Source organism: Neopelma chrysocephalum, unplaced genomic scaffold, assembly GCF_003984885.1.
Source record: "Neopelma chrysocephalum unplaced genomic scaffold, ASM398488v2 Primary Assembly neopelma1_26, whole genome shotgun sequence".
Taxonomy (NCBI): domain Eukaryota; kingdom Metazoa; phylum Chordata; class Aves; order Passeriformes; family Pipridae; genus Neopelma; species Neopelma chrysocephalum.
The window spans coordinates 10,539,702-10,641,417 of record NW_020897695.1 but is presented as its reverse complement, the minus strand read 5'-3'; the positions used below and the strand labels follow the sequence as shown (position 1 = coordinate 10,641,417).

The following is a 101,716-nucleotide window of genomic DNA, read 5'->3' as shown; positions in this document are numbered from 1 at the left end:
AACTTAGAAATAGCAGTTTGCACTATATGCCACTGCCTGGACATTCAGAATCCTGTTGTAGAAATCAGCAGAGATCTTTTATTTTTTAGGATCAGATATTTTAGTTATTTACATTTGGTTCTACAGAAGTCTGAAGTGTTCAAAACAGTTCCACACATTACCGCCTTCTTGTGCAAAATGGAAAGTTAAAACTCTAAATAGAGGATCTGAAATATAAAGCTCTACTATTGTAACAGAAGCAAAAAATACCAACACATTCATCTCCCCTTGCTGGAGAACAGTTCAATTATCATCATGTCCCCGAGCAGATTTTGCACTGAATCACTGTGACATCTGCTAGGGAAATGAACACAAATCTATATCTGCATGCAGCAAATACATTGGCAAGGTTGCAATGAGGGGAAGGGAAATAAGTGTCACTTTTCACACAAACTAGAAAATGACAGCTTGTCACATCCATGAGTAAATACTAGCAGAAGTGAGAGAAGGCAAGATGCTTCTTCACCTTTTCCCCCCACAATAGCATTACAAAGATACATATTAAGGACAAAACTGTGGCTTCTTATTCCCTGCCTACAGTAACAGCATCTGGACACATATTACCCTCTGGGAACACTAATAATAATAGATCATACATACCACCCACACTGGTTAGTAGAGCTGAGTTCAAGGGAGCTGTGCCTCTTTCCTAGCTGAAGAGCCAGTCCAACATGCCAGAGCTAGGGAAACAGAAGCCAGAGGAGCCCCAAAGGGTGAGGGTGCAGAGTAACCTCCTTCAGGTCACTTACGGAGAAGAAGGCTTGCCCACAGCCTTGGCAGCAGCAGGGACAATTTTATGACACAGAGGTAAGGGGGTTAGTCATGACTTGCCTGCATGCAAAACCATTATGTAATATAGTACAGCCATCTTTGTACAGACAAAGAAACCCAGAAGAAGGGTAAAGTTAGCTCAGATTCCCCCGTGTTTCCCCAAGGACAGGAGTATGCCCATGGACAACTGCTGCCAAGCCACCCACATGTTAAAGCTTGCTTGTCCATCTGAGCCCATAGGCACCTTACCCATCCTCTTTCAGTCCAGCATCACCAGATGCATCTCATGGCAAGGCACAAAGTTGACTCCCAAGTGCAGGATGGATGAAGAGCCATGGGTATGAAGCTACTGATAGAAAATCACCTTCTAGCATGAGGTCCCTCGGCTTCAAAACCTACCCCAGTTGCACCATAACACTATGACCTCTCCTCCATCCCAGTCACACACAAAGCTGGACACGAAGGCAGGACAGCAGAGCACACCTGAGACTCAAATACCTAAGTCTGATCATGCAGGATGTGCAAGATGGATCTGACCTTACACCCACAGAGGATACAGCAACAGCTCTTTTTAAGCTAATGACACCTTTACACAGGGTTACAGTAACTGCAGCTGTTTTGGGAGGAAACAGGTTCTCTACCAAAAAGACATAAATGGGTACAAAAACTGCATATCACACCTTCACCTACAAGAAATGCATTGCATTAACATTTAAGAGTATCTCACTGCTGGAACAGAGCACAACACAGCACCCTTTCATCAGTTATGGCTTGTTTTCAGGTGCACCTTCCCCACACCCAGAAGCCTGCGTTCAGATATCTGTGTTCAGATACTCTTGTGATTCATATGGTAAGATTAACATGACTGTAAAAAGGGTATTATTACAGTTCCTTTTTAAAGAGATGTACAACCTTCCACCCACTCTTCCTTGTGCTTTTGCAGTGAGAATTTCTTCCTAATTGGTATCCAAGTGTGCAGAGTCAGATCAATTTCTCTTCAAAAAGGAGCGCGGCTTTTTATCCAGATGAAAACAGATACTACAGACTTCACTTATGGGCTCTGATTTTAAAAATTACTATAATCAGGCTTTGATAGAACCACTGTGATAACAGATGTGTGGTTAATGTGTCTCCTAATTTCATGATAATTCGATTACAGACAAAGTAAATAAATGGCTTAAAATAAGAAAAACTTTAGGAACTTCAACATTGCTGACAAATGCCAAATTCAGAGCTCAGAAGTCTCCTCTGGAATGTTATTAGTTCATATCCTCCTACTTCTCCACAATCCTAATCTTTAAAACTTAAAATAAAGAAAACTTTGAAATTTGGACTCCTGATCTGAATTTGCTTTCTCATGCAAGAGATAAACTTTAAGCTTTCAGGAGTTACATATTTACAGGCTTGTTTCACAACAAAGAACATTGATTCTTCTAGGCAGTAGAAAAATAGAAACGCTTTTTCTAGAAAGCTGTATTCTATAGTTCACAATGAGGAACTTCTTGAAAAATAAGTAGAAAAGGAACAGTAGAGGGTTTTTTTTTAAGATATGTAAAGAAAGGTTATTATTAGAACTGCCAGAATTCTTTACATTGGTATAATTCAGTAAGAACACTGACATACTTTTCTACTAAATCAAGGTTTTCAGACAAACACTTTAAATGGTATTTTCACAAATCCACATGGTCTAACTGAAGGGTTGTTGGCTAGAGCCATCCCATTGCCTGTTTCAAAACAGAGGTGGAGAACAAGTGTATGATCTGCCAGATACTTCCTCCTGTGCTTGCCACAGCCTGACCAAGAGCCAGGCTGCTGCTGCCACCCCTGCCTCAAGCATTGCAATGGAAGATTGCCGTATGAGCAGGCACAGAGACAGAAAAATAAATGCAAGAAAGAAATAAAACTTCAGTTTTAAAACTATCCTTCCTTCCAAAAGATGCATTAAAATGGTCTCATAGCTGTTTTACACATAGCAATAAAAAATCATTAAGAAGTTCAAAAGGCACTGGTTGCTTTTATCTGCCACACAGTTTGCCTTCCAGTCTGCAGTTCTCTGTGATTTTTCAGATAAGCAGATCCCTCTTCTAGGTGTTTCTAACACACCTACTGAGTTAGATTCCTATCCTACAAATACTAACAGCCATTATGCACGCATTCTTGTCTGCAGTATCCAAAATATATTTTATGTGCATTATATCTAGGACACCTTTAAAAATTACTGAGAAGAGACGCACATGAAACACAGCAGAGTTTTGTAAAGTCTTTCTGTGACAATACAAAAAGTCCAGTAGTTTTTAAATCAAGAAATCCTAAGTAGGTTTCCCTCATCAACTCCAGGTAATCTGGTACATTTCCCACCTCTTCTACAAGAACTGCAGGTGTGGGAAGGGAATTCTGCTGATTCTGAAATCCTCCTTCTCCCCTCAAAATGGCTTAAAATAGATTTACAGTAGACCCTCGGTTTGGGGGTCTTACTATCTTACTTATGCCATTGTTTCAAGCTCTGTAATTCAGAGGATTGGGAACTGATGTTGTATTTCTGGTAATGAAAACTGAGTGTAATACAACAGCCCTGGAGGACTGCAAGAAAAAAAAGAAAAGGGAAAACAATAAAAGTGGGCTGCATATTGGGAAGACAGTATAGAGGAAGGAGTTGAGGTTGGATACAAAGCCTTATTTCCACACTCCTTGCTTACTTTCTCTTCTAAATGCAAAATTGAGATTTTGCCTTTCTTGTACTGCACGTGTTCCCCACTTTGAGGCCATCTGAACAACTTTTTTTTATAGGGACTTGAGGAACTCAGAGCAAGACAATGAAAGCTTTCTTGAGAGCTAAAGCCAAGTCTTGCCAAGTGAGCAATCCTCACTATTTATACTAAGAGTTTGAGCCTCATGCTACGGTATGGTATGTTGTGCTAAGAGCCTTGAGCCAGCTAGGGATGCTTAGGAAGCACAAGAAGAGGGGAGTCACCTCTGTCTACCTGAAGCTCTCAGCCCAGCCTAACACACAGGCTACACTCTGCCTGAGAGCACAGAGAACCACAGAGCTGAAAGCAAGCAAACACAGACAAGAAACTCCAGCCTCAAGGAAAACCAGAGCCCACCTCCTTCTGGTCCTTTTTTCATGTTCTAAACAGACTGCAAGAGTGGCCAAAATACCTCCAGACTGCTTAACCCAGCATTTTCTTCCTTGTCCATGCCCCTGCAGGGCAGCAGCCATTTAGGCCTAGCCAGTCTCAGTGTACAAGCTTAGTGATACACGTATGTTAGTGAGCCTGTCCATCACTTTCTACAGCTTAATCCTCCCCTACCTCTAGAAACAGGAGCTGCTTTTTAAGTTTCTCCAGACAGATTTTGTCTGTATAAGACACTACCATGCATATGCTAGCCAGTTTTTAGTTAGTTAGGCAAGAGTTACTGGCCAGTGTAAATCCCACTGGCAAACAAAGCAAACTGCTTGGACCAGAGCTAGCAGTAGCACTCAGGTCGTTTTGCACCACTGTTGACTTTTGTCTGTGTTCATGCTATAGTGAGGATCCTCTACCAAATCAACTCTCCAGGTAATGATTTTCTCTACCCATGCTTCTCTGGTGATTACAAGATCTCAGAACCTTTGGTTTTTGAACCAAAGCAGAAGCCCACCAGCTTCTGTGTGTTTTCTCATACATGCCAGAGACAGTAATTCAAACACGATTCTCCTCTCCACAAATCTCTCACTTCTCCTCTTCAGCTGAGCTGCTCTTTCTCTCACTCCTATTTTCTGAAGGAAACATGACCCAAAATCGGGAAATAGCCACTAGGACTGGCTCCACAGAGAACAGGTGCTTTCTTTGCATAAATATCTGCAAGCAGCACTTGGCTGAAAGACATTAGAACAATATTGACTTACAAGGAATGAGGTTTCCTCTCTTTCTGTGCAGCATCACAATCCAGGCTGCATTATATGTAGGCTCACAGATCAATTAAGGCAATTTAGGAACCTTTTTAGCCTAAGAACTTGCTGAGATGGGAACAAATGGCTGAAGGGAAGAGGCTAGATGACATACTCTGCTAAGCTGTATGTGAAGACTGATGTGAAACTGTTTGAACTCACTAGTCATCATAACAAGGAGACAGAGAAGGCTATTACTGCTCATAAAAGAAAAATAATCTGAACTGTATACATTTTTGTTAGTGCTCAATAGAAAAAGGAGAAATTTAAATATACATATAAAAAGAGAGATGTTGAATAAGAGTATAACAAGGAGCAATTAACTCCATGTTGTGTGTAGAGCAATTTCCTCCAGCACATCCTCTTCGCAAATGATGCACAGCAGGAACCAAGACCAATGGAGGCAGCAGTGCTTTTTGCAGAGCATTTACCAGTAGAACTTATCTTCTATATACGATAAATAAGAATGGGGGTGAGTAAATTCTGGTAGTTTCAGCCCAAATTTGGGTTCTGCTGTTTTAAGTACCACATAAACATAAAAGAAGCCAAACCTGGCCCCAAATATTTGCAGTATAAAGGCAATAAAAGTAGAGGAGGAAGGAAATGTTTATCACAAACAGATGGCACGTGTTATTACATGGTAGCTGGTATCACTGAAGGGAGAAAGAAGCCAGGCAAGTCAATTTACTTAAGGGAAGGATAATTATAAAGAAGAGCATTATGGAAAATGGAGAGATGGGCTGGATAGGAGGTGACTTGCTTATGGGCTCAATTTCCTGCTTCAGAAGTCACCCTGAGCCAAGCAGGCACAGAGGTCTGCCTTGTGCAGTCTGCGGGCTGCAACCACACACCCCTGTGCACGTGAGACACTGAAGAGGACCCTCACAGAAAGTGCAGCACTGCTTCCCTTCCCAACCGTGCACAGCCAGTACTCCTCAGCATCCACACACTGCACAGGCCTGATCACTCAGAGCTTCTAGCAGTTAGTAAAACATCTACCTCACAACTGTCTCTGAGAAAAGGAGATCCAGGCAGTGACCCAGGCTGCCAAAGAAGCACTCTGTACAACATTTGCTCCTCTTAACCTTTACTGTCCTTTGCATTTTCCAGTGAAATCCTTCAAGTGCAAAGAAATCAACAATGGCATCTTATGGCTATCCAGGATAAGTATATTCCATAATACAGCCACATGGGAGTACCCATGGAGACCTTTCTGGCTCTCCCCCTGCCTGCACAGCTATTCCCCTTCTTAATGAAAACCAGGACTTCAAGAGAGAGGATGGGAAATGATGCACAAACAAGTCTTATCCTAACATTCACTCATTCCAGGACCAGAGTGCAGGTCCAAGTTCCACGGTTTATTTGAGAAAGCAGTGCCATAGGAATGCAGGTTTAAATACATGAATGCACCCTTTTTAGGCTTTCAGAACTTTGCTGGTGCACCATGCTTAAATGTTTGACATCTTCAAGCATTTTTCTTCTAGGCTATGGGGAATGCTCCCTTTCTAAATTAAATTTCTTTGGGTTCATATATGAAGCAGATGATTCTGGGGTTTTGCCCTATCACAATAATGAGTAAGTGAACAAATGGGTATCCATTCTTTTAGCTCCCCTATTGATTTTGTGATTCATAGTGTAATCAATTTGCTTGTCTCTCCCCAGACTTCTGCCTCAGGGCAAGGAGAGCTATACTAATGGTATGGGAGGTTGGACTATCTCTGTTTGGTGCTGTTTGGTACAAATACTGTTGATCTATGAACACACACTATCAAAAGCCTTTTTTTTTTTGTCTCCTGCCTCTCAAATGGGCATATTCATCTGAGGTCAACAACTAGCTAGGTCGCAGTTTCCCATAACAATTATTATCCTCCCACCTTCTGTCCCCAGCAAACTTATAGTGCCCACTCACAACTTACCAAGACAGTCAACTCACATCTCTTACCATCATCACTTAGGCTTTATCTGTTTCTCTTCAGTCATATCAGCACTGTTTCTATGTTGATATTCCCATATTTGAGGTTCATATCAGTTTGTGACACACTGGCTAACTCATTGCTAACATACCTATTTGGTTTAGGGGAGATTTGCTTTAGTTGCAGCAGCACTATCCTCTTTTCCTTCCTTCCTGAAGCTCACTGTCTACCAGTCCAATCTATACTCACTGCATTCCACTAGCAAATAATACAACCCACGGGTGTTCTTGCATCCTTCTTTCAAATGCTGCATTGTCTTGGCTAACAATGTTTGCCAGAGCCTCTGCATCAACACACTCTGAGTTCTGGCATGCCTTTCTGCATTACCTGTAGCCAGCAGATTTCATTTCTAGTACCTCCACAGTATTGGACAGTTGTTCGACCTTCTTAAATTTTATAAAATCACCTAGGTGTGTTCCTCTGCTTTGCAAATTACAATTGTTTAATATAATTAGTTTTGTGTTATCTAGTAATCATTTTCTTTGATAGCTTTGTTTCAGATCCCACTCAGTGTATAGAAATGCAACAGAGGCTATGTTAACTCCCTTGATGGAAAAAGCTGGTGCTTCAGTTTGCATTTTCAATTTGTGTTCCCATATTAAAAACAAAACAAAACAAACACACTCTCCCCTCTTATCTTAATTTGGTCCCGCCTTGAAAGCCTGAGACATATCAACTGATTCAAAATGGGAGGGGAAAAAACATGTCTCGTGACTGTCTTCATCTTTTGCTGGTACCCACTGTCTGCATAAAAGGCTTTTTCAGTTGGCCTCTGCTTTTCCAGAGCAACATCAGCTGTGGTGCCATTTTTAGCTGTGACATTTTCCCCACTCAGAGTATTTTCTTAGTCCATTATACTCCATGCACCATCTGCTGTACAATAGCCATACACTGCCAAGAAGCCTGGTCACAGTCGGCTTTATTCAGCGGATGAGCCCTAATTGCTTGGCCTGGCACAATGTGAGCCACCACATAGCACGGCATCCAATTCCAACTGCTCGTGTCATGGTTTCTCAGGGGTACAACACTCCAGCTCAGTCTCAGAGGCAGCTGTGACCACCGATTAGTTCCAACACAGAACAGTCATGCTTCCATTCAACTTCTCTGAAGACAGGAGGGAGCAACCACTCTGTAGGCCTACAGATGCCCTTTGTTCCCAGTTTCACGCTGAGAACGTGGCAGAAAGGAAGAGGCTGTGGGACTGGGAGCTGAGCAAAGCACTGCACATCCTGGATACAAATTATCTGAGTGATTCTACTGTCTTGGCTGTTGCTAAAGAATGCTAGAGGGGTAGGTAGCAGGAAGGCTGGGGTTATGGTGTTTTCTCTAGCTTTGTATTGGATGCAGCTTCAATAAGTATGTGCAAGGATCATCTAACCTGTTGAAAAAAAGGCAGATGCCAGTTTTAGTACCCCTCTTGCAGGCTGTACAGCTGTTGGCTCTGAACACCTTGATGCCAGCATTGTAGAATGTAAGCATCCAGTCTCACCCTTCTCCCTAGTGAATGGGCCAAAGCTCCTCAGAGCCATAGGCAGTGACACACACAAACCTGCCAACAGAAACACCACAGTCCAGGGTACCACGTTGCACCCCTGCCCCACCTCTGTTTCAGTGTCTGTTGGAAAAAGATGCCAAGTCTGAACACAATCCTGACCTAAATAGGGCAACTTGCCAGTCCCACAGCTCTGTGACACCCCAGCAGCTTGTGTTAACCAAACAGGGAAGACTTCTTGTCCTGCCTAACCACACCAGTACACTTTCAGCTGATGCTGCCTTTGGGTCTGCCAAGCTCTCAACCTGTACAGACAAATGAATGTTGATATGACAATGACACATCTTCTTTTTGATCACTTGCTATTTAGAGAGGAAGTAGTAGGCCAGACACTACTTCTACATGGTGGAAATCGGAACAGGTTTGGTGGAACGGGAAGGAAGAATAATATAATGTACTAGGAGGCCAGTACCACAATATTAATACTCACTGGTATTTTTTTGTATTATTATACAACCCTATTGTAGGTCCCTTTTTCTTGAAATGTCTCAAGGCCCAAAACTGTGGGATGCTATGGTCCCTCCATGAAAGTCAGTAGAAACTTATGGCACAACTCAGCATTTTGTAGAATCAGGCCCCTGATAACAAATAAGGTGGCTCTGAGCAAGAAAGCCTACAAGAAGATTTAGTAGATAGACATACCGCTTGGAGATGGGCCAGGAAAGAACTGTGCCTGAAGAGGCTGCCCTTGGGACGAAAGTCCTTTGCGACACTTCTGGGTTGAACACACCCACTAATCCCACTCACCGCTGCCTTGGGAAGTAGGAAAAAGCAGCTCTCAGTCTGTTCCATTTCTGCCTATCATCCAGTTGCTGGGAAGGAAGGACTTGCATACAGCCTCTGCACTTTGCTTGGTTACAGATTTCATTCATAGAAGCCTTTCCATGAAGTCATTTATTCTGGAGTTGGCAGGTCCCACTCAAGCAAAAGGAAAGGATGAGCCAGTCCTAAATAAAGAGAAGGGAAAGTGTAAGAATGGCAAGGAGAGGAGCTATGTTCTTACAAATCAGTTTCTGCACTGGTAGCTAATTATCATTTACACTAATTCAAATATTTAATATCCGAAAGAATTACTGTTGCATAAAATGCAGCTGAGGCAATTTTACACATAGCTTATTAGCAGTAATGGATTATACTGAACACATCATAGTGTGTTACATAGATATAAAGCCAGCAAGATTAAAATGTAACTTTATTCTATTCTCCCTCTTTCCCTTGAAATGAGAAGGGCTTGCTGGAGACAAAATGGGGATTACTAAAGTAGGAAAAACTGTAAAATGGCAATATAAACTACAGCTGACTTCACACAGTAATTAATGAGAGAGACGTAGCCTCTCTGGTCATGTGCATCTTATGCACCTCTGCTTGAATGGCAGAGCAGCTCATCTATAAAACAACAAATGAAGTAGGAAGAAAATGGGAGCAGGTAATATAAACAGAAATTTGTCTAATATTTTAGAGGAGCTAAAGAAATATTGTATTAAGGCACCACATTTTGAAATCTGTATAAGTCACTGCAGTTTCTAAGGTAACAATTTAGTGACACTCAAATTAAACAAACAGCAAGTGGTCAATGCAACAAATTATTGCCTCATGGGTAAAGACAATTAGAATCTCAGCCACCATCAACAGAAATATTATTTCACCTTACACTCCTTCACATTGTGCCAAGAACATTCCCTTTAAATAACAATTAACTCTGAGGTACAATTATATTTTATTTAAAAACAAATGGATTTTCTATCTTTGATATCCAAGACCTATTAAAGTAGACAAAAAGATGACTTTGATGCATATAAGAAAAGACTCTAGTTGTCTTGTCTATAGTTAATCATTACCAGCTCTTCCTACCACCCTGTTAAAGATTTAGATAATCCAGTGCTGGGATTAAAAGGAACATAGCGCTGCTTAGTGGCTAGTGCCACCTTGTGAACAAAATCCCAAACACCCTTCCCTCACCCTTTAAGCCAAACTGTACCTATGCAGCAGAGTACAGAAAAAAGAAATTCAACTTTTGTATGAAAAGTAACTTCATGATAAGAGCTCCATATTTAGGAATAAAACATGAGACTAAGCCTCCAACCAGGCCAGACAAGACCTTGATAAAGTAGAGACAGTCTATAAAGAAGATAGATACTTTACAATACAGTTGATGGGAAGAGAAGCTATTCCTTCTCACTGCATTGCAAACAATACCTAATGTTACTCTCACTCAAGAAATGCACATCATGTCAGCTGCAGACTTTGCTAACCAACACTGACAGACCAAGCTTCCTTCCTTTTTTTTGGTCAGTTTCTTTTTAAAACCTCTGTTTCATCTGCACCATCAAACAGCAGAAGACTGTTGCACTTAAACTACTGAATATAAAGGAGTTTATGCTATAAATCCATCAGGCTGCCAAACACAGGCATCACTGACTCTCCAGCTTCCCTATGAACCGCACAAGAGTTGGATTTGCAGTGTTCTGACCAGAAGCAGACAGGAAAAACAGGAGAGATCAGGAGAAGAGCAACACTGATGCTTCTCTAACAATTTTTATTACAGTGTCTGCTACTGGCACTATGCAATTATAACTGAAACTCTTCCACTAAATCCAAAATTATTTTGTATCCCTTATCAAGGCACTTCTATATCTTTTTCTCCTCCTTGACCACCTCCCTTCCCCCTGGCCCACTCAATCTCATGGATTTTGAGTACTTACTTCATCAGTTTTTACGATCAGGTTTGGCTGTATCAGTGGATCCTCTTTTCCTAACATCAAGGGTCATCAAGAAGAGGGGTGCATTAGATCTCCCATTCTAAAGTGTGAGTCCCTTTGCCATCTCAGATCTGCAACCAGCTCTCAAGAAAGTCAGATGAACTTTTCCCCTTGGCTTTGACAGAAGGAGCCTTTTATCATGTCCTTTTCCAATCTGGGAAAGTACTTGCACTTTTGCTTTTGTACCCAATCCTTTCCTTTTCAAGAATCCATTGTGGTTAACTATTCATCTCCTAGACTTTGAAGACTCGATGGTAATAGTAGTAGGAAAATAAGAAGAATTAGAACTCACACCAAATATTGCTCCTGGTTTCTTATGTACCATTTCTTGTGGGGGACTTCAGCTTACTTACCAGATGTCTGCTGCAAATACAACACGGCAGAAAGGAAGCAGTCTAGGAGGTTCACGGAGTGTGCGGAAAATAACTTTGTGACATAGCTGGTGAGTGAGCCAACTAGGGAATGCACCCATTGGACCTGTTTGTGAACAGGTAAGTGATGTGGTGGTTGGAGGCTGTGTTGGGCACAGTGATCACAAAATGATAGAGTTTTTGGTTCTCAGACAAGTAAGGATGGGGATCAGCAGAATGACTAGCTGGGATTTCCAAAGGGCATATTTTAGTCTGTTTAGGAGACTGGTTAATAGAGTCCCTTGGAAGGCAGCCTTGAAGGGCAAAGCAGACCAGGAAGGTTAGACATGCTTGAAGGAAATCCTAAAGTTGCAGGTGCAGGCTGTCCCCACATGCCCAAAGACAAGCTGGTGGGGAAGAATACCAGACTGGCTGAACAGAGAGCTTTAGCTGGATCTCAGGAAAAAAAAGAGAGTTTATGAACTTTGGAAGGAGTCAGGCCACTCAAGCAGACTACAAGGAAGTCTTGAGTTATCCAGGGAGAAAATTAGAAGGGTCAAAGCCTAACTAGAACTTAATCTGGCTACTACTGTAAAAGACAATAAAAATGTTTCTATAAATACATTAGCAACAAACACAGGGCTAAGAAGAATCTCCATCCTTTACTGGATGCAGGAGGAAACATAGTGACAAAGGATAAGGAAAAGGCTGAGGTACTCAATGTTGCCTTCACCTCAGTCTTTAATAGTAAGACCAGCTGCTCTCCAGGTACCCACTCAGTTGGAAGACAGGGATAGGGAGCAGAACGAAGATCCCATAATCCAAGAGGAAATCATCAGTGACCTACTACATCTGTGCGGCCAGCAGGACTAGGCAAGTGATCATTCCCCTGTACTCAGCACTGGTGATGCTGCACCTCGAGTACTGTTCGGGCATCCAAGAAATACATTGGGATGCTGGAGCAAGTCCAGAGAAGGGCAACAAAGCTGGTGAAGGGTCTGGAGCACAAGTCCTGTGAGGAGCATCTGAGGGAGCTGGGGTTGTTTAGCCTGGAGGAGAGAAGGCTCAGGGGAGACCTTAGTGATCTCTACAACTACCTGAAAGGAGGCTGTAGCAAAGTGGGTGTCGGCCTCTTCTCCCAAGTAACAAAAGCAACAGCACTAGAGGAACTGGCCTCGAATTGCACCAGGAAAGGTTTATATTGGATATGAGGAAAAATTTCTTCACCAGAAGGGTTGTTAAGCACTGGACCAGGCTGCTCAGGGAAGTGGTGGAGTCACCACTGCTAGCGGTATTTAGGAGACCCGTAAATATGGAACTTAAAGACGTGGTTTGGTGCTGGGTAAACGGTTGAACTCGATGATCTTAAGGGGTTTTTTTCAACCTAAACAATTCTATGATTCTTCGGTTTTTCACTCCAAGATCCTTCATTTTTCCCCATGGGGCAGAAAGTGAGAGTAAAGGTTTGAAGTCACCCAGGAAACCAACATCAGGGTTGGGAATGGTACTCTTGTCAAATGGCAGTGATGAGACATTCAGGAACCATGTTTTCCTTCAAGAGCTAGTATCTCTCATTAATAGAGGATCCACTCGGCATCAAGATAGCTTGCTAGTTAGATACTGAACCAAGATACGGTAAATCGTTTCTTCAGTCCCATTTTCACAGCAATTTAAATTTGAAGTAGGGAAATATTAATCTCTATGTCTTACCACAAGTGGGATGTCCTTCCTTCATCTTCTTACCCATCTTGCATAATGGAATGGTTACAATTTTTAGGACAGGGATTGTCTCTTACTCTCTGTGTCTACAGCACCCAGAAAAATGCTGTCCCACTCAAGAATTTCCAGACAAGGATTACCACAATAAGCATGTAGTGAACATTTTTAAAGGGGTTTGTTCAAAATAATCTCTTTGGAAGATGCCATATGTTAAACTTAGCATTTGGGTTCCATTTACCCTGGTTTTCGAGACTCTCCTGTAGTCCTATACAATCTACCATTTCAGCAATCTATATTTCTTTCCATCTCCTGTAATATTCAACACATGCCAGACTTTGATCCAGGGACACTCAAATGGTCTCACAGCACAGGTAGCAGTACTGTAACTGTCTGTTAATATGATGATACAGCTTTGTTTAGTATTTAAACATGAATAATGCCAGTGTTGCAGCTACAGTTTAAGTTGCATGCTGTTTGAGCATGCCAAGCACATTCAAGCTCCTCTCTTTAAATTTTTGAAAGTTGGTTTTTGGTTTTTTATTTTATTTTATTTTATTTTAAGGGATATTCATTTCTTGATTTTTATTACAGTACTACAAAATGCTGCCTGACATTGAATTTCCTGCCAAACAATAAGCTGGCCTGGCACATGAACAAACCACGTTGCTACAAGCATTGACAAAACAGTCTTGCTCCTTCATCAGTCATTCACAAGAAATCTTTTATTTTACAGAAGTACTAATACATCCTAGAATCGGTTCCAAATCATTCCATCTTGCCAATCTACTATTGGTGACTGAATCAGGCAAAGAGTTCCCATAAAGAAATCTGTATAAATGAATTATAAACTGTGCATTAGGGAATCAAAGTAAAAGCTCTCTGCACCAGCACCAGTTGACAAGCTTACCCTCTCTTCAGTGGGCTTTTGAGAACACCACTGCCCTACTTTAAGAGATGTTTGTGGCTAACACTGGGCAGTCTGTTTGTAATATTTCCTTTTCCTTTAAGGTTCAGTTATGGGGTTTTTTAAAGCCTTTATTTAGTGGCTTGGAAAGGAACTTCTAAGTAACAGGGCGGGTTAGTATTTTGTGTAGAGGAAAGTCTGTAAGGAGAGGATTTTTCAGTATTTCTAAAATACATTTTGAATCTATCAGTTTGATTATTTCAGTTTACCTTGAGATGGGTTCTCCTGTCTTTTGAGTTTTATTCTTATTTCTAACAGACTTTCTCTTGGCCACTGTGTCCCAGACAAGTACAGGTCAAGAATATACAGGCAGTTGTTGACCCTTAATTTATTAGCTGCCTTCAAAATCAAAACCCAAACCTGAAACTGTTACTGGAAGCTGATCCAGAGCTACTAAAAGTCTTTAGTGGCCTACACTGTGAAGCAAAGAGGGTGCTACTTTACCAGGTGGAAAGTCATGAACATCTGCATATTCAACTTCCAATAAGTGGCTCACCTTCATCCAGACAAGAGATTACAAGTGGGATGTTCCCTGAGGCCAGATCCTAAAGGACACAACAGAGCACCCTCAAATACTGAAGGTGAAATCTGTGATCAGATACTTCAGCCAATTGGTCATGGCTAAGTCTAAAAAGTTGTACAAGATTGTAGAACTATCTTTCTGAAGGTAGTTTAGAAAAAATTAGTGGCAATGGTTTAGTGGCTTCTTAAAATTATTTTCATGTTTCTATGAAATTTGTTTTGCTAATAAAACAAATAGATCAGAACATTTATGTTATTTGTAGAGAAAAGTCTCATTTCCTTCCCTGCCATCTTCTTCCATCCTGCTTTTGAATACTCTGGTTTTAGCAAAACAGCAACAGGTTTGTTACATTTAAAGGAAAACGATTTTTATCATCTATTAGATGATAAAAATTCCAGTTAAATGTTAGATTTCACACACAAGCTTAAAGCCAAAATTAGAAAAAAGAAAACAAAGTGCACAAAATTCCTTGAATTTCAGATGCACAACAATCCCATATGTATGAAGATATCATTATCCCACTGAATAGCAGCTTCTCTGCTCTTCAAAATTTACTATAGAAATCCAAGAGAAATGGAGTGTAGAAAAATACTGAGTGGAGCACAGACAGTAGGTAGGCTTGTCTTCTTGTGACTTGCCCACTTTCTGATTTTTCCCTGCAACTACCCTCAGTTACTTCCACTCTAATTTCTCAGGATACTACAGGCATCAGAAACCTGAGCTGGAGTCAATATGGTGTATATAGCTTAAACAAGGGCAAGACAGCACAGCATCCCAGAGCAGGAACTCTGAAAAAGCACTGAAGGGACAGCGAACTATAAAGCTTCTCACGAGGCAAGGGAGAAAAACAAACCTGGATTTATATTTTCAGTCACACAGTTGCCTTTTCTAATATTTTACTTCATATATTCTACAAGCATGCACTTCATATATTCTACAAGCATGTACGTTAAACCTGTGTCTTTGGCAAAGACCTTCAAAAGCAATCAAATTTCCCAAGGATGAGGCCTAAGCCTTGCTGGAAAAGAGACTGAATGTTCCCAAACAGAATCATTTAAGTAGAGGTACATAAAATCACTATTTGTTTGGAAGAATCACGTTCTTTTTCTTGAGCCCTTGTCTTCCCTGCTTTCACAGCACCAGTATTTTCTCCCTGCTGCAAACACAATGAACGGTGCATATGAGCCTAGGAGGTAGAAATGAAAAAGGTTCTCTAATGGAACATCTTACCTGACTAATAACTTCTATTTTTGCAAGCAATGCCTCTGTGTGCCTCCCCACAGTGTAGGTTCCCCATCTGCCTTTGTTCTAGTAAATGAACTCACATTACAAACACAGAGAGCAAACATACTCATATCCTGAACCTACTGCACCCAAGGGCCAGATGTTTTTGCAGAATGTATAACTAATAAATGTTTGCTCCCAAGCATTTCAAACGGCTCACAATCATTCCTAATAACAAGCATAACCAGTGAAAAATTCTTCACAGTTATATTATGAGAGGTAAAAAACCATAAACAAACACCTATTTTCACTAACCATATCTCAACAATATCTTTCCAATATAAAATTCTGCTTCGCACAGAGTCTTGAATCTATTACTGATATCACACACAATTTGAGGCCACCTTTCTGCCTCTGTGTAACATTAGTCTAATTTTGGAAGTCGCAGACTTTCATTTCCAAAGTTGCACTTTTCAGATGAACAATTCATTTAATTGTGCATCATCGCTGGCCTGTGAAATTCAGGAAATGCTTTTTTCCCCCAGTAACTTAAACATAATCTTAACTTTTTTCCTTCACATACTCATACTCAACACCAATATCTTCTCCAAATATATGTATCTTTCAAATGACTCTTCCATAAAACACTTCCTAATTGGTAATTTGTATCTCTCAATATATTCAGATGTATAAACCGTGCAACAGATCAAGCAAAAAAAATGACAATATAAACGACCTTTCAGATTTCATGTACCAGTATTCTCCTACGAGACAAAGGCTGTATGTTTTACGGTTGGCTGATGTTTATAGGTGCTGGAGTTTCAGGTCCCACTTTTATAGCACTTGGTTTCGTAGAAATGATGCACAATCAACCATGGCTATAGTGTTGTACTAACTGCTTAAATATTCGGCCTTTGCAACCCAAGGAACCTTCAGGTACCTGAAAAATGCACAGAAATAGCCTTTTAGCTATCAAATGAACCACATAAAATCTACTCTGATACCATTACTTTAAAGTTCAAATGGTTTATTCTGAGTGGTGCATATTTTTAAGGAAAGAAAGATTATCCATGCATACAGTTTAGGCACAATACCTGTGTGGATTTCTGTCTGGTCTTATCCTGTTGTCAAAGACATTGGATGATATCACACAAATTTGACAGAACAGTAAATGTCAGATGACTCAAAATTTCACACTTCTGTAAATTTGATGAAAATAGTCAATAGAGAGACCATACTCATGTCCTCACTGAGGCACTGCCCATTAACATCATCCCTTAATACACGCTGTCCAATTCCAGTAGGAGGCATCAGAGAATCCCCACCGAAAAGTGGCATTTAGGATTCCCTAACTGCAGGAAAAGCGTTAGCCCAAGTACCTACTTTATTAAACATCAGAGTTTTTAATCACAGTGCACCAAACCACAAGAAATTTTTTTTTAAATGGGGTTTTCTTAGTCCCACTACTTCAATAATTATTTGCATCTATTTTAAATATTACTCAGATCAGAGTGATGGCATAAAGGAACTTACTACTTATGCTTGCCAGATACAGCAGCTAGCTCAGTTTAAAGGAAACAAAAAGCAGGTCTTCTACAGAAAACTGAGTCAGTCTCAGCAGTCTCCATTGATTAAAGACAACTTAAAGAATAATCAAAACATTTATTACCATCACTGCATAGCAGCTTGTTTGTGCATGGTGAGCATGACTCAGTACATGTATGCTTTTTTCAAGTCATTTTAACACAATTTTTCCTGATTACTACATCTCTCTAAGGACAGATCTTCACAGAGTCATAGAATCATAGAATGACTTGGGCTGGTAGGGACCTTAAAGATCATCTAGTTCCAACTCCCCTGCCATGGGTAGAGACACCTTCCACGAGACCAGGTTGCTCAGAGTCCCATCCAACCTGGCCTTGAACACTGTCACAGATAGGGCATCCACAACTTCTTCAGGCAACCTGTTCCAGTGTTTCACCACCCTCACAGTAAAGAATTTCTTCCATACATCTAACCTGAATTCCCCCTTTTTCAGTTTGAACTCATTAGTCCTCGTGCTATCACTAGTTTCTTCAAGGAAGGATAGTAGGTACACATATCTTTGGCATGTGCTACTGGTAAGCTTACACGAGCTTGGAAAGGCTGAAGAGTTTGGGGGAGTATATCTACTTTACTCAGCATTACAACAGCCACATGCACCCTACCAGTTACTGTGTCTCACATGATGAGGCAAGGATTGCTTAAAGCTGACTCAACTTCTCCAAACTTTATCACAGTTACAAAAAACTTGTAATGATTTAGAGTTCACAGAAGCAGAGTCATAGAGACCAAGTTAAGCTTTCTGACCAGTCATCTCAAAATAACATCTGCTTTATGAGAACTATAGCTGAAGGCCTTTCTGGCAGGGGCACCAATGCATGCTACTTTATTTTCCAGGTCTGACTGGAAATGAGACAGAATGAGGAATAATAAAAAATTAGAAATACTGCTCTCCATTTAACATATTGCTACACTAAAAGCGTCAGTAGTTCCTCAAGCAGAAATACACAGAAACACCAAAGCTACAGCCACACACAAAAAGGTATATTATTGTTCTGGCAATAGCTCAGTGTAAAAATGGTCAGTGGATGTCTGCAGCTAAGTCTATTGGGTTGACTCAAGTCTCCTGATCAATATTTTTGATACTTGTCTACATCTCATTTCCTTTCTGGGATGAACAGTTCAGTACATCTGCCTTTGCATATGCTGACAGGCACCACACAAGGCTCGTCCTTCAGTCTCATTTATGTGCTGTATACTCCAAAAGGACCAAAACTCCAGTCCTGAAAGGCACTTGATGTTACAGGGTTCAAACCAACCCAAATATCAAGAGATCTCAGACTACATGTAGTCTTTGACAGAACTGCTGTACTAAAGATGAACATTTGCTAAGGGAAGCCACAAAATTATGATTGTTCAGATTAGAATAATGCTATCATTGTTATGCTCCTTTTTAACATAGTTTTTCATTTACTATAAATGTTACTAGTTTGATATTTATTACTAGCATGGCAGAAAGGGCTAATGGATTGTGCAGCAGAGGTCAGCAATGCATAAATCTCCAATATAATACTCTCCATAAAAAAAGGAGATGACATGTAATAACCCTCCTCAAAGAGTCATTAGGAGAATTGTGTGATTTAAGCATTTTTTCCTGTGAGACCAAAGATTTGTGACACAATAAATTCAGCTTTGGGGCTCATGGTATCAAACAAAAAAAAAACAAAAAACTGTGGTGTCCTGATGCAAAGCAATGATCTCTTGCAAATTTATTTGTAAGCATACCAACTCAATAAGACCTCTGGCAGCTCCAATTTGTTATAAAAATTTTGACTGGTTAACTTTTTAACATTAAGCTTTAGGCTGGAAAATTACTACTTCTTTCCTTCCATACACATACAGCCAGTGTTAAGAGTGCTGGAAAAGAAAATCCTTAACATATCTTATGGCTACTTTGTCATAAATAGAGGCAAATAGTAACCTCTGGACCACATCAGATGTGTATGACTGGGTCATCTAGCAACAATCAAATCCAGTGGAATGACAGCCTGAGTCAATCAATCACATACTCATATGTACTGTAAGAAATGAAATCCCTACTCAGAATAGGGCCACCCTCAAAGTCACAGAATGCTCAAGGCCTTGCCCAGTCTACTTCCAAGTATTTCCAAGAATGACCACAACCTCTTTGGGCCCTGTCTCAGTATCTGACCTCCCCTTACACACACACACACACACACACAAAATCTTAGTATTGCATTGGAGTTTTCCCTTGTTGCAACTCGTGTACGCATTATACAAGATCAGCACAGGACATTGCACAAGTCATCGGATACTTCTGAGCTTCCTCTGCTGCAGAGTTAAATGCAGGTTAAAGATCCAAGCATGTTTTTGAAATTATATCATTCAAGAACACAGAAAAGGTCCTGCAGTGCAAAGTGCTACAGCTGCTGAAAGGAAAGGATGAAGTTCCTTCAAGCAGTTATGTCTGTGGCAGGCTATGAGCTATAGCAACAATACAGTGGCTTCTAGTGGTAGGAAGAGCAAAGACCAACACAACTGTCCTTACAGTGATGGAAAAGAATTAAGACCTCTGCTCGGGAAAGAAGCAGCTGACAACAATTCATATGAAAGAAAGTACTCCTGACTTGCTGATTTCAGTTCCAAATGGGGACAGACTTGCAAAACCTCAACTATTTCTGCTAATCAAATGAAGAACATCTGAAATTAATAAGGGATACAGACAGCCTGATCCACTAACACGCTTCTTCAAGCATGAAATCAGAAAAATTAGGATCTTATTTAGAATGTAAACACTTTTTTACATATCTAAATGCTAAGCATATTAAAAAGATACCATTATTAAAATACCAAAGCATTTTCCATTATACTGCTCACTGAGTCTGTTTCATTCCTGTAAGCCCTACAAGTACTGAAAGTAGGTGAAATATTGTAACTTTATTAAGGCCCAAAAAACACAAGTGATAGGAAACACAGGATATTTATTTTAAAAGTAGTTTTTAATAAAAATTAAAATAACAGTTATGATGATAACTAATGGAAGCTAATGCATAAAATTAACTATCTTTAGTGTGCTTTACCTGATCCTCCAACAGTGTTGCACAGGTTTTACTTTAGAAGTAGGAATACAGACGCTCAACAGGTTGTCTGCATCAGTAAACCATCTTAAAAGTGAATTAGAAATAGCATTCTTATTTTGTATCTGAGGACGGAAACCAGCAGGAGGCAATGGACACAGTCATTTCTGGTTTACTAGAAAGATGAGCACACATGAGGCTATGTGCTAGCTTCCATTTCAAACAAGCAATGTTGTTGCTAATCAGCAAGAACTTATGTCTTACTGAAAGGCTTTTGAAATTTGCCTTGAAGAAAAACTCTTGGAACACGTAAGTCTTCTTTCCTATTCACAGTTTCTCGCTGCACATATTCATTGACCACTTGCTCATATCCCTCAGCCTTGAAAAGCTGAGATAAGAACTCTGGAAGAGAATTGGGAAAAAAAAAAAAGATGACATATTATGTTTAAGCTATTTTTAAAACACCAGACAGCATTTATATAAGCATATGTTCTTCTCTGTTACAGCATGAAAATCACACAGGCCTTCAGATTTCAAGCTGTTCTGTGCAGTCAGACTGCTGAATAAAAATCAATACAGATCTCCTTTAGAAACATCAACCTAAGCAGAACAGCTTGTAAAACTGGGGCTTAAGCTAGTTACTCAGTTGATTTTTCAAAAATTGCCACATCTCTTATTTTTATTGAGCCTTGTCATTCTCATTGTGACTGATGCCAGTGCATTTTTACTTTGTGCAGCTGACCTTTGCTAGCTGAACGCATCACTCATTGCAAATATTTCAAAGGTAATCCAGTCTTGCATCTCTGCTCGGGGAAGAACACCACACTACATTTGATGCCATTGCTCAACAGAAAAACTGACAAAGTGGCAAAGGGAATATGGTGATATCAAGCCTCCACTAAGTCCAACTGAAAGTATTTTCCATAAACAAAAGAATTTTACTCAAAGCATATCTCCCTTAAGGAAGGCAGAATTACCTCACAAATGGGGTTAACTATGCAGCAGGGAGGGCTGCTTATGCTATTGACTTGTCATGTTAATTAAAAATCATAATTTTTCCTTTCCTGCACCTTATTTCGCTCACTCAGGCAGTAATTTCACAGTAAATTTAAGCCATTTCTAAACTTGTGTTCCTTGACAGAAAACAAAGACATGCCATTTTCCATTGCTCAGAGGGATTAGCTCAATGAAACGCTGATCTTGCGGGTACAGGAAGCACTAGAAGATGGTGTATTGAGGAAGATGAGACCACCCACTTTGGTGGTACTGCAGGCTTGTATCAACCTAAGCCCACCATGAAGCCACACACACTGGTTGTAAACAAAGTGTGTTCATGTAAAATGGGGGACCCACATTGATGAAATATAAATAAACAGCACTTAATTGTGGACCTATTGAAATCTCATTGTAAGGAAGCTGCACATACTTCATTACACAAAATTACAACCACGCATTCCTCCACAAATTTAATAATTATTTCAAACAGTAAGAAAATAATGGATTTTTTTTCCCCATGGAAGAAGTTCAGTGTTGTTATCTGATACCAGACATATTATAATAAGCATCATTCAAATGATCCCATGCAGCAATTACTTGGTCGACCCGTGTAGTGCCACACAAATGACAAATAGCATGGGTTGCAACCTGTGCAGAATTGATGGGAGTCATGTCCCCAGTAACAAAAGAATTCTCAAGCATTAAGCAATATTTATATGAAAATTTGTGAGATGAATGAGATCATAATGATTAAAAATGGGAGCAGAGAGGATCTGTGAGACAGTCACAGACCAGCCCAAGGAAAAACAATTGCTAACGTGAGCAATATAAAATAAATTCTCTTTTCTCTTTCCTTCCTCTTCCTCCTCCCTACCTCAATTCTTCCACCAATGGAAACATGCATACTAGAGAGGAATTTGTCATTCAGAAACAATTCTAATACACAATAAAAATGGGATTTAAAATTCCACAGCTAGGTCAGTCTCCTATTTGTTCCCTTTAGCATTCATTCTCTTTGCAAGAACTAATTGTTTAAACAGAACTAAAAATCACTTAATAAATATCAGTTCTAGAAATGCTTCAATGAAGCTGTAGCACACCCTGCATTATCTTAGATTTCATCATTGCCCTGTGAAGGATAGAGAGAGCTCAGACAAGATTAATGGTTTTTATATATCAGAAGCAATTAGGTAATATGTTATGGCATAAAATATGAATAACATTTACTTGGCTCCAAGCTGGTCTCTTCAATGTCTGTATTTTGCTTTAAACTAAGAACAAAGAGCCCCTCTGATATAAACTCACAGCTCTTATTACACAATGCGCTACAACTGATAGGGGGGGAGTAACGAGTTTAGCCTGAGGAATTGGGAGTTAGAAGCTATAGCCAAACTATAATCTCAACTCATTTTGAAAGTCTAAGCAAATTCCTTCATGTCTCTCTGCTTCACATTCTTCACCAGTAAACTGCAATAATTACCTTCCTTCCTAAACCATTATGAGCACTGTATTAAAAACTTTATATACTGTATCACATGGAAATGTTTTTTGCACCATGTTTACTGGAAAAAAAAAAACAACAAAAAACAGAAGACAGAGTGACAGCAAGTCAGTGCCATCCCAGCAGGATTTGTGCACAAGCTTAACAGCACTGTAGTCATGGTTCCGCTTTAGAAATCAATGGCTTCTTCAATAGACCTCCTTTTCCACACCAGGAATAGTCTTGCACAAAAACTGATGTCAAGAGAACTGCTTAGTTGCTTCATGAAGATTATCAATTGTCTGACTGAACATTGGTCTTTTTCCCTCAGCTAACAAATCCGAATGAAATTCAGCAAATTCAGAAACTGCTGCTCTTGGCACATTATAGCACATACAACAAGCTCGTAAACAAGAAAGTGCTCCATAAAGTCCTGCCAGTCTAAATACCCTCTTGTTTCCAAAAAGGATGGTAAACAAAATAAACCACAATTTAACAGTTCATTTGTATAAAACAAAACTTCCAGGGGCAGGTTGGCAGTTCCCTGAAGCAAGTTTAAACAGAAGATTCACAGAAAAGAAAGCACTCTACAGTATGTCTTACCTTCAGTAAAAAAATACGATCTTGTCCCATCTTGTCTAACATAAAAGTTTTCTCCAAGTTTGCTGCCGGATTTAAACCTGAGCATTGTATGATCATACATTCCATAGTCTCGGAACAAGACACACTTGCCTGGTTTTAATACCTGTCACATAATACAAACATGCTTTAAGAAAACAGTTGCAATATATTAAGAAATAAATAAGGAACAATTTCAGTAAAATGGATTGTGGATTTCTGTTGTTTCAGGTTTCTTTAGTTGGTCTTTATCAAAGGAAACAGGCCATAAAGAGTTTAAAACATAGAAATACACGGTCATTGGCCATGCTGATTTTAGATATCTGATGCATGCAACTTTCCTACATGACATGCTGTCATCAAATACCAGCTGTATTTGTCAGAGGAGGAAAGGAGTACTTGCCAATTTGTGCAAAAATCCACAAGTGACTTCAATGATCGAGGCATCTCCACAGAGAAAATAATAATTAGCCTTTTCATAAGCACGAGCTAAGAATCAATCCTGATTTTGGAAAACAGCTGGAGATATACCAAAAAACCCTAACATTCCCTCTTCAGATTACTGATAATAAAACAAACAATATCAGATAACATAAAACTTATACATATATGCATTAAGTACAAAATATATTGACTGTTTTCCTCTGCAGTCAATATATGACATGTCAGAAAAATCAGAACAATCACAATTCATATTATTTAAACCACTCTTTGGATAGGCCTATCCTAGTCTATCAACTAACAAAGGCAGCCTAGGGAGATGAGTCTCTCTAGATTTATGTTTACCTCTGAACACTCCAATTTTAAATCACCAGAGATCAACATCCTAACTCCAAGTCACCGTAACCCTGGAAGTCAATTTTGACTCACTATCATTCACACCTTATCGACGCAGACATTTCTGCAATCTATAAACATTATTTGTAGCATGCAACCCAAGTCACAGCTTTAAAATCATCAAATCATAGAATGGCCTGGGTTGGAAAGGACCTGAAAGATCACCTAGTTCCAACCCCACTGCCATGGGCAGGGACACCTTCCACTAGACCAGGTTGTTCAGAGCCCCCTCCAGCCTGGTCTTGAACACTTCCAGGGACTGGGCATCCACGACTTCTCTGGGAACCTGTCCCAGTGCCTCACCAACCCCACAGTAAAGAAATTCTTCCTAATATTTAATCTAAACCTACTCTCTTTCAGTTTGAAGCCATTCCCCCTTGTCCTCTCACTACGTGCTCTTGTAAAAACTCTCCATCTTTCCTGTAGGCTCCGTTCAGGTACTACCAGGCTGCCTTTTATATATATTTTTGTTATATTGATAGCATGAATTAGGCTTCAATCCAAACAATCTCACAATACCAGGAGAAAAAAAAACATTATAAAACATATTTGAGTCCTGTATACTAAGTGAACTAACTAAATACATCCACGGTATGTAATATTAAAGATCACTATTACAAGAGGGTTATTTGCTCAGAAAAAAAAAAAGTACTTTCAAACTAAAAAGAAGGAAACTGCTTTAAAGGCTGTAAAATCTGCTGGTGCTACCTTGTAAATGTTCTTCAGGACAAGATTCATTTTGTCAGGATGAATGGCAGAAAGGACAAATATAAGTGTGACAACATCCACAGAATCTGCTGGCATATTGTCCAGAAGATCATCTTTAGTAAGATCGCACTGGAACACTTTACATCTTTCAGTACTGTATAAGGCATTTTTCTAGGAAAATAAAAACAGTAAGCTTTCATTGAAAATTAGTAGCATTTGTTATTGAAAAACAGTAAAAAACTTGTGAAACTAATCAATATAGCACCATGAAATATGGTGGCAAAAGAACAGTAACTTCCAATAGGCTACTAATGTGATCAGAAAATTTTTGCTGTATACTACAATAGTGAAACTACAACTAGTAGAATAGTCTCTTCTCATGAGTTTGAGAAGGAATGTGCATTAAGACAGTTTAGAAAGCTTAACCATTTCTGTTTTACTGCTGCTTCTACTCTTTAAAAAATACATAAATACTACTAAAACAAATTCTGTGTTACAGGGTGATCGAATACAGCTCTTGAGCTACAAGTAGACTGCAAACAGTTGAGGTTCCTGTCACGTAAACTGCAGCTGGGCTGTTCTAGCCCACAGTTCTGCTGCATAAAAGGAACCTGGTCTTGGCAAGAAGTAAGATCAGCAAGAGCTGTGGAGGTAGATGTCACCAAGTCATCCAAACCCCTGGGGTACACACTCAGCCCAATGTCATCCTGGAGTGCAGCTATGGCATCCCAGGAAGCTGCTGTCCTCTCCTGTTTGCCACATGTACTTCTTCCTGTTGTTCCCATGAGACATGCTGCTTGTGTCTTGTGGTTCTTGGTCACAAATATCCCACAAGACAATGCTTTCAATTAACAGATATGTAGAAATTTACCTGTGACTACAAACTTAATAAACTAGGAGACTTTTAAAGCCCAAAGCTCCTGCCAGCCTTGCTGGAAGGCTCAACTTTGGACTGCAGTACCATCTACCCATGAATAAGTATAAACACACCTACTCCTAACCAGCCTACAAATTTCTTTAACAATAACTTTCATAGCCCTGTTTTTAAGGTTCTCCTTGGGACTCCCTCCATCAAGGGCAAGCTTCCATTGCAAACAAATTTTGCTTGTACTGCACAGTCAGCAGAGACATAGTAGTGCTCCCAAAAAACACAGTCTTCATAAATTATTCAAGTAATATACCATAATACTACAATGTGATGCTGAAAAGCGAGATCTTGAGCAATGATTTGACTTCTTGCATAGGATCTCAACTGAAATGGATCAGTCTCCATTTTTTGGCAAAATATATTCTACCCTTCTTAAAAAAAGGAAGGCAAGAGACGCCTGTTACATTCATTTGCAATTTCAGAAGCTTCTAAAAACACTCTAAAAGAAGTTCCAGATATCACACCAACCTTCACATACTCAACAGCTCTAGGAGAGAAATCACAGGCATATGCAAAAATATTCAGATCTTCTTCTAAGAGTGGAAACAAGCAGTTCCCAACCCCACAGCCCGCTTCCAGAATGGTCAGTTTCTGATCTGCAAACTGAAGAAGAACCAATACAAGATAAAGCACATCATTTTTGTTTTCCCCATTACATGAGCACTACACTCTTCAATGACCACTTTAAAAGTTATAATCAATTTTAATTACCCCTGATTCAAAAACCCCCCAAAGTAGACAGCCATTGGATGACATTAAAGCCCAGACAACTTGATTTCTGCAAAATTAGAAATCTTCTTAGAATATATTAATATTTCTTTAGTCATCTACCCCTTAAGTAATCAACAGACTGTTGTACCATTTCTGTCTTGTCTTTCATTCAGCTATGAGGAACAACAGATGCAGCTGACTATTCCCCTTAACTCCATTCTGCAATTAGCCTGCAATTCTGGATGCTTTTCTTTAAAGGAGTATACTGAAAGTGCACCAACTTGCATCTGAAAACATCCCATCACAGAGAGACAAGCTGTCTATTTGGGACACAATACAAATATTTCAGACTTCATTCTTAGCATCCCATATGCTATGAACAGTATCCCCATTCAGTATGGATCAATTATAAATTGAAACTGAACTGATGCTTGTGATTTTCAGGAGTTGTCTTTGATACTAAGAGAAACTACACAGAGCATTGAAAACTTGGCAGCTCTTACCTAAACAGCTTTATTATAAGTATTATTAACTTACTTGGAAACAACTGATTGGAAACATTTAATCCCATCTTTTACAGCAAAAGTGTATAAATCTCACCTCACGACATGCTTTTAACTCTTGAAACTCTCTGGTTGTCCAATGTCTATCTTTGAAGAAGTTGGTACTGTTTCTTTTGTAAAACAGATCCCAGTTCTTCTGTGCCTCTTTTTCCAGTTTTAGTTGTTTGAACTCAGACACCAAAACCTGATCTCTTGCCAGTCTTTCAGCTTCCTCTGGGCTAAGGACTCTTGCACTATGGCCTTTCTTTTGGAAAGCACCACCTTCAGTAGATGTTGTTACTACATTTAAGCAATTGTCTGATGTGTTTTCTTGGAACATCCTAGATTCTTTCACACAAATACGAATGCCAAAGACCCAAGGGTGATTTTTTTTCTTTAGTGTATGGTTCCATCACTTAAGTAAGATAAGTGAGTATCTAGAAGAAAAAATGATAAATAATTGCAGTATGCACTTACAACAATTTTACAGGGATCTATCCTACCCGATGGACTGACATACCACCAGATTTCTCCTAATTTCAGAAAACCTTCATCCAAACTAACAAGCATATACATCATCACACTGATTAAAGATACTTCAGAGTCTGCTGGTCTTCCCCCTGCATCCCAGAAAGCTGCTCAAGAAGAGAAAGATGGTACAGCTCTAAGCTTGTTTTCACTCAGACTTTAGAAGGAAAGCAAGGGCTTTGTTTCTTGTTAGCCTCAGTTGGAAGACCTCAAAAAAATAATAACTGAAAAACAGATGACGTTCAAAAGTCACATTAAAATTGATGAAACAGAGTATATTCATGTTAGCATTTCTCCTTCCTGCTTTCACCTCTGTGAGAAAATAATGGTGAAAACACCAGCATTTATAACATCACATATCTGAACAAGAGAACAAAACCAGTACTGTGGCCAAAACACCCAGAACTGGCCTGTGTCAGCATTCTTTTTACTGCTTCCTCCTGAGAATTCACGCTGGTTTTAACAATCACAGGTGGGTTTATTTTCAGAAGTTAACAAAACCAGAGCAACAAAAAGAGCATTACGTAGGCTGGGAAGGGATCCAAATATTTTCTCTAACATTAAACTAGTTCTCACCTCTTCCTTGCCACAAACATGCAGATCCTGGATGCTGGCACATGCGAATTAAATCCTGCAAGGCTCGGTAACTCCCAGGGAAGCCCAGGTAGCAAAAACGTGCCACTTGTGTGTCAGTGCCCAAAACCAGGCATTGGCGTCATTTTACCAAAGTGGAAATGAGAAAAAACGAACCATAACCACCCTACAGCAAAAAAAAATAGTACTTCACTTAAGTATTTTATTTGCGACAAAAATACATGATACGATACAAATCACGTATTGTGATATGTACATGTTATATATTATGTTGTCATGATATATACATGTTATGATACAAACATAAAATATGGAAGTGTGCAAATAAAATAAAAAACTGTCAGAATTTTGTCCAGCGTCACAGGAGACAGATGCCCCCTTTTTCCTCCAAAAACAACAAGTTATAGAGTAGATAGTCTTTGAAAGAAAGTCTCTTCAAGAAGAGCATATTCTTAAAACAAACAAACAAGCTTAATCAGCAAAATTTCTACTATATTTCTACTACATGCCTATATTCATGCTCCAAGGAGATTAAGGTGCATATTTCTTCATAAAACGAGCTGGGAGGTGAAAAAAATCCTAGCCAGCCTTTCCACTGCGCTCAGAAAACGCCGCGAGAAGGCAGCGCGATGATCAACTCAGCTGCAACAGCCTACGCCTGGGCTAAAGAGCCTTTTAGAGGTTTTTAATCCATCCCTAAAACCGCAAACTTGTAACATGTCCGTGTAATCCCCCGGTCCCGCCACACGGACACCGGCTCCCCGCCAGCAGCTCCTCCGCCAGCAGGGCCGGGGGCTGGATACCCCGGCAGGGGAGGAAAGGAAAGCCCCTCCTGCCCAGCCCTGCCCTCCCGGGGGCGGGGAGCACCGCGCCCCCACCTCCGCGGGACCCTCCGCGGGCAGAGCAGCCTCGGCCCGGCTCCGCGCACCCGCCTCGCCTCACCCACCGCCAGCCCCGGAGAGCTTTCCCGGAAGGGAAACTCAAGAATTTCCGGGAGCACGTCGGGCGGTAGCGCACGGAGGGCAGGGAAGGGAAGGGACGGGACCGGCCGGGCCGGGAGCGGGGCCATGAACGGCTCGGCGAACTCGCTGCTGGACAAGGAGGAGCACCCGCTGCAGCTGGGCGAGAGCTTTGAGCGACGGCCCAAGGCCTCCTTCCACACCATCCGCTGTGAGCGCCACCCCTGCGGCCGCCCCTTCCTCCCGCTCTCCTCCCGCTCTCTGCGTCCCGTCCCCCGGCGCCGCTTCTCCTTCTGCCGCGCCCACCCCACCGCCCCTCATGGCTTCCTTCGCACCGCCATCGCGGGGCTTCGTTCCCCCTCAGCGCCCGTCTCCCCGCTTTCCGTCCTGCCCCTTCATCGCCTTCTCCCCTCTTTCCGTCCTGCCCCTTCATCCCCTTGTCCCCCCTTTCCCTCCTGCCCCCTCATCGCCCTTGTCCCCCCTTTCCCTCCTGCCCCTTGCGGGCCCGTCTCCCCCCTTTCCCGCTCCCTCCGCGCCCATCTTCCCGCCACCCTACGAGTGTTTTCCCCGGGGAGGTGTCCAACCCGGGGAAAAGGGGAGGGTGGATGCTGGCAAGGAGGAGGTTTGAGCGGGGCAGGCCAGGTCGGACAAACAGCTTTAGGAAATTTTTCATTAGTCGCTTGGAAACGTAAAGAGATCCCCCCCTCCGCGAGGGGTGACTTTTCCATTTATGTTATTCTCTTTGTGGCAGTTGCAGGACAGGTCCCACCGCAGGCCCCGGCCTGGAGAGGCAGCCGGAGCACCCGCAGTTTGATTTTTAACTGGGTATTTTCGTGATGAGGCAGTGTGTAGTCCAGCAGCCCTGTCCTGGCTGTCCCGGCTCCAGCCACCTGTAATAAATCACTGTCCAAGGAAGGCTTCGGACACATACAGTAATGCCTAATAAATGCGAGATGAATCCTGAGGTAGGGTCTCAAGCAGTTATAATTGAAAGAATAGTTTATATTTTTATTAAGATACCATATATCATTCCAAGTGCTCTATTTTGCCTTAGGTGCAGTGAATTCCATATTTAGAAGATTGTTTTGAAGAGGAACTCACTGCATCTCTGTACTTGAATTCTGTGGGCAAGAAATCTAAGCTAAATGAGACCAGGAATTTTTACTAAAATGATTAGTTAACCATCAACAGTAAATGAAAAGAATTAAGAACTTATAATTCACATGTTTTCTATGAAAGTGGGCAATTTACACAGACAACAGTGGGATTTTTGGTTTATGATGCATAATTCTAGGCCCAATCTCATGGCCCATATTCATCCACTGCAAGGAAGAAATTTCAGTGATATTGCTCACCCGAGTGCCTGATCCTGGGTGAATTAAGCCTAGGCCGTATCCAAGTAGAAATATACTGGATTTCTCAAATGAAAAGTGCTTCAGTCATCAATTTCCTAAGGGATTGCAAAGCCAAATCTCTTCAGACTGCAACTGAAAGAATGCAGTTTTATTTCAAAGGATCTTTCTATGTACTCTATTTTCCATCTGTGACTTTGAAGTGAGATCTCTTCATTGGCTGGTTATAATTCCTTTTTCCGAACTGTTGTTCTGGAATGATTTATCTGGGATCCAAACATGGTATTGTTCCCATAATCCTCCTCACACAAACCACAATGAAGAAGATTTTGTAGGCTAAATTTTTTTTGGCCTTCTTAAAATACTTCATTCCTTTCTGTAAAATTTATGAAATACTGTACTGAGAAACTGGATTATCCCTGGAAAACACCTCTTAAAATTGACTTTTGGAAAAAGGACTGTGGGTACATTTGGAGGGAAGTATGTGCACTCAATCTACACTAAGGTTAACCAAGCATATGGCCCTAGTAAGCTAACAAAATGAAAAAAAATTGTTGAGTGTTTGTTTAAAGTAACTTTGTTTTGCTATACCTAAGAAAGAAGTGTGATAGCAATATTCCTTTAAAGTTAGTGACTGTGCTGTTGAAACTCTTGATCTGGTTTTGGCAAAGACACTAGCTCTTGTGCAGCTGGTTTGTTTTATTTAGCAAGCTTGCACATAAAGTAGGTGGGAAACAATAACTAGAAATAGATTGCTAAGATGAAAATGAAGGCTATGATTTGATCTGGCAGTTAAGGCATGAGGATTAAGTCAAGTGTGTCTGATTCTGCTTGTTGTGCTGTCAAAGTAAAACTCAATTAAACATTAGCATCCTCTTAATGAGAATTTATTACAAGCCAGGGTTGGGTTTTTTTTCTGCGAATGTGTTTTTCATAGTGGAATTATATTTTAAATTTGCTCTGAGGTAATAATTTCGTAACCAACGCAGTAATTAAAAGCCTTGATCATGAATATAATTGCACCTCTTCATATCCAAGGATGCTATAATTGAATGGAGGATTTTTTTAAAAACAAACAAAACAAACCAACCTATATCTGTCTGAATTTATTTCACTTTGTCTAAATCCTCTGTCAGAATATTAGAGGTTCTGATAGCTTTTTTTCTTTTTTTTATGGCTCATTAGCACAACAGAATAATGAGGGGAAAATACTTTAAACTTAACATGTTCTTAGTTGAAATGAATATATTAAACAGAAGTCCCTTGATGGGGAGACAACATTCTATACAATGGAGCGAAAATACTTAAAATGAGTGTTAGTTTAAAGCCGTTACACTGCCTCCCCTTTGTCATGCTTTTTATCCACAGTGGCTTTGGACTAACATGGAGACTGCTGAATTAAGATCAGCACCTCTTTTTTTCCTCGTGAGATCTGAGGTCGCCTCCACCGTTGTGGAACTTTTGCTGCTATTGTGGAGGCTGTTAAATAGCCGGAAATATCAGTAAGGCTAAATGAATTGGTGTCACTAAAGTAGTGTTTGTCACAGAGAGAGCCCTCAGGTTTGGAATTGGCAGGAGCCATGCAGAACCCAGGTCTGGGAAGCTGATACTCTTGAGATGCATGATACAGTTTTACACTTGTCTGCAAAACTAAGTGCCACTCAAAGCCTAGGGTTTGGAGAAGTCTACTTTTAGTCTTCAAACACAAGCTCTAAAACCTTATTTCCATTTTAAAAGGGAAGTTCAGAATATGGTACCATCATATGACTGGGGTGCTACATGTAGACACTGTACTGGTGTGTTATTCCACCCCTGCTGTAAACACTAGTGTGTATTATAGCGTTCCCTGTAATCACAGTTAAGTGTATGGTGGCTCTTTGCAGGGCAAGATGACGCTTCTGAAGACTCTAAGAAATGTAATCACAATTGTTTTCCTCTTCAGATGATTTTAAGCCAGCATCAATTGATACATCTTGTGAGGGGGACCTCCAAGTGGGTAAAGGAGATGACGTTACAATCACTTTGCCACATATTCCAGTAAGTCTGTTATGTATGTGTCCTTGTTTACTCTCCAGCAAATTTGCAGTGTAGTTTCAGTCTCATGTAAAGGCTGTTTTCACTTTTGTCTTTGCTAGCATTAGTGGGTTCAATATTTGAGTGGCCAGACTTATAGTGTGTTACCTTAGGAAAGGACTGAACAATTGGATCTTAGTGAAGGGTTATATTTGTAAGGTTACAGTTTGTTCTTTATTTTTGGTTCCTTCTTTCCTGTTCTTCCTTGAATAACAAGGAGACTTTTACTGTTAGCTGAAGCTGTATGCCTGGTTCCCATCTGTTTTTAGTGCTATGGCTTAATGAAGCAAGGCAGTGTAACTTGGGCTTTAGTCAAGGTTTGATGTTCGGGAGCCACAGGTAGACCTGTAACCATATTCCTGCCATCACTGAAACACGTACAGATAGGACATAGAGGGTTCCCTGTCTTTACTTTTATTAGTGAAAGCAAGGGGGGCGGTTCTGGTGAGTGGCAATGAAGTGGTTTGCTATCCACTTCCTTCTCTAATTATGCCATAAAGATCTACTGTGTGAGGATGACGGTCAAACAGCAGTAAAACAAGTGATCAAACCGTTTATAGGTGCAGCTGTTTTGTAACAGAGGATTCAGTTATTTCCTTACCAAAACAAAAGAAAGTGCTCACGTGCTGGAACTGGATTTGTTTTATTAGCTGAACTTAATTCTTTGTGTCAAGCCAATAAACCAGAATTCACAGATATCAATGGGTTTGGTGGCTGCAGGGAGGCACCAGTCAGTTTGGAAGCTGTGTGTCAGATCCTTTTGGTAGTGTTTATTCTAGCACCTTGGTGGCTTTGATAATTCTATTTAGCCTGCTTTGCCCTGCTCCTGGTTTTTATATGGCTTTGATCACCTTTAGTGCTGCAGGAGGTCACATACAGGTCTATAAAAATGATGAACATGGTAGTGCTATTTGAGAGCAGGTAACAATGCAGTTAATAACAGCATTCATCTTGGATTGATGGGAAACAGTGTTGCTCCTTCATCTTTTGTGTTCAGCAGCATCACTTGTGATGTTCCTTTCCAGATCTCTGTACTGATGATCTTAATTTGATTTTCTTCCTCTTGAGTATGAACAGCTTTAAGCTTATAGTGTGCTTCAGAAGCTGAAGCAGCCAAGCCACTACGTGTGTGTTGTTCCAGGGCAGTGCTGCCTCTGTTACGGACAGAGAGTTGGAAAACACTAGGTGTGCTGGAAAAGAGTGAGAAGTTTTGAGATCATTTTGTCCTGACAAGTTTTACTGAATTTCTTGGATCCTGTTTTCGTTCCTAGTTGCCCAACAATTGGATAGGATTCAGTTTCTAAGTGTTTTGTGGGTTTTTTTAAATTTCCTGATCCCTGAGGATATCTCTGATAATTTGTTCAGCAGAGATATTTTGGTGTCCCTTGCTGCTTGTAGAAGTACTATTTCTACATGTGGATTTAGTGACTTTAATATTTGATAAACAGTCTGGGTTGGGGAAGTGAAAAATTTCTGTTCGTTAGATTACTACAGAAGAAGATTATAGAAGATTATAGAATATCCTGAGTTGGAAGGGACCCACAGGGATCACTGAAGTCCAGCTCCTGGCCCTGCACAGAACAACCCCAAGAATCACACCACGTGCCTGGGAGCATTGTCCAAACACTTCTTGAACTCTGGCAGGCAAAAAACCCTCACGAGTGAAAACAAATTGATTAAATGTTACTTGTTTCATCTTCCTCCTTCTTTTCTGTAACCAACACAATCTGTAAGCCAGTGTTATTTAGGCACTAACATAAACCCTATACATTTAATTTTATGTCAATGAGTGGGACTCTTAATTTGCTTAAGCGGTTACGTTTCTATGTATTTTTTTAGCCAAGATCACAGTCTTTGCTGAGTTAGGGGGCTTCTGGGTAGCAAACAAACTTTGATCAATTTTCATTAAATTTGTGCATTCTACGTTTCCTGACTTAGTTGTCAACAGCAAGCAGGATTTGACTTTCAGCTTGCTTTTTATGTTCTTAAATTTTGCTTTCCTCTCTTAAATGTAGGAATGATAAAAATGTAACATGCCTTTGAAGACTAGACTTTCTTGAGACATCCTTTCTGAATTGTGTTTGTATTTCTTACTGTGTCTTTGTTGGGAATTTGGATTTTTCACCTTTACTGTTTAGAACCCATTTTAAATTCAAATATATTCTATCTCTTAGGAATATGGAGAATAGGAATTGCTTTCCAAATGGTTAAAATATGGTTGTTCATTTTTGCTACTCAGAGTAAAATGTAGGAGAGTGCAGGTTTTTCCTTTTCTCCCTGATTTTATTTGCTTTCCTACAGCATGTGCAAAGGTGAATATGAATAAACATGTAATTTTTTAAAAATTTCTTTTTTACAGTAGCTATACGTTACAGAGAAGTCTGAGAATGTTTCATAGCTGAGAACATATGTCATGGCCTTTGTGACGTGGCCAGATGTGCATCCATCCTGTTACGTGCAGACAGACCATAGATTCCACCCGCTGTAACCCCAAAACCGAGTGTATGAACCAGCTTGTGCACGGGTGCAGCACAGCTGAGCATGGTCTTGGCATTATCAGTCAGCCAGTGTGCACCACCACAGGAGTTTGTTGCCTTTATTGCTTCTCAGTCTAAGCCTTTAGACTTTTATGGCTCTATGCAGCCTTGTGAGGACTTGGGGACTCTTTGGAAGGCATCACAATACGCTGTTTGCTTTTGAGAAGATGTTTCAGTATAATTGCATGGGCATGTACATGCTAATCTAACTTTGAAGAGGGCAGCTGGTCTTGCATAGTTTGTGACAGTTGCTTGTAATCCACCATGAAAACACTGACACATATATATATATATATATATATATATATATATGTAAAATATACAAAGCAGTTTAAATTATTTTTCCATTGACCACGTATTTCTTTGGGCAATAGTTGTGCTACACAAATAATTAGAATTTTATTTCTTATCCAAACCCATGATTTCCATAGCAGAAATGCTAAGAAGATTTCTAACACTTGTCAGGGCCAGCTATGCAAATATAGTTATGCTGCCATTTTAGAAATGAGAACTGTAAATAATGGCAACTGTGGAGAAGATGTTTTGTCACTGCAGAGACACTTAAAATGATGAAAGGCATAATATTGCTGTGAGGAAATGTCTGATCTACTGCACATTTTCTTTGCATTTTTCTCTTCTGATTAATGAATGTTTTCTGTAGGAACTAAACATTAAGTGCTTAGCCTCTTGTTCAGAACAATGCATATATTCTTTTCTCTTAGTGTTTAAAAACTTTTGGGTAGGGGAATATAACCAAAAAAATATGTGCGCTTTCTTTGTACCAGGGTTCAACTCCACCAATGACTGTCTTTAAAGGAAATAAAAGGCCATATCAGAAGGACTGTGTGCTTATTATCAATCATGACACTGGGGAATATGTGCTGGAAAAACTTAGTAGCAGCATTCAAGTCAAGAAAACAAGGTAAAGCTGGGGACAGGGTTGTTGATAGGATTAATTCTTGCTGAAGTTTGTTCTTCAGACTGGTTTTTGAAACAGAACTCTTTTTTTATTTTGTAGTGATGTTAAATTACTAAGCCTTATGGCCTTTACATGGCCAATTATCATGTCCCAAGTATGAATCCAAGAGTAAAGAATTTGTAAATTCTCCACTGCTGAAATGACGTAATTATAGTTTGTGATGAAACACCTCTGATGATTTGAGGCTTTAGAAGCTGGCTGAAGGATAGGATGTGTTTCAGGAATCTCTGGTTTAGCTGAAAAAGATCATGGAGATATTAGACTGTCAGAAGGATCATTGGACTTTCTAGGTTTGTTCCTTACAGATTCCTGTGGGAGTCGTGATGTTTTAATAGCGTAATCTTAGGGAACAGGGAACACTCATCCCTGTATCGGATTAGTGATATATAAAGTGAAACGCAAGTACGAAAGCCTCCAGCTGGTAGAGGGGTGGGGGCAACTGTAGAAAAAATGGTTATGAGGTTTTTGCCTAGAAAAATTGCTGAAGCCAGAAGTCCTTTCTGACCCAATATTCTTAATTTGCCACAAAATGCTACAAAGTATGCGGTTGGAACATTTCTTAGCGGTCTCACTGCTCAGCAAATACCTGAAGTCTCTGGATTGTGTGCTTTCAGCATCTCTGGACCACAGGGTATTTGAGATGTAAAGAGAAAGCAGTTATTCAAATGTCTCATGGAGAAGAAACTCCTTACAAGTTTTATGTAAAAAACCCCACATAATTGCAGTGTAGAACTCTCAGCTGCTAAAACTACTAGAAACATGGGCTGCAGCTCATCAGTAGTTGGCTGGGTGTTTGCCAAGAACACCTTGAGTTCAAGGTAAATGGACAATGTAACGCTACTCTGAATCACTGATGTGAAAACTCATCCCTGTGGCATTCATCTTTTCCAGCAGACATGAGCATATCATAGATGAGACTTGAATTCCCAATTTAAGTTCTGCTGAACTTTATCCACGTGAAGTTGAAGTCAGAGGAAGCAATTAAGTGCGGAACAGCCCGAGTTTAGGGAGGTGTTTGGATACACTGAGTTTTGGCTCTGGCGTGGTGAAAAATATTTCAATTTTTCTGAAGCAGAGGCAGGGTAGTAAGAAATTGGGGATCCCTGTTTTGAGGACTAGTGCTTTGCAAAGTCATTAATTTTCTAGATCAGAAGTGCCTTTTTTTTTCATAGCTATTCTGATCTTTAACGACCTGTTGACACTCTGCCGGAACGGGTTTTTAGTGTTTAACACCTTGATGGCATTCACAGGGGAATAAGTGAACTTACTCTACATAAAACCTTCTGTAGTTCCAAGAGCATAATTACTACCAGAAACAGCCTTTGGCTTTTATGTTTCACTTGATACAGTGCGTATATTCCCAAATCCTCACTTCTGTTGTAGATAGGCTGTGTAAACTGCATTACTGTGGTATCTAGTAGCTGCATGTCACTGATAAATGAAGGGGTGGTTCTCTGTGAGGCTGAATGTAGAGTTCAGTGAGGTACAGAGATACCCAAGTAAATGCTGAATGTACTAGCTCAGGTACCACAAGTGGTTTAGGTGAAGTCGCAGGAGGTTTGACATGGGCTAGTTTAATTTATCTCTCAGTGGGATTAGTTTACAGACACAAAGTGTAACACTGCTGAGGTACGACCCTCCTAGAACTGAAACTGAGCTCTAATATCCACGTAGGTTGCTTCTGTGCTACACTACATAAAACCATACCCCCAAGGGCTTTGGTGTTATGTGATAAATACCGTGCACCCTTTAACCTTATTATGGTGTACTGTAAAGGAACCTGTTTTGGTTTTGTAGTTGTTGTTTGAGGTTTTTTCTGCCAGGGTTATTGACTGTCCTACAGTCTCAATCACATAATTGATTCAGTAAAAGGAAGAAATACCTGGTTTGAATTGAACAGTTAGGCATACTGTTATTCTGGAGACTTATTTTCTGCTAAGGAAACAGCTTAAACTGTTTTTGAAGACTAACAGCAGACGAATGAAAAACAGGAATTAAATGCTTGCATGCTGTATTTAGCAGTAGGAATGATTACTCTTGGCAGGTTGACCTCTAAGAGAGTTCAGTTTGAGATGATTTAATTGCAAGTGAGAAAATTGTTTCTTTTGCTGTGATTGTTTTAAGCAGGATTTTGTTATGAGTGGATTTGTAGTTACTTTAAATTACTGTTATTGATTTTTCTTTTTTAAAAATACAAATATTAATTACTAAATTAAAGCCTTCATTGTTTTTCAAGTAGAGAATTTGGCATCACTAAACCACATCTGGATTTGAAAATAGATTTTGTAAGGCTGTTGCAGTGTAGTTGTATATGTTTCTTTGTTATTGAAAGCAAGTGTTGCATCCAGAAAGCTCTACTTCATTTTTATCATTATAAAACAAAGTAGAGATCTGTACAAAAGGAAGTCACAGATGATGCATTAGTACAGGGATATTGAAAAAGCTGAATATGGTTGCACAGTATCGCTGAATGTCTCTGGTTGTTTTTTCAGAGCAGAGGGCAGCAGTAAGATCCAAGCCCGAATAGAACAACAGTCTGCCCGAGCATCTCAGCCTCCTTCACAGTTCAGAGCCCCAACCAAGCCAGCAGTTGGACCTAAAACTTCTCCTTTGAAGGATAACCCTTCACCTGAGCCTCAGCTGGATGACATTAAGAGAGGTAAAGAAGGGTTTGTAGTTTCTGAGTTTTGGTTGGTTCTGTTTTTCTTCATACTAATAAAAACTATGACTTTACAATTTCTAAAAACATTCAGGAATTAGAAGATGGTACTTGACAGCTGTTTTGTCCTCTTTATATCTTGTTTTAGTGAATTATTTATTGTCCTTTGCTAGAATAGATATTTATACTGCAGTCTCCTGGCATGAGAGAACTTCCTCTTTCTGGATAATTTTCTGTTTTCCAAATTATTTCTCCATTCTGAAAAGAAGAAAAAAAAAAAGCCTGAATTCAAAAACCTATAGCTTAGTGCTATACGAATTGCATGGGTGTCTTAGGCAACAACAATAACAAAAGTTAATGGTCCAAGATCTAGTTAGGCAATCAAGTCACTTGGACAAAAGTTGTTCCGGCACTGAATAAGGCTGGAATTTGTCAGTCTGATCGAAGCGGTAGGTGGTTGTGTTCCCAGCACAAGACAAGCTTGCACCGTGTCAAACAGTGCTAGTAGGGGAGGAATGAGAGAGAGAACAACCTTGCCGCTTCCCCTTTCCCACAACCACTCCCTTGCAGCTTTGATCACGTCTGCCATATAGTTGCTAAACTTACATTAAAGTATCTTGAAGGGCTGATTGGCTCAACTCACTCTTCTGCTCCAGCAACACTTTGTCTCAGTGTTTCTCTGTGGGCAGGAAGCACTTTCTTGCCCATGCCCTTCTCCTTGTACTGGCGTGATATCTGTTTTTGCTGTGGATAATACAGTCTGAATGAGGAAAACTTTAAATTTAAATTTTTATTTGGTTTTCTTGTGTTTCTTCTCTGGCACCAGATGTATTTATTTTATTTTAAGCCTGTAAGCTTGTTCTTTCTGCCTGGGTTTTTTTCTGGGTTTCATTTTCTTTCTCTTTTTTTTATTCTGTCCCATATAGCTATTTTTGTCTGTAGACTTAGCCTGTGTTAATTGCCCAGATGATGTTAATTACTCAGGGTATTTTTTCAATTTATGGTAATCACTAGGTGACATTTTTACTGCTAAGCTATCTGTGTGTTTGCATAGGTGCTGACTGGTCTGACTCTTCTGCAGCAGTAATATTTTCAATACCTGGATGCTGGTCAGCAGACAAAATCAACGTCTGAGAGTTTCTGTTAGCTACAGTTCCCTTAGCTGCATTGTCATTTTTATTTTCTGTAATAGGTAAGGAGAAAGATAACACGTGATATATTGATTTTTTTTTAATTGAATCAGTAGTGGATTTTAAATGTCTTTTCTTGTAGGGTGTAATAAGTCCCTTAACCTTCGGGGCACTCTTCTGTATACATGCAGCAATGTGTAAAGGTCATGTTATAGTAAAATAATTATCTGGGGTGAAATCTATTCTACAAGACGAGTGGTCTTGTATAAGTCACATTTTTCAGAAGGGTCCTAATATTTTTTTTTGCCACCTGTTCATCTTTTCTTGGAAAGTACCTCTAGATAAGTAACCTGCAGAGCTTTGTTTCTAAAATCAAGCAGGAGAGCACCTGACTTGTACAAATAAAAGGAGTTCAAGTTGGTGTTTTATAGGGAGACTTGTTCAAGGCCCAAAAAGAGCCAAATGCCTGGGCAAGGGTGTTTTTTGCTTACAGTATAGAACTTTTTCCAGCATTGAGGATCTAGAGCATCAGCATTACTAAACCATTTATGTCATAAGAATCTACTTGAGAAAGGTAGAACTAAAATGGCACCATTCTACAATGAAAGCAGTTAATGAAACTTACCCGTAAAAGCTGTAAGTCTTGCTATCGTCCCTTAGTGTGTCTTTTTATGAACACCAACTTTTAGGTTCTGAAGAGACTGTGTTCTTTCCATTCAAGTAGTAGCTCTCCTTTTGGTTGAAGTGCCTTCTCTGTACAAAAGATAGATAAACATAAAGCTGAAATTCTGTGATTTTTCTTTAATGAACGCAGCACAGAACTTAAAATCCCCAAAGGAGGTGCTTGAAAGGATCTCTGGCGCTATGACATTCTTTTGCTTCCAGTGTGCCCTACTTAAGGGTGTGGTAAGACACACAGTCCTCACGATGTTTAACAGTAGTTTTAAGGTAACCTCAGTGCAGATTTCTGCTTTCCCCTGGTAGCCTCAGCTGTGCATTTCCATAGCTCCACTTACAGATGAGCTGAAAAATGTACTTTCAGGTAGGTCAGTTCTCTGTCCCATTACACAGCTGTCCAAACAACAGTGTCTGAGGACAGAGTCAGAGCATATGGGAGTTGGACCACTCCTTTCCTTCACGCAGAGAGGCCTTTGGGAGGCTGTGTGTAGGGTTTTGCACCAGAGGAATCTTTTCCCCTGAGGGCTTTTATGTTGTCCTCCTGCCTGAAGGGAGCATAGGAGGAGGTAAGAGCTTGTTCTTTTGAGTACTCAGCTACATCTGATAATGTTTCATTAAGCAGCAGACATTTACAGATATATACCACAATATAGCCATTTATGTGCATGAAGTAATTGGTGTTTATCAGACACATTTGACCACAACAGAAATGTTTTCAATAACATTGACATAATTACAGCATGCAACATATTGACATATGTCAAAAACATTGACATAATTGCAACATTTGGGAAAAAGCCCGCAGAAACATATTTATGGTTTGGAGACTCTAAACTCAGTGCTTAAAAATGTGAGATCTTATTCACTTAAAATGCAGCTGTAGTGTTTGAGGATTGTGCCATAGCACTGTTTGTCTTTCAAGAACACCTTAATGAAATTTTTTGCACTTCAGTATAAAATACTGCCTCTTTTACATGCCATCTCCACATGCTCAAAGTGCCAGTATCAAATTGATTTCTCTCCACCTTGCATACTATTATTAACAGTAGGTGTTCTGCTATAGGCAAACAATCTTACCCTCCCTAAAGCTGAATGACTTTTTTCTAAAAGTCCTTGGTATTCTTGGAGCCCAAGGTTAGGGCTTTAGTTAAAAATCCTGCATAGCCTATTGAAATTGAGAGAAGAAGTGAGAACAGTTAAGCATAATTATGGAAAGAAAATAGGGTATTTAATACTGAATATATACAGAAGACAGCCCTGTTGAGAAAGGGTCTTCTGTTTGGATAATGGTTTCTTATCTTTAGGGTTGTTTTACTCTACAAACTGCATAGTGTAAAACAGTAAGCCGTTTTGTTTTCTTGAAAGAAATCCTACAGCTGTAACATGAAATGTAGAAAAGTTAAGGTTCCCACAGCAGTGTCAGCCTTTTCAGGTGATGTAGACTCAATTAAGGCAAGTGTTCAGAACTGTACTATATGGAAAGCTTTTTTAAAAGTAACTGCTGCACAGCCTGACTCTTCTCATCTTTTAAAACTTAAAGGCACATCAACATGAGGTGTTTGATCTTATGATGCAAAAAGATCTAGGAAAGGTCAGACACTGTTGTTCAGATTAGAATATACGTACATATATACACACACAACTATTTTAATTGGAGGCACTGCAAGGAAATGTGTAGCCATGGCTTCAGTACGTATAACTGCACTAAGCATAGCAGTCAAATGGCAAAATGCAAAACTGGACAATTCTAAAGCAGGTATGTTTTTCCTACAGGGCCTTGGTGTTATCTCTGGTTTAGCCACTGTCTTTAACGGTGTGACACAAGACTATTTTGAACAGACTTTCTTAGTGGTCCTGCTGGAGTTCTGCTTGACAGGTTTCTAGTGGTGCATCAGCCACCATAATATTATTGAAAACAATTGCTTTTTTCTCATCTGTGCAGATGAAATGTTTAGAATTCTGGACTCGAAGAATTAAGAGACACCCATTCCTCGGGGGAAGCTGTCAGCCTGTGAGGCAAAAGTTCACTAGAAGATGGACTCTGACCAACTTTCCACCAGTGACCACTGTCACTGATAACAACCTTAACTTCCGGGTCCTTGAAGCTTGTGATACTGGTGCTGTTTTGCTTTTTCTTGCCTGTATTCAGTGTAGTGGGCCTTACCACTTCTTCCAAGGCATTCTACTGTTCCCTCCTCGTAACCAAACCTCTTTTATGGGCTCTTAGTTTTCTGCTTCCCCAGGAGAAAACTCCCACTTTTCATTCTGACATTAATCTGTAATTCTGTTTAAAATTGACCTGGCTAATTTTCTTTCCCATTGGTCAGACAGCATCACTTCCTTCAGTTATCTCTTTGCCTACTGTATAGAGTTCAAACTTCTTGCTTAGGTTTTTTTTTTCCTAGTTCCCTGGCTTGCATTTTTATTTCACCTTTTCCCTCTCACCACCAGTGCCTTAGATCTCTTCACCTTCTTCATACTATTTTAAATGCTGCTTTCTGGGCTCTGTTGTTCGTAGCCTGTGTGCCAACACTGCTCCTTTTCAGCCATAGGCTCTAGCTATATAAGCATACATGTGTAATTCTCAGGCACCTGTCTTGTGTTAGACTTGTTTATTTTATCTTTTTGCAACACAGACTGTGATAGGGAATTGTGCTTGCTGCAATGCAGGGTATTTTAACAATGTGTTGTTATTATCACTTCAATTTGCAACTAACAACTCCATCAATAGAAGTATGTGGAAATTTTACATCATTAAGCTGTGGAAAAAAAGTTTAAACCTGAGCATTTTAAAGGGAAAGAACCCTTATTGCTTGTCTTTCCTATAGCTTTCCCCTATTAATTTCTTAGCCTGGAATACAAGGAACATTACAATTTGAAATCCTCTGTATGAATAGGCTGAGAACAGTGACTTACAAGTGCTCATTTGTCTTTGTATCAGACTCCAGGCCTGAAATGGATTTTTAAAGCCTGCAAGACCATGTTGGGAGGACATAAGGGAGAAAGACATTGTAGTACAAAGTAGTATCTTCTGTTGGCCTAATCATATATATTCTTCCTCCCTCTTCCAATGGTGTCGTATGCTATGTCTTTGGGACGAGAGTAGGTTTTACCTGGCATACTAATAAAGTACAGAGAGCATCGGTGGTCTAGGCAGGGATCTAGATTTAGGAAGTAAGTTGGAGGAGCAACACCGCTATCCTTAAATGCCTGGCTGTAGTATAACTATAGCACTTGAAATTGAGAACTTTGAAATTGAAAAATAGTGGTTTTAAAACTGGCAAAAGAAAACATATTTCTCAAACTAATACATGCTGAGCTAGAGGAATTCTCTCCAGTAAATATTGTGAACGCTGAAAACTTACCTGTTATTCTATAATGTCAGGCAGCCCAAGGATCCTATTAAAGAAGGGAAGACTTCCAGTTGCTCAGACTTACTCCTACAGGGGATGAAGATAAGATATATTTTAATTGTGCCATTTTTACATAAAGGAAATAGTAATTGTACATGATCTGTCTATGCCATACACAAGAAAGGTGTCATGATCTGCGTAGCTGGGGTTCATCTCACTCTGACACACGTCTTACCTAAGTGAATTACTCCTGGCATGAGTTCTCCATTTGTCAGGTAGAGGTGATAATACCTCATCTCTTCCCTTCCTTCATTCTTGTCCCTTTAGTCTGTGACTTCTCCAGGGCAAGCATGGAGTTCTCACCTTGTGGGTATAAAACTGCTAGCACAATAAAAGCCTAAATTTTGAGGGTTTCGCATCCTATGCTTAAAATATGTGTGAACGTTGCTCTCATGGAAACCTGCCTAAGTGAACTGAGTCATTACATACTCAGCTTTGTGGGTGGATACAAAAGAATTGTCGTCTAGTACTGTTTAGGCCACTTACAATATTGTTAAATGTGTCATAATTATATGATTTGGGGTGACCTACCTTAATAGCTCTTTAGTAACCAGTCATTCAGCCAACACTAGCTGTTGCTGATGAGGCTTTTGTGGTGCTGTCATGGTACTCCAGTGTTTCTTTGCACTGGAAACCCTGAAGTGGGGAGTGTCTGACTTGAATAACTTTCAAGTTTCAGAGTAGTTTCCATATTTTCCTGGCTACTTGTATGCTCTGTAGCAGGTTATGGTATTTTTACCGCTCCCCAGCATGTGAAAATTCTCAGCTATTCTCATCTGCTCCACTGCAAGATTATTTGATGTCACCCATCTGCTTCTTAAGTTTGTTTAAAATGGGCTCTGGTACTGCACTGGAACAGTTTCACATATTAGCTGAAGCTGAGGCATTTTCTGTTGTGACCATTTGCCTGTGTCCGTGTTCCCCACACACACACTCCTCCCCCCATTTTTTGTATTTTCCAAAAGCCTAAGTGTCACTGGCATCTAACAATTTAGATTTAGATTTCATTGATCAGGAAAGATACTTACTTTGTATGTAGAACATATAGCCTGTCGAAAATAAAGAAGGTGGAAGTGCTTTCAGGAGTGTAAAGTATATAAAGAATAATAGTGGAAGGGAACGTTTTCTGATACTAACCTATGCTGTTGCCTCTTTAAATTTAGCTACAGAAATAAGTAAAAAAGTGTTCAGAATTTTTTTGTTTCCCTTCCTGTGTCTCTCTTTCATGTGAGATATTTTGGTGTGACAAATTATACTTGACAAAACTATTGCATTTTCACATTCTTTTCCAAAATTCCATGGGGCCCTGTTTATGGTTTCAACCAGATGAATGTCTTTTTATTTCAGAGCTGAGAGCAGAGGTTGAAATTATTGAGCAGATGAGCAGCAGCAGTGGGAGCAGCTCATCGGATTCAGAAAGCTCATCTGGGAGTGAAGATGAAAGCTCCAGCAGTGAGGGGGAAGAGGCAGCACATGTTTCCCCTTCCCAACCACCACACCAGCAGTATAACAACAGGAATGCTGTCGCTAACGGCACCAGCAGGCCGCAAGGAAGCAATCAGCTCATGAACACGCTCCGTAAGTAAATGCTTGTGTCTTATCACTGTTGAAAGCTGATTAAGCCTAAGCTGACGTTAGGCTAACGCCATGAAGTGTCTTTTGCCAAATAGTAGTCCCAGGGAGTTGCACTGGCATGCAGTACAATTTCAATACATGGGCAGATTTTGTGAACAGAGGGCTGAGACCTTTCTGAAGGTGCGGAGAGCCTGTGGGCATCAGGGCAGTGGCCCCCATTGACCCTGGTGAGCCTTGATTCAAGCCTCCAGGTGGAATGAATGTGTAGAAAAGAACTTACCCACTGGTGCGGGAAGATTTGGTGCACTAAAGGATAGGAATTACTTCAGTGTGAAAACACAGATTAGATGGAAATAGGGGGGCTGACATATATGTCATTTAAAGGTCTGTAAAGAATTATGAGGGGACCCCTGGTGGCCTAGTGGTTAGCATGCAGGACTCTCACTGCTGCGACCCAGGTTCGAATCCCAAGTCCCCCGGGCAGATGGTAGCTCGTTAGCCCTGTGAGGCCATCCATCTATGAGAAGGTCACTCTAAACAAACCTACGTCCTGAGGACCTCACTGCCATTGTCCAAGCTTGCTTGGCCCCGGCAGATGAACCTTAGGATTAAAGGGTGGGCTCAGTTCAGCGCAGGCTGTCTCTCACCTAAAAAATCCATTGCGCAGGCTGGAAAGGTAAAAGACCTTTCCCCAAATCTTCGTTCGCGAAGACTGGCCATTATTACAAAGAATTATGAATGGCACAAGGCTATTCTGTGTTCATAAATGCACAATCTCTGTGATCTCCGCTATTGCTTTGTCAGAGTATTTATTGTGTTGGTCTCAGCTGTATTTTCACAAATACCACATTTTGAAGGGATATTTAAAGTGCCATGTGTTTGGTTAAAATATTGCAGCTATGGGTTTGCAAACATTGAATCAGTGCAAGCTCACTTCACCCTTTAAGAAGTGTAAGAAACATTTTTAGAGCATAGTTCTGTCCCATGAGGATCTCTCTGGGGACATGCTGTACTTCTGTGTTGCTCTTTGCTTATTCTAGATCAGGTATATTCTAACTCAGTGGAGTTAAAATATTGCATTTACAATTATCATAAATTATTCTTAATTCCTCCTGAGGCATGTTTGTGTGCATCTCTTGGCACTCATACATAGGGAACCAGTAAAGTTTGAATACAGATGTTTGTAGGGTTTCCAGCTTTGAGAAGACACATATGACGTACAGACCATACTGAAAAGGCCTGCTGGGAAACTGTAGAGCCCTGTCAGTCTTCCTGCCAGTAGTGAATGCCTAAGTGAAATCCAAAGTCCAACAAAGTCATTAGGACTCTCTACATTTCCCTGTGTCTGGTTGTGAGCAGCCTCCTTCCTGCTTCTCCTGGGCCATGAAAACAATACTGCACAGGCCATTGAATAATGAGAAGCTTCTGACTGCAGGAGAATCTGGGAACTGGTAGGATAGCTTCTCTACTCAGGCGGTGTTTTTTGCCTTTGGGTTTAAAATCCTTTTGCTATGGGAAGCTAACCCAAGTTCTTGCCTTGTAAAAGAGTAGAAGAGATGAAGAAATCCAGGGCATAGTTGTTGCATAGCTGCTCTGCAGCTGTTTTGGGGCAGGGCCATGGGAGAATGCTGGAAGAGCTAGGTTGAGTTACCAGAACAGAAACATGATTCTTGCCCCTTTTTATCCCCTCCACCTCACCAAATCAAACAGGATCTGAGACTGTAAGTTTGATCCATATCCTGGCCTTTAGTCCAATCTCTCTTTGCACTTTGGAGGGGAGCTTTTGCAGTCACAACACGTGTCAGCCTAGTTCAGCCAGTAGCCTTGAGCTGTGATGGCTTTAACATTCCTTTTGGTTTATTGACATGTGGAGGCCTTGTCTTGGCTACCCAAATGGCCTTAAACCAAAAAAATCTTTTTAAAAAGGGCTGAGAAAGCCAAGGAATTCCCCAATGCCTTGTCCCAGATCCATGTACGGGAGCTTGACTGTGTGGAGGCTGTGGAATGCCTTCCACAGCTGCTAGCATGGAGAGGGCTGTTGTCCCACCGGAGAGTGACTTTGGTGGCTGTGGAGCCAAGGACGCTTGGTTTGGCCTGGATCCAACTGTGTATTGGCAGTTCTTGATGTTCTTGGGCATGGAGAGCAGTTCCATAAAATGACAGATGATGTTGGCATTAATTTCATATGTTATTCTTATTTAAATCTTCCAGTGTAAATGTGACCGTTTTTTTGTTTGATTGCCATGAAATGTGAATTAACGCCTACTCACTTGTTGTGTTTTGTTGTTTTTTGTTTTCCATAGGAAATGACTTGCAGTTGAGTGAGTCTGGGAGTGACAGTGATGACTAGAGGCTGAGCTTTCGTTGTTTCTCTTACATATACATGAAGAGCTAATTTACCTTGAAGTGATCCTATTGCTTATGAAGAGGAGCTGGCACAGAGATAATTCCATGTGTGGAATTTTAATAGAAGAAATGCATAGCCCTACAAAATAGCAGACGTTGAGGGCTGTTTTACTGTGTGAATTAAGTGTATATATTGCGTATATTCTTATGCTGTTAAAGCTTTGAATAGATATGTACAGTGGGTGAGCCAATATATGTTCCTGTCCATGGTCTGTAAGTTTAATGTGTAACTATGTCATCTAAAAGTTTCTTGTTCGTAGATGATGTTCAGCGCATCATGACTTTGTCGGGGGACTTTTGTATATTGGGTGAACATGAGCCAACAATGAGTTCAAAATAACATGCAGGATCTTGTGTGTGCACTGAAGAGAGACTGTCATAAATTAACTTTCAATACTAAGTTGATTTCTTTGGTTTCAGACTTTTCTAATGCCTTTTTATTGCTATTTATGCTTGATTTAATGGACTGACTTTTTAAAACAGTTGAAAAATAGGAATCATAAAACCATGTTCGTCCCAAACCTTGCTGCACCAGTGCCTTATGAGCAGGTTTTTTAAACAGCGCTTCAGTTCCTGTCACCTTTCCTGAGGGAGCAGTACTGAAACCTACTCCAATTGCTTTTGCAAACGGGAGCTGTGTCACATGCAGCCTGCTGTACTCTGAGGGCAGTAACTCTAGCAAGATAAAGGATACACATCAGTCACCTAAACTCATCCAAGTAAGAATCAGATCAGCATTTTTGTTTGCAACTGAAGTGTCTCATATAACTCAGACCTCATTTAACTCAGACCTAGTCTTCAGAAATATTTAGAAGCCCAACTACCAGTGAAATTGCAAAGTCACAAATAGAAAATATTTGTATTACTGAAATTCTAAGACCAGAGCCCTCTTCGCAGTTTACTAGAGAATGCAGAAAGAAGAAACAACTAAACAAGTAGCCATGTGTATTGGGTCTGGCTGAGATGGAGTTCATTTCTCCATAGCAGCCCAGCGTCCAGCCAAGGTCAATCCACCACACCATGAAATAGCAGAAGTCTCTCTCCCACCACAGTTGTCCAGGTAGACTTTAGTCCATATTGTTGGTTGGACGAGATCTCTTCGTGCTTAGCAGTAGTACACAGAACTTGAAATATTTGCCTAGGGTGAAATTCATCCCTGTTTAAGGGGGTTTAAAGGGTGCTTAGTTGGATTATCATTAATTTTTTTTGCTCACATGGGAAATAAATGCCATAGGCAGCCTCTTATAGCTTGAACACCAGGGTGACTTTTTAAAACCAAATTCAACTGGCATAGGACAAAGTTCCACCATAGTTGTGGTGTAATCCAGGGGAATGGGAAACTGAATCAGATGCCTCTCCATTCTCATTCCTCAGAGTCTGCTTTGCACTGCTCTCATCTTTTAGTTTGTGTTTTAACTCCTGTTTGTTTACTGAGCTCTGTCCTTTTTTTAATGTGTTGAAGAGCAAGGGGACATTTGAAGGGATATTTTATTAAATGGTTTATTTTTTTGCATTAGATACATATTTAGGCATATTTTTGCATTATTGTACATACAATTAAAAATACTTGTTTTTTTTAAAGTGTTTTGTGATGTGGGTACATATTTTAATGGACAATTATGAAATATACTTGATGAAAGCCACAATTGGTCTCCCTTTTTTTTTCTTTTCTCTTTCCCTGTTCCTCCTCAGACAGTAAAAATGCTTTGCTTGTACCAATTTGGGATTTTACACTTTGGTGCAGGAGATCTGCATGGTGCAGTTGGTGGTCTAATTAACATTGATACTGCTCCTGATTCTTCCCCAGCTAAAGGTCTGAATAAGCAGGGAGACATTTCTCTGATGCCATTTCCCCATTACTGGAGCGAATTCCTGAGTTCTGTTGACATTATTTGCGCTCAAATGGAAAAGCAGCAGTGCAGTATTTTCATTGCTTACCATTCACCGCCTGCTCATGCACTCTAAAATCCAGGACATGTCAAAGGAAGTTTATGTGTAAATAAAATATACAAAACTTGAGAGGATAAGATAGCACCAGGCTATATTGATTAGAATTTGGAGTTTAATTATGGTTTAGATCAGCAAATGGGAAAGCTTCATTCAGATAATTGATTTCTGCCATGTTTGTATTTGTACTCTAGGTCACATTTCCCTGCTGTCTCTCCCTGAAAGATTACTTTTCCCCTCCCTCTTTGTTGGTAACCAAATTAACATATTTTCACACAACTACACCACTTTCGGCCATTCTTTGCATCCCACTCAGATGCATCATATCAAGGCTGTTGTTTGTGACCGGTTTAGCTGCCCATCTCCACACCCAGGTGAGTAACACAGTGGCACACAGCCCACTCCTGGGCATAAGCCAGCCAGTCCCTACATGTGTGTGACCAGCCCATCCCTCCCTGCCATTGTCCCCAGCTGGAGAAATAAGTTGACTAAAATGTTTTGATTAAACCTGTTAATGAAAATATTCCTGGTAGGTTATAATCCTGCAGAATTTTAGCAGTAGCACCTGTTACTATCTTACACTAATTTTTCTACATAAAGTAGGAATGTATTTTATGTGCCAGTTAGTTTAAATGCAAATTAACAATGTGTGTGGAATGCAATTATCAGAATGAACTGAAACTAAGGATTTCTTTGCATTCATGGAGAGCTTCCTGCTGGCCATGGCAGGGTGGGCGGGTCAAGGCAGCCTTGGTTTCTGATGGTTTCTTCTGCCCAGTGACTTCATCCATTTCAGTGGTTTGGCTTTCCTTAAACTCCACCAGCAAACATGGCCTGATTGTAACTTACCATAAATAGAATTGCTTTAGGAGTAATAATCGATAATGATTTAATTTGATTCAAGTAGATTGTCACAATATTCTATCATCTGCTTGTCCATGTGGGACATCCTAAAATACAATTTCAGCAATGCCCAAGCTCATGTTTCAAATTCTAGTCATGTGCAGAAATCCCAGCAGCAAGGGTTGACCAGCCCTGCCAGCAGGCATGGTTTGAGTCACTCCAGCTAAACCTCAGGCACAGTCACCTCTGAGCAAAAGGTGTCCCAGTCCCCTGATGGGAGTCACACCTGTGTAAGAGCAGGAGGCGCTGCCCTTTCTTCTTCCACCAAAGCATCCCCCTCCTCTTGCAGTTCTTGGCTGAACTGATTTTGTGGAGAAGGCAGACTGATGGGAGAAGGTTTTTCTTCAGCATTTCTCGGAATAGCTCCACGTTTGACTGTGGGTAGTACATCTATTTTGAAGATCCCGTGCCTAAGTTGATTTGCACAGTTTCCTTTATTATAGACTAGCTATAGGCCTGTTTATAGATATGTATGGAAATGTTTTGCTGTGCCAAGCTTTATAGTCTTTTTTTTCTCCTTCAAAGTCCATTTACTTGAATTATGCAAAAGAAAAAAAAGGTTCAACAATCCATGCATGTCTTTTTTTCTTTTTTTTTCAATTTTTTTTTTAACTAAGAGAACTGTAGCCTGTGATAGAGAACACTTATTTTCAGTAATTGCCCATGCTTCATTATTCAGTGTGCTAGCTGCTGAGTCAGAGATCCTACAGAAAACACAGCTGCCCAGCAATGGGCATCTTGTTGGGATGAAGGCTTCTGATGATAACTCTGTGGATTCAGCTACTGACGATGAATGATGACATCTTGAATCTATCTGGTTATTTAGAATTTGTTATAGCCACACAAATACATGTACTATCAAAGGAAAAAGAGCATTGCTGATGCTTGCCTTAAAAACAAAAGCTGCAGTGTTGAAGAGTCTTTGGGACAGAGGTGGTCTAGAAGTAGTTGATTGTACACCCAAATACGGTTCTCAGAAGATAAGCTGATTAATGACCTAATAGTCAGCTGATAACTACCTCTGGTTTCTGTGAGAAGGGTGTGTATATAAATTGAAAAGTATCTGCTGAGCTATTTTTTCCTATTCCCACTGCTTACACTCCCTTCCTTTCTTTCTTTTGTAATTCCATTACTTCTAGCATAGTTATGCTTTCTGCTGCCAAAGTCCTGCAGGAATTTACAGGAAAGGGGGTGGGTGTTGAAATGTTACAAATCCATTGGCTGTATTCACCCTTGCTCTAAACTTAATTGTAAGTGGCAAAGACATTGTGATGGATCCATATTCCTCCCCCTCCTTGTCTTTGCCTTTCTTAGGGCTAAACAGTATTCCTTTGGACAAGAGAAAGAAAGGGCCAGATGACAGAGGGTGAAATACCTCAAGCTGATGTTGAGTCATCATCATGTTGTATTGATGTCCCTGTGTATGTTGGGGATGTTCTGTCACAGAGCCATGGTCTGAAGTAGCCCAATTCGATCTCACAGCATCACTGTAAATTGAACACAAAATTCATTGTTACCATTGCCCTGTGGCTGGGCAGAAAGAGGTGGAGGTTGGAGAAAAAGTAGGTTGAAAATATCTTGTTAAATGGATTTGTGCAAGAGTTTTGATGGGATGTTTGGCCGTGCTAAGTTTCATTTAGCTCTGTCAGTGAGTTTTTGTGTGCCCCGTGTAGCGGGGGTACCCACATTTCCCTAACTTTTTTGATAGATGCTGATGGAAGCAGAGGCTGGAGCAAAGCTGACCGTTTTTTTCTATGTGCTGCTGGATTTAGTTGAACTGTGTGTTTTTAAAATGGCACTGACAAGCTGAATGAGACAACTGATGGGATATCTTGGAAAGAATCATATGAATCTGACTTGAAATCCCACTGAATCTGTAGGTTCTGGTACCTCTGACAGCTATTTTAATTGTCACAAACTTTTGTAAAAACAGGGCTTTCTGAAGGGCAGAGTGTAAAAATGCACTAAATACCATCCTGAAGGTTTTTAAATTTTGACCTGTGTTTCTGCCCAGACCAGCTAGCTTTGTTGTACGATCTTGTGTGAAAACTGAGGCACACTTGTACAGCTCCAGGTCTGAAGGAAAATGTTCCCTGTGTGTTGCAAGTAAGATATAATTGTCCACTTCTTTGCAACACCAGTCAGCCCATAAATTCTGCCATCACCCCTTCGTAACTTGGGAGTTGTCTTTTTTCCTCCATAGTAGCTCTGACACCTCCTTAACATTTTCCAAATGCCAGATGTTATAATCACTAACAAAAATAAACAAGCACCTGCTCAGGAAAACAGCTATCAAATACTTCAGTGAGCAGCATGCGTTTCACTCCAAAGCTTCAAATAAGTCTCAAGATTGTGACAGTCTGTTTGGAACACACAGCCTGTGATATGAGACTGGCATGCTCATCACATGTAACAAAGATGGCAAAAAACTTTTTAACTGTATGAGACATGTACCAAAATCTTCAGTCATGCCAGAGCCACAGGCTGTGCCCTGTGTGCATTGGGGAGCTGAAGGGGAAGAGATGTTTTTGAGTGAGAGGAGACGACATCAGGGCCATTGATGGGACTGAGGTGGAGGGGACATGAAGATGAGTGTCCATCCAGTGATGCCAGCCAAAGGGTCCTGTCAGCTGGGTCACACTGTAGCCGCAGAGCAGTCCAGCACAACCAACATGAGAGGTCACCAGTGTGGTGGAGCAGCTTCATACGCTCAGAGAGATGGTGGTGGTTGTCACTCTCTCATTCGTGATGTAAGAAATATTATATTTAGGTATGCAGTTATTGTGTAATTAGGAAAGAAAGTCACCTCGGTTGGGATGGTGGAGAGCAAGGGCAGAAGGGAAATTTAGGGATAGAGACCACTCAACAGCAAGCTCTCATAGTTTCTTGCTCTTTTCAAAGTGGAGCTAGTGGGTCTTAACGGAGATCAGTAGTTCCCACTGGGAGTAGATACTGATTGAACCACACCCCCAGAAGTAATGTCCAAAACCATCTCTGTTGTAACCCTGTCTTACTCCAAATTAATTTTTCAGGCTTATGCAAGACACTAAGGTGCTTTACCTCACAAATAGAGCCAGATTTTTCTAACGTGCTACTGAGGCTGGACTCAACATCATAAACAAGATGGTGTAAACAAGAAAATAAAGCCTCTGATTAACCATTAGCCAGTTAAGATACCAGGCTTGGTGGTTAATTAATCCAGCCAGTGAACTCACCTCCCAAATGCCATCAAGAGATTGTGAGATCCATTAATGTGCTGCAGCCGTGCCTATGCTAGCAAGTAGTAGAGCCTGGGAGCAGATCCATAATGCAGAAGAGTGCTGAGATTGCAGTGTGCGCATCGTCCACCTTTCATCTGAGAGGAATCCACCTCTTGTGCGCCTCTTCATGATGCAAACCACAGCAGGGCAAGTGGGGATGATTGGGGCATTCACTTTGTAAGTGCTCTCCTGACCTGAGCTGACCACTAATGTGTAGGCACCTTGCATGAATTGGCTCTATTCCAGCTTCTCTGAAAAAATACTGGGATAAGAAACACATTAAGAAATATTGCTTAATCCCAGAAGCATAATATTAGGCTTTATGGAGACATTCTCAGTGTGGAATTAATACATGAATCATACTGAATAATAACACATGATCAAATACCTAAGACAACCGTTTGTTTTTTTAAAAAAAAAACAATTTTCCTCAGCAGAAACTCATATTTCACAAGCTTTAAGGCATGAACAGCATTACTAATTAATGCACCCAAATCTCCATCTTATAAGGTGCTAAGTGACTATGCCAAATGAAAAAGAAGGCTGTCAGCAGCACAGCCAGGACCAGGCTGCAGACTTTTTCATCTAATCCTAATAGCAGCCTCATGCCCATGACATCAGCACAGTGCTTGCCCATGCAGGAAGGTATCCCAAAAGACTGAAGCTGGGAACTAGTCTGATTTCCAGAGAATAGCTTTTAATTGCAGATCAATGATCAATTCTGTTTGCTTTTAGAAGCTTAGGCTAAACTTGGGAAGGAGGGGAGCTTTCTTTGCCATGAGTTGTTGACCTGGCCAATGTCATTGCTGTCACTGTCTGTGCTTGATCTTTCACAGCTCTTCCCCAATAGCAAGTGACTGTATCAGAGTTACGGGATGCTTCCAACATCAGTGTGGACTCACTCACAGAGCAATGGCAACTGAATTTAGGGCAAGGCCAGTATCCTGCTTGGGAAAAGACCCTCAGGGTACGATGTGCCAGATACTGCCCTATCTGTGTCAGTTCACACCAGTGCTGGTACCAGTGTCTTTTTTTTTCCTGTAGACAATACAGTCAATTTTCCTCTGCTTCTCTCCTCTTTTAGAAGGAAAGTAAATCACTGCACTTAAAATCACAAGTCCTAGTAAAAACCTGCTTGTTCCCAGAAAACTAAGTATCAGAGCTTGCCTGAAGCTTAGGAAGAAGTGGCATCTTTTTCAATAAATTTACATCTCTAAATAGATGATAAGTGTTGAATCAATTTCCATATGTTTAAAATAGCAGACATTAAGGATTCTGGCACTTCAAGCAATCAACTATTTGGGACCATTATGAGAATATCTTTTATATTAGTGGAGCAATTCATCTGAAAATCAGGGACAGTCTGCAGCTCTGTGCCCTCTCAATATCATAAAGGATCACAAATAGACAAAAAATCCTGTTTGTTTGCCTGATGAGATTACGGTACCTTGCGATATTCAGGTCTTTGCAAAACCACCTTTCAGCCCTTAATAAGTCAATTTATAACATACCCCACACCTGGCTTGCCTGGCCACACAATCTGCTCACGGCTACACAGATACAATGATAAATAAGAGTGCTGGCAGATACTTCCTGGTGAAAAAGGCAGGAACTGTGATGTACCAACTTCTGTATCCAAAGAAGATGCAAGGGCAGAAGCTGTGTAGTGCTCTCCTCCCAGTTTCTTCCATTCCTGTGTCCAGTCTGGACTCGCTAAGCATCATCTCTGGCCATGCTGACTGGCTGCTTGCTGACCCTCAGCTGTCCAGCCCTAAACAAAGTTCACAACTCTTCACTCCTACCATTGTGTCTATGTCTGAGATGAGACATACCATTTCTGAAACGACACTGAATATTAAACGTGTGCTCAGCCTTTGCTTCAGAAAGCTTCAAGGAAAACCATCTTCTTTCAAAATCAGCTGGTGTTGGTTTTATCCGCATGTGGTAGGATGAAGGCTTTGTGCTGGGCTTTGAGGGTGAGAATAAAGGGAAGATGAAAGAAAAGTTTCAGGTAAAGGAATCCACAGTTAATCCAACCTCTTATGTCACCCTCAGTTTGCTGAGTCATCTAATATTTCCATCATATTTCAGTATACTGCTCACAAATGTAATGTGCCATTGCTTTAATAAATGCATAGCACTATCAAATCAGAGGACATACTGTGCTGTTCCTGCACAGGACCCAGCAATGTGGTGTGATACTGATGGTCTGGGTGTCAAGAGCAATATAGACTTCAAAACTATCTGCCAGCAGGACCAGGAAGATGACAGGCATCAGTATATTCTCCTTCATATTTAGCACATGATCTTCCTATTCCTAAAAAGCAGAGACTATGAGGACAACTGATTCAGGGGTTGTTTGATGACTTATTAAAATTTAAGTTCATATTTTGGACCAGGTAATGCCACCAGGGAAAGCTCCTAATTAGCAAGTGGATTTTCCATAGCCCAGATCTTCATCACTATTTATGTGTTTAATTTCTTACTGCCAAAGCAATAAGATATTCAACCACTGACTTCAAAAGGAGGATTTGTGGGAGCAGCAGGATCTTCATTCTATATAGATTTTTAACTAACATTTTAATTTAATTGAGAAACTGTGCATTTCTAATTCACTTTCCCTCTACATCTTCTTGGCTTGGATCATTCTTCACAGTTTTCTTGCTCCTTTCTCAACTCCATTTACCATAGAAATGGGGGGGGGGGGGGGAAGAAAGGCAACCCAAAGCAAAGCGAACAGCCACAGCTGTGTTCCTCATTAAAGATAAGAAAAACACAGACTGTCTAGAAGCTCTGGAAAGCTGAGTATCCTCAGGAGTAGGGAAGTCAGGTGGGGGACAATTTGCAAGATACCAGCGTGCTGACTCCTGGACTCCAGCCTCAGGGGACGATGTGGCTGTGTGCTCAGGGAGGATGCAGCAGCCGATGGGCAGGTTGGAAATATAGCAGCCAGGAATTTTTTACCTTTTAGTAGCCTCAGGGTAAATACTTCGCAGTTAAAAATGGATCTCTTGGTCAACAGTCACTCAGCTTGAGTCCCTGGAAGAACTCACTGCTGCTTTGCTGCAGCAGGACACATTTAATGCTGTTACAGGCTCGCTGGAAATGCATGGAGAGCTGTGAGGGTGCAAGCACCATTGGAAGCCCTGCATAGACCAGGCTTTTGCAGGCACAACTGTTTCAACACCTCTCTCAAGCAAGCGCAAATGTCAAGGCTCTGGACAGGTGAAAAGTGTGTTGTGAATGAGCCAGTACTGATAACAATAAGCAATATTTTCTTTTTAAAGGTCCGTGGTGTAAAGAAGGTTTATGAGGGATTGGCCATGAGGGGATCAATCTCCCTCACCTATTTAATTCCTCCTAGGATTTCTTGATGCTTTTGTCTTCTGGAGCAAGGTTTCCGTAGGAAACCAGACTGTGGAGACAGCACAGAGATGCAAGAGAATAAGCTGACACAGAACAGCAGTTAAGGGTGTATCTCTAATAATTTACTTGAGCTCACCCTCCTGACCTTTCTGTATTTAGATCAGCAGGAAGGGTGCATAATGAGGGCTGCAAGAGGGCAATCGGGTTCTTACAGCTGGTCAGGCGAATTAGCGTGAATTGCTTGGCAGTTCACCAAAAGCAGACCAATGAGGGCTCTTCATAAGGGAAAAAAAAAATCTTGAAGGTGGCCAGTCCATGGGTAGGAATTTTCAGATTTCTAACCTGCTGTAGAGTAGAACAGTGGTTCAGTGTTTCAGAGAGGCACCACAGCCATGGGCAAGTCGCCTTTGTCTGACACATTTCAAAAACCCCTTCTGCTCCACCACCCTCTGCAGTTTCTCGCTCCCCCTCCCCTGCATGCCTTTTCCCCATGTCCTTTAGTGTCGCTGTGTCCTGGAGGAGTAGGGGAATAGCGAACACCTAGCAAGGTACTCTCCCCTTCCTCACTTGGGCACAGGGCTGTCAAGTTTTCAGCCTTCAAGACCACGCTCATCACCAGGCATTGCAGAGGCAAGAGCTTTTGTAAACATAACTCCTGGGAGCCAGGTACTTTAAAAACCTTCCTCTCCACACCTCCTCCAATCCATGCAAATGGCAGAAAATTGGTTTATCCACTCAATCCTCATGCTTTCATTCCCCTTTCACCTGACTATTTAATTCTGTGAATGTGGAGAACCTGCATAAAACCAGAAGTCACCTGTAAAGTGCGGATATTTGTATTTTTGTTCCAACTAGCATGGCTGTGGCATGGCACGTGCTCTCTCTTCCTAATACTCTCCATATGTTCTTCAAATTGAAATGTGTTTTCCAGTAGATGATAGTTACTGGCTAGTGGCATCCCTCTGAAATGATCTAGCAACATTTCCCTGCCCTCACTATGGCCTGGATCAGGTCAATGGAAAGAACCAGAGCTGCTGTGTCCCAGAAGAAGATGGAAATGGAAATGCATCCCTGCAGGATAGGAGAAACTACCTTCCCTCTGGTGCAGTTTTCCATTTGCAAGCCATCCTTGCCACAGCAGACAACTTCTTGACCTCCCCTCTCCTCTCCCAAGAAGGCAGTTGCTCCCCTTATATGGCCATGCTTTGGGGCATGAATGCTTATGGGTATTTGGAGCAAGCAGGAAGAAAAACGATGTGTGTGGTTTTGGTATACAGTATTTCAGAAAAGCTGAGGCATTGTACAGCACTGTTGGCCATCTATCCATCTCCTCAAACTAGCAGCAGGTGCTTCTGATTTTGACTTGCAGAGAGGCATAAGGGTGTCATGGACATTGCATCTGCCTCACGTCCATGTTGCCATCCCTCAGCCTCTGGCATCAGCACAATGGCCAGGGCCACTGAGCCTGGCTTGCTCTGCAAGCAGCACTTTTGCGGGTTGTTTCCTAGCATTGCCAAAATCACCAGCCTTTACCAGGCTGCTTTTATAATTTGCTCGAGGTACAGGTGTTGGGGCAAAGAGACTCATCACACGTAAATAAACAAATAATCACATCTTTCTGATTTGAATGGCTGTGCTGTCAGACGTGACAAAGGATTTTGCAGCACATGCTGCAATAAGATATTTTAAATCTCATTCGAAGCCTGTCAGCTTCCCTACTCCACAGAAGGGAGATAGCGAAGAGCACATACTTCAAAGAGACATTTTAAGGACTAAAAACACGTTCAAATGGGGCTTTGAAAATGCATATAAATCATAGGTGTTAACACTGAGATCTCGTTTATTTGAAGTTGTGTCTGTTTGCAATGCAGCCCTGACCTCCCCTTGCTGCTATGCACCAGGGCGCTGTCAGGCAGGAGGACATGGCTGCCTGGCTGCCCACCTTGGGGAAGCACAAAGAGACAGTGGGATTGAGGTTGACCTTGGTGGCTGAGCACTGTGGCGTGGGAGATGTCTGCCCTGGTGGTAGCATCCTGCCCACTGGTTGCTGGCAAGCAGTCACTGTTACATTTTAGGAGAAAGGGCTGTATTTTTTCATGTCCAATTTCTTTGCTAATTACTTAAATACACTTGGAAAAGAAAACACCAAATACCCAACAATGAAAGAGTGTTGAAGTTGAAAAGTCCTGCACAGGACTCATAGCCTTGCCAACCCCTGGAGACCCAACAACCTGCAATCACATTTGGGTTTCTGCAGGACCCCTGCCTCCTTCAGAAAATGGTAAGAGGTTTAGGATTTCCTTTCCAGCTGTTCAGTACACACCACTCCAGCCCCAGGCTTCCTGCAAAGCCATAGGTCTTTCACAAGTGCCCTACACAGCAAGGCTTTGCAGGTATTACTACACTCACCTCCCCAGGCCTGTGCGGTAGGTAGGAGACTGATGTTGCCTCATTTTCCCCTGGTGAAGAGACATGCAGCAGGACCAGGGTAATTACCTACAAAAGCACACCCGGGTTCTGGGATTTGAGGCACCTAGACCAGGAGCTTTGGAACATTAGCAATTTTTACAATGCTTTGCACATTCAGAGCACAGTCCAAGTGTAATGAAGGGTGCTCAGCACTTGCCACTCTAATAGCAACCCAGGAACGAGGGCATTATCCAGAACATCTGTGAAGAATAGATGAAAACATCCTTTCGTGGGAAAACCAGCAGTCATTCACAACCCACATGCAGAAAGGGACTGAGTTACAGTTGCACAAGCACTCATGTTGTTGGCATTTCCTTATACCTCAGGCTGCAATGCCAGAGGAGGTTTTTCTCTGTGGTGTCATTAGTACCAAGTTCCGCTGTATCCATGGGCACACCTGGGACAAGCCAGGGCAGGAGACAATGACCATGGGGCTGAGCACAGCAGCATGGGTGCTCAGAGCATGCCCTGGGCCAGCCAGAGGCAGTGGGGGTGCATCCTTGCCGGCACTGCTGTGCTTGGCCTCATTACCTCTGCAACTTGGAATCACAGAAACATTATTACCACCGTGCTCTAACCAACTGAGCTAATCTCAGGGTTATACAGGTTGGAAAAGACCTCTAAGATCACTGAGTGACCTCACTGATTACTTTGGAGTGGTCGAATGATTTATGTACCAACTAATACGTATGATGGGAGTGTATGATGTGTGACACAGACCATATTAGCTGGGCATTTGGTACCTGCTGTGGAAATGCAGTTAAACACCACTCAGGAGACAAGCAACAGCCTCTGGGTTGTGTTAGAGGCCAGTGTTGTCTTTGTCCTTGCAAACTTTTCTGCCCACTGCCACGTATGGGCTCTGTGCTTCCTGTTCCCCTCTATGAATTCCCAGGTTTCCAGCTGAAAATCCACCCAGGCCTGTGGGGATTTGTTTTCCTTTGTGGCACAGTGGACACCAATGCAAATCTAAGGCCCTTTACAAATGCAGATCAGCACTTTCCTCCTATGTCTTGCTGGATATATAGATAATCACTTGGGATAAGCTTGGAAGAGTAACATGAACCTCACTGCAAACCCACCAGTCCCCAGTGACAGGATGGGGGGCTGGGAGCAACCTCTGTAAAGCTTTCCAGAGTCATGAGGTGGAATCTGTCCACATTTGGACAGCCCAACAGCTCACATTTGGGCGGCTCCCACGAACCCAGTGCAAGGGGTACCCACCGGTGAGTTTAGCACAATGGGTTCTGCCGAGATGCCGGCCCAGTTCTGGGAAGATGGAAGGGAAGCGGGAAGACGAGGCACCGTCTCGCCGACAGCGCCTTCCTGAGTGGGCTTGAAGGCTTTTTTTTGTTGATTTTTTCTTCCCCCCCTCCCGCCCCCAAGTTGCCAGAAGGCGTTGAGTCAATTGTCTGCAGCGAATTCCAGCGGGGCCGGTGCCTGGAGCGGGGAGCGGGGCGCGGGGCGCGCGGCGCGGGGCGGGGGGCGGTGCGGGGGGCGGGCACGGGGCGGTGCGAGGCGCGGGGGGCGCGGGCGGTGCGGGGGACGCGGGCGGGAGGCGGCGGCGGCGGCGGCGGGGTCGGCGATGGCTTTCGAGGCGCTGGCGGAGGCGGCGGAGCGGTGGTGCGCCCGCACGCCCTTCCAGCTCATCGCCGCCGAGGAGACGGAGCGGCGCATGGACTTCTACGCCGAGCCTGGCGTCTCCTTCTACGTGCTGTGCCCGGAGGCCGCCTGCGGGGACAATTTCGTGAGTGCCCCGGGAGGGGGTCGGGGGTCACGGGCGTGCGCGGGTGCCCCGGGTGCGTGTGCGGGAGCGGGTGGGGAAGCCCTAGCGCCGCTTTGGGACGCTCCGTCCGTGCGGGTCGCCGGTGCTTGGGGGGAGCACCCGAGGGGGAGCGCCGAGGGGGCGGAGGACGGGGCCGTGCCCAGGAGGGAGGGATGCGGTGATGGAGAGCGGCGGGGCCGGGGGCCGGGGGGATCCTCCCACAATCTGCAAAATGGAGTCCGCTGGCGGTGGGGGGCGGCCCCGCGGGCAGGGGCACCCCCCTCGCACCCTTCATCCCCATCACCCCGGCCCGGGGAGGCTGCGGGCCCCGGGGCGGGCGGGGAGGAGGGGTGCGAGCCCCCCCGCCTCCCGCGCCCTGCGGGGTTGCAGCTGCTGCTCCCCCCGCGGCGACTCCATCCTCCCGGGATGCCGGGCTGGGGCACGGCGCAGGGACGGGCGGACTGGCAGGACTGTCACGGCAAATGGAGAATGGGCAGGGATAAAATGGAGTCAGGATGACAGGAGGGCCGCGCCCCCCCCGCCGCTCCCCCGGGCCCGCCGGGGCCGGGGAATCCGGGCAGGTGCCGCCGCGGCCGCCGCGCCCCTTCCTCGTCCGCCCGTCGCCGATTTCAGCGGCAAGTTCGTGCAGAAAAGGCACCGGCACCACAGCACTGGGCTTTGGGAAGGGTGTCGGGGGATGCTTTTCCCCTTGTCCAGACCCTCCCGGTGGTGAGCAGAAGTGCAGGAAGAGTCACCGAAAAGCGGCACCTCGACACGAGGTTTGTAACCTGCCAAGTGCGAGTTAACTTCAATGAAAGGGTTTTATTTTGCTCTTTTTCTTTTTTTAACAAAATAGCTCCTAGCACAGATCATTATTGTAGGAATGTTGTAGGTCTTTCCCTTCCCGGAGCAAGTCTTCTCCCTCCACCTGCTTGACAAATATTCACTAATTCCCTTTTGAACAGGTAAGTGCAGAGTTAGCTCATTTGACAGATGGGTCCATGGAAACAAAGAGCAGTGAAGTGACTTCTTCTGGACCACAGATCCCAGCAAGCATGATATTTATTTATTGTGTTGGGCAGATGGTCGTGCTGAATTATGAAAGAAGTTATCTGGAGTTTAGTTATGCATCTGTCCAGGGATGATACATGGGATCTCCAGCTGTAGCAGTGGAGCATCTCAGGGTGTGGAGTCTCTCACTCCTCTGTGGGACTAGCCCTGCACATCCACCTTCCCAGCACCTATGAGCCTGTCAGACCCCAGTGCTCATTCCTCTCTAGAGATGCCTGTGCCCAGAGAGGGCCATGCCTGATGGACTCTTAAGCAGGGATAAATCCAGTGCAGCACTAGGCTAAAACTATGATTGGACACTAATGCTATTGGAAATTACAAAGAAAACCCATTATTTTTCTTAGACATGTTTTGTTTCTTTATACACTGCTCAGTAATTGAGTCAACTCTTTCAAATCAAAGTCTAGTCAACTTTGAAAAAAAATCTTAAGCAGTTTCAGACTCAATTCCCATACTTCCAACACTGACTGGGTTTTTTTGAGTTTTCAATCACATTTCCCCCTCTTTTGACAAATATTTTCATTCCAGGGTACCTGTGGGAAAGGCTTCCTGCCCAGAGCCACCAGTGGTAAACCTGAACAGAAGGACCAACTCTTATGTGGAACATAAACAGTGGAAAACTAGAAGCAGTGTTTTCTTCTGTCTCTTTCAGCATTAGTACTTGAGGCACTTTTTGTAATGATAATACTTTTAAAACAGGCAAATAGGTGTCATTTTTAATTTTTTTCCTGTTGATGGTGTCTCTTTAATGCGATTATGACCCACTAATGAGCAGATTCTCCAGAATCCTGTTTTCTGCTCCTGGTGTACTGTGGGGCTTAATTTCTAGTCCCAGCTTGGCTATCTTGGTTTTTTTGTAGTCTTTTTTTTTTTCCTTATTTTCCAGAAGATAACTTTCCTTTCTACATGCGATTACAGGCTAAAGTTTATTTTATGTAGAGTTAATAAAAGCCAAGGGACTGATTGTAATTTGCACTTTAAGCCTTGTTGCATGGCTCCTTTAGCACAATGGAGTGTGAAAGTGAGTAAATATAAACAGAATTCACAGTGACACACTTTACAGCTTTTTTGCACCCTGTGACTCCTATAAGGGAGCCTTACATTTAATAAGTATCTGGTGCCTGGTATTCTTGTACTCTTTTTTTATGTCTTCATTTCATAATAATGCAACTTAAAAAGCTATGTAGGAGGTGCCAGAGAAGTCGGTGATAACCCACTTGTAAGGAGGAAATGATGAGCCTGATGTACTTAAAAGGGAGGAGGAGAAAAACATGGAAAGGTTGCCAAGATCCAGTCTGGGGGAGAATAATTCTGAATTTTGTGTAAAATCAGAGATGCCAGATCACAACAATCAAATATTTTTAATTTCCTGAAAAGGTATATTTGGGCTAGGTCTTTAACATGGTAGGGTTGCAGGAGACCCATGTAGACGCTTATTGGCACTTTCAGTACCACCTGGACACTAAAACTCTCTGAATCAGCATTTTAGATAGCTGAACTATGTATAATTTATCTCCTGAGGCTTGTGGTGTTCTCAAGAAATTAATTGGCCTTCTGTAGCCATAATCAAGGAGGGTGAGGGTTGTGATGCTATTCCTTGTCATCTGTCATTTGTTTTGTCACCATATTATTTATATACTGGTATTCAGAGTAACTGATAAAATAAATAAAAATATGAGGCCATTTTGATTCAAGATTTCCTGTAAAATATTTTAGAACAGAGTCAGTGAGTCTGAATATTTTCTGCAAATTGAATTATCCTCACACAGAAAAAGTTTTGCTGCCATGCTCAACGAGTTGGCTGCTTAGAAAAAGGTGGTCTAGCAAGTGACTTTGTTGTCCAGCAACACTGAGTGATCTAAAAGTGTGAGGGAAAGCAAAGCTCTCCAGATGCAGCCCTATGAATTGTCTCAGCTAACTGCAGTGTCTGCAGATGCTGAGCTAGGTCAGCTGAGGTGGAAATTAGTGTCTGTGTGCTTTTGTAGTGACACAAAGCAACTGTGAACAAAACTGGGCAAGCTTGGAAAACACATACTCAGATGATGAGGTTAATATTTTTTTAATTAAACAGCCACAGCTGGGTACTATGGTCCACCAGCTTGACAGCAGCCTGCTTCTCCCACTGCAAAGAGGTCCTTAGGCATCAGGTTTTCTAGGAAAAGCATCTCCTTATGTGTAGCCTTAATTACTGCTTTAACTTGCTAAGCAGGAGCTGAATCCTCAAATTACATTTGTTTTTATTTTGAGGTACCAAAATTCCTTTTGCAGGTTCCTCTGGAGATGCATGAGTCAGTGCTGAGACAGTTCCTGCACTGCCTTGGTGCAGTACTGAACCTCCACAGAGAGCTGTAGGCATTATAACCTATAGGCATTATAACCCTGGTATTTATTATGGTTGAGGTTTTTTGGGGGCAAAGATGAAATCAAGCCATTTCCGAAGGAGATGCGTGCACTAATGGCATGTGAGACCTTTCATAGTGCATTTGTTGCTACAGTCAACATTTTAAATCACCTGCACATAGAGAGATTGTTGGAAGCCTTACTTGCTTATTGCCTCATGATGCTATGCAAAAAAGTCTCCTCAAAAACTCAGTGATCAAGTTACTCCCTTAGGTTTGCCCCTTATGCTAGATCATCTTATTCTGCAATACTGCTGACAAATTCACACTGGAGTCTAAAACATGGTACAGCTTGAAAAGAGATTGTAAAAACATGGTAGGACAACATGGAGTTACCTTTCCCTGGGGAACGAAGTAGCTATTATTTATTAAAGGGCAGGACTTGATTTTTATTTATGTAGAAGCTTCTGTGTATAGCTCTGGTAGTCGAAAGAAGCCACAATTTAAACAAGAATGAGGATCTCAGCAGTCATAATTGTTTTATACATATAAACAATTACAACAGGCTTAGCACGAGCCAGGAATTGCCAAGCTGCAATATCCAGCTCTGAAGTTTAATGAAAAGATTAGGAATAACTAAAGAGTTACTGCTAACCTGAAGTAAGGAGCCAGAGCTCCAAAATCTTGAGGCTGTTCTTAAAACATTCTAATTTGAAAGTGTTCATTAGTTGTTTTATAGAGGGCTCGTTTGAGTTCACTTCATGTACCTTCTGCCTTTTTAGGCCATAGAAATCACAAAGTGCAGGCTTTTTTTCTGCCTTTTTTTTTTGTAAACAGAAGCTGAGATTTAGTTGTATATTTATAGGTTTGCAAGGCCCATGACTCTAAGATGGCATGAAGTATCATGAGACTTGTGGTATGTGCATCTGAGAGTTGGCAAGATTGCAAAGAACTTATTTTTATTGCCAGAATGGTTAAGAGATGACTCTGGTTATATGGAAGAGCAGAACCTACTCAGTAATGCAGAGTTGTTTTCATAACAAAACATTTCACTATGTTTATGCTTGTAAAATGCAACAAGCAGCAAAGAAAATGTAGGTCAAGTGAGGTTCACAGCAAAGCAGCTAGTTTTTATCTTAAAGGTTCAGTTTAGATGATGTTAAGTACTGTTTTCTTTCTTTAAGTGTAAAACTGCATCCCTGGCAGGTATTCACCACTGAAGGGGAAGGTGACATGCAAACCTTATGTTAGGGATTGAAACATCTGTCATTTTGAGTCTTTCCCCGAATGTTAGTTAAGCTTCAGAGAGACCCTCCTTTTTCCTTGTTTAAGTGTAACCTGCTGTTTATAGCAGAGTAAAAAGCTGCACAGCACTTGGGGAAAAGAGCTGCTGTGCAAAAAAAGAGGTATAAGAGTCTCAAACCAATTTGGCAGTATCGTGCTTCTCCATGTAGCTGACTGCCTAAGACAGTTCCATGCAAAAAATCTTCCAAAAGAAAGTCTTTAAGGTTATACATTAGCTTGTGCTGTGTGCTGCCCTTCTTGTCTGAGCGCTCCCACTATCACTTGCCAGCTCTGTTTCAAACAAAAAACCTCCTAGCAGCAGAATAAACATCAGTTTTGGGAGAGGCTTCACAGAGTCAGGCTGGGGGAGCAGCATCTCCGAAGAAGGAGCAAGATGAGAGGAAGATCTGAAATGGGTTTAAGTGTGCCTACCTGTGAAGAGAAGATCAGGTTGTAAGAGGAGTAAACCTCAAAACAGGGAGGGAGGCTTGAATTGTCAGGATGTTGTGAGTGCCCAAACATCTCTCCTTGGCTCTGTGTCTAGACTGCGGGTGTATTTTACATCTTTTCTTCTGCATCGTCAAGAGAATTACACATCAAGTTCCACCTCCAGGGTCACATCACATTTGCACAACGCCAGGAAGAGAAAGAGATGCTTTGTCTCCCTGAGGGCTTCACTGCAGTGGGTGATGCAGAAGAAGAGAAAACCCAACATGACTTCCAGGTCTGAGCAGGGCTGTCAAATGAAACCACCTTTATGGGTAAAATGTGCATGCACAAAGCTTGCATACCCTTCATGGCTGGTGCAGTCATGAGGCATTTTCACTTCTGGATCTATTTCCCTGCTTTCTGATGCATCGTGTTGATAAAATGCAGGTTCCTTCTCAGAAGCGTGGCTTCTGAAACAGCCTGCAGCGCCTGTCCCCAGGGCGGGTCTTGAACTGCAGGAGGCTCGGTGTACTTTGGCAGATGTTTACAACGTGACCTTATAAAATCACATGGAAAGGTTGGCATGAATTCCTGTTAATGCCTTTACTTTTTTGTATTGCTGTTGGCTTTCAGCACGTGTGGAGCGAAAGTGAAGACTGCTTACCTTTTCTGCAGCTTGCACAGGATTACATCTCCTCCTGTGGGAAAAAGACACTCCATGAAATATTGGAAAAAGTCTTCAAATCCTTCAGACCTGTAAGTGCCTTTTTTTTACTTCTAAACATTGACTGTTGCCTGTGACTTAATAGAGCAGCACTGGATAGAGCAAGGTGTTTTCTTCTTCTCCAGGGACTTACACCTCCAGTCAGGTGCCTGGGCACATGAGTGTTATACATAAACTACTGTTAGGCTGTTGGGAATTGTTTCTTGGAAGTTAGCTACCTTTTTATTTCCATCTCTGTGTTTGAGAGGATGAGATTCCCATCCGGGGTGGGAGGCCAACTGGTGCATCAGCCGGTGGCAGCGGGCAGGAACTTGCATCCTGCTGATGCAGCGCTGACTCCGAGGAACGGGACACGAGTCAGCGCTGCGGGACTTTGTGGCAGAATTGTTTCCTGGCACTGGAATTGGGGAGTTTTGCAAGGATATGAGTAGCAAGAGTAAACCTCTGGGAAGCTGGAAGTATGATCTCTCCTCAGAGTGATTTTTTTTATTTTGTGGTTGGCTTTTTTTCCCCCCAAGTGATCCAGATTTTTCTGTTAGGATGGTTGCCACTTGGTATTTGCAAACACCAGTTTGGTCACTGCTTGAGAAGAAGTTGGAATAGAAGCTGGGCTTTGTGGAGAGGGGGCATGTGTGTTTCTGTTTTGCTGCTGCTCAGCTTTCTCTGTCCTTGTTTAACACCAAGATTTGGGTCAAAGCCTGGATTTCATTAGAGTGAGGTGTCTTAGGCTGGCTGTTGTCCTTCATTTTTGCCAAATCCTCCCTTTGCACAGCCTCTCCTTTTGAATGCTTGGGGCTGGCTAATGACTTGGTGGAGAGCAGAGGTTCATTGCCAGAGCCATTCTCCCGTGATGTCCTTGAGAAAGTTGACTGATGGACATTTTTATACTCAACTGAAAATGTAGACCTTTTCCTCTCCTGTCTTTTTCTGGCTGACTAATTGGGAAGACTGAAAATGTATCCCAAGTATTTAGTGCAAAAGGGAGGGCCTGGAGCACTGATATGAAAGCACTGGCCCTCCCTGTGTTACACCCTTGCAGTGATTTGCCGCAGACCGCCACAGCTGGTCGACATAAAAGAGCATAATTTTAAATAATCCTTTGAGAGGCTGGAAATAAATAGAACAGATGCACACTTTTCTTAGAAAGGACTGGAAATCTGATCTGTCACTACAGCTGCTTGTAATTGTGAAAACATACAAAAAATATAAATGTTTCCCAGAACAATATTTGGCTCTTGGATCTTCATACTTGTTTTCTCCTGCTCAGAGAAGCTGTGTCTCTGATGAGAAACTTCCACTGGTTTAACTAAAGAAGACTTCAGAAAGACTTAATTCAATTGGTACAGATTACTTATTTCATTTAAACCACATTTATTTCCGCATAGTTTAGGTTACTGAGAAATTCAGTCAAACCAAGTTGAGCTGCTCTTCAAAATAAAAAGGTTCAAAGCAGGAGGAACCATTATGCTCATGTAGCCTGGGCCCTTCATTAATACATCACATTTCACCCCATGATTCCGACAACCAAACACATAAATCATGGTTGAACTGGAATGTGTCTTTTCCAAAGACACCCACTCTTGATGTAAAGTCTTCAGGTGAATTAAAGGATACAACACTGCTGGGCACTTTCTCTTCTCATTATTAGTTATGGTGCTCTGAAAGTCTCTTTTGTTTACAATCTACGTTCTTCTAGTTTTGCTTCCTAGCTGTTGAATTTCATTTTGCTTTTGTTTGCTCAAAAACGGTGTCCTCAACTGCCAGAAACCTCTTACAGACTGTAATCAAGTACCTCTTCATTTTCTCTTGGATGTACCACAAAGAGTAAGTTTCTCAGATTCTCCTTTGGCCTAGTACTGAGAGATTTGCATCTGTATAACAAAACTGGGTTTATGAATTGAGGTACGGTTTTATGTAGATAAGTCTAATAAGGAATGTATTGACATTTCTCCCTTATTGTAATTATTAAAAATAGCACATACATGGTAGAAAAGATTTTTAAAACTGAGTGGTGTTACCATAGATGTATAGAAACAGTTATTTTGCGCTCTCAGGCCTTTTCCAGAACAAAATCACTTTTCTTCAGTATTGGGAAATTATTTCCTCGGCATCGCTTCATGCTGTCCCACGTCCTTTTTCTGCTGGATCCCTTTTGCTAATGAAACCACCTTGCTGTCAGCTTTAAGGCAACAGTGCATTTGCAGGGCATTTCTCCTCCACTGTCCCAAGCAAATCTGCTGTCAGAGACCAGTCTGGCAAACTTCAGTTTGAAAAATGTCAGTTTAGGTAAAAACTGCTGAAGGTCAGACTGGGCTCTTCTGAAGTATCTGGTGGTCTTGGCTATCAGTCTGGGAGGAGGGGGGACTAGGTTTTTGGCATGTGCTTGCTAAGCACCTTTTGAAAGTCTTCTCCATTTCAGTATTCCCAACAGACATCCAAGATTATTAGACAGTTCTGAAATTCTTTGTTGGGGTCCTTTGAAGGGAAATACTTAGAAGAAAATAGTGGCAGTGCATCTGCATCTTTCCATGCCCTTGTGCACAGCATGAGCATCTGCCCTCCCATAACTGAAGGGTCCAAGACCAATATTTGTCCAGTAACTGAGCTCAGCTCTGCTCTGCACATTCACAGTGACAGACCAGCTGTGACTCCACAAGCTTACCCTGGGGCTGTGGGGTAGGAAGGGACTGGCTGCTGCTGCACAGGGCCCTGTGTTTCAGAGACAGTGAGAGCAGGGATGCCCAGCATTTGGCATCCCTCTCAATGAGAGACAGATTTCCCTCTGCTCACTACTCTTCCCTGGGCACAGAAGGCGATGAGGGTGCTCTGAGTCTGCTCACCATCCCTCACTGCTCTCAGGCATCTCTCCCTAATGTTACAGTGCCAGAGCAAGATATTTCATTAGACAAGGCTTTTAAAAAGTGTTGGTTAACCTGCAACAGCTAAACCACACCTCTAAAGCCTGCTGTAGGCAGGATCAAGCTTTTTCTTTACTGAAGTGGGGGGGGGGGGAAATGTCTTTGCCCATTAATGCCTTCCTGGATCAGTTTTCCACAAAACTGTGATTTGCCTTATTATCCACTTATTCAGAGAGCATCCAAAAATGCCAGACACCGTGCAGGTACATGGTATCAATCAACAGCACTGGGCTCAAATACTGTAATTTGCCTCAGAGCATCCCACTCCTCCAGTGCCCTTGTCTCTCTGGCGTCAGAGGTGCCACACTCAGGTGCCAGAGGTGCCCATGCTGGTGCTTGTAAGCATATCTGCCTGGAGACTAAGCCCTTTCCACAAGGATTCAATAGAACTGTGTTATCTGTAGTGTAGCATCACGTGGACTGCTAAAGATCAGTCTTGCACTTGGTTAATTTATCAGTCTGCCTGTGCATCAGCTTTTGGTAGGAGGCAATATCACTCTGCCTCTGTGACTTAATAACTACTAGGTTATTTGTATAAAATCAGGGCGCTTGGGAAGAGTTAAGAAAGACAAATTTAAGAAATGCCTGAGGGATATCACACCAACTGGCAACATTTGCAGAGAACCAAGGCATGAGTTGTACGATTCAGCAGCAAATTCTGGGTGTTGCACACTGCACTCCTCTTCAGCCTGAAAAAGCCTACATCTGAACTAGGGAGTCTGCAGTGTAAAAGCCATTTATCCCATATTCACTGAATTCATACATATCCTGGTGACCTCTCCTTTGCCTCCAGATGGGTGGTCTGGCCAGCAGGAATAAATAGATGTAGTTCAGGCAGTGCTGCCACTGGTTGTTATCTTCTCTCCCTGCTTTCCTCCCTCCTGTCTTCCTCCTCTCCACGGGTCTCCACCTGGCAGTTTTGTTCCCCTTGTCTCTTTGACTGGTGGATCAGCTCTCTCTTTCTACACCCCTTTCCTCTTTTACCTCTTTTCTCCTTATTTTTGCTCTCCAATTAAATCCTTTCAAGTCTGCCACATAGCTGATAATGTAATATGTGAAGCAGATATGGATTAGGAGCAGAAACTAGTGTGTTTGAAAGAAGACAAGGTCGGAGTTAGTCTAGGGTCAACTCAGGCCATCTTCATTATTTTGTTTTGTCCTTATCTTTTGTACACCCTCCTTCCATTTTGACCCAGTGTTTGTAGAGCTCCCTGCACTTTGGACACTGATCATCCCTCCTTGGTGTCGAGGTGTGGGCTGATTTGCCACTGCAGTCCAGAGAGCAGTAAGGGGTTAACAGCAGTGAGGGACCATAGTCCTGTGGGAGACGACAGGATTCAACCTCTGAAAGTGAGATCTGCATGGTCAAGGTCCTTGGTGCCTTGGAAGGTCATAAAGTGTCCGTGAGAGAATAAAATTGCATCTTCCTTGGAGGAGCATCCCATCCCACCCCACCCCACCCCACCCTATCCCATCCCACTCCACCCCACTTCATCCCATCCCCATCCTTCCTCCATAAAACCACCAACATCTGCGGCATCACTCTTATTTGCGCTGCTGCAGAGGAAGAAGAGCTGGGTTTCCCAAGGGCGAAGAGAGAGGGGATGTGTGAAAAGCAGGATGTGTTTCCCATGCTTTGGGACTGTATAGGTCTTTGCGGTTCTTGTGGTGTATGTTGTATTTTCCATGCTCATGTTTGCATGAGGAAGTCTTGCAGTATCCCATAAAATGAAAACTCATGTGCCTCATTTCCTTGCAAATCAAGGAGGAATTATAACCAGAGCTGGGGAAAAAAAATAGGGTCTAAACTCTTTCTGCCAGGTGATATAAACAGAGGAGTACAACACTCACATTTAATTTGAATCCACCAGATCAGTTTAGCAAAAAATAATACTGGTGTATAAGAAAGTCTAGAGAGCCCTTGCTTTTGCCTTTTGAAAACTGAGTATTTTAATTTTAGCTTCAACACAAAACAAAACCCCCGCATCCTGAAAATGAACGAAGCAGTTTCATGTTCGGTTAAGCATTTGATTTGAAAGATATGTACGCATAGGAATTTACTTTGTTCTTCTCAGAAGACAAGAACATTTTCCGTTTGAGGTCTCTCTGTAAGTATTTTTAAAATACAAAGGAGGGGATTTAGTCAGAAAATTCTCCTTCCATTTCCCTGCTGAAGAAGCCCTGCAACTAAAGAACTGATTGTCTCCCAGTGACAGTGAGGAATACAAGCTTCATTGCATTCAGAAGCTAATTCTGTGCATTGTATTTGTGTCCACTGAATAATCTTGAATGTTGATCACAGACTAAATTAGTTTAGGTCCCTGAAAATCTCAGGCTGTCTCAGCCTTCTCATTTTCATGCTCTCACCTAGCGAGTGTCACCTTCCTCCCAATTTTTATGGGCTTTGCCCCTTTCAAGAGCTAACAGCTGCATCACTCTCCAAACAGGGTCTTTCATGCATCTGCGCTGATCTTCCAGCCCTTGCAAGCTAAATACATGGTGTTCCCAGTAATGCCTGGCGTATGATTTTGCTTTGTGGCTATTAATAGCTGTTAGTGTAGAATTTTAATATGAGATTTCCACAACAGATGTGTTATTTTGAGTATTATTTGGTTTATCTGTCTTCCTGACTTCTGTTGGCTTGGCAACCTTTTGGAGAAGAGAAGAAAAGTTCAAACATGGCTGTTTGCTCCTTTTCCTGTAGTGAACAAGGCACGTTGCAGTGATCGGAGCCATCAGGTGGAGGCATCCAAACATTGTCCAAAGAAGACGGGCTTGCAGTTCCTCACAAGCCCAGATCTAATTTGCAGAAGTTTAAAGGGGCTCGGACAGTTTTGAGTGGAATACACAGCATTTCTCATTTCAAGGGCTTCACCCAGTGTTCAAGGCTTTGTCTGGTGTATTGGAGTGAAGGGTTCAAGAGAAGCATTTAACAGGTTGGATTCTTAAGGTTTTTAGGGAGTCCTTTCCTAGTCCATACTAGCCAGTTTTGCATGAGGATGCTTTCTTCTTTGGCTTTTATAGTGTTGCTAAAAAACAATCTTAAACCAAGATAACTACTGCTACAGTATTATCATGGTTCTTTCTGAAGTTAAACCACTGCCAAGTCTTAAACACTCAACAATTCATAATGCGACCTCAGGGAAGAATGTGAAGCTTTTTGCAAGTGCTTTGTTTTGGTTTTATTTATCTTCCGGTCTCTGAGCACTTAATTTGGTGTGAGGATGCATTTTCAACTCTTTCTCTATCCCAGGAGGGAGAGAAAGAGAGCCGAGATCATTATGCAATACTGTTATTCCAGGGTTTAAGGTTTTCGAGAAGCGGCATGTAGGATTTGTGTGAAGATTTGCAGTAAAGCTGCACGAGTGGGTAATTCACTGTTACACAGTATTTTCTCTTCTTTGTAGTTACTTGGGCTTCCAGATGTTGATGATGATGCATTTGAAGAATATAACGCAGATGTGGAAGAAGAGGAACCAGAAGCCGATCACCAACAGATGGGTGTCAGTCAGCAGTGATTTTCTGAGAAGCTAAAATAATTCGGAAGCCTTTGGTACCAGGTGGGGTCAGGTGGTCCCACGTTAGCCTGTTCGAATTAGCACATCACAAGGGGATATCTGGCTGCCAAGATAAAAGTTTCACAAAAAATGGTTTTCAAAAAAAAAAAAAATAATAATTTGTGATGAGCTTTGCTAAGAAGTGACCTGAATTTTGCTCCTGCTTCAGTGGGTTTTCTATGGAGTTGTCTTGGTAGCATTCTGCCGCTATCAGTCTAGAAGTAGTTTTGTTGCTGACTTGTCTCTTCGATTTGTGCTCGAGAGTAGCATTCGCTGATGTGAATGTAGAGTACCGAGAATGTAGGAAACGTGTGGTGAGAGTGCCGAGTCCTCACCGGTGACCTTTCCAAGGAAACCAGCGCAGAGAGCAAACACCACACAACCTGCGCTTTTCTGTTTAGTTCAACAGCTATAGTTTTTGAAAAAGCACCAAACTTGGAGAAACTTCTCCTTAAAAACAGTAGTTTAATAGTGGTTGGTGCTGCAGAAGTGCACGTGAAGGCTTAACAAAAATAATGGGAAGTGGGAAATCCGGGGGGTGTCAGACATATTAATGTTATTTTACTGACACCTGAGTTTATAAGTGCTGAATTAATAACTGGGAGTAATGCGTATCAGCAGCACACATTATTGCCAGCCCTGGTACTCAAAACACCATGTGATCCAAAGGCAAGTGCTGCTTTCTTACAAATGAAGTAAAAAATAGCCATCGCCTATCCCACTTCTGCATGACAACCAACTTTAAGCTTCGCTGGTTTTGATACACTGCCAAATTATTACTCAAACCTTGTGGCATCATGAATTAGAATCATAGAATATACTGAGTTTGAAGAGACCCATCAGGATCATCAAGTCCAACTCCTGGCCCTGCACAGAAGACCCCAACAATCACACCGTGTGCCTGAGAGTGTTGTCCAAATGCTTCTTGAGCTCAGACAGGCTTGGTGCTGTGACTACTTCCCTGGGGAGCCTGTTCTAGTGCTCAACCACCCTCTGAGTGAAAAACCTTTTCCTGATATCTAACCTAAAGCTCCCCCAACTCAGCTTCCTGCCATTTCCTCGAGTCCTGTCACTGGTCACGAGAGTGAAGAGATCAGTACCTGCCCCTCTGCATCCCCTCATGAGGATGTTGAAGACTGCAGTGAGGTTTCCCCTCAGTCTCCTCCAGGCTGAACAAACCAAGTGACCTCAGCTGCCCCTCCTACGGCTTCCCCTCCAGACCCTGCACCATCCTTGTGGCCCTCCTTTGGACGCTCCCTAATAGCCTAATGGCTTTCTTATATTGTGGTACCCAAAACTGCACAAAATATTCAAGGTGAGGCCACACCAGTGCAGAGCAGAGTGGGACAATCCCCTCCCTGGACCTGCGTGATGCCCCTCAGGACATGGCTGGCCCTCCTGGCTGCCAGGGCACTGCTGACTCATATTCAATTTGCCACTGACCAGGATCCCCAGGTACCTTTCCATAGTACTGCTCTCCAGCCTCTTCTTCCCTAGTCTATACACACAACCAGGATTCCCCTGTCCCAGGTGCAGAATCCAGCACTTGCCCTTGTTAAACTTCATAGGGTTGGTGAGAGATTGCCCATCTCCCTAATTTGTCGTGGTCTCCCTGCGGGGCCTCTGTGCCCTGAAGGGAGTCACTAAATTGCTCCTCCCAATTTAGTGTTTTTGGCAAACCTACTTAGTATTCCTTTGAGTCCTGCATCCAAGTTGTTAATGAAGATGCTGAAGAGAACTGGGCTGAGAATGGAGCCCTGTGGAACCCCACTAGTGACTGGATGCCAGCCCGGTGTTACCCCATTCAGTATAACTCCTCTGCCTAACCTGTGAGCCAGTTGCTCACTTATCACATAACACAGTTATCCAGCTTGGTCCTGGACGTTTTGTCCAGAAGGATACTGAGAGAGTGTGAAAAACTTTGCTGAGTCCAAAAAGATGACATCTGCTGGCTTTCCTAGATCAGCCAGGTGAGTTAACCCTGTCATAGAAGGAAATCAGGTTTTACAAGCAGGACTTTCCCCTCATGAAGCTGAGCTGGCTGTGGCTGAAGACTGTGTTGTCCTTCAGGTGTTTTTCAATACCTCCCAGAATAATCTTTTCCATGATTTTATTGGGCACTGAAGTGAGACTGACTGGCCTGTCATTTCCAGGGTCCTTCCTGAGTGCACCTTAAGTGCAACTTGAGTGCAACCTAACATTGAAGCCATAAGAGTATAAACCAGCACCTGGTTCTTAAAATTATGCTGGACCTCTTCCTCTCCCTGGGCCTTTGAGGTAGTGTGGGCATTTACACCTCTTTGAAGGGGAGCTAAAATACTACTACTTTGGCTGTTATAAAATCTAATGAGTTTTATTTATCAGGGAACTTGCTCCCTAGAAGGGTTTGGTGAGGGTCTTGGTATAAAGGAGAGGAAGACCCTCGTGTTTTATCCTGTTTTGCATAGATTTAAGTGACTTGGATGAGTGTCAGACTGTGAAGATGCAGGGTCTCTATTTACTTGCCTTTTGTACTGAAAATTTAAGAAGCAAAGGTAATTCTGTTGTAATACAGCTGAAGAAAAATGTTTCTAAATTTACTCCTTTTTTCCAATTTTTTAAGATCATTAGACAAAGGTCACAGGCTTCAAAAGCCCTTTTATACAGAATTAGCTTTATAAAAACAAAGAGTGAGTGAAGAGAAAACGCTTGGACAACTCCTAGAAACAGCTCTCATCATTTTGAAAACCCTGTTATTAACAATGTCTCCTTTTCAATAGACTTTTTAAAGACTCTTTTTCCAAGGTTACTAAAGAGAGCAAGTTTTCTTGGTGGTTTGATGATAGTGGCTTCAGAGATGCATAGCACATGATTTTTTCAGTTGGAGGCAAAGACCTTCTGTAACTGGGATGATGTATGGTACCTGAGTCTGCACAGAAGTGTCTACAACACTGTAAAAGTCAGAGTTTAAGAATATAAAAAGAAAAAAAAGTGGGAAGAAAACCAGAGCTTAATGCAACTTTGTACATTCTTTCAGCATGCAGCGTAAACATGGTAGTCGCAGCATATTTTCTATGGACTAGTGACGTGAGAACTGTGGCAGTTCATTGTATAACACTGTACAGCAGCAATAGGCTTTTTGCTTACTAAAATAAAGTGTAAGACCAGTGGTTTCCATCCCTGCTTTAAGTCCCTAAATTTTTCTTTCCTCTCCAGCTAGGACACATACTATAACCTCAAACAGAGCCTTCCTTCAGGAAAACCTTTCTCTTCATAGCATCCAGTCCTTGGGTTGCAGCTCATACAAGTAGGGGCTGACTTTCCTCTGCTCTAGCATAATGCAAGCAAGCAGTTTACAGTAGCCCAAGCAGGGGGAATAGTCCTGCCATCCAGGTTTGCTGGCCACTTGCACCCTTTTGACTCAGGGGAAGATGCAGGCACCCACACACACACCTGCACAAGCCATGGCACGGCTGCATCGTGAGCTGGGCTGAGGGGTCGGTCTGACTGGCATATAACCCTCTGCCTTTTTACAGAGAGGTAGTTTTCCAGCTGGATCAATCCTACCATCTGGCTAAGTGTGTGGCTGCACAGACGAGTGCCAGCACAGCAGAGGGGAGGGTGCAGGGATGGACTGGTGTAGTAGCTGAAGACCTGCTTCTAAATGCGCCTTGCACAGTGTTAGGGGCCCACGGCGGAGGTGCAGACCAGCCTAAATGCTGTGAAGGATTGACTCCACAAGGCTCAGTGGAGAACTGGGCTCTGGCTGGCAGCAGGATAGGTGGGAATTCAGGAAATGAGGAAAGACTGTAGAATCCAGTGCTTGCAACTGCATACAGGAGGTTGTAATATGTACTGCACTCTGCTACCTTTCCCTGTGTATTGATTGAATTGTTAATGAGGGTTTGAACATTAATATGGTTGCAAGCAAACAATGCTGTAAATTATGTAGATATATTATTATTTTCTGTATTCACTAACACACTTTTTTTTTGAATGCCATATGCCATTTGGGTGACTTCCACACCAGACTACAAGTGCTGGACAGCTGGGGGCCCTTCTGCAGTGCACAGGCCTGCAAAACTCCCACTGAAGCCAGCAAGATTTTGTTCAGAAGGGACCTGCAGGGCCAGGGGATACATGAGGCTTGGTCCTGCACAGAGCTGAACGCTCTCGTTCCCTCTCACTTTGCTAGGAGTGGAATGTGTTGAGCCCTGCTGCTGAACTGAAGCATGACCAACCAGCACTGAGAATAAACTGGAATTTTATACATAGAAAATTTAATTTACATGTGTAATAAATGTGAATGAGCATTAATATAGAATGTATTTTATTGAAAAATATTGATTCCTTACTTTGACCAAATACATTTCTGTATTACTGTGTTACTTGTTCCATGCTTGCCAAACGATGCAAGAGATGCAAAACTGGTTTGGTTGTATTATGAAGTGGTTTTATATTTTATTTGTACTTTATTTTTCCCTCCCTCCCACCACATACTGCAGTTAGTAGCCATTCAATAATTAATCAGGGGTAGCATGACCCAGTGGCTAGGCTGGCAACTTAGACACAAGGTTTGCCAACATAAATGCTTGCAAACCTGGGAAATGAGTGAAAAGATGTGGATTCATAGCCATTGCCTTGCCCTGAGCTTCAAGTGGGTCTCAGTGGCTGGGCTTTCAAAGCAGGCCTCTAGTTGTGCATCCAGGCCTCTAGAAAATTTAGAAGGAGCAGGGTAACTCCTTCGAAAGTCTTACCTTAATCCTTTTGTAAAAGGGACTGTTATTTACCCAGCAGTGTATACAGAGCTTTAGATCTGTGGGTGAAAAGAGGCGCACATGATCATTGCCTATCCCCAAAGCAAACCACTAATGAAAGGACATAGAAGAGTGTCCCTTTTCCCTTGCCCTTTTCTTGTAGGCATTTCATGCTCTAACTAAATATAAATATACCAGAACAGAGCCTTTTGCAGAACTGGCGCTTCTGAATATGAGTGGCACGGATGCAGTGAGCAGAGTGCGCTTGGGGGATGAGAAATACATGGGATGCCAGAGGGAAGCACAGATTTCAGAAATGCGACAGCTGGTTTGGGTAGCAGGGGCAAGAGTGAGCAAGGCCCCTTCCAGAGAGATGCTGTGATTTCTGAGACAGTCCAAACCAGCCTGCCAAATGTCTGCTTATTGAACCCATGCAGTTTATAAAAAAGCTCCTCTGGACTTTACTGGGGCCTTGAGCTTAGTCATGTTTTTCCATTAGTGTCCTGCCTGATGAATGCATTCAGATGATTGAGGGGGGAAGGGATGGAGAAAAAGCAAACTGAAAAGCCTTCTCCTCTTCCTCAACGTTATGATACTGTGTGAGTATGTAGGAGCAGCAGTCAGGGTGCAGGGTGTTCTCTTACTGCCCAGTAACATCTCTTAAAAGGACTTGCTCCATGCGTAGTCCTATGCCTTTGAAAGTCTCATACTTGTAAATAATGCCACTTTTTATGGGAATAGCCAGAGTTAGTTTTCCTGCACCAGTGACCTGCACACCAGCTGCTGCCTCTTGTTGCTGTGTCCCACATAAGGTGGGGCAGATGGGTCCTGGGGGCAGCGTGGAGGAGTTCCTGCTACAAGACAGCTTAGTAGGTCACTGCCCTTTCCCCCTTTATGAGGTGGGACATGAGGCTGTGACAGTAAAAGCGATTGCAATAACATTGTGGACTTTGTTTTGGAAAGGTGCTATTCAGGACATATTCCCAGCCTCTTTCATCATGTTTCCTGATCTTTCTCTGGGATCCAGGGTGGACGTCCATGGCTGTTTTGCTCAATGTCAGGTTGAGCTGTGACAGGAGGCGAGGTTACCAGTTCATCTGTCTTTACCCTGTGTCCATCCTTAGCCTGTGTCCAAACTTCCCTCCTGTTTGTCCTTACCATTCTGTTCTTTTCAGAATTTCTCACTCACGGAAGAGGGGAAGTGTAGGAAGGGGGAGAGAAACACCTCTTACCTCCCACAGCTTGCAGCCGGGTGCATCAGTGAAAGCTGCAGTTCAGCACAGTGTGTGTTACCAAGTCACATTGTCTTCTCTGCACAGGGGGATGAGGTGGCATGGGAGATGTGTTATCCCTCGAGGACCCGTGAGTGGTCCATGCCAGACAGAGGTTATGCAGAAAATAGCAGTCTTTTAGGTGCCAAACCCAGTATCTTCACAGGGAGCGATGTCTAGCCAAATAATCCACTCTCTGAAAATCATAACCCATTGAGGCTTTCCAGGCTGGGCACCCAGAAAATGAGACTTGTCTGGTTGGAGGTCTTTCTCAGTGCTGGCTGGTTTTGATCTGGCCACAGGACATTGGAAATAGGGACGTATCTCTTAAGGGGCTCTAGCTAGATGCACCTCTCTCTAAATCGCTGAGCGGAGGCAAATGCTTTGTTTGATCTGTTTAATTCTGGCAGAACCTCCCCTCCTCCCCAACAGCCTGTCTCTGCAGCCAGCTGCAGCTGGGAAGGCTTTGTGTGAGAGCCAGGCAGGAGTGACTCAGGACAGCAGCTCCTAGACCCTGTAACAGGCTGGGCTTGAGGCGGTTCTTGCAGAGTCGCCAGGGATCTGAGATTCTTTAAATGTAGTCCTTACCTGTGATAGGAAAGGCTCTGAAGGCAGACCCTGTCACTTTGTTTTTTTATTAGACTTCTGAGATTTAGTTGCATTGTTGGTATCTGATGTCTCTGTCAGGTTGTACAAAGGAAACCTCTTCACTTAACCACAATCACCTGTTCAGTGGGCCAGATAATTAATTTACATGATCTATGTTTTACTTTTTCTCATTTCTGATAAATTTTTTTAAAGAAAGAAAATCCCTAAAGACACGTCTGCATTATTGCAAGTGTATTCTACAGAGCCACATATCACTGCATTGTCAGTACAAGCTTGGACGTAAAAAAAATACAGATTAACAAAAAGGGCCTTGATTTGTCTGCAGAAAAAAACCCTTCTTTGAACTAGTTATTGCTGACTACAGTAAAGCTCACTGGTTTCATGTAAAATACATTGAACTTTGAAATTCCCTTTCTGTACCAACATGCTATTGCTCATGTAGGCAAAGATCTGCAGTAATGCTGCATGTAAAGGAAGCTTTCATCTGCGGAGGGGGTGGAAACATCAGCTCTGGATTTCAGTGAGTTCAATTTTTTTCTTGTTGTCAAGTTTTCCTTTACTAATGTAGGGACCAGTCAGCCTTCAACATGTCAAGCAGAAATCATGTTGTGCCACACCATGCCAAAGATGTCTTTGGTGTGGTTTCCACCATTTTTCTGGCTGGAAGATCTGTCTTTGGAACTACAAAGCTAGGAAACGGGTCACCGAAAGTTGCCCTTTTGTTCAGCGCTTTCAAAGGTGTAAGCCTTCAGTGAAGCACTGCCTTCTTTCTGATCCTCCTTCCTTCTGATCCTCCTTCCTCTCTCACCACTGAGGCATCAAATCCAGCAGTGTCATTACACCATGACCTTGCCATTAAAGAGCTTACCAAACTCTGATGACTGATGGAGTCTTTTCTGTGGGAGAAAAATCAGCTAACTTTTGAATCTGAGGGGCTAAAACATGGCTACCATGCATGTGGTGAAGGGAGCCACAGGCTTGAATTTCCTGGGCACTGCTGGTGTGTGGTGGTATAACACAGTGTTTGCAGGTGTAAGGAGGAGAAAATTATGTCATTTGAGCTTCGGGCACTGCAAAGCCATCCCTGCTGGACCCAGAACCATCAGGTGGTTTGGCACAGTCTGAGGTGGTGGATTCAGAAGCTGGGAATTGGTGGTAATATTTGTGTAAGAGCCAGTATTTCAGACCTCTCAGGTCCTTTTCTGTTTTGCACAGATTAGGGAGACATCTGTTCCAATTAAGAGACATGTAATGATGCTGAAATGAAAATTGGTGATTCTGTTCAAATAATTTGCCTCTTTTCTTTAAACACTTCACTGTTAATTGCTGCTTAGACATATTCTCACCCTTATTTAGTTGAAAGAGTGCTGTCAGTTGTTACCTTTTGTCACAAGCCTCTGTGGGCTGACATCTTCCAGCCCATGGAAGAGCAAGTGCTTTAACTTAACACTTATTTTATATTTTTGGCACTTCCCAGGGCATGAGCACTGAGAGGAGCATCCCAATTACATGCTCCATGGTGTGCCCAGAACCCTTAGTGCTGTCTATAAAGCCATTCCTGTGGTTGGTGGAGTGCCTGCCAGGACTGACTCCCTCGTGTTGGTGCATGATCCTGACAACACAAGCACCACAGCCTCTTGAGAGACCTTTGCATATGGTGGAAGCCACTGTGACAATTAGGCAGATACAGCTGCCCTTGTGGAAGCAATGATGGTCCCAAGCACCTCTTCAGCTGCTTGGAACCTGCTGCCCACTCAGGTCTGCTGGATGCAATTCTTCCTACATCAGAAGATTGAATAAATTTGAACAGTTTAGACAGCAGCCCTCTGCTAATACGGACCTCAGCCCTGGGACAACCATCTGCCCTGCTGTGGTGGGGAGCTGCCCCACAAGGTGGTGGCTGCAGCCAGGGGCACTCTGTCATGTGCACAGCTTTTGCCCAGTCCAAATCTGTCCACACTCCAGCTCTCCAGAGTTATATCACACCTTCCCTAAGTCAGAATATTCCAGGGCTGTGATAGGCTTTGGCTTTGTATCAAGGAGAACAGATCCATTAGAGGTATGTAGTTTGTGCTTCCTCTGTAGTCTCCTGCCTAATGGTCTATTCCCCACCACAGCTGTCCTCAAACAGTCAGCTGGGAAATGCAGTTACCCTCCTTGGCAGCACCATGTGCTCTTTTAAGGAGCACATCAGATTTTATGCTTGCTTTCTGCAAGTCTTACATTCCTTATTCTCTGTGGCAAGGCTCTTGCTTCTGCCACTTCTTTAGTGATCTATGAAGTGCCGTAAAAAAGCACATTTAACTTTATTTCCAGTGCCTGTGCTTTTCACCAAAGTGAGTAGTGCTGTAGTTGTAACACCAAGGCAAGATTTGTATGCCTTTTATTAGACAAACTGATACAGAAAGCCACAAGCTCTCAAGCTCCCAAGTGCATCCCATGCTGAAATAAAAGCAGCAATTATTATGGGGCAGTCTGATAGCGGGTGATATCTCTCCACAACAGCCTAGCCTTGCTTGTACACTTTTCTTGAGGTATTGTTGCCATAATGGTGCAATGGAACAGGCAGTGTTAGAGCCAGGGTTTTATTTACAGCCTCTAGTAGTATTAAAGGGCCCAGAAGCAGGTTGTGTCAGCTGTGTTATACCCACCACAGGGCTCCTTTGGAGTGTGTGAAGGGCTGTAGCATGCCATGAGCTCTGAAGCCTTTATGGTTTTGGGTTTGTAGCAGTCCCCTAGAGGTCAGCAGAGCCTACATTTTGAAGCAACTCTAGTGGATGGTAGCATTGCAGGAACGATAAAAGCAAGTTTGCTGCTGGCCTGTGAGACCCTGCTTTTGCTCTTTGGCAATATCATCTGTTGTTGGAGGATGGATCAGGCTGGGGAAAAAAGAATCAGTACATGGGACCAGAAGTCCTGCTTTGGAGACAGGCAGATGTGTTGAGAGCTTGCCTTCGAGAAAGACCATAAGGAGGAGGGGGAGAAGCAGCCTGAAGATGGGTGCTAGCATTGTCAAAGCTGCACAGGGCAGTGGGAACTGATGCCTACACCTCTTCACTCCAGTGGTACACATTCTTCCTGGGATTGCAGCTGGACTGTAGAGCATCAGGAGCAATGTCCTGGCAGAGTAAGCTCCGCTGCAGCCACGCTTTGTGTGTGTGCATCTGTGCTCCAGTGTTGCAGTGGTGTGGCTGCTGGTCACACTGCTCTGCTCTCAGCATTCAGCTGTGTCCACAGTGCCACACTGTCTTGGCCATGCTGCAGCCATTGACCAGATGCCGCCTCTGCAAGCCCAGGTCCTTGCAATCCTAACCTACCTCATGTAGGCACTCACTTTACCTGCAACTCTCACCCAGGGCTAGAAGTGGAGCTGGGTTTTTCCTGGACTTTTTCAGCTTCTGGGGTTGGAATGGCAATGGAAGGGAGCCAGGCTTTGCCACATTCACATGACTTGAGACTGACAAGCTGGTCGCAGATAGCCACTCCATGTCCAGTCAGCTTTCCACAGTTCCAGGAGAGGGACTGAGTTTTGGCACAAGGCATCGGCACAGACATAGGCTAAAGGATACTGAAGAGATTTTGAGTGGCGAGTCCTACCTGCTTGTGCTAGCGATCCAGGGGCCAGACGCCAAACCAAGACTTTAATTCCTGCTGCCAGCCCCTGGATACTCTTGGCCTTGCAGCAAGCAGTCTGGTCAGAGGAAGACCCAAAACCAGCACTGCATTTGCCTGCAGTGAACTGCCAACATGTGCATCACATTTCTGAGTTATGAGAAAATCAGTTACCTTGAGTGGATGTGAGCTTGTATTCATCCTACACATGGCTTGCCCTCTCCCCACCTGCAGCTGCAGACTAAATAACTGGAAGTGCAGTTAGCAAAATATGCCTCTTTTTCCCCAGTTTTTCTCCTGGTCAGCATGCCCAGGACTATGGCTGCCCTTTTCCCTATTGTTTAGCTGGATACTCTCCAAGCAGAGCTCTCCATTTTCCTCTGCATCCTTAAGGACCATATGCTCAGCTCCAGGAAAGAACAGAGACTTGCAGGCTCCATTCAGGAGGACATGAAGCACTGGAAGTGCAGCAATTCACACAGAAAATCAGTACCAGTTTTTATGCCTTCATGCTGTCCCTTTAGGTTAATAAACGTTTGGAAATTTTTATGCTGGCTCTTCTTGAAGGTTTTTTCTTTTTTATTATTCTATTACTCCCTGTTTGCTGTACTTATTTTTGTTTCTGCAAAACCCTTATCAGGAAAGGTTTTGAACTGCCTGTTAGTCATGTAGCAGCAATGGGGAGTGGCAGCTCTGGGAGCCGAGCATGTGAGTTTGTGCCCCGCTCGCATCTCATGACAAAGGCTGCTGATGTGTAACCCACAATGTGTCAATGGCCTTCTTGGCTGCCGTGCCCGAGGGTGGTCAACCACTGTGCCAGTCACATCTCTCCTCCATGTGCCTCTGGCTATGGAAAGTGAATGCCTTAACCTTGATGAATTCAGCTGTTTTTTGAGCCTTCTAAGTCAGTGTAGCAGACTGCAATAAAATTACTTATGCAAAACCTAAATTACAAAGCACAGAGTGTGGACCCTTTCTCACCACTGTGAAATGTCTGAGCCTGAGGGCAAGACAGTTTTATGGATGCAGCAAGCCATGAGCTGAAGATGTAAAGTGGGGTAATGAAATGTTTGCTGAGACTTCTCCAACAGTGCCTAAGGATTTCCTTCCCACTAGTCCTAGGGCATGTGTGTGTGTTTTTCCATCTCTGTAGGAAAGCAGGAGGCACCTTTCCGGGAATCACCTCAGCAAGGCTCTTGCTAAATTTCTTCAGGTTTTGTCCGTGTAGTTTCTTTGTTATGTCATCCAGAAAAAGGGAGGGAGGGCATTATCTGCAGAACCGGTAATGTGATCACTAACCTGGCTTCGTCAGCACTCCCTGAACCCTCCCAAACCCTCCCAAGCAGAGATGAGCAATTAATTAGGTAACTGGCCCCATGCAGCATCCCTGGTGAAAGACAGTTTGCAGTGCAGCAGCAGATCAGCAAAAGTGCATACTACCAGCCCCAGGATCCCAGGAACACGCTTTCATGCATCAGCACACAAAAGAGCTCAAGAGGAAAACTAGGGATAGACTTACCATTTCTGGGTTAGAGTCACAGGATCATTAAGGTTGGAAAGGACCTCTAAGTAATCATTGAGTCCAACCATTAACCTAACACTGCCAGGTCCACCACTAAACAGTCTTCAGAAATACGTAAGAAATGGGGGAGATAGCATCTCAAAACAGGGGTGAGGGGGTGTTTTTGGAGAAAAAAAAATTGAATCATCTTTGTTACTGTGGAAACCGAGCAATGAACACAGTCAGCCCCAGAGGAACAGTGACATCGACCTCAGGCCAAACAGCTGCAGGAAGAGCCAAGAGGGCATCTATATAATAATGGCCCATCTTCGTGAACGAAGATTTGGGGAAAGGTCTTTTTACCTTTCCAGCCTGCGCAATGGATTTTTTAGGTGAGACACAGCCTGCGCTGAACTGAGCCCACCCTTTTAATCCTAAGGTTCATCTGCCGGGGCCAAGCAAGCTTGGACAATGGCAGTGAGGTCCTCAGGACGTAGGTTTGTTTAGAGTGTCCTTCTCATAGATGGATGGCCACACAGGGCTAACGACCTCCATCAGGCCAGGAGACCGGGATTTGAACCCGTGGTCGCAGCAGTGAAAGTCCTGCACGCTAACCACTAGGCCACCAGGGGTCTTTAGAGGGCATCTAGGAGATCACAGATCCCACTTCAAAAGTGACTGTTTCAGGAGCTGGTGGCATACTGAAGACAGGGAAAGGGAATGGCAAAGAGGAGATACAAGAGGAATGAGACCAGGAAAGAGGGCATCATAGGAAAGGACTGGTGGAGAAGAGGATTGGTTTGGTCTGAAGTGGGACTGGAGAAGCCTTGTGACAGATGAGTGCAGTCAAGCTCAGCCAGAGCCAGTAACTGAAATGGACATAGAGACATAGCAGCATCTGATGGAAAAACACTCAGGCAAACATGGCTGTAGCAAGAGCCTTTGAGCAGCAACCACTGCAGCTCTTCTTCCTCCTCCAGCCCTCCAGGAGGGTCCTGCACCATTTTTTACATGTTTCTGAAGACTGTTTAGTGGTGGACCTGGCAGTGCTTAGTCACTTACTCTGGATTCCAGGAGCTGCAGCCCACCTGTGGCCCCTCCCTTGTCACTCAGCTTCTTCAAAAAGAGCAAAAAGAGCACTCTCAGGACCCCAAATCCTTTTGACTAAGCACCAGCTGTTGCCACACCCAGCCAGGCAGCACACTGAACAGGCAGGGCTGTTTGCTGCTATGTGAGGAACTTCTGCAGCTCTGTGACTAAAGTCCTCTGTACCCTTGGCACGGATTGTCACCACGTCCGTTTGCACAAACTTGTACGTTATCACACCGTCGGAGCTTTCACCACCAACTGTTCTTTCAGAACAATAAAAATCATGTTTTCCTTTAAAGTCTCTTTCCTCATGCTGGCCCTGCAATGGTGCTGTTTGTACAATGTATGGCAAGCCTTGCCCATGAAGAAGGGATCTACCCAGACCTGCAGGTACCTTAATGGGATGCCGATGCTGAGAGTTAATACAGCCAAAGAAAACTGATCAGATTTAGCCATTCAGTCACCTGCAGTGGCCTGACACCTACTGTTGTATTGGACATTTAGACACGCAAGCAAATGACACAGAAGACATGAATAACGTTTCCAAGTACTGCCACTGAAGCCAGCATGTCTGATGGGCAGCTCATGTGGTCTTGCAGGTCCCTGAATCCCTGCTCTTTGTCTTTGCAGCTGCTGTTTGGCAGAGTAAAGCTTCCAGTCAGTGCCTGTCACTTCATTCCTCAGAAGTGACTGTTTTCCAGTAGTGGTACTTAAATAATGTCAATCTGCAAAATTCATTCATTAGCCATGATAACAGAGGAGAAGAGCTTCTAAGAAGAAGGAGAAGACTGATGATCACCAATATTCATATTAGCTATCCTGGCAATGGAGATTTTTAAAGAAAACAGATGATAATTCATGAATGTCTCCAGATGAAGCTCATTTTGCCTTGTTAAACCTAGGCTGGAGAACAATAAAAAAATAGGTGTTTTTGTAGCTGACCACTGATGGAGAGTTTGGAGTGTGGCTTGGAGGAGTAGAGATGCCCTCTGTTGCTCCTATGCAGTCCTAAGCATAAGTAACCATGACTGCTGATGACGGGTGACTCTTACAACATGTGGTAGCTGTGGAGTACCCAACCATTACTCACATGTCTGACAGCCAGCCTGCACAGATGAAGTTGGCTGGCCCTGGCCATTTGTAGCTGAACCTGTGGGTTTCATGGCCAAGTGGTGGCCAAGTGCTTCTGAATGGACAACCAGGCTCTCACAGTTACATGCTCTACTGCCACCTCCACTGTTGACCCCAAGAACTGGTCACAATTCACAGCCTCTCTGAGGAACAGCACAGCCCCTCCTAGCCAAGGGGGTCATTTCTCCATGAAGTCTTCTTTGAAAGGTCCTCTATCCTCTTCCCCTCTCTTGTCTGCTGTTGCTGATATTGCTACAGCAAGCTGTAGCCAATACAGGCAATGGTGGAGTAGGGATGTGGCTCACCAAGCCACAGCCAGCCAGAAGAGCAGGTCAAATGCATGGGCAGGAGCCACTGCCTGCAACCAATGAGCAGCAACCTTGCATGTGAAGCTATCTTGGGCACAGCAACACATCAGGACTTTGCAAAGTCCCCATCAGTCCTGGAGAAGCAGAACATGGGATGCCAAACAGGGCTCGCAGGGGCCAACCCACCAGATCTGCAGTGTGGACCCTCCTGGCTATTTTCTCTTTCATATCCTGTTGGTATTGTATGAGAGACTCCATGTGAATTTGGACTGACTCAGCCATGGAAGAAAACCCTATCTGGGGAGGAAACAACTTGATCTGGTGACTTGCTCTATGTTTGAAACAGCAAAAGCCTGGTTAGTTTCCCTCCTCTGTTGTGACTGACTTCATTCCTTCAATGCCACACGGTGTATTCTTGCACTAATGAGGGTTATTTCAGAAATCACAGAATCACAGAATTATAGAATCTCTGAAGTTGGAAAATACCTCTAAGATCATCAAGTCCAAATGCAAGAACGTTCTTTATTTCTTAAAGAAATACATGTTTTGTGGCCGAGAGCAGGGAGTGGAAGTATCCCACGTATGCAGGTGGGCTGTTGCTGGATTTTCTTTCCCATGGGAATACACTGGACAGGACAAGCTTAGTTCCTCTGCACTGGCTCTGACCTCCTGGCATGTTAGCACTCAGGGTATTAAGTACTGCCACTGGATTTGTTTGCTGATAAACTTGTTAAGATGTGAAATTTGTGTGAAAAGAGAGCACATGGTTAAAGCTGATTTTACTGACATAGCTCAGTGGTTAAAAGAGCCTTATAAAAGAGCAAAATTCCAGTTTCCTCTTCAGCTTAATCAGTGAATCTGGGAGCTGATTTTCATCCAGCTTCTGCTCTTTTTGTCCATCTAAACAACTGCTTTATGGCTGCATAGAGAACTCCTAAGGATGTTTTGGTTTTGCCTTTTCCTTTCATCTTCAGGATTTGCTGGGTCATGAAGTCCCCTGTCATGCTGCCCTGGCATGTGTACGTGACTGCTAGAGTTGCCTTGGAGGGCAGACAACAGGAATGGACCCTGAATAACCTGGCTGTAATCCAGGAAAACTGGACAACCCACCTCAAAGCCTGGGCAAAGGCATGGGTGAGAAGCCACGTGCTGACCAAACCCTGCTGAAGTCATCAGCTGGGCAAGCCACAGCTTTGTGAGACAGTGTCATTGTGTGGAGGTGGCACAGACATGCATTGTGTGCCAAGGCAGGCACTCTGGCATAACTCCACATCCTCCAGCTCGCCTGCTCCCTCCTATGCCAGCGTAGGAAGTTTTCTCCCCAACCCTTCCCTGATTGCTCATTCCTGGACCCTGGCCACTATTTGCTGCTCCGAGTGCCTTTGGTACAAATATCTGCGGAACAGCACTGTGAAGTAAGCTGCGTTAAAGACCAATGAGGGCAACCAGGTTTCTGATTCCTTCTGAAGGGATGATTTAAACCTCAGTCATGTTAGCAGCTCATTTATGGTTGCTTCAACTCAGGAAGCAGGGAATGACAGCACAAGGGGACAGGGATGGTGACAGGATGGATGGGAACATCTTCAATTGGCTTTGCCACCAAAGCTGGCAAAGCAACATCCCTACACATCAGCTCTGCTAGAAGCTCTCTCTGCTCTTTCAAGGCTCCCACCACTTTGCTGGCAGATTCCTACATTGCTTGAAGGAGTTCCATTTCCCTTTAGGGAGTAAATGGTTGATGTAGTTTGGCATTTATTCTGTCATGGCATATGTGGGACTATCATTAACATTAACAGGAATGACACATCCATACAGCAGAGAATAATCTGCTTAATGGCTAAATAGGAAAGCTGTGTACATTAAATTGCAGGCAGCCAGTCAGCTTCTTGATGTAGTTTTCCCAATGATAAAATTGAGACTCATTTCAAAACAGGAAGGTAATTTTCTCTCTTTTTATTCAATGGATGCCATAAATACATACTTGCCCCTTGACAACCCACAGAACTCTCTGCTATGATGTATTTATAGGAGCAGACGTGCCATGGATGCCTTAATGTAAAACCAGCTTCTGGCTTTGTTGGACTGATGGTTTCTGAAGTGACAGGTAGCCTGGGACAATATTTTTCGCAGCTCACACCCAGTGCCAACCCATGAACAACTTTTACAGGCTGAACTTAAGCATTTGAAGTTTCTCTGCTGAAAAGCAGGAGACGAGGTGATTTGAAAGAAGGCTGAAAAAATGTAGGTAGATGATAAGTACTTGATTTGTAGAGGTATAAGTTACCACCAAGCATTTAGTTGTTCTCAAGAAGAGAGTAAAATCTGGGTGTATTTCATCAGAAAATTCAGACCAATTGTACTTAAGCCCATGCTATTCTTTCAAAAACTAAAGTTCTGGCTACAAGTTTGCATAAACAAGGATAAAAATTCTTTGTTATGCATTTTAATTTATGAAATGGAAATACAGCTAGAGAAAATGGGAACTAGGGAAAAGTCATTGAGTATCCAACAGCAGTGAAACTACCTTGAACTACTTGAACTACTTGCATTGAACACTTCCACTACTGCCTTCTCCATTACACATTCAGCTCTTCAGGAGATGTAAAGCAGTTGCTGATTTTCAGTCTTTAGAGTGCATTTACCACTGCACTGCCCATGCAGATTGTGAAGAGTGTGAGCACTAAGCAGCCCCTATGCGTGCAGCAGCATGAGCAGGCAATAGCACCTGGATGGCATGCACAGTTCTTGAGGAGGTCTAGCTCAAGCAGGACTTCATTCTGCATTTGGCCACTCGTTTCTCTTCAGCCCTGCTCTCTCAGTTGTGAAACTGTTTGTCAGGACACACAATGAACAGACTGGAGACTTGTGTTAAAAACAACCTCCCATACAAATGAGGTTATTTCTAAACCAGGCTGGTTTTCCTTTTGACCTCAAATCAGGAGCTGATGGAGTAACAAGTGAATGTTTCTAAGGGGAGAGGGAAGAAGTTACTGCTGAAAGCAATGTGAGTCAAATGACTGGCTAAGATGGTGATGTGTCACTTCTCCTGTACATGCTTCACTGCTGTTTTGCTATGGACCAGGATGTTCATCTGAAGCTGCAGTTAATCCTGAAGTGCTGGTTGGGCTTACACCTAAACAGCAATGAATGTTCAAGTACTTGAATGCATGACCGTGTTAATTAATGAATATTAAGATATCATTAAAAGTAGAAGGACAGAATTGAAACTCCTGTCACTTGTCTCAAGGTCACAAAAGTACCTGAAGAAATCAGTACAAAGTGTGTTTCCTTCCCTACGAATTCCCACATCACCCTCCTCTTCATTCCCACTGGATAAGCACTTCCCCAATTGCTGGCCACTGAGCAACTCTGAGCTGCTAAAAACCAAATCATTCAGGCCAGATGTGTGGGACCTACATCTGGGTTAGAATAACCCCCTCAGTCCCAGCATTTTCCCTGGAGCCAAGGGAAAACTCTGAGGTGGAGTGGAACCCTGACATTTCTCCCAAACCATCTGCAAACCTGGGGGACGGATCAGACTTCCTTCAGCCTCAGGCTTCTTCCCGTCTCAGCTCTGGTTAACTGGAAACGAACCAGGCTCGCACTAAAGTGCAAGCAAACCACAAGCCAAAGGAATATCATCCTTGATATTTTGTTTAAACAATTTCCCATATAAGCTACAGCTGTATTGCTACAATCTGATAATTAACAGCTTGTTGATTATGGTTAGGGTGGAGAATAAATACATTGTGTCCTGTCTTCTCCTCTCACCATCCCAAATAAGTAGGTACTGTGAGTGCCTTTCAGGGCTGCCATTGGCTCCTAATGTGGGTTATCCACAGCAGAAGTTACATTGAAAGGGGATAAACCCCCAGAAGTGAGTACCTTAGTCCTCTCTCTGGCCCCTTGCCTCCACCTGTCTTCGCAGCCTCTGACATCCCGTGGGGAAAGAAGCTGCAGCATAACTCCTTCCCTCTTTCCCCCCATTCTCACTGCTCCTGGGGGAGTGAGGAGGGAAGCCAAAGCCAGGGTGGTCCCATCCAACCTCCCTGCAGCTGTCACAGCTGCAGCCCTTCACCCTTCACAGGGGCATAGCTGCTGGATGCTGCAGTGTGAAGCCCATGGAATGGAGAAATTGGTGCCTTGCAACATTTTGTATCAATATACAAGCTGTTTCTTTGTTATTGTCCTGAAAATGTAATCTCAAAAGTTACCGCTACTATCATCACTTTTGAAATAAACTATACTTTTCTGCCTAGCATCAGGACAAGAAAGCTCACCCACAAAGCAGAGGCTCTTTAGAGCTTCAAACTTTGAAGTGGTTGTTCTTAAGCATCAGGCAGCATTCATAAAAAACCTCAGCCCAGGAGCAGTATTAAGCTGAGAAAATGAATATTCTGCTGCTTTAGGGGTACTAGCCTGGTGCAAATTCATCCTGGCTTCTGCAGCTCCCCAGTATGATTTGAAGAGATGAAGAGGGAAAATCTGATGAAGGAATGGGGTTTGGGCTGGTAGATGCGCTGGATACAGGGAAGCTTCACAGATACTACTCCCTGTTCCCAGAGGAGAAGGAGCTCAGGGCTGCAGATGGCTTTGGGCAGTTTGTAATTGCAAGGGATCATATTTTATTTTTCGCTTGTGGCCAAGTCAGCTGCTGTATTAAAAAAATGACCACGGTCAAAATCAGCGCTGGACACGGCCATGATATGGGGGAGTAGAAACCATGCTGTAGTACATCTGCTGCCCTGGCACACAGCCCAGCACATTAACCAGCAGTGTTGGAAAAGAGGAGGGGAGAAGAGAAAGAGCTACAGCCCCCAGAGGCTTCCCTGTTCTGGCAGCGAGTCTTTCTTGGGCAAAATCTTCCCACGTTGGGTGAGTTTGTGCATCCCTGTGCAGCACACTCTTAAGACATATGATTAAATGGTTTACTGAATAGGGGCAATCTCAAATATAGATTCATAAGCTTTTGCCCTGATCTCTGACCTGGCACCCATGAAAGAGCAGGGCATAAGGTGCTTGAGGGAGCACGTGGGGAGACGCAGTTACCAGGCTTGCCAGCCTGTGCAGGAGTATAGGGAGGCCACCAAGCAGGACTGTGAGGTCAGTCTGGGAGCTTCCCTGAAGATGCCCTAGGTTTGGCAGCCAGAGCAGCAGGGCTCTACTGCTTCTGAGTAACAGCCTGTGTTTGCAACGGGGAAGCAGATCCTACTGTGCTGCCTCATCCCGCTTGCCCTACCAGCTGCTGGAGACTGCAGCAAGGGGAATCCCAAAGGCAATAATGTGGGGTCAGAAACCTCCTGACCCCCACCAGCCTCTTGCTAGAGTCCTTCAAGCTCTCACACATGATGACAATCCCCAGGGTATGTTAATTGTAGGATGGGTTGGGGTCTTGCAGTGTAAGTGCTCAGGGAACTATTTCTTTGTCTGGATTTCTCTGCTGCTGCCACTGAGGGGTACTGATCTCTGCCTGGGAGCCCTATGTGCAGTCACTGTGTCAATATTTAATCATGGTAATTAGTAACAGGCTGAGTGGCTCAGGAATTCACAGTTCAGCATTTACCTCATTCACCTCGCCCATCTTTTGGGCATGTAAGGGATGTGTCTATGGCAGAGAGAAGCAGAAGCTCGTAGAAATGTAGCTGCCCGATGTTTTTTGCCAAATGTTTTATTTATAGGTGTTCACAAATCCTTTTGCTTTGGTGGCACATGATGCTGTGAACTCAGGAAGAGAGGAACTGCATTCCAGGTCAAAAGAAACTCTTTGTACCTAACCCATGGGCAGCTACCCTTTGCTACTAGTGTTTTAAGGCTTTTAAATACCACAGACTGGTGGCAGAGCAGAAAGTCGCCCCTTTCCTCTGAAAGGCAAGACGCTGTGTGCCTCACATAGCTCAACCCTGCACTATAGCAGGGTAGAACATGTATCCATTTGTATCAGTCAATGCCCTGCACCTCTCCCAAAGGCAGCAGTTGCCAGGAGTGGGTCCTCTCTGGAGGCAGGAGTGGCTCCTCTCTGTTTTGAGGCATGAGGTTCAGCCAGCAGACTGGGGCTAACTGCTTCTGAAATATTTAGGAATTTCTGTTCAGAAGAGTTATAAATTAAGCTCTCCTTGGAGACATCATAAATCAGATCTAAGGCTGCCTGCTTTGAAGCAGCTTTCCAACACAGCAGAAAGACTCTCACTCATGGTGTATGTGAGCTATTGCTCCAGGATATACCCATTCTTCATCTGTGAAAGTTCAAGTTAATAGATGTAGTAAAATAAATTAATAGGTGTAGTAAAATCAAAGCCAAATGCAAAGAGTTGCAAAGGGAATGGGCAATAAAATGGCATATAAAACTTAACATAGATAAATGCTTCTGGAACTCTTTTTCTGTGAAAGAGAAAGTGCAGAGAGGGATGCTAAAGGTCTGTAAAGTCATGAGTGATGTGAAGGTGGAGAAGAGGAAAAAGGTTTTAACTTTCTCCTCCAATACAGAAAGTAGTGGCCATCAAACAAAACTAACAGAAGGTTCAATTTAGTTCTTCACACAAAATGTACTCAAGTGGTGGAATATGTTACTTAACACAGGATGTAGGTGCCCACAGTTTAGCTCAGCTAAGCAAATTCGTGGAAGAACAGATCTCTGGGGGGACCAGAAATGGCTGTAGTGCGCCCCGCCCTCTCCCCCAGCTCCTTCTCTTTTTAGCCTGTTGTCTTTTTAGTAGAAGAGGAGAAGCTGCATGTAGCCATCAGAACAGGAGTTACATCGAGTTCTGAACTGAAGAGACCTGTCAGCCAGAGGAAAAAAAATCACTGTTCATATAATAAAAGTGATGGACTTAAAACATACATCTCCATCACATATTGAAACCTCTGTTGTCAGCACTAACTACACAATAGAAGACAAGTTGCTGGATCACTGGCCCCTCCTCATCCATATTTATTCTCTCATATCTTCATCAGAGCACTGATCACATCACATCAGGTGTCTAGGATATATGAGTGATAGGAGATACAGGTTTGAGTTGGCAATATCACTAGTCTCAGCCTTCCACAGAAATATGGATCAGTGAGCAAGGTACTGATAGCAGTGCTGCAAGACACAAGGTAAATGTTGCTCCGGCTTTTTTAGAGTGCAAATATTGCAAAATATTGCAAATACAGAGTGATTAGCCTCTCTCCTGCTCCTGCCCAAAGGTGCTGGCCTGTGGAACCACAGACTGGGAGAAGGTCTATGACACTGAGGTGTAGCAAAGGGGGCAGTAAGGCAGGGTCTATCTATCAGGGCCTGGTGTGAAGGGAACCAGCTACTTGGCTTGGTGTAAGGTTTCCTTACACATCTGTACTGAGCTGTCATCTCTGTGATTCCTGGTGAGATCCATCTACCACCATAGCACCTACCTGCCCACTGCCTCTCACCATGCAGGAGTTACTCCAGATATCCTTATCACCTCTCTCTGACACCTGTGTGCACATCCCAGTGTGTCTGCATTAACTACAGCCGTGTAAATACACCTATGCTTGTATTTTTATACAGATATAAACAACATTTTTGCATCTGCTATTTTCAAAGAAGCTGAGGATTTTCTTCCAGAGGAGGCAATTAAGTAGTCTACTTATTTGAATAGGGGCGGTATCCTGTTCTGCCAGTGAAGACTACCATGACAGCCAAGTGGTGCAACCAGCAAGCATTTTGCTTAATCACTTTCTGGCAGGACCTGGTCTCTGTGGAACATTCATAAATAATTATGCTGGGTGCATGGGAGCTGGCTCATTGTTGTGGACCCACAACAAAGCAGAAAACAAAACCCCAACCAAATCCCAAATCTTTTCTAATTGTTGGTGTGAAGCTTCCTAGTAAACCGAGTTCAGAACAGAGCTTGTTGTTCATGGTGCAGAGGAGAGGGTATGGCATTAGCACCCCTGGGGGCTCTTCAGTGACACGGAGAGGGAGAGGGGAATATCTGGAGCCCCATTGAGCACGGGTGGCAGGAGGTGAGTGAATAGGGACCTTCACTCAGAGGGTGACAGCTGCAAAGCTCCATGTCCCCTCTGCTCCTGACAGCAGTGCCTCCTGGAGCTATTGTTTCTCTGCAACCAAGATGACAGCCTTGTGAATCTTTTCACTGGGATACGCACGATGCTGTGCACATGGGATCAAGCGTTGTCAGAACCTGATAAACAATAGGCCATTAAGGAAAAACAAAAGATGGCTTTCTTCAAACCCAGACTATCTCCAAACCCAGACTTTCTCATTTCCAAGCTATCTGCCTTTCAATGAGAGTGGCTTACCTGACTTGACCACTGCAAATAGCCAGGAAATATGCCCTGGCAAAGATTAGAAAACAAAGTTGCCTTCTCAATGCAAATGGAACTGGTAACAAGGGTGCAATATGCTCAGAGCTTTCCAGGTCCCATTTTCTCATTCCCTATCCTGTCACCCTTATGTGCATCAGCGGCGTCCTTCCTGCGCTCTGACCCTGAGCACATTGCTGTGACCCCTCTGAATTCAGTGTTGCACCTCCTGACCCAGCGCTGTGTCAGTGAGGGATGGAGGGGGCTGTGCTCAGCCAGGCACCTTGTGACAGTGCTGTGGAGACATGTGAGTGAGGTCTGACTGCCTCTACAGCACAGAGTGTTTGTTTTGCTGGCTGGTTTCACTTCTGAACTGCACTCTGGCATGTCAGGAAAACACTCATGGAGGACTCTAGGTGTGTATCTGAGTAAGCTGAAGCCTCAAATTAGTTTGATATTGTATGGCCTTCATCACCTCATGGACTTGTTTAACACTATAAATGCTGGATTAACTGCTTTGGGTTTGTCTGGAGCAAACATTGAAAGCTCCAAGTTGGGCTGGGATGCAAGAGAGTGATTTGAGAACTAGTTGCAACTCTGATGAGCCTGCAGGCTTCCCTCTGAACCACTGACACTTGCATTCCCATGTTGTTTTCCTGCTTTTCACAGAGTTCTCTAAAAGCAATCTCTTCTTGCCTGTTCCCACCCCTGCCTCTGATCTGGAGAGGGACTACTGTAGCTCTTGGTCTTCCTACCCACCAGAAGCTCTGCAGAAAGACCTAAGGGTTCCCTAATGGGTTCCCAATTTAACATAAATGGATGATAATACACTGTGGTGAAAAAGGAGAGACATTTGATTCACACAGGTAAGTGTCATCCACTAGACACTGAGCACCACAGAGCTGCTGGAGTCCTGTACTTGGCATCTTACAGTGCTCCAAAACAAAAGCACTTGATACATTTCAGTAGTTCGAGGGAAAGCAATGAGCCAGGGTTGGTAGGGGTGTCTAAATAACACCACCAGGAAGAAAACACTACAGTCAGTGCTCAGTGAGAACAGAAAGGAAAACAGAAAATTAAGAATGAGGACTGCAGCCCTCAAACAGGCTGCTACTTATATGCAGGGAATAGTCTTTCCACCACAGGTAGGACAAGGAGAAGTGAACTTAAACTGCATCAAGGGAGACTCAGACCAGAAAATTAAGTTTCCTAACTCTAGACACTGTGAGACAATGGGGAAAGTTGCCTGGGGTGCTTATTGAGTCCCTGTCACTGAAGGTTTCCGAGAACAGATTAGGAAAATACCTGTCAAAAAATGGTTTACATCTAATTGATTCTGCCTTGGAGCAGAAGGATAGACTAGGGGATACTAAAGGTCTGAGGTAGTCCTATTTCCTGAGGTGCTTTTAGATATGCTAATGAGCTAAGCAATTCCTAAGACTTAGGTATTTGTTTTTAATACCTAGCATAGGTGGTATGTTTGGCATGGTCTTAATCATGGTCTGGCTAAAAAGAGAAGCTTCTCTTTCAGTCCACTACAAATGTTCCAAGAAAATCATCTGTATTAAAAATGCTATTTATGCCACATATTTTAAGAGCGGCATATTCTTCAGATTGCCAGCCAGCCAGCTTCAGGACATAGAGCACATGAAATCCCTGGCTCACACATGACTTGTGTCCCCATGCACCCCTTAAGTTACCAAAGATCTATGATTTATGACAATAAACAGCCTTGACCGGACTTGAGCAGGTTGGAAATACTCACATGTGCAGGTAAGGTGCCAGGCCAGAGGGGTTGGGAATCCCCAGCACAAGCTGGAACAAGCACCAGGGACACTCTGCTCTGGAGATTTCTAGTAACTTTCCAGTACAGCATGACCTAGCCTGGCTTGCTCTACTGTGCTCATCAAAATCATAAATGAGGCAACATGCTGAAATCCATGCTAACCTGACACCCATGGAAAAATGGAGAACAAAAAGAAATCAGTACACCTGGGGCACTGCAAAGCCAGCCATCTGCTTGTGGTGCCAGCCCGCTCCCCCCATGTGTGGGGAGCCTGCAGGAATGAAGGGCAGAGAAGCAAACACCACTGTAGGGGAAATTATCTTCCATGCTGGTGATGCAAAATGAAGAAAACTGTATCTCCAAACCCATGCTGTGAGTAGGATGGTACTAAGCTCTGTCCCAAGTCTCCTTCTGTTGGGAGCGCCCTGGCAGGATGGATCAGGGATTCTGTGGCAACCCAATTTAAATATGAAAATGTACAGAGTAACTATGAAAATTAATGCACAATTCAGAGCTTTTGTACTGCTCTGGGCCTTGCTTCTGACAGGCTTACACTAAGAAGCAATTAACTTCGCAAATGACCTGATTGGACCAAGAAAGCAAGGCAAAATTTTTCTGTCTGACATCCATTTCAGGCAATTTCAGTTCTTTTACACTATTTCAATATATTCTATTTTTCATTTGCTATTATTGTGGTTTTCCCCAGAACAGTGCACAACCTTGAAATTCCCAGATTTGGGGATTTTGGGAGGATATGAGTGAACTCATTAGCAGGAACAAAACTGATCACTGAATGAAATAATTTGCATAGACATTTACATGAATACTTTTAGGTTGCAGAACTTTTCTTTCACAAAACTTTCACAACTTCAAACTCCTTTTGAAGTTACTGCTTGAAACTATCTAACACTTTGGAGAACAACTTGCTCAGAATTTGCATTGTTTTCTTCACACGATGAAGGTTGAAAACAAGAGAGGTAAAACTTCACCAAATGCCTGTTCCCACTCACTTAAACTAGTTCCTGAGCTTCTCTCTTACTGAAAGCTTTAGCTTCTTGGTCTCAGTTTCAACAATCCAGTTTTTCAGCAAGGTATGGAGAATTTGGCAGTTGCCAGACATGCATAGAAATAAGGTAAGTATAAGTCTGTGGTAAAGGAAAGGAGATAGATGCATTAATTACCTGCCAGAATGGAAATGTACCAAGGGTGTCTCTATCTGACCCAGCTCAGCACCACGCTGTTTTGTGCCATGGAGGTGCAACCAGCACTCAACACTGGCACACCAGTTTATGGTGTAAAGGATGGAAATAACAGAAGAGGCAATAGCAGTCTTAGACACCCTCCTGCTGCTGGACGTCCTGGCTGCTGCAGCACAGGATGAGCTCCTCTGCTTTGATCACAGCATATTGGGATGAACCTCTCTGCCTTGGTGATGGTACACTGGGATGAGCCCCTCTGAGCAGCTCTGAATTCACTAATGCTCCTACAGGGTGGTGCCCATGGTACAGATTCATCAGTTGCTGATATGCTCGAATGCTTTTATCCCATTAATAAAACTGCAGTTCCCAAATGGGTGCATGTGATATTTCTAGTGGATAAGGTGATGTATTTGTTATTTCCAGTGGATAAGATAATGTATATGATACATACACTTATGCCCATTGAATACACATACATTGGTTAATAAGGCATTGATGTATATGCATTGTTTATCCTGTTGATGAGATACACCATGATTAAGTAGCAAAGGCAGAGCATCCTTGACACAGAGAGGTACACCTGGATAGTCATGGTACTGCACGTCACTGGCTGGTGAACTGTCACAGGTTGTTCAGCATACAGGGGAAGGAAGCAAACATGCAGATTGATCCTCCTACAATAACAATAATCCTTGTACAACCATTTCTGGATTCCTCACAACACACAGAGAAACAGTTAAATAAGCAATTGGTTCTTGTATGAAAATGAACAAAGTTAAGGAAAAATAAAAATACAACAACATTTGTAAAGCTCCACACACTGAAGGGCACTGGGATCAGGCAGCCCTGCTGAACTGAAGGGCCTTTCATGCCACTTCATGTGTGCGTGCAAATTGTACCCCCATGAATTGCTAACTTGTCCTTTAGGAACAAGCTAGATAAATGAGATTCCAATAGCAGAGCTAATGCTCCTTTGAAGTGTCACTTTGCCTTTGTGCACTTCTGTTTCTGCATTATCAAAATGTCTTCCATGAAGCTTTATTATCACTGATAACACAGAACTAAGAAGCAAAATTTTCTATTCAAGGATTGAGTAGTTAAACAAAACAATACTTCCCTGGATACTGGAAAATCAAATAGAAGACTCCAGGGCAGAAGGGCTAATTAAAAAAAAAAAAAAAAAGTCTGCTTTACTATGAAAACCCTTGAGGGGAGATAAAAGCTGAAGGGAGGTGCATGCTTGAATAATAAAGTCTTAATGAGTTTGGTTCTGTGTCTAATACAAAGCATTGATTCTGACTGTTTGATGAAGTTAATGATTTGATTAGAAAAATTTAATTTAAATGGACACTGCCCACTAAGATCACTCTGTTGGAGAAGTCTGTATTGCTGTCATAAGTAACTACTGGTTTTTTTTAAGAAGAAAAGAGACAAGAGAAAAACATCCTTTGGGCAATCATTTTACTTCATACAGCTGGCAGACTTAGTTGCATGTCTTAGCTTCTCTCTTTGCTGTGTCCACTCCTCACATTCTGTTTCATCTTCCAGTGGCTCATAAGAGAAGATGGCTGGAGAAGTATAGTTTAAAAAAAAACAAAAGAGGAAGATGTGACTGTAAAGGATCGGCAAAATCTAGAAGCTGGCTAGACAGAAGCCAGGGACAGGAGGCATTTCCATGACATTTTAAACACTTTACTTGAAACTGGGCTATTTCCAGTTTGAGAGTGCCCTCTTAAGTAGGTGGGAATCAGACACATTATTCTCCGGGAAAATGTATTGTTTTATTTAGAAAGTGCAGAACAGGAGTGGGACTGGGCCACTGACACACCTCAAGAGGTTAAGAATAGTGCTCAACTAGTCTTAATATCTTAAGGTGTTATCTGAGCTTGAGGTTTGAGCTTCCTTTGTAGTAAATGGGAAGAGCATGAGTCATCTCAAGCCAATGCAGACATTTAAAAGAGGGCAAATGACTCATGCCTTACAAGTACCTACTTCACTGATAAAAAAGGCC

The 101,716-nt window shown here is 42.7% G+C and overlaps 3 protein-coding genes and 1 pseudogene across 4 annotated transcripts; 3 read left to right on the top strand and 1 right to left on the bottom strand.

Moving 5' to 3' along the window:
* Window positions 1-12,095: 12,095 nt before the first annotated feature.
* LOC113964167 lies at window positions 12,096-12,729 on the top strand (annotated as a pseudogene).
* A 7,600-nt stretch (window positions 12,730-20,329) lies between these two features.
* METTL6 (methyltransferase like 6) lies at window positions 20,330-29,361 on the bottom strand. Of its 2 annotated transcripts, none has more exons than XM_027675509.1 (6): window positions 29,330-29,361; window positions 27,324-27,702; window positions 26,481-26,615; window positions 25,085-25,255; window positions 23,525-23,666; window positions 20,330-20,847 (listed from the first exon to the last, which is right to left on the bottom strand). In XM_027675509.1, exons 2-6 carry the CDS (start codon window positions 27,603-27,605, stop codon window positions 20,699-20,701), a joined length of 879 nt encoding a protein of 292 aa, XP_027531310.1. In that variant the 5' UTR covers window positions 27,606-27,702; window positions 29,330-29,361; the 3' UTR covers window positions 20,330-20,698. The 2 variants fall into 2 exon arrangements, with proteins under 2 accessions (XP_027531310.1, XP_027531309.1); XM_027675508.1 differs by lacking the exon at window positions 29,330-29,361 and adding an exon at window positions 28,370-29,211.
* Window positions 29,362-29,386: 25 nt separating this feature from the next.
* EAF1 (ELL associated factor 1) lies at window positions 29,387-50,121 on the top strand. The gene is made up of 6 exons (XM_027675507.1): window positions 29,387-29,557; window positions 32,641-32,735; window positions 36,094-36,230; window positions 38,780-38,946; window positions 45,515-45,745; window positions 48,046-50,121. Exons 1-6 carry the CDS (start codon window positions 29,455-29,457, stop codon window positions 48,090-48,092), a joined length of 780 nt encoding a protein of 259 aa, XP_027531308.1. The 5' UTR covers window positions 29,387-29,454; the 3' UTR covers window positions 48,093-50,121.
* An 11,522-nt stretch (window positions 50,122-61,643) lies between these two features.
* MTURN (maturin, neural progenitor differentiation regulator homolog) lies at window positions 61,644-74,332 on the top strand. The gene is made up of 3 exons (XM_027675506.1): window positions 61,644-61,840; window positions 67,615-67,737; window positions 74,031-74,332. Exons 1-3 carry the CDS (start codon window positions 61,679-61,681, stop codon window positions 74,139-74,141), a joined length of 396 nt encoding a protein of 131 aa, XP_027531307.1. The 5' UTR covers window positions 61,644-61,678; the 3' UTR covers window positions 74,142-74,332.
* The last annotated feature ends 27,384 nt before the right edge of the window (window positions 74,333-101,716 follow it).

Coding starts and splice junctions, on each gene's coding strand:
- MTURN (XM_027675506.1), top strand. CDS start 61,679: ATGGCTTTCGAGGCGCTGGCGGAGGCGGCGGAGCGGTGGTGCGCCCGC. Junction 61,841..67,614: donor CCGCCTGCGGGGACAATTTC/GTGAGTGCCCCG, acceptor GTTGGCTTTCAG/CACGTGTGGAGCGAAAGTGA. Junction 67,738..74,030: donor TCTTCAAATCCTTCAGACCT/GTAAGTGCCTTT, acceptor TCTTCTTTGTAG/TTACTTGGGCTTCCAGATGT.
- EAF1 (XM_027675507.1), top strand. CDS start 29,455: ATGAACGGCTCGGCGAACTCGCTGCTGGACAAGGAGGAGCACCCGCTG. Junction 36,231..38,779: donor ATTCAAGTCAAGAAAACAAG/GTAAAGCTGGGG, acceptor TTGTTTTTTCAG/AGCAGAGGGCAGCAGTAAGA. Junction 45,746..48,045: donor TCAGCTCATGAACACGCTCC/GTAAGTAAATGC, acceptor TGTTTTCCATAG/GAAATGACTTGCAGTTGAGT.
- METTL6 (XM_027675509.1), bottom strand. CDS start 27,605: ATGTTCCAAGAAAACACATCAGACAATTGCTTAAATGTAGTAACAACA. Junction 26,616..27,323: donor AGTTAAAAGCATGTCGTGAG/GTGAGATTTATA, acceptor GTTCTTCTTCAG/TTTGCAGATCAGAAACTGAC. Junction 25,256..26,480: donor GAGCTGTTGAGTATGTGAAG/GTTGGTGTGATA, acceptor TTATTTTCCTAG/AAAAATGCCTTATACAGTAC.